The sequence below is a fragment of the Carya illinoinensis genome, chromosome 5 (genome assembly GCF_018687715.1).
Source record: "Carya illinoinensis cultivar Pawnee chromosome 5, C.illinoinensisPawnee_v1, whole genome shotgun sequence".
NCBI classification, from domain to species: Eukaryota; Viridiplantae; Streptophyta; class Magnoliopsida; order Fagales; family Juglandaceae; genus Carya; species Carya illinoinensis.
This window is the reverse complement of record NC_056756.1, coordinates 30,627,974-30,772,152: the sequence shown is the minus strand read 5'-3', so window position 1 is coordinate 30,772,152 and position 144,179 is coordinate 30,627,974. Positions and strand designations below refer to the sequence as shown.

The 144,179-nt window shown below is 37.3% G+C and overlaps 6 protein-coding genes across 10 annotated transcripts; 4 read left to right on the top strand and 2 right to left on the bottom strand.

The window, feature by feature from the left end:
- Positions 1 to 42,864: 42,864 nt before the first annotated feature.
- LOC122309051 (E3 ubiquitin-protein ligase AIRP2-like) lies at positions 42,865 to 45,483 on the top strand. The gene is made up of 5 exons (XM_043122408.1): positions 42,865 to 43,398; positions 44,075 to 44,237; positions 44,356 to 44,422; positions 44,529 to 44,763; positions 44,873 to 45,483. Exons 1-5 carry the CDS (start codon positions 43,316 to 43,318, stop codon positions 45,078 to 45,080), a joined length of 756 nt encoding a protein of 251 aa, XP_042978342.1. The 5' UTR covers positions 42,865 to 43,315; the 3' UTR covers positions 45,081 to 45,483.
- Positions 45,484 to 53,293: 7,810 nt separating this feature from the next.
- On the top strand, positions 53,294 to 58,017 carry LOC122311923 (two-component response regulator ORR26-like). Of its 4 annotated transcripts, none has more exons than XM_043126702.1 (6): positions 53,294 to 53,762; positions 55,440 to 55,592; positions 55,714 to 56,100; positions 56,291 to 56,367; positions 56,835 to 56,988; positions 57,129 to 57,339. In XM_043126702.1, the coding sequence occupies exons 1-6, from the start codon at positions 53,636 to 53,638 to the stop codon at positions 57,191 to 57,193; spliced, it is 963 nt and encodes a 320-aa protein (XP_042982636.1). In that variant the 5' UTR covers positions 53,294 to 53,635; the 3' UTR covers positions 57,194 to 57,339. The 4 variants fall into 4 exon arrangements, with proteins under 4 accessions (XP_042982636.1, XP_042982634.1, XP_042982633.1 ...); XM_043126700.1 differs by having other exon boundaries at positions 53,299 to 53,762; positions 57,076 to 58,017; XM_043126699.1 differs by having other exon boundaries at positions 53,303 to 53,762; positions 56,835 to 58,017.
- Positions 58,018 to 66,951: 8,934 nt separating this feature from the next.
- Positions 66,952 to 71,667, bottom strand: LOC122309047 (protein WVD2-like 7). Of its 2 annotated transcripts, none has more exons than XM_043122398.1 (9): positions 71,173 to 71,667; positions 70,012 to 70,557; positions 69,554 to 69,919; positions 69,357 to 69,415; positions 69,174 to 69,248; positions 68,448 to 68,550; positions 68,284 to 68,355; positions 67,801 to 67,911; positions 66,952 to 67,428 (listed from the first exon to the last, which is right to left on the bottom strand). In XM_043122398.1, the coding sequence occupies exons 1-9, from the start codon at positions 71,242 to 71,244 to the stop codon at positions 67,213 to 67,215; spliced, it is 1,620 nt and encodes a 539-aa protein (XP_042978332.1). In that variant the 5' UTR covers positions 71,245 to 71,667; the 3' UTR covers positions 66,952 to 67,212. The 2 variants fall into 2 exon arrangements, with proteins under 2 accessions (XP_042978332.1, XP_042978333.1); XM_043122399.1 differs by lacking the exon at positions 71,173 to 71,667 and adding an exon at positions 70,985 to 71,132.
- Positions 71,668 to 95,714: 24,047 nt separating this feature from the next.
- LOC122309165 (small heat shock protein, chloroplastic-like) lies at positions 95,715 to 96,843 on the bottom strand. The gene is made up of 2 exons (XM_043122541.1): positions 96,455 to 96,843; positions 95,715 to 96,338 (listed from the first exon to the last, which is right to left on the bottom strand). Exons 1-2 carry the CDS (start codon positions 96,777 to 96,779, stop codon positions 95,872 to 95,874), a joined length of 792 nt encoding a protein of 263 aa, XP_042978475.1. The 5' UTR covers positions 96,780 to 96,843; the 3' UTR covers positions 95,715 to 95,871.
- Positions 96,844 to 98,945: 2,102 nt separating this feature from the next.
- LOC122310260 lies at positions 98,946 to 100,301 on the top strand. The gene has a single exon (XM_043124142.1). The coding sequence runs from the start codon at positions 98,946 to 98,948 to the stop codon at positions 100,299 to 100,301; it is 1,356 nt and encodes a 451-aa protein (XP_042980076.1).
- A 30,639-nt stretch (positions 100,302 to 130,940) lies between these two features.
- Positions 130,941 to 133,822, top strand: LOC122311037 (tryptamine 5-hydroxylase-like). The gene is made up of 2 exons (XM_043125381.1): positions 130,941 to 131,963; positions 132,985 to 133,822. Exons 1-2 carry the CDS (start codon positions 131,040 to 131,042, stop codon positions 133,609 to 133,611), a joined length of 1,551 nt encoding a protein of 516 aa, XP_042981315.1. The 5' UTR covers positions 130,941 to 131,039; the 3' UTR covers positions 133,612 to 133,822.
- Positions 133,823 to 144,179: the final 10,357 nt, after the last annotated feature.

Here is a 144,179-nt window from a genome sequence, read left to right as displayed (position 1 = left end):
ATGTTTATATATATAGTATATATTATATAGTAGTATATAATGTTAATATTATATAGTATATATTATATAGTAGTATTATATAGTTATTTATTTATCCAATACTATAGTTAATATACTATAGTATCTATATAATAACTATAGTATGTACTATATATATTAACATTATATACTACTATATAATATATAGTAATATATTAACTATAGTAATATATAGTATATAATATATATACTATATATATATGTATAGTAATGTATAGTATACTATATATTACGATATTTGTAGTATATATACTATATTATATACAAGTAGTATATATAACATAGTACTAGTACTATATTATATCTATTATATATTTACTATATATAATATTATACGATATTATATAGTTATTACGTATGTTTAACATACTATATACTACTTATACTATATTATAGACTACAATATAGATAATATATTATATAAATAATAATACTATATTATAGACTATAATATAGATAATATATTATATAATATTTATACTATATTATCTAATAACTATATTACTTTAATATAGTTATTAGATATACTATATTAAAGTATACTATACTAATTACTAGGATAATATACAATTTTTGTACTATATAATATATTATAATATACTTGTTATAACTATAATATATAATATACTTATTATATTATAGTTATAATATAATATATATTTTATATTATTAGTTAATATAAGGTTATAATATATATGTAGTACGTTCTTATATTATACTTATGTTATATATATTATAATTGGTACAAATTATTTATTAATTAATATTTTATAATTTATAATTTAATATATAAATATATTATGAGGAATATACTAAATTTTAATATGTAAATAATAATTTTTACGTTCGAACGTTCATGTGAAACGTTCGGACGTTATAATAAATTCGGAGGGAAATTTCCCGCTTAAACCAAATTTCCACAGTACGTTCGAACGTACTATATAAACGTTCGAATGTTACTGACGAATACGTAGGAATGACAATAATACGTGCGAACGTATTATATATTTTGTGGGCGGGACTATTGTACGTTCGGACGTTTATGCTTAAACGTTCGCACGTAAAATGAAACGTTCGAACGTACTTTAATGAACGTCCGAACGTTAATTGCATAACAAGCAGAAAATAAAACTTTCACGCACGGGAAAGCAGATTCATTTCTGCTTTCCTCCGTGCGTGTTAGAGTGAGAGACTGAGAGAGTTTTAGAGAGAGGGAGCTGGGAAGAGAAGAGAAGAAGTGAAGAAGAAGTGGAGGGTTATAGTGAGAGAGAGTTTTCTAGAAATATTGTTTTAAGCATTAAGGTAAATAATATTTCTCATTTTTTATTTGTAATATACATGATAATTTCAATGTTTTATTTCATATATATTTAACTAACTAGTATTGTGTATTTTTTGAAGGATCATTTGTTGTGAATTGTTGAGAAGTTGTGATTTTTGAAGAAGAATTTATTTAAAGCACAAGGTATATATACTAAACTATATTGTTACATTTTATTGTGGATTTAATTTGTGATATAGATTGTGTTGTTTGGATGAATTAAAAAGAAAAATTATTGTTATTGAATATGTTTATTCTTAATGTGATAATGTTTTAGTATAGTGTATGTTTTTGAATAATAATTATTTGTTAGTTTATGTGTCTATTTTAGTAATTTGTTGTGATAAAAGAATATATATAACAATTTATTTGTTAGATAAATAGTGTGATTATTTGTGTAAGAATAAAAATTATGGAGATGAATTATTAATAACCATAATTATAAATTATAATATTACAATTAAAACTATTATATATATAATTAGTTAAATAACTAATATAATAAATTATCATATATTACTAAGTGTCAATTATAAGGCATAACTATATAGTATATAGCAGAAAAATCGAATTACTAAAATTATAATATAAATAAGTATTATAAAATAATAATTCCTAAAAATCTAATAGCTTGATGATCCTAAATATTTTATCTAATAATATATAGTATAGGGTATATTAGTATTAATCCATAATAATAATTATCATGTAATGTATAGTATTAAAAAATGATTACTAAGAAATAGATAAGTAATTATAATAATAATTACTTATTTAATTATAAAAATTATTATAAAAATTATAATAATTTTGGCAATAATTGGTACATATTATATAATAACTTATAACAATTAAGTGTTATCAATATATAGTATAACTAGTAATTATAATCTAATTTGCTATATATTATATTAAATATGAAATAAATAAGTAAAATTTGTTATTTTATGCTATATAATAACAAATAAAATATAAGTGTTATCAGTAACTTATAATAGTAATTATAAGATATTTTATAGTAGTGTTATATATTATATAGCTGATAAATGACATATAATATAATAACTTAGGAATTACATAAGTTTATAAATAATTTCTAAGTGTTATCAATCATTAATAATATAAATATTATTAGTACATCGGGATAATTCAAACAATGTGCGCTAATTTATTTGTAGACTTTTTTGTTAGATATTGTATAACATTGCATAAATAACCTTAGACCCGTTTGGGAATTAGTGTACATTTAGGTGTACATTAATTCCTGAATTGTCCAGTGTGGACAGTTTGAGATTATATTATCCGTATTGCACATAAACGTTATTCCTACTTTGAACGTTTAGTATGAAGTTTCGGTGTCTTCCTCATTTGTTCTTCGGGTATACTGTTCTTAGGGTCATAATCCCTATATGTGAACATGTATACTTGGAGAACTATGGGGAAGTGCTGCCGAAATTTTTACTAACGTTCAAAGTAGTAGAGTGACGAGACTTGTGCAATATGGAGAATATAATCTCGAATGGGATAGGACCAACTACCTTGAGAAAGAGTACTTTGAACATTATGTATCATGACATGCATGTGTATTTAACTTTACCTTAATTACTAAAAAATTAGATGTTTTTAGAAATGGATAAAAGTTGGATGCGTCTACGCGATAGACTTGGAAAAGATTACATACCCTATGCGCGTGGAGTAAGGGTCTTCATTGATTTTGCAAAGGCCTCTGCTGATAGTCGTGGTTACATTAAGTGTCCATGTCGAGGTTGTAAAAATTTGTGTGCGATAAGATTGGATGAAGCTGAAAGTCATATATTTGTGAACGGTATGGATTTGGGCTATACTCGATGGGTACTGCATGGTGAGCCGTATGCTGAATCAGCGGATGACTTATTCAGTCAGCGGGAAAATTTGCACAACGTGGATGATGATTATGAGCGAGATGAGATGGAGGAGATGTTGAGTGACATTGGAGCTGGGATGTTTATGGATGAGGTTGATGACAATGGCTCAAGTGGGGGACGGAATGAGTCAGATAATTTTCCAGCAATGTGGGAAGATGCAAAGCGTGAGCTTTATCCAGGTTGTACAAAACATTCTAAAATGTCGTTTATTGTGCGGTTGCTTCACATAAAATCATTGTGTGGAATGTCAACCAAAGCAATTAACATGGTATTAGACTTATTTAACGAAGTGCTTCCCGAAGGATCTGCATTGCCGAAGAACTTTTATGAAGCGAAACAGTTGAGAAAGGGATTAGGATTTGAGTATAAGTCCATACATGCGTGCAAGAATGATTGTGTTTTATTTTGGAATGAGAACGAGGAGAAACAAGCATGTCCTGTATGCGGAGAGTCGAGGTGGAAGGATAAGAAAAGCGTTCCGGTTAAAGTATTGCGATATTTCCCATTGAAACCCCGATTGCAAAGATTATACATGTGTAAGAAAATAGCTCACGATATGAAGTGGCACAAAGAGAAAAGAGTTCAAAATGATGGATTTATGAGGCACCCGGCTGACTCACTTGCGTGGCAATCTTTCGATAATCAGTATCCAGAGTTTGGGATAGAAGCAAGGAACGTGCGTCTCGGACTCACAACTGATGGATTCAACCCTTTTGGAAATATGAGTACAAGTTATAGCACTTGGCCTGTAGTGTTGATTCCGTACAATCTTCCACCATGGAGGTGCATGAAGGCGCCCAACTTTTTGTTAACTTTGCTTATCCCCGGCCCGAGATCACCTGGGAATGACATTGACGTATATTTGCAGCCGTTGATTGAAGAGTTAAAAGAGTTATGGGAAGCAGGCGTCAGAACTTATGATGCATCCACATCAACAACTTTTCAGATGCATGCTGCGGTAATGTGGACGATAAATGACTTTCCGGCATATGGGAATCTTTCCGGCTGGAGTACTAAAGGAAAGTTAGCTTGTCCGACGTGTAATAAAGAAACTACTAGTGAGTGGTTAAAATATTCTCAAAAGTTGTGTTTCATGGGTCATCGACGTTATCTACCAACAAATCATGCATGGAGAACAGAATCCGCTAAGTTTGATGGACGTGTAGAAGATAGAATTGCGCCAAATGAGTTGTCTGGGGAAGAGATCCTGGAACAATTGGTACATGTGGCAGCGAACAATTTTGGCAAAGGTCGGGGAAAGAACAAGAGAAAACGAGGCATAGCAGAATTGAATTGGACAAAGCGTAGTATTTTTTTTGACTTGCCGTATTGGTCGTCCTGCATGTTGCGACATAGTTTGGATGTAATGCATATTGAGAAGAATATTTGTGATAATATACTGGGTACATTAATGAGCATCAATAAAAAGACGAAAGATACGATTAAGACAAGGAAAGATCTTGAGAGAATGGGAATTAAACATAATTTGCATTTACGAGTGGATGGTGAGAGGGTGGTCATGCCGCATGCATGTTTTACAATGACAAGGGAGGAGAGGATGGACTTCTGCAAATGGTTGCAAGGTGTGAAGTTGCCAGATGGTTATGCTTCAAATATCAGTAGATGCGTAAGCCATGATGACTGGAAAATTGGTGGATTGAAAAGTCATGACTGTCACGTATTTTTGCAGAAGTTATTACCGGTGGGAATTCGTGGGAAGCTAACATCTGCTGTACGTGTTGCCATAACTGAACTGTGTATGTTTTTTAAGGATTTGTGTGCTCGGGTAGTGAAGCGAGATATGCTGCAGAAACTGGAAGAAGACATTGCTACTATACTATGTAAATTTGAGCAAATCTTTCCACCGTCATTTTTTGATGTCATGGTCCATTTAGCAATACATTTACCCCGGGAGATCATGTTGGGTGGACCAGTACAGTTCCGTTGGATGTATCCAGTCGAAAGATATTTAGGTCGACTGAAGCGCACTGTTGGGAATAAAGCCAGAGCTGAGGGTTCAATAGCAGAGGCCTATATACACGATGAATGGTTAACATTTTGCTCTTTATATCTTCGTGGTGTTGAGACACGATTTATTCGTCAAGAACGAAATGCTGATCTTGCTGCTCCGCCTTCTCGTGAGCTATCAGTGTTTTCTCAGAATGTACGACCTTTGGGTGCACAAACGGGTTACGATTTACTTGATACAGAGTTGGGTAAAGTTCGGTGGTACGTACTAAATAATTGTCAGGAGATTGATCACTATCTCAGGTATGTCGTTGTACAAGGTTTAAATAATTTTAAAGATTATATACAACTTTAACTATTGTTATGTAAAATAATATGATAACTTATACTATACAGTGAGCACATGGACAAACTTAAGATGGAAGGCGTCGAGGATATAGTGGCAAGACACGAGTCAGAATTTTCTGGATGGTTTGAACAACGTGTATGAACTAAACTCTATACTATATGTTACATGATGAAAGTTTTAACTCTAGCTAATATTTAATAAATGACATTATTTAAATTGTTAGATATTGGAACAACGTGCTCGTGATCCCGGATCAGTCTCTTTTGAATTGTATGCATTGGCCCGTGGTCCATCAAACAGAGCACTTCGATACACTGCATGCACAGTTCGAGGTTATAGATTCCATACTCTGGACCGTGAACGTAATAGAAAAACTCAAAACTGTGGTGTCTTGGTCGAGGGGAGTCATGGAACAGATGATATTGATTATTATGGTGTCGTTCGTGATATTATCGGATTGAAATATCTGGGTGGGTCTATAACATATGTCTTTAAATGTGATTGGTGGGATCTAGGCGGTGGTCGGGATTCGATATATAGGGATAATCATTTTACGAGTGTCAATACTGCATCTAAATGGTACGAAGATGATCCATTCGTACTGGCTTGTCAAGCTACTCAAATCTATTACTTGATTGATCCAATGAAAAGTGCTGATGAAGATAGTGGAGAGATAACTTGGCGAGTTGTACAAAAATTTGTCCCTCGAAATATATATGAAGTAGGAACGAGTGCAGATTACGATAATAGTGGAGATGAAGATGACACTCTAAATGTAGAGGCCTACCAGGAAGATGGAGGAGGGGGTATTAACTTATTTGTTGACCTCGGTGCACTCGAGTTGCTCCCCTTATGTAGAGATGACGTCCCACTCATCCATCTCGACCCGTCTTCATTAAATTATCACTCAATTGAAGAAAGTGAGAAAAGTACAGAAGAAGAGTCAGAAGAAGAAGACGAACAAGAATCCGGGGGGGAAGTGGATAAGGATGACGAACAAGAGCTTGATGATGATGACGAAGATGTTATACAAAGAGATTCTGAAACAAACATGGAAAATACATCCGAAGATGAAGACTAAAAGTACTAAAAAGTTTATTCATATACAGCCATTATAGAATTTTATAATAAATATAAATTTATTCTAATAATATTTTTTTGTTATATATAATCATTTCCAAGTATGCCGCCAAAAAGACAAAGGAGAAATGTGCCTCCTCCACCGAGTCCAAGTCCTGAACCCATTGAGGACTCCCCACCTGAGGAGTCCGTTCCCGAAGATGAAGTTAACATTACAGAGAACGATGCACAATCGACACCTACCGGTAAGGAATGTTTACGTTAATACTATATATAATCAAGATGTTTGTTTCAATAAATAATATATATAACCTTCAAAATTATACTATTATCTATTAGTTGATGAACAATTGGCTCGTCGTGGTCGTGGCTATACACGCGGCATCTCACTTGAGAAAAATCGAAGGCATGGTAAACTGAAAATCACAATTCCTGATAATTCCACTGGAGGAGTGAATGATAGTGCAGCAGCGCTTTCCTCCTATATTGGCACAGTAATTCGAGCTTACGCTCCATTTTATGTGCGCTCCTGGAGAGATGTGCCGAATGAGATTAAGGAACACATTCGAAGTCGTGTGCTGGTGAGTTTACTTATTATATCATTTTTTTCACCTACATTAGTTTATTTTATTTTTAACGTAATTAATTTATAATTAGGATGAATTTGACCTCGACTTTGGTCGTAGCGAGGATTTGAGAACTGTGAATGAGTTAATGGCTACACTATTCCGACGTCACAAGGGACGATGTCACGACCATTTCAAGAAATTTGAGACGTTTGAAGAGGCTGCACAGTCCCCTTTCCAGCAGATGAAATTAGACGACTGGATAAAGTGTTGTGATCTTTTTGCCTCTCCAGAATATCAGGTATTCTAGATTTATTTTCTATAATTATTTACATTTATATTTGTTGTTTATATTATATGTATGTACATATATTACAATTAATGGTGAGAATTATTTTTGTAGCACTTAAGTTCTACAAATGCAAATAATAGATCTGCTCTGACTATTCACCATCGTGCTGGTTCAAGATCATTCCATCGTCTTGCTGAAAAAATGGTAATTAATAAACACAATAATTCATATTTTTTCTTATTATTCTTTTATATAAGTACTAATACTGTCTTTTTCAAATTGCTAATGATGTCGTTTTCTTAGAAACGTGATGATCCTGAAAACTTTTCCCTCATTCATGTCTATGCTGCTGCTCACACTAATGAGCATAGTGAGTGGATGGATCCTGCAGCTGCAATTAATTATGTAAGCGGTATTCCTTTTGTTGAATTATATTATGTAACATGTGATTAAATTATTTTTTATTTGTATTTCTTTTAATATGTTACTTATTGTGTGTTTTGATCTTTCAAACTGCAGGGGAAAATGATGGAGATGCAGTCAGTTTCTGGGGATTCCTCTCCTAGTGATTTGGACATTTTTTCACAGGTGCTTGGGCCCAACTCTAGTATGGCAAGAGGTTTGGGACGATCTTTCAAGCATTCCGGTTCATCTTCCTCAACCTCATCGACATCACAAATTAATAATCTTACCAAAGATTTAGAAGCTGCACGACGCGAGAATGAGTATATGAGGTCTAGACAGCAAGAGTTGGAGTCCCTCTTAGAGCGACAGTCTCATTTAGAGACGCGTTTGCAGGACCAACAAAGAGACCAGGAGGAAAGAATCCGTAGTGAGGTCCAACAGCAAGTGCAGCGGGAGATGATGCTGCAAATGGAGCGTGTTATGTCATTGCAACAGAATCGTGCTGGGCGAGGAAAGAAAAAGAAATGAATTTTATTTCTGTATTACGTTTTTAACATCTAATTTGAAAACAGTTTCAAACAATATTGGTTGTGAAATATGTACTGTAATATGAAACAATTGGTTTGTTTATTAAGTGGATGAGTTTAGCATTTCTGATATGTACGTTCGAATGTAAATAAAATACGTTTCAACAGTATTAAACGTTCGAAAATACGTTCGAACGTAACCATACAAAATAGTAACAAAACGTTCGAACGTTTAAAAAAACGTTCGAATGTAAAAAAAGTTTAACGTTCCAAACATCCGAACGTACATTTTACGTTCGAACACTACTCTCTTAACATTCGAATTAACGTCCGAACGTCATGATACAAACGTTCGGACATTATTTCATTTTCGTTGGAATCGAGATTCGAACGTAACGTTCGCACGTATAAACGTTCGAACGTTTACATTATACGTCCGAACTATAATCAACAAACGTTACCTTTTCTCGTTCGGATGTCAGCTCGTCTTTTTTACGTTCGAACGTGTAATTTTAAGTTCGAACGTTATATTCTGTGACAGATTCTAACCGTCACAGAAAATAATACGTTCGAACGTTACTTCAAACGGCACATCCCCAACCGTCACTAAAAATATTTTTAGTGACGCTTGTACAGTAAACTGTCACCAAATGTAATCCGTGACGCACATTACGTGACAGTGGTGGTGACGGTCTAAAACCGTCACCAAATATATTTCGTGACGTTTTTTCCATTTCTTGTGACAGTTTCATCTGTCACTAAAACCTATTTTTGTTGTAGTGGGTGGTGCAACTTGGTGGCTCGTGGCCAAGCAATGGTGGGTTTCTATTTGGCTTTGCAGGGTAGTTGAGGGAAGGGACGTGGGCTGCCTTCCCGTGGCTGCAATGCTAGTCTGGCTTCCGTTGGTAGTTCACTGCATGGTGACATGAAGGGCTGGACGTGGCTACTGCGGGGTGGAGTTTTCTTTCGAGGCTGGTTCTTTGAGTAGAGGCTGGCAGTTTGAGGGGCAACTACCGTGACTTACAACAAAAGAAGGTAAATATGAAAGGGGTGGTTGGTGGTGGAGCTACGGGTAATGGGGCTTGCATGCATGATGCTTGCTGGTGGTTACGGTATATGCCATGGCCCGTGGGGGTAGAAAAATCAAGGCGGGGGAGTGATCACAAGAAACGTGAGAAAGTGAAGTGTGGCTAGGCTACGTGGGTATATATAGAAGTGAATCACGTTTAAAAATTTTCATGTGAAGGGCCTAGAATTGTAATCCATATTGAACTCTATTGAGACGTGAATCCTATTAAAAATTGAGATGGCTTAAAATTATTGAGAAACCAGTATTGGCCTAACGTTTTGGATTGGATAAAAATTTGAATAATTTCAATTGAATTTTAAATTATCACCCCATTAATTTCTTCTAAAATTCTCAACTAATCCTAACGACTTTAAAATAAAATTTTGGGCCTTTGGGCCTATTTAAATTCCAATCAATAATAACTCGTGGATTATCCAAAATCGTCCATAAAATCTAATAATTTTAAAAATCTTAATAGCTCGTAGACTATTTCAATATGACCCACTAAATTTATTTTAGGCCCATTAGATTTTTTTTTTCGTATTTAATCCTTAATAATATTGGGTCGAGTCGTCACATGTAATATGTTATTATGATGGTAATTTAATATAATACTTCTACCCTTTGCCTTCTCGTCAGGTCGCATGCTTCATTTTCTGTATGAAGCATAATTAATTAATAGATCAGGAGGAGATTGTTAATAGACACCTATAATGGACAAGTAGTAGATGTTGGTAGTGGGTAACTTCTCATGACCTATGTTGTGTCTACATAGGTCGTAAGTTATTAATTAACCCCCTATAACTACCACAACTTTAAGAAAATTTTCATGTATAAACTCTTTAAATAAGGGTTTACGTATATTAAATTAAGTGTAGAAAAAATCTACGTCAAAAAGAGAAACGTGAAATTTTCTAAAAGATTCTAATAGCTTTTTAAATGACTAGAAGTATAAATAATAAAGTGATGTAAGTTGTAAAACTAATAAAGATTTAATCTTGTGGAAATTTCACTCTCTCATTGAGACAATTTGAATTAATCTTATTTAAAAAATCCTAATAATGCCCTTACTCTTCGAGTACAATTTGGTCTCAAACCTTGGATCGGTTGGTCAAAAAGCCAATTCGAGTCTATAAATGGAACGGACGAGGAACATCCTAAGTAGGGATGTACTACAATTTCTCAAGTAAAACTAAAAAGGGGAAGAGAATTAATTGAAGGTCCACACTCCACCCAAAAAAAAAAAAAAAACCTCCTTAACTAAAGCTATTAATTACAAAGGTGGCTAAGACGGGCCCTACACGCTCTAAACGTAGCACTCAACCCAACTATTCTTTTTAGTGGTAATGCTAATGCAAAAGTTAAAACCAACCGCGTACGTTGGGGACCACTTTTGTCCTGTTTACCCTTTATGGTCCATACAAAATTGCACGTATTGTTTGTGAATTACTATTTTAATTTTTGAAATATAAAAAATATATAATTTTTTAATTTTTAACTAATCACTCAATATTTAAAATTTATATTAGATTAATTATTATATTTTCTATAATAATAAAATATTATTATTTTTTATTATTTATATTTTTTAATTATTTTTTATTTTATTTTTCTAATATTCAATAACGTCTAACAATTATATTCATTTTTATTTTTACAATCTAATAATCTATAATATAATAATCTCATATATACATAAATAATAAAATTTCATATGTAAATAAAAATTCCATATATATAATCCATAAAAATCCCACACTACAACGTAATAATCTTATATATACATAGATGATAATATTTTATATGTAAATAAAAATTCCATACGGATAATCTATAAAAATCCCACATCTATAATATAATAATTTTAAAATATAACAAAATAACATAAGAGAAAAAGATGAAATTAATAAACAATTGATATAGACTTTTCATATTTGAAGAAAAAGATGAGATTACTGTAACTCATATTTGGGATGAAAATGAATTGACTAATTCAATGTGAGCCAAATTTTGATAAAATGAGTTAGATTTAAAGATAAAAGTAATTTAAAGAAACAGATGTAGATGCTCTTAGTAAGCAAATTAAGTTAAATAAAAAATAAATATTTTTATAAATTTACTACTAGAATGAGATTACATACAAATAAATTTATAAATTAATTTAATAATGTATCATATTAAATCACATTAATTTATAATTTTTTTTTATTTTTTATTTTTTTTTTGTACCTGCCGCCCTTATTGTAAATAAATAACATAAAAGTATATTGACATATGACACTAGAACTGGCTTCATTACTAATTATATAAAAATATAGAAAATGATAGATATACAAATCTTTTTATAATTTAAAAAAATAATATTGCTAATGTACTTTAAATAAATATTTTTATTTTAAAATATAATTGTAAAAATGGTTGTGATGTGTTGAATCCAAGGTTTTAAGTTTCATGTGATTATAAATCTGCACATGGATTTTGATGATAACAAATGAATTCAAAGAATAAAGGAGTTTCAAACTCAAGTTGTTCACACAATGGAATCAAGCACATCAAAGAACCAAGCATGAGCAAGAAGGAAACAAGTTCACATTAAAGTTATAGAGTAATATTGTAAATCTCTTAAAATTCGAAATTAGGATTAATGCTCAAAATTAATATTTTATCATAAAGCATTAAAATACATTTTCCACATCTGCATGAATATTTTTGAAAATTAAATTTGAAAATTTTGAAAGATGATTGATTGTCATCTTTTGCATGTACATGCCTTGATTAAAGGGTTGAACTTTGAAAATATTAAAGATGATTGATTGTCATCTTTCACATGTGCATATTTTATTTGAATATTTTCAAAAGTGATTGATGCTTTTTTAGACTTATACAATAGGTAGATGATTTTGTTTGAAAAATTTGAAAAGTAAAGTGTGCTAATTTTGTCATATGCAAAAAGTAAAAGATTAGGTTTGAATTTTTTGAAAAGGAAAGTGTGCTCATTTTGTCATATACCAAAAGTAAAAGATTAGGTTTGATTTTTTTGAAAAAGTGAATGATGTTGTCTTTGACAATTGAAAAAGAAGAACCTTTTATTTGAATTTTTTGAAAAAGTGAATGATGTTGTCTTTGACATGTGAATCTTTTTAAATTTGAATATGAAGTCTCATATGCCTATAAATAGATCATTTGAGAGCTTCACATTTACAACACCAAAAGCATACAACATTCATTCAAAGCTTTCATTCTCTCTTCTCTAAGCATTGAGGCTTAATCCTTGTTCATTTTGAGATATATAGTTTGCACTGTATTGTTCTTATTTCACTCATTGAGGAGTGTTTTCTGATAACCTACCCACTATCAGCTCTTGTATCAGAAAAATGGTGTGTATAACCCTTGTGTGTGTAGAAAGTATTCTACACGGGGAATAGTTGAATCACCACGTGTAAGGTGATTGCAAGTGTAGAGGGTGTTCTACACGGATCCTTTGTAGCGGTGTTGTTCAAAGGTGTAATAGGTTTCTATCTCCACCTGAAGGAGGCTGAATAGTGAATTTGGGAATTCTCAAGGGGTAGCTTGAGGCGATGACGTAGGCAGTGGGGCCGAACCTCGTTAACATACTGAGTTTGCTTCTCTCTTACCCTTACTCTTTATATTTATTGTTATTTCATATTTTGTTTGTATTTTATATTATATATTTGATTTATAATTGTTATTGTGACGCCCCCAAATCCCCACGCCCGAACACGGGGAAATTGAGACGTCCGGATGGTGACAACCCGGGTCACCATCCCATCGACGGGTGCCGAGTGTGTGCAAGGTAACGTATGTGTACAGAGAAACACGCAGCGGATAACGAAAGTCGTAACTAAGTACCAGAATTTTTCTTAACGTAGTACAAGCTGTTTAAAACATACATAGATAAAATATTACAAAACGCAAATAAATTAAAATAAATAACTGATATATTAATTAAAATAAAAAAAACAATTATTTCAGCAAAAATACACTTAAAAGCGGGTCATCACATCCTCCCCTCCTTAAAAACAATTTCGTCCTCGAAATTGCAAATCAACCACCAACTTAAAGCAAGCCACATAAACGCTCATAAACCAACTGAGATCAAGATTAAAATACATACCTTCATCATTCGAACAAATACGGGTACTGCTCCCTCATGTCCGCTGCTCGCTCCCAAGAGAAGTCTTGAGCTAACGGATCTCCCCAAGCCACTTTAACTAAAGGTATCGTCTTGGACCTCAACTGTTGCTCCTTCCAATCCAAAATCTGCGACGGAACAACTTCGTAAGTGAGATTCGGTTGCAACTGAATACCTGCTGGGTCGACGAAACGTGGCTCTTGCTGTCCAAAGCTCTTCTTCAGGGATGATACGTGGAAGACATCATGAACATCACCAAAATAATCTGGCAAAGCAACTCTATAGGCGACGGACCCTACCCTCTCCAGAATCTGAAAAGGGCCGACGTACCTCGGATCTAGTTTCCTTTTCTTACCAAAACGCTTAACACCTCTCATGGGAGAGACTTTAAGATAAACCCAATCACCAACTTCAAATGACAATTCTCTTCTCCTGGTATCAGCGTAGCTTTTCTGGCGACTCTGAGCTGCCGCCATTTTATCTCTAATGATCCAGACTTGGCTTTGCATTTCTTGAATTATTTCGGGTCCAATTACCCTACTCTCCCCAACTTCATCCCAACACAAGGGCGACCTACACTTTCTCCCATAAAGAGCTTCATAGGGAGCCATCTGAATGGTCGCATGGTAGCTGTTATTGTAGGCAAACTCAATGAGCGGCAAATGATTTTCCTAACTCCCTTGGAATTCCAGGACACTTGCTCGCAACATGTCTTCCAGGGTTTGAATGGTACGCTCTGACTGGCCGTCTGTCTGCGAGTGATAAGCAGTACTGAACTTCAACTTAGTACCCAAAGCTGCCTGCAAACTCTTCCAGAACTGCGACGTAAACCTCAGGTCTCGATCCGACACTATACTCTTTGGTACGCCATGTAGTCGCACTATCTCTTTGATATACAAACGGGTCAACTTACCCAAAGAGTCGGTGTTGTTAACAGGCAGAAAATGAGCACTCTTCGTTAACCGGTCCACAATCACCCAAACAGAATTCTTCCCACTAGGCGTTCTCGGCAAACCCACTACGAAGTCCATCGTGATATCATCCCATTTCCACTCAGGAATTGGGAGGGGTTGGAGCATACCTGCAGGTCTCTGATGCTCGGCCTTTACCTGACGGCAGGTGTGGCATTTCTCCACATATAAGGCAACGTCCTTCTTCATTCCATCCCACCAGTAAGTTTTCTTCAAGTCTCGATACATCTTTGTACTGCCGGGATGTACTGAATACGGGGCCGCATGAACTTCCGCCATGATCCGTTCTTTGAAATCTGAGTCCTTTGGGACCACTCTGCGATCTCGGAACCGAAGTATCCCATCACTATCCATGCTATAGTGCAACGGCCCTAGAGATTTTCGGACTCTTTTCCTGATGTTCAGCAGCTTCGGATCCTTTCTTTGGAGAGCTTTCAATTCATCAAAATCAGTTACCCGAATATCAAGAACTGAAGACAAAATCTCTACTTGCTGCGAACTCTCTATAAGGAGCCTTCTCATCCCACAAAGTAACGATTCCAATTCTGACGGTTCGACTTCATCTTCCAAATGAGACTTCCGGCTCAAAGCATCAGCAACTATATTAGCCTTCCCCGGGTGGTACTTGATCTCACACTGATAGTCACTGATTAGCTCCAGCCAACGCCTCTGCCTCATATTCAGATTTTTCTGGGAAAACAAATGCTTCAAGCTCTTATGATCAGTAAATACCTCACAAGCTTCCCCATACAAGAAGTGCCGCCAGATCTTAAGGGCAAAAACAATCGCAGCCAATTCTAGATCATGCGTCGGATAATTCTTTTCATGGTCCTTTAGCTGACGAGATGCATAGGCTACAACCCGTCCTTCCTGCATAAGGACACAACCCAAACCAAACTTAGACGCATCGCTAAAAACTACGAAAGGCTTATGCGGTTCTGGGAGTGCTAACACTGGTGCCGTTGTCAACCTGTTCTTCAATTCCTGGAAGCTTCTCTCACACTTCTCTGACCACACAAATTCTGTATCCTTCCGAGTCAAAGCTGTGAGAGGTCCGGATAGGCGAGCAAAACCCTCTACAAATCTTCGGTAGTAACCGGCGAGCCCTAAGAAACTCCTGATCTCACGTACTGTAGTTGGGCGTGGCCATGACAAAATGGCTTCTACCTTACTAGGATCAACTACCACTCCGCCCCGGGAAATTACATGCCCAAGAAATTTAACTTCTTCCAACCAGAACTCACACTTGCTGAGCTTGGCGTATAGCTGGTGTTCTCTCAATCTCTCAAGTACCAGACTAAGATGATACACATGCTCTTCAACATCTCGGGAATAAATCAGTATATCATCAATAAATACTACCACAAAGGAATCCAGGTAAGGTTGAAACACCCTATTCATCAAATCCATGAACGCTGCAGGGGCATTAGCTAACCCAAACGGCATCACCTTAAATTCATAATGCCCATACCTCGACCTGAAAGCAGTTTTAGGCACATCCTGGTCTCTGATTCTCAGCTGGTAGTATCCCGACCTCAGATTAATCTTAGAGAACACGGCTGCTCCTTGAAGCTGGTCAAACAAATCATCAATCCGCCGGAGAGGGTATTTATTTTTGATAGTCACCTTATTCAATTCCCAATAGTCAATGCACATACGGAGGGTTCCATCTTTCTTCTTAACAAATAAAACTGGTGCACCCCACGGCGACGTACTAGGCTGAATAAATCCCTTCTCTACCAGTTCTTGCAACTGAGTCTTCAACTCTTTCAATTCAGCCGGTGCCATGCGATAAGGAGCTTTATGCACAGGAGCCGCTCCAGGTTCCAGGTCTATAACAAACTCCATCTCCCGAACAGGGGGTAGTCCGGGCAAGTCATCTACAAACACATCGGGGAACTCTTCCACAACTGGAATGTCTGCCAAAGATTTCTTCTCAGACGGCGTGGACACCATCTGCACCAAGAATGCATCCGCTCCCCATGCAATCTCTCGTCTTGCCTGAATCGCCGATAGAATTATCGGTTTCTCCTTTAATCTACTCCCCACAAATTCCGGACAATCACCATCTGGAAGCTGAAAGCTAATTATCCGACTTCTGCAATTAATACTCGCAGAATATCGGTATAGCCAATCCATCCCGAGGATGATATCAAAACCCAACAGCTTGAACACCACCAAATCAGCATCCAAGAATCTTCCCTCAAAATTTAACGGGCATCCCAAAGCAACCTTGGAACACCACACCATCTCGCCATCGGGTAGCGCCACTACCATAGCCTTCGGCAACGGTTCCGTGACCAAGTTACACACCCGAGCAAACGTGGAAAACACAAACGATCGTGAAGCACCGGAATCAAACAAAGTACAAGCATAAAACTCATACAAACGGACTCTTCCTGAACCAAACACACAACCCATGAAATTCAAAAAAAACAACGAAGAAACCAAATGCACCAAAAATTAAATCCAACTTAAAAATTAAATTAATCCATACCTGTGATTACTCCAGCATCATGGGTCGCTGGTGCCTCATCATCCACCTCTCCGGGTGTGACAGCATAAACCCGGGCTTGCACTGCTTGTCTCGGGTTGGTTCTTCCACCGTGTCTACCTCCACGGCTTCCTTGAACTCTGACGGGGCAATCCCGAGCAATATGTCCCACTTGGCCGCACCGATAATACTGGGGTCCGCTACTCGTCTGACACTCGCCCTCATGAGCTCTATTACAAGCTCCACAAACAGGCATACGTCCTCCCATACGAACACTTGAGGATGCTTGGGGTCGAGTTCCGGTCCGCTGAACAAACTTCTGAGGCGAACCCGAGCTGCTTCCTTCACCAGAAAAACTCCGCCTCTTTTGCCCTGGAGGGGAGCCCATACTCAGATTATTTTCCCGCTCTATAAGGGTGGCCACATCCACTAACTCCTGAAAAGTGGATATCCGATGGCTGACCACCATACGGCGTATGTCATGACGCAGCCCCTCCTGGAAACGATCTGCTCGCATCTCCTCAGTGGCGACCAGGTGAGGAGCAAACCGCTCAAGTTCTATGAACCTCCGGGCGTACAGCTCCACTGTCGCGCCCCCTTGGACCAGATTGGAGAACTCTCTTGCCTTTTGCTTCCTTACCGATGCGGGAAAGAAGCGGTCATTGAACTCCTTCTTGAAAGGCTGCCAGGTCACCGCAGCGAAAGATCCCAGTTCAGATTCCAATAGCACCCTCTTGGTATCCCACCAATCAGAAGCGGTACCTTGCAAGAGATAGCTGGCGTAAAGTACTTGCTGTGCCTCAATGCACCCACACACCTCAAAAGTCTTCTCCAGATCTTTGATCCATTTTCCAGCCTGAAGTGGATCCTCATTTCCAGTGAAGTGTGGAGTCCTATGCGCCAGGAAGCGCTCATAGGTGCATCCGGCTTGCACCATGCTACTGGACCCTCCTGGATACATCCAAGGCCCTCCCTGATATGGCCAGGGACCTCCCAGTTGTGGCCAATACCCTCCTTGTTGCGGACAAGGCTCTCCTGACGGTGGATAAGGCCCTCCTGATGGTGGACAAGGCCCTCCTGATGGTGGCCAAGGTCCTTGTGGTGGCCAAGGCCCTGCCTGTTGAGACCTCGCACTCTGTTGCATAAACTCCGTCATCTGCCGAATTGCTTCGGCTATGGAGTCATCCATGGAGGTATTGTCCTGTGGTTCCTGAGTATTTTTCCTTGGTCTCCCCATATTCTTGTCACAACACCATTCTTGACCCTCCTTTAAGAAAACAAATAAAACCATCATAAAACCAACAAAAACAAAAACAGCACTACACAGCAAGAAACAAAAGAAACCAGCATGCCAAAACATAACTAAATAAAATAAAAACAAGCAAACAAGTCCAAACAAATAAAACAAATAAAACAACTATACTTAACATAATTTTCAAAACACAACTTTAAAAACATTCTGGTACTACCTACAGGACATGTGGTTTTACCCAGAGCCAAACCGCTCTGATACCACCTGTGACGCCCCCAAATCCCCACGCCCGAACACGGGGAAATTGAGACGTCCGGATGGTGACAACCCGGGTCACCATCCCATCGACGGGTGCCGAGTGTGTGCAAGGTAACGTATGTGTACAAAGAAATACGCAGCGGATAACGAAAGTCGTAACTAAGTACCAGAATTTTTCTTAACGTAATACAAGCTGTTTAAAACATACATAGATAAAATATTACAAAACACAAATACAGTTTTGACAAATATAAAACACCACATCAGCAGCCCGGCGGAGCCGCATCCTCGGGCTCAGCCTCCTCCTCTTCGTCCTCTAACTCTGCATCAAAGGCTACGGAACCAAAAATGGTACCGCAGGTAAGTAAAACCCAAACACTACCAGATAAAAACACATAAAACTCAAACAGGATGCATGATACATGCCCAATGCACAAAGCCCATAAAACACAAGTTTTCCACACACGCCAAAAACCCATTTGGCCCAAAAACACATCCTTTCCGAAAAACACGCCAAAAGTCACATTTGCCCACCAAAAGTCCATTTGGCCCAATATCTCGCCAGAAGTCCATCCGGCCCAATATCTCACCAGAAGTCCATCTGGCCCACGCCAAAAGTCCCATTTGGCCTCACAAACCATTATCCAATTTTAACCGTATGCACTATGACCTCCCCTAGGGGTCATCCGCACACCCTGGCTCCAGTGTCACACCGCAAAGTACCACCACACATGCGACACCTAACAAGCGATGCCCAGTTCCGCGCCCCGCGCGTGCGTAGCCAAGCATCCTCTAGCCCTCGCCAGCGAAGGGCCACGGAGTCGGTGAGTAGGGCGATGCCCGGTTCCGCGCCCGGCGCGTTCGTAGCCAAGCATCCCCTAGCCCCGCTCCCGTCATCGCTCTCGACAACTCAGGGGACATCACTCAGTTTATTCCGCTCCCGAGTGACCAGAGGAGCTCCACCGAGATAATAACCCATCCCGGCTTGGGCTCGTGATACACACGCACCCGTAAAACCACTCACGCCAATACACAGGCTGTTCACACAAATCCACAAACACACGTGCATGCACCATGTAATGCCATAACAATGCATAATAAATTAATCCAACAATCATAAATCAAATAAACAGGCAACTCCGTCCTCCATCCATCCGACCCCCGAAACTCCTCGGACTCAGTCCAGAATCAACAACCAACAACAGTAAATAATTGAATGAGCAATATATATTAAAATCTGAAAATAGGGTTTGGAAAATACTTACAGCGCTATATGGCAATTTTAGAAAACAAGCGGCGTTGCAAACGGCAGAAAAACAGTAACGTCACAGTGAAAATTCACTGTGGCTGTGGGTTTGAAAAACCCACTTTTGAACGGGGACAAACTAGGACACGAGATTGATAGGGAATGGTCTAGGGATGGTTCTGAAGCTATTGGACGTGATGAACGGCCATGGGTGGCGGCGGAATCGCCGGAAAATGGCCGGATTACCCAAAACGGAAAGCTAGCTCGTAAGAGCTGTTCCGGTGGTCGTTGGAGGCCGGAAATGGGTGGGTTAGGACGGCAAGGAGTCGGTGATGAAGTGGTGAAGAAGTGGTGGCCGGAGGTGGAGCGACGGCGGCGGATCGGAGCAAAATCCATGCGCCCTTCTTGGAGCTTTTCCGGCCAAACGACCGGTCGGTTGGGGGTGGGCTTTGGAGGGGTGGTGCACCGGAGGGAGGGAAAGAGAATGGGACCGGTGGGGGGTCAAACGGTGGCCGGACGGCGGCGGTCTGGGCTGTTAAAGGGACGCCGGCGTGAGGGAGAGGGAGGAGAGAGAGAGAGCTGGGGGTGAACCGATCGGGGAGAGAGAAGAGAGAAAAAAGAAAAAGAAGAAAAAAAGAAAAAGAAAGGAAAAAGAAAAGAAGGGAAAAAGATAAAAGGAAAAAGCGAAAAAGGAAAAAGATGTAAAAAGAAATGAGGTCCAATCCTCATTCCGGGAAACGAAACTAAACCGCCAAAAAGATTAAAAACCACAAAACAACTTAAAGAAATAAAACACAACTTCAAATAAATTAAATTAAATTAAAACCCAATTTTAAAACGCAAATAAATTAAAATAAATAACTGATATATTAATTAAAATAAAAAAATAATTATTTCAGCGAAAATACACTTAAAAGCGGGTCATCACAGTTATTTTTTTTAATACAACTCAATTTACCCCCCCTCTTGTATTAGTCATCTGGGTAACATGATGTGTTATTTTATGTTTAAACTATTATATAAAAAGAAAAATAAATATTGGAAGATATAACGAGACTAATAAATTATTATTGGTTGGAATAAATACGGTAAGTAAATAAGGAAAGAATATAAATATATTTATATAAAGAAAACAAAGAAGTTGGTAGGAGTGTAAAAATAAATCGAAAAATCAGAAAACCTATCCAGGCTGGGTCCGATCTGACTTTCGACCGATTGGGTCTGGAAACAATTCATTCATTTTAAAAACTGGTCAAATCTAACCCGAAATCAATTTTACATTTTTCAACACTTGACTGGTTTACATATTATCTATATTTGATTAATTTTAATATTATATATAATATATTTTATATTATATATAATATAATTTTTTCATATATAGGACATATAATTATGTATAAAATAATATATTATAATTTATAACATAACATCTTAATCTTAAACATGAATACTTATTTGATCATATGTTTTAAATATAAAAAATATATATATATATATAATACATTTTATTGCCTAATAAATTCTCAACATATTTTTTTAATAAATACATTACTAATACTAATATACTTAATATATTAAAATAGAAAAACCGGACCAGAATGATAAAATCAAAAGTACCTGTTTAGGGGAGTAACCGGTATGTAATTAATTTTACAAAAATGCAAAATTGGTATTATCGGTTCTGTCTTAAATTTTATCCAAAACTAAATCAAACTGGACTGATTATACATCTAGAAGTTGGTGTATAAAAATTTTTTAGAATAATGATTTATACAAATTTCTCATAGTCCTTTTATAAAAAAATAGATTTCATCTTGAAAACTGTAAAAAGACTTTTTTTTTTTTTCTTTTAACGAGGCCCTTTTTTTAAAAAAAAAAAGACTTTTTTTTTTCTTTTAACGAGGCCTTTTTTTTTTTTTTTTTTTTAACATAAAGGATCTGTTTAAGATTATAAATAATATTATCGAATTTTTTATAGGTGAGCCAGAGAATAGTCAAAGGAGTTGGAAAGTCCAGAGATCGACAATAGGATATGATTATGCTTTATTTTCGTCAAACAACAAATTCGTTTTGGCTTCGAATTCCCGTAAGTTAAGGATATATGCTTTGTTTGTAATAAAATGGACAAAACCAAATAAACCAATTTTGTTTCGGTCCGAGACGAAACCATTAAATCGGAGTTGTTGGTCGAGCGTGGTGTCATTTCCAACTACCGCACAAAATGGGCTATATGTAGATCTGGACCCCGCGCGACTGACCCCCTACATACTTTTTAAGTTGACCACGTCAATGATAATGGGCCTCCAGTCCATACATTCCGCGAGGATGACCCTTATAAACATCCTCTTATATATATATATATATATATATATATATATATATGTTATAAACTATCTTGAATTGTATGACCACATTTATCTAGTCGTCAAATGCATAGTGCATAGTGCTAGCATAGTGAGCTAGCATAGTCCCCTTTGTACGCCTATATATATCGTTGAATTCATTAAGAAATATATGTTTTGATAATAGATCAATAAATTCACCTCTCTCGCTCTCTCTCAATCTCTTGAAATTCTCTTTTTATTTTCATTGATTTACAACACGTTATCAGCACGATTCTTATCGTCTTCCTTCTCTCTCCAAAAACTTCATCTTCTTCCTTCGTCTCCTGTTGAGCTCATGTTTGGGAAACAAATTCAGTTCTATGATAAGCTTCTTGGTCTGAACGGAGGGGAGATTCGATCACGCGAGCCCGATATCGTCCGTGGATTCTGCGGAAGAGAGAGAGAATATACGAGGTGGCAAAGAAGTACAACGGGAACCTCTTTAAGCTTATGAAGAAAAAGGAAGCGTGGTGCAGGCTGCCCGTTTCTCTTTCTCTCTGAATGTCTTAAGCTTTATCTCTCCGAAATCGTTCTATATGGCTGCGAATCTCATCCCCTTCCGAGCATCCTGGATCTGAGCTTGTGCGATGTCGGACCACCGAAATCCGGACCAAAACCATCCAACAAGTGCCTCCTATACACACTTGTTTCGATTTTTTTTATTTTCAGCTTACATGCTCCAGGAGCAGAAGGCACGTGCTGCAAGACTAGAGCGCACTTTCATTGTTATCAAGCCTGATGGAGTGCAAAGAGGAGCAGAAGCGAAAAGGATTTAAGCTCGTGGCCATTAAAATAGTGATTCCTTCGAAGGAGTTTGCACAGAAGTATTATCTCGCACACAGCGCTCTTAGCCTTGACGGGAAGACCTCCGAGCTGTACACCCACGGGATGGGGCCCATCGCGTAGCTGGTGTCATGGTATTCCATTTCATGGTAAGGGAAGTTCAACACGTTATCAGCTTAACTTTTAACACGTGGGGGCATACATTTATTGGCTTTAATATTAAAACCAAGATAAGGACAGCATAAATATTAAAGAAAATAAAAGTATAGACAAAAAATAAAGACTTTTGAGGGATGGCGTGAGGGAATCTTCTCTCATTTGTCTAGGCAGCTAGCTGGATACTTGGACTTTTCTTCAAAGCTTTTAAGCATTAAGTGGAGTTGGTAACACACCCTCACATGATAACGTCCTCATGGAGAGCTGCACGAGGTTCTCATGATCTTCAAGTTAGTTATCTTTTATTTTAAATAAGTTTTTAAAATATTATTTATAATTGATGAGGTGAATATTTATAGTTATATTTATTATTATTATTTGATAAATTTTATATTTATTTACATAGTTTAGATACAAGTTTTATTTATTCTTTTATACTTGTTATAAATTATTGATGATATGATTTATCTGAGAATAGAAATGGAGCATCCCTGAAGGATCGCCCTAAATCAATAATAGCTTTTGAGTATCTCATAATTTAAATGATTGATACTTGTATCAAAAGTTCATTAAGATTAATGCACCTGAAGTTGCATAATTGAAATTGTGTAGAGAAAAGTCTCTAAAGAATATATATTTGAATGAATGTCTCGAATGTGCTCCTGAAGTAGCAATATTGAGTATGTTCCTGAAGTAGCAATATGAAATGTAAACATTCACAATATATTTTAAATTTATATCTGGTCTTTCAGTGACTGAGAAAAATAATGAGCTTTTGATTAAAATCATTAGTCACGTCTTACTAAATCTACATCATTCCTTGAAGTGAATGATGATGAATTTATATCATTCTATTCCTTGAAGTGAAAAGAATGATGTGTTTCATTCAAAGAAACTAAGAGCTTGGATGTGATAATGAATATCTTTTCGGGCCAGAAGCTCGTATTGGAAAAGATGTAAGCTTTCTCTTTGAGATGATATTATACAAATTATTGAATCAAATATTATGATGCATCAAAAGGTGATATGATTCAAAATATTTGTATCTTTTCATGGTTATCTTGATAATCCAAAATCAATTACGATAAGTCGAATGATTTTCATATGGACGTCCATAAAAGAACCAGAAGATTCTTTTACTATAAAGTCTTACCACCAGAAGTGGAAAGAAAAATTTGCTTGAAGCAAATAAGATGAAATTATTCGACGTTATCTTGATTATCATATGTGAACCAGAAGTTCAGATGATAATTAAATTTTGGATGCAATAAGATAAAAATGTCTCATATTCTAGCTGCTAAAATCTCAGCGAGGATTGAAGTCCCTATAGGACAATTAAGAAATTCAGCAGTCTAAAGACATGTTTAAAGGCATGTGAGACGTATTGATAAAAAAGATAGAGCATCTCAAAAGAGAAAAGCACAAATAATTTGGTGCTCCTGAAGAAACCATACCCACAGAACAAGCAATAAAGTCCATCTAAATTTTCTGTATAAAATTCTCATATATAAACTCTTGAAGAGTATAAATCTCCTGAAGAGTGCCTCCTGAAGAGGTTTTTCATGAAAATGTCTTCCCTTGAAGAGGGACAGGTACCTGAAAATAACGAGATTTCGTTACATTTCATGAGTAATGGAGAAATTATGGATATAAATAAAATCGTTGTCGACAACGTATTTCCATATGAGATGGCAATTGACATTACCAGAAGTAATGGAGAAAGTGAATCAAGAACCGTCGAAGAATACCGACGTAAAATATTGGCCAATATTTGAAGGAAACAATTCCTGCAGAATTGATTCACTAGTAAAATATGATGCATCGGGACTTATAGTCCAAACACCTAAAGAGGTGATGCATGTTGAATGTCAGTGGGTATTTATATAAAAGAAATAAAAATGTGATATATAAATCATGAGTCAGTATTCCTGCAGAATTGATATCACTAAGTAAAATGTGATAAATATGGACCTGAAGTCCAAACACCTAAAGAGGTAATTTTTGTTAAATATCAGTGGATATTTATATACATGATATAAAAAGCCTGAAACTTTTAATATGAAAATGTGATATAGAAATCACAAGTCAGTTTCTCGAAGAAACAATATTGATATGATTTTAAAATGGTTGAAATCATATTGAGATTTTTAGTTACCGAGAGTTTGGATATGCATGATTAACTGCATATTTATATGGATCAGTAGATCATGATATATATATGAAAATCCCTGAAGGATAGAAAATGTCTGAAACTTCTAATATGAATACATCTGAAAATATGTATTCTATCAAGTTTCAAAGATCCTTATATGATCTAAAGCAATCCAAACGCAAATGAAAACAAGCTATTATTGAAGTTTATATATATATGATTTAAATGTCATTGAGGCTCCAGAAGAGCTCATGAAACTGCACATATTTGAAATATAAATCTGAAACCCTTGCGGCTTCAAGGGGAAAATGGATGATGTTATTAGTCATGAAATACCATCTTTTAAATACAATTAGTATTTCAAGATTCATATTATAGGTTTGATAAGAAGTGTGCATTATTAAAGAGGAAATAAAATGAAGCACACAGAACATCTACCAGAAGATAGAAACACAAATATGAATATTTGTGAAATATTATTTTATTATCTTGAAGCAAGAATTACAGAAATTTAAGGCACTTTGCCTCATTCTTCAAATGCTCTTGTTCTTCAAGAATCTGCATGTCATCCCTATCTAAAGCGGTGGGCAATCGAAAAGAAGATTTAAGCAAAGATTTTAAATTCCTATTCTCTTTCTTTATTGATTCTATCTTCATGTTGGACTCCAGAAGAAGTCGCTGAAGTATAGCAATATTCTCGTGGAGATAGTCAACTCCACAAGTTCTGGATTGCAGTCGCTGAGAAAATGCGACAATGGATGATGAGTATCGGGTACCGAGACTCACAAGCTCATAGATAGCTTCATTATCTGACCTATGAGTCAGATCATTACATTGCATGATAGCACCTGTGGTAGAAGCAGGAACAGCTGATGAACGAGGTGCAGAGTACCTCATATATTGGCCATGAGAAGATCGCTGAGCCATTGCAGAGTAAAAATGTAGAGAGAGATTGCAGGATAAGAATGCAGAAAGAGATTGTAGAGTAAAATTGCAGTATGATTACAGAAAAGTGAAGAAGATGAGATGCGAATGAAGATGAGCTGAATATCTCTCTTTTATAGAGAAAATTATGATACAAAATCTCTCGTGAAGCAAGAGAAAAGAGACGAAATATAGCTTCATAGCTCTGCGGCGCCTGACAGCTGAGGCGCTTGACAGCACGCCTGACAGCTGCAGCACCTAACAGCACGCCTGACAGCTGCAGCACTTGACAGCACGCCTGACACCTACAGAGGAGTTGAAAATCTGCGGTACTTGTCTGATCTTAAAAGGCTGGCCACCGTTTTTATTAAAAATGAGGTTAGCAGTTTAATGTTGATGAATTCTCCACTAACTGTGTTATTTACAAGAACTCCAGAAGAGTACAACTCCAGAAGAGTAGTGATCAGCAGAAAGATCCAGTTGTGATTATTTTATCAACATGGATCAAGTTCACAGTTAGTTGGATGTACAAATACGAGTTATCTTTCGGATACACACAAGAAGATCATTGCAATTCATGAGAAGAAAGTTGAAATTGATATCAAGAAGGTACGGTCAAGTAAAAATCTGGCAGATTTATTCACTAAAGCATTACCAACTGCAACATTTAAGAAGATTATGCAGAACATTGGAATGCGGAGGTTTGAAGACCTGTTACCATACACTTTTCAGGGGAAGTAATGTCTTGAAGACTTGTGCTGATTGTACTCTTTTTCCTTCGCTAAGGTTTTATCCCACTGGGTTTTCCTTTGCAAGGTTTTAATAAGGCAATCCTAAAGCACTCGGCGATACATATAAATAATGTACTCTTTTTCCTTCGCCATTGGTTTTTTTCCCACAGGGTTTTTCCTTGGCAAGGTTTTAACGAGGCATATTCTTTAAATATGGTCATCCAAAGGGGAAGTGTTATAAACTATCTTGAATTGTATGACCACATTTATCTAGTCGTCAAATGCATAGTGCATAGTGCTAGCATAGTGAGCTAGCATAGTCCCCTTTGTACGCCTATATATATCGTTGAATTCATTAAGAAATATATGTTTTGATAATAGATCAATAAATTCACCTCTCTCGCTCTCTCTCAATCTCTTGAAATTCTCTTTTTATTTTCATTGATTTACAACAATATACTAGTAGTTGGACGTTCGTCCAGTGTATAGAAATATTATTTTTATTAAGAAAAAAATTTTGAATAATAATGTACTATTTTTAGAAAAAAAATATATAAATTCTAACATCAAATAGTAAGATAGACTTAAATCAGTTTTAAAGCATTTAGAATTTATAAAAAAAAAAAAAAAAATCTTAAAACAAACATGTGCAGTACAGGAGATAAACTGTTAATAGTAAAGGAACGTGCATAGCACGTTTTCTTAATTTAATAAAGCGATTATTTTTAAAAAGTAACATAATTTTTATAAAGAAATAAAATACTAAGGTTTTTATAAGATATTATTATTTGATTTTAATGTTTCATAATGAATTTAAATTGATAAATAAATAATATTTTATTAGGATAATTGTATTCATAAATGTAGTTGGTAAATATATTTAAACTTAATTATTTTACATTTCTCTTTGTTTATATAAGGAATGAATAAAAATTTTAAATCACATAAATAAATTGATATATAAATTATAATTTATATAAAAGATCATATATATATAATAGAATATAGAATATATATTTATATAATTTATATAGATATATATGATAGAATATATATATATATATATATAGATATCTAATATACCTCATAAATAAATGATCATCAATGCATAGGTTACAGGATTATGCATGCTGCATGAATTTTAATAATTATGAATTTATTCATAAGTGATTGGGGAGAGAGATTAAAAAATTAAGAACTTTTAAGAAGAGAGAGTCACTTTAATTTATTCATGTAACTAACGGCGTTAATTTTAACGGTAAAACAACAAAAACCGTTAAACCAATAAAATTCCGTTAGATAGCCACTTTATATATATAAAGAGATATATAAACTATAAATTAAAAATTTTGCATACTCATATTTAAAAAAAAAGTTGATGAATCAGAAGCCCATATGAAAGAATTTTGCCTTCTCGATGCCATCGAGACGAGACTCCATAGATGAGCTTGAGTCCTTCGACCTCTTGCTCTTTCTTGTCTCCTGGACCTCCATGGTGATCTCACTTGGATCTGCCATCCCAACCTGGATAGCTCTGATACCAACTGTCACAGACTTAGAATTTCTTCACTCGACCCGTGCGGCCTTAGGAGGCTTTTTTTCCACAAAGCTCCTAAGTAAGCCTTCTAAAGGACTCAAGACAATAGAGAACAAACTAGAGAGAGAAGATAGAGAGAGATGCTCTAGAGAACTTGTTAGCTCTATTGCTTGGTGATTTACATAAATGAGAGCCCCTCTATTTATAGGGAACTTTTGGTATAAAGAATGGTTAGGATTGTGACACTTGTCATCAATCCAAGGGTAAAGAACTTTCTAGATCACTACTCTAGAATTGTCTATAAAGCCCTTTCTAGAACACTACTCTAGAATTGTCTATAACGCCCCTTCTAGATCACTCTACACAATTTCAGAAGATTACAAAAGACTAGGAGGCTTCTAGAAGTTTAAGAAATTCTCTAAACAAATCTAGGTGGTGACACACTACACCTCCTCACGGTCACCAACTCAATGCATGAAAAATCTACCACAACAGCCCCTCTTTCACCACACGAAAACATGGCACAGCCAAGGAAAAAGCAAGACCCCACGTCCCTAAATTTCAATCATTGTTTCACATCGGGAGCAAACACTACTCGTTGCACGCCACCCTCAACACCCTTAGCCACTCTAATTGGCACACCACTCACAGCCCAACGCCTTCACCCACTCAGCCTTCTCAGTTCCCTCTCCATTGCCCAATAAGCCTCTATTTTACTCATTGAAAATAGAGCAGCCCAAGTCACCACAAGCCCATCCTCCATGACAAGAACTTGCAACCCTTCCCTCCGTTGCCACCTTATGCCATGAACCCGATGCACATTGCGTCAGCCACTAAACTGTGTTACTACTCCCTCTTTCTCTGTTTTGCTCAAAGGTATTCCTCAATACAGCTTTAAATCTCAAAGAAGATTAAGGCAAGGATGTCCTTTATCAACATGCCTCTTTATTCTTTGTGCCGAAGCATTAAGCTCAAAACTTGCTGTTGTTGAACAAAACCATCTCCTCACAAGTGTTCCAATTGCTAGAGGGCAGATCAGAATGATTCATTTGTTTGGTTGATGAGATTTTTTTAGTGCTAAGAGGTTACAACTCTTGCAAATAAAGCCGCTAAAATATATAATGATAGTATGACAGCTTTGGCATATGCCTAGGATCCTAAATATTATGGCAGAACTAAATACATAGATATTCATTTTTACTACATCTGAGATATTGTTGCACGAGGTGAGTTGATCTTACAACATATCTCTACTAGCAAGATAGTAGCTAATCCTTTTACTAAAACTACTAGTAGAAATGTTTTCCAAACTCATATTAGGAATTTGGAATTTCATTAGATTTGATATACGTTGTATTGAGAATACCTTAAACTTTGTTATATATTTGACACTGCTAGTATCTATTATAGTAAAATTATTGTGCTTATCTCATATTATTAATTAATTGATATTAAATGAAAAACACATATTATAAAGATGTCAGGAGGAGATTGTTAATAGACACTTATAATGGACAAGTAGTAGATGTTGGTAGTGGGTAACTTCTCATGACCCATGTTGTGTCTACATAGGTCGTAAGTTATTAATTAACCCCCTATAACTACCACAACTTCAAGAAAATTTTTATGTATAAACTCTTTAAATAAGGGTTTACGTATATTAAATTAAGTGTAAAAAAAATCTACGTCAAAAAGAGAAACGTGAAATTTTCTAAAAGATTCTAATAGCTTTTTAAATGATTAGAAGTATAAACAATAAAGTGATGTAAGTTGTAAAACTAATAAAGATTTAATCTTGTGGAAATTTCACTCTCTCATTGAGACAATTTGAATTAATCTTATTTAAAAAATCCTAATAATGCCCTTACTCTTCGAGTACAATTTGGTCTCAAACCTTGGATCGGTTGGTCAAAAAGCCAATTCGAGTCTATAAATGGAACGGACGAGGAACATCCTAAGTAGGGATGTACTACAATTTCTCAAGTAAAACTAAAAAGGGGAAGAGAATTAATTGAAGGTCCACACTCCACCCAAAAAAAAAAAAAAACCTCCTTAACTAAAGCTATTAATTACAAAGGTGGCTAAGACGGGCCCTACACGCTCTAAACGTAGCACTCAACCCAACTATTCTTTTTAGTGGTAATGCTAATGCAAAAGTTAAAACCAACCGCGTACGTTGGGGACCACTTTTGTCCTGTTTACCCTTTATGGTCCATACAAAATTGCACGTATTGTTTGTGAATTACTATTTTAATTTTTGAAATATAAAAAATATATAATTTTTTAATTTTTAACTAATCACTCAATATTTAAAATTTATATTAGATTAATTATTATATTTTCTATAATAATAAAATATTATTATTTTTTATTATTTATATTTTTTAATTATTTTTTAATTTTATTTTTCTAATATTCAATAACGTCTAACAATTATATTCATTTTTATTTTTACAATCTAATAATCTATAATATAATAATCTCATATATACATAAATAATAAAATTTAATAATCTAAATATAATAATCTCATATATACATAAATAATAAAATTTCATATGTAAATAAAAATTCCATATATATAATCCATAAAAATCCCACACTACAACATAATAATCTCATATATACATAGATGATAATATTTTATATGTAAATAAAAATTCCATACGGATAATCTATAAAAATCCCACATCTATAATATAATAATTTTAAAATATAACAAAATAACATAAGAGAAAAAGATGAAATTAATAAACAATTGATATAGACTTTTCATATTTGAAGAAAAAGATGAAATTACTGTAACTCATATTTGGGATGAAAATGAATTGACAAATTCAATGTGAGCCAAATTTTGATAAAATGAGTTAGATTTAAAGATAAAAGTAATTTAAAGAAACAGATGTAGATGCTCTTAGTAAGCAAATTAAGTTAAATAAAAAATAAATATTTTTATAAATTTACTACTAGAATGAGATTACATACAAATAAATTTATAAATTAATTTAATAATATATCATATTAAATCACATTAATTTATAATTTTTTTTTATTTTTATTTTTTGTACCTGCCGCCCTTATTGTAAATAAATAACATAAAAGTATATTGACATATGACACTAGAACTGGCTTCATTACTAATTATATAAAAATATAGAAAATGATAGATATACAAATCTTTTTATAATTTAAAAAAATAATATTGCTAATGTACTTTAAATAAATATTTTTATTTTAAAATATAATTGTAAAAATGGTTGTGATGTGTTGAACCCAAGGTTTCAAGTTTTATGTGATTATAAATCTACACATGGATTTTGATGATAACAAATTAATTCAAAGAATAAAGGAGTTTCAAGCTCAAGTTGTTCACACAATGGAATCAAGCACATCAAAGAACCAAGCATGAGCAAGAAGGAAACAAGTTCACATTAAAGTTATAGAGTAATATTGTAAATCTCTTAAAATTCGAAATTAGGATTAATGCTCAAAATTAATATTTTATCATAAAGCATTAAAATACATTTTCCACATCTGCATGAATATTTTTGAAAATTAAATTTGAAAATTTTGAAAGATGATTGATTGTCATCTTTTGCATGTGCATGCCTTGATTAAAGGGTTGAACTTTGAAAATATTAAAGATGATTGATTGTCATCTTTCACATGTGCATATTTTATTTGAATATTTTCAAAAGTGATTAATGCTTTTTTAGACTTATACAATAGGTAGATGATTTTGTTTGAAAAATTTGAAAAGTAAAGTGTGCTCATTTTGTCATATGCAAAAAGTAAAAGATTAGGTTTGAATTTTTTGAAAAGGAAAGTGTGCTCATTTTGTCATATGCCAAAAGTAAAAGATTAGGTTTGATTTTTTTGAAAAAGTGAATGATGTTGTCTTTGACAATTGAAAAAGAAGAACCTTTTATTTGAATTTTTTGAAAAAGTGAATGACGTTGTCTTTGACATGTGAATCTTTTTAAATTTGAATATGAAGTCTCATATGCCTATAAATAGATCATTTGAGAGCTTCACATTTACAACACCAAAAGCATACAACATTCATTCAAAGCTTTCATTCTCTCTTCTCTAAGCATTGAGGCTTAATCCTTGTTCATTTTGAGAGATATAGTTTGCACTGTATTGTTCTTATTTCACTCATTGAGGAGTGTTTTCTGATAACCTACCCACTATCAGCTCTTGTATCAGAAAAATGGTGTGTATAACCCTTGTGTGTGTAGAAAGTATTCTACACGGGGAATAGTTGAATCACCACGTGTAAGGTGATTGCAAGTGTAGAGGGTGTTCTACACGGATCCTTTGTAGCGGTGTTGTTCAAAGGTGTAATAGGTTTCTATCTCCACCTGAAGGAGGCTGAATAGTGAATTTGGGAATTCTCAAGGGGTAGCTTGAGGCGAGGACGTAGGCAGTGGGGCCCAACCTCGTTAACATACTGAGTTTGCTTCTCTCTTACCCTTACTCTTTATATTTATTGTTATTTCATATTTTGTTTATATTTTATATTATATATTTGATTTATAATTGTTATTGTGACGCTCCCAAATCTCCACGCCCGAACACGGGGAAATTGAGACGTCCGGATGGTGACAACCCTGGTCACCATCCCATCGACGGGTGCTGAGTGTGTGCAAGGTAACGTATGTGTACAGAGAAACACGCAGCGGATAACGAAAGTCTTAACTAAGTACCAGAATTTTTCTTAACGTAATACAAGCTGTTTAAAACATACATAGATAAAATATTACAAAACGCAAATAAATTAAAATAAATAACTGATATATTAATTAAAATAAAAAAAAAACAATTATTTCAGCGAAAATACACTTAAAAGCGGGTCATCACATCCTCCCCTCCTTAAAAACAATTTCGTCCTCGAAATTGCAAATCAACCACCAACTTAAAGCAAGCCACATAAACGCTCATAAACCAACTGAGATCAAGATTAAAATACATACCTTCATCATTCGAACAAATATGGGTACTGCTCCCTCATGTCCGCTGCTCGCTCCCAAGAGAAGTCTTGAGCTAACGGATCTCCCCAAGCCACTTTAACTAAAGGTATCATCTTGGACCTCAACTGTTGCTCCTTCCAATCCAAAATCTGCGACGGAACAACTTCGTAAGTGAGATCCGGTTGCAACTGAATACCTGCTGGGTCGACGAAACGTGGCTCTTGCTGTCCAAAGCTCTTCTTCAGGGATGATACCTGGAAGACATCATGAACATCCCCAAAATAATCTGGCAAAGTAACTCTATAGGCGACGGACCCTACTCTCTCCAGAATCTGAAAAGGGCCGACGTACCTCGGATCTAGTTTCCTTTTCTTACCAAAATGCTTAACACCTCTCATGGGAGAGACTTTAAGATAAACCCAATCACCAACTTCAAATGACAATTCTCTCCTCCTGGTATCAGCGTAGCTTTTCTGGCGACTCTGAGCTGCCGCCATTTTATCTCTAATGATCCAGACTTGGCTTTGCATTTCTTGAATTATTTCGGGTCCAATTACCCTACTCTCCCCAACTTCATCCCAACACAAGGGCGACCTACACTTTCTCCCATAAAGAGCTTCATAGGGAGCCATCTGAATGGTCGCATGGTAGCTGTTATTGTAGGCAAACTCAATGAGCGGCAAATGATTTTCCTAACTCCCTTGGAATTCCAGGACACTTGCTCGCAACATGTCTTCCAGGGTCTGAATGGTACGCTCTGACTGGCCGTCTGTCTGCGGGTGATAAGCAGTACTGAACTTTAACTTAGTACCCAAAGTTGCCTGCAAACTCTTCCAGAACTGCGACGTAAACCTCGGGTCTCAATCCGACACTATACTCTTTGGTACGCCATGTAGTCGCACTATCTCTTTGACATACAAAACGGGTCAACTTACCCAAAGAGTCGGTATTGTTAACAGGCAGAAAATGAGCACTCTTCGTTAACCGGTCCACAATCACCCAAACAGAATTCTTCCCACTAGGCGTTCTCGGCAAACCCACTACGAAGTCCATCGTGATATCATCCCATTTCCACTCAGGAATTGGGAGGGGTTGGAGCATACCTGCAGGTCTCTGATGCTCGGCCTTTACCTGACGGCAGGTGTGGCATTTCTCCACATATAAGGCAACGTCCTTCTTCATTCCATCCCACCAGTAAGTTTTCTTCAAGTCTCGATACATCTTTGTACTGCCGGGATGTACTGAATACGGGGCCGCATGAGCTTCCGCCATGATCCGTTCTTTGAAATCTGAGTCCTTTGGGACCACTCTGCGATCTCGGAACCGAAGTATCCCATCACTATCCATGCTATAGTGCAACGGCCCTCGAGATTTTCGGACTCTTTTCCTGATGTTCAGCAGCTTCGGATCCTTTCTTTGGAGAGCTTTAAATTCATCAAAATCAGTTACCCGAATATCAAGAACTGAAGACAAAATCTCTACTTGCTGCGAACTCTCTATAAGGAGCCTTCTCATCCCACAAAGTAACGATTCCAATTCTGACGGTTCGGCTTCATCTTCCAAATGAGACTTCCGGCTCAAAGCATCAGCAACTATATTAGCCTTCCCCGGGTGGTACTTGATCTCACATTGATAGTCACTGATTAGCTCCAGCCAACGCCTCTGCCTCATATTCAGATTTTTCTGGGAAAACAAATGCTTCAAGCTCTTATGATCAGTAAATACCTCACAAGCTTCCCCATACAAGAAGTGCCGCCAGATCTTAAGGGCAAAAACAATCGCAGCCAATTCTAGATCATGCGTCGGATAATTCTTTTCATGGTCCTTTAGCTGACGAGATGCATAGGCTACAACTCGTCCTTCCTGCATAAGGACACAACCCAAACCAAAATTAGACGCATCGCTGAAGACTACGAAAGGCTTATGCGGTTCTGGGAGTGCTAACACTGGTGCCGTTGTCAACCTGTTCTTCAATTCCAGGAAGCTTCTCTCACACTTCTATGACCACACAAATTCTGTATCCTTCCGAGTCAAAGCTGTGAGAGGTCCGGATAGGCGAGCAAAACCCTCTACAAATCTTCGGTAGTAACCGGCGAGCCCCAAGAAACTCTTGATCTCATGTACTGTAGTTGGGCGTGGCCATGACAAAATGGCTTCTACCTTACTAGGATCAACTGCCACTCCGCCCCGGGAAATTACATGCCCAAGAAATTTAACTTCTTCCAACCAGAACTCACACTTGCTGAGCTTGGCGTATAGCTGGTGTTCTCTCAATCTCTCAAGTACCAGACTAAGATGATACACATGCTCTTCAACATCTCGGGAATAAATCAGTATATCATCAATAAATACTACCACAAAGGAATCCAGGTAAGGTTGAAACACCCTATTCATCAAATCCATGAACGCTGCAGGGGCATTAGCTAACCCAAACGGCATCACCTTAAATTCATAATGCCCATACCTCGACCTGAAAGCAGTTTTAGGCACATCCTGGTCTCTGATTCTCAGCTGGTAGTATCCCGACCTCAGATCAATCTTAGAGAACACGGCTGCTCCTTGAAGCTGGTCAAACAAATCATCAATCCGCGGGAGAGGGTATTTATTTTTGATAGTCACCTTATTCAATTCCCGATAGTCAATGCACATACGGAGGGTTCCATCTTTCTTCTTAACAAATAAAACTGGTGCACCCCACGGCGACGTACTAGGCTGAATAAATCCCTTCTCTACCAGTTCTTGCAACTGAGTCTTCAACTCTTTCAATTCAGCCGGTGCCATGCGATAAGGAGCTTTATGCACAGGAGCCGCTCCAGGTTCCAGGTCTATAACAAACTCCATCTCCCGAACAGGGGGTAGTCCGGGCAAGTCATCCACAAACACATCGGGAAACTCTTCCACAACTGGAATGTCTGCCAAAGATTTCTTCTCAGACGGCGTGGACACCATCTGCACCAAGAATGCATCCGCTCCCCATGCAATCTCTCGTCTTGCCTGAATCGCCGATATAATTATCGGTTTCTCCTTTAATCTACTCCCCACAAATTCCAGACAATCACCATCTGGAAGCTGAAAGCTAATTATCCGACTTCTGCAATTAATACTCGCAGAATATCGGTATAGCCAATCCATCCCGAGGATGATATCAAAACCCAACAGCTTGAACACCACCAAATCAGCATCCAAGAATCTTCCCTCAAAATTTAACGGGCATCCCAAAGCAACCTTGGAACACCACACCATCTCGCCATCGGGTAGCGCCACTACCATAGCCTTCGGCAACGGTTCCGTGACCAAGTTACACACCTGAGCAAACGTGGAAGACACAAACGATCGTGAAGCACCGGAATCAAACAAAGTACAAGCATAAAACTCATACAAACGGACTCTTCCTGAACCAAACACACAACCCATGAAATCCAAAAAAAACAATGAAGAAACCAAATGCACCAAAAATTAAATCCAACTTAAAAATTAAATTAATCCATACCTGTGATTACTCCAGCATCATGGGTCGCTGGTGCCTCATCATCCACCTCTCCGGGTGTGACAGCATAAACCCGGGCTTGCACTGCTTGTCTCGGGTTGGTTCTTCCACCGTGTCTACCTCCACGGCTTCCTTGAACTCTGACGGGGCAATCCCGAGCAATATGTCCCACTTGGCCGCACCGAGAACACTGGGGTCCGCTACTCGTCCGACACTCGCCCTCATGAGCTCTATTACAAGCTCCACAAACAGGCATACGTCCTCCCATACGAACACTTGAGGATGCTTGGGGTCGAGTTCCGGTCCGCTGAACAAACTTCTGAGGCGAACCCGAACTGCTTCCTTCACCAGAAAAACTCCGCCTCTTTTGCCCTGGAGGGGAGCCCATACTCAGATTATTTTCCCGCTCTATAAGGGTGGCCACATCCACTAACTCCTGAAAAGTGGATATCCGATGGCTGACCACCATACGGCGTATGTCATGACGCAGCCCCTCCTGGAAACGATCTGCTCGCATCTCCTCAGTGGCGACCAGGTGAGGAGCAAACCGTTCAAGTTCTATGAACCTCCGGGCGTACAGCTCCACTGTCGTGCCCCCTTGGACCAGATTGGAGAACTCTCTTGCCTTTTGCTTCCTTACCGATGCGGGAAAGAAGCGGTCATTGAACTCCTTCTTAAAACGCTGCCAGGTCACCGCAGCGAAAGATCCCAGTTCAGATTCCAACAGCACCCTCTTGGTATCCCACCAATCAGAAGCGGTACCTTGCAAGAGATAGCTGGCGTAAAGTACTTGCTGTGCCTCAGTGCACCCACACACCTCAAAAGTCTTCTCCAGATCTTTGATCCATTTTCCAGCCTGAAGTGGATCCTTATTTCCAGTGAAGTGTGGAGTCCTATGCGCCAGGAAGCGCTCATAGGTGCATCCGGCTTGCACCATGCTACTGGACCCTCCTGGATACATCCAAGGCCCTCCCTGATATGGCCAGGGACCTCCCGGTTGTGGCCAATACCCTCCTTGTTGCGGACAAGGCTCTCCTGACGGTGGATAAGGCCCTCCTGATGGTGGACAAGGCCCTCCTGATGGTGGCCAAGGTCCTTGTGGTGGCCAAGGCCCTGCCTGTTGAGACCTCACACTCTGTTGCATAAACTCCGTCATCTGCTAAATTGCTTCGGCTATGGAGTCATCCCTGGAGGTATTGTCCTGTGGTTCCTGAGTATTTTTCCTTGGTCTCCCTGGTCTCCCCATATTCCTGTCACAACACCACTCTTGACCCTCCTTTAAGAAAACAAATAAAACCATCATAAAACCAACAAAAACAAAAACAGCACTACACAGCAAGAAACAAAAGAAACCAGCATGCCAAAACATAACTAAATAAAATAAAAACAAGCAAATAAGTCCAAACAAATAAAACAAATAAAACAACTATACTTAACATAATTTTCAAAACACAACTTTAAAAACATTCTGGTACTACCTACGGGACATGTGGTTTTACCCAGAGCCAAACCGCTCTGATACCACCTGTGACGCCCCCAAATCCACACGTCCGAACACGGGGAAATTGAGACGTCCGGATGGTGACAACCCGGGTCACCATCCCATCGACGGGTGCCGAGTGTGTGCAAGGTAACGTATGTGTACAGAGAAACACGCAGCGGATAACGAAAGTCGTAACTAAGTATCAGAATTTTTCTTAAGGTAATACAAGCTGTTTAAAACATACATAGATAAAATATTACAAAACACAAATACAGTTTTGACAAATATAAAACACCACATCAGCAGCCCGGCGGAGCCGCATCCTCGGGCTCAGCCTCCTCCTCTTCGTCCTCTAACTCTGCACCAAAGGCTACGGAACCAAAAATGGTACCGCAGGTAAGTAAAACCCAAACACTACCAGATAAAAACACATAAAACTCAAACAAGATGCATGATACATGCCCAATGCATAAAACCCATAAAACACAAGTTTTCCACACACGCCAAAAACCCATTTGGCCCAAAAACACATCCTTTCCGAAAAACACGCCAAAAGTCACATTTGGCCACCAAAAGTCCATTTGGCCCAATATCTCGCCAGAAGTCCATCCGGCTCAATATCTCGCCAGAAGTCCATCTGGCCCACGCGTGTGTAGCCAAGCATCCTCTAGCCCTCGCCAGCGAAGGGCCACGGAGTCGGTGAGTAGGGCGATGCCCGGTTCCGCGCCTGGCGCGTTCGTAGCCAAGCATCCCCTAGCCCCGCTCCCGTCATCGCTCTCGACAACTCAGGGGACATCACTCAGTTTATTCCGCTCCCGAGTGACCAGAGGAGCTCCACCGAGATAATAACCCATCCCGGCTTGGGCTCGTGATACACACGCACCCGTAAAACCACTCACGCCAATACACAGGCTGTTCACACAAATCCACAAACACACGTGCATGCACCATGTAATGCCATAACAATGCATAATAAATTAATCCAACAATCATAAATCAAATAAACAGGCAACTCCGTCCTCCATCCATCCGGCTCAATATCTCGCCAGAAGTCCATCTGGCCCACGCCAAAAGTCCCATTTGGCCTCACAAACCATTATCCAATTTTAACCGTATGCACCATGACCTCCCCTAGGGGTCATCCGCACACCCTGGCTCCAGTGTCACACCGCAGAGTACCACCACGCATGTGACACCTAACAAGCGATGCCCAGTTCCGCGCCCCGCGCGTGCGTAGCCAAGCATCCTCTAGCCCTCGCCAGCGAAGGGCCACGGAGTCGGTGAGTAGGGCGATGCCCGGTTCCGCGCCCGGCGCGTTCGTAGCCAAGCATCCCCTAGCCCCGCTCCCGTCATCGCTCTCGACAACTCAGGGGACATCACTCAGTTTATTCCGCTCCCGAGTGACCAGAGGAGCTCCACCGAGATAATAACCCATCCCGGCTTGGGCTCGTGATACACACGCACCCGTAAAACCACTCACGCCAATACACAGGCTGTTCACACAAATCCACAAACACACGTGCATGCACCATGTAATGCCATAACAATGCATAATAAATTAATCCAACAATCATAAATCAAATAAACAGGCAACTCCGTCCTCCATCCATCCGACCCTCGAAACTCCTCGGACTCAGTCCGGAATCAACAACCAACAACAGTAAATAATTGAATGAGCAATATATATTAAAATCTGAAAATAGGGTTTGGAAAATACTTACAGCGCTATATGGCAATTTTAGAAAACAAGCGGCGTTGCAAACGACGGAAAAAAAGCAACGTCACAGTGAAAATTCACTGTGGCCGTGGGTTTGAAAAACCCACTTTTGAACGGGGACAAACTAGGACACGAGATTGATAGGGAATGGTCTAGGGATGGTTGTGAAGCTATTGGACGTGATGAACGGCCGTGGGTGGCGGCAGAATCGCCGGATTACCCAAAACGGAAAGCTAGCTCGTAAGAGCTGTTCCGGTGGTCGTTGGAGGCCGGAAATGGGTGGGTTAGGACGGCAAGGAGTCGGTGATGAAGTGGTGAAGAAGTGGTGGCCGGAGGTGGAGCGACGGCGGCGGATCGGAGCAAAATCCGTGCACCCTTCTTGGAGCTTTTCCGACCAAACGGCCGGCCGGTTGGGGGTGGGCTTTGGAGGGGTGGTGCACCGGAGGGAGGGGAAGAGAATGGGACCGGTGGGGGGTCAAACGGTGGCCGGACGGCGGCGGTCTGGGCTGTTAAAGGGACGCCGGCGTGAGGGAGAGGGAGGAGAGAGAGAGAGCTGGGGGGGGGGGAACCGATCGGGGAGAGAGAAGAGAGAAAAAAGAAAAAGAAGAAAAAAAGAAAAAGAAAGGAAAAAGAAAAGAAGGGAAAAAGAAAAAAGGAAAAAGAGAAAAAGAGAAAAAGGAAAAAGATGTAAAAAGAAATGAGGTCCAATCTTCATTCCGGGAAACGAAACTAAACCGCCAAAAAGATTAAAAACCACAAAACAACTTAAAGAAATAAAACACAACCTCAAATAAATTAAATTAAATTAAAACCCAATTTTAAAACGCAAATAAATTAAAATAAATAACTGATATATTAATTAAAATAAAAAAACAATTATTTCAGCGAAAATACACTTAAAAGCGGGTCATCACAGTTATTTTTTTTAATACAACTCAATTCACCCCCCTCTTGTGTTAGTCATCTGGGCAACATGATGTGTTATTTTGTGTTTAAACTATTATATAAAAAGAAAAATAAATATTGGAAGATATAACGAGACTAATAAATTATTATTGGTTGGAATAAATACGGTAAGTAAATAAGGAAAGAATATAAATATATTTATATAAAAGAAAACAAAGAAGTTGGTAGGAGTGTAAAAATAAATCGAAAAATCAGAAAACCTGTCCAGACTGGGTCCGATCTGACTTTCGACCGATTGGGTCTGGAAACAATTCATTCATTTTTAAAACTGGTCAAATCTAACCCGAAATCAATTTTACATTTTTCAACACTTGACCGGTTTACATATTATCTATATTTTATTAATTTTTAATATTATATATAATATATTTTATATTATATATAATATAATTTTTTCATATATAGAACATATAATTATGTATAAAATAATATATTATAATTTATAACATAACATCTTAATCTTAAACATGAATACTTATTTGATCATATGTTTTAAATATAAAAAATATATATATATATAATACATTTTATTGCCTAATAAATTCTCAACATATTTTTTTAATAAATACATTACTAATACTAATATACTTAATATATTAAAATAGAAAAACCGGACCAGAATGATAAAATCAAAAGTACCTGTTTAGGGGAGTAACCGGTATGTAATTAATTTTACAAAAATGCAAAATTGGTATTATCGGTTCTGTCTTAAATTTTATCCAAAACTAAATCAAACTGGACTGATTATACATCTAGAAGTTGGTGTATAAGAATTTTTTAGAATAATGATTTATACAAATTTCTCATAGTCCTTTTATAAAAAAATAGATTTCATCTTGAAAACTGTAAAAAGACTTTTTTTTTCTTTTAACGAGGCCCTTTTTTTTAAAAAAGAAAGACTTTTTTTTTTCTTTTAACGAGGCCTTTTTTTTTTTTTTTTTTTTTAAACATAAAGGATCTGTTTAAGATTATAAATAATATTATCGAATTTTTTATAGGTGAGCCAGAGAATAGTCAAAGGAGTTGGAAAGTCCAGAGATCGACAATAGGATATGATTATGCTTTATTTTCGTCAAACAACAAATTCGTTTTGGCTTCGAATTCCCGTAAGTTAAGGATATATGCTTTGTTTGTAATAAAATGGACAAAACCAAATAAACCAATTTTGTTTCGGTCCGAGACGAAACCATTAAATCGGAGTTGTTGGTCGAGCGTGGTGTCATTTCCAACTACCGCACAAAATGGGCTATATGTAGATCTGGACCCCCCGCGACTGACCCCCTACATACTTTTTAGGTTGACCACGTCAATGATAATGGGCCTCCAGTCCACACATTCCGCGAGGATGACCCTTATAAACATCCTCTTATATATATATATATATATATTATAAATTATAAATTTTGCATACTCATATTTAAAAAAAAAAGTTGATGAATCAGAAGCCCATATGAAAGAACTCACTTTACAACAGTGGGTCCTATTATTGAGAGGAAACAATTAACTAATCAATGTGCGACAAAGATCGAGAGCCTTTCGCTAAATCTAGGGAACAACCTAAGAAACCGCACCTTAATAAAGGGGCGTTGCTCTGCTTTTCATGCGACTCTATGAAGAGACTTGAGTTCAGAAAACTCATTTAACTTTATTTTTAATTTTTATAACAAAATTAATTCTTTGCTTTAAGGCAATATGCTTGTTTTTGGCTTTGCGTTTGGCATACCTTTGTTTTTTTTCCTCGTTGGCTTCGTCTTTGTTTGAAAGTTTGAATGGGAAAGTGTTACTTTTCGTGAGCAACATTAATTACAGCAGACGAACTATATTGAGAGCCCAAAGTAACAACGTCGGAGTTGGAATAATGGCAAAGCCCAAATTGCAGTTGAGAAAAAATAATGAAAGGTAATGAAAAGATACATGTAAGAGAAAAGGTATCCCTTTCTTTTCTTCCAGTGTGGAAGGTTTGAACATTAAGCAATCTCTCTCTCTCTCCTCTTTAAAAAAGTCTTCATCTAATCTCCTCCCCAGTATTCCATTCCTGAACAAAACTACTCCAAAAAAGCGAGTCTTTTTGTAATTCTTTCTCTCTTTGTTCCATCTTTTACTCAAGGAATAGAAAGAAAGAAAAATGTGGCAGAAACAGTCCAAAAGATCTTGTTTCAGAGAATCTCTCAAAGCTCTTGAAGCCGATATACAACATGCCAACACCCTGTAAGTCTTGAACTTTTTTCTCAACAATTCAAAATACTGTAGGGGCATTTGTGTTTTGGTTATCCTTTTAGTGGAGATCATTTGGTTATGTTTCTTCCTGTTCTCCTCCAAGTATATCTGTCTTCGTAGTTAATTATATTCTTTTTTTTTATTTATTATTATTATGGGAAATTCGTAGTTAATTATATTCAGTCGTTCCTCAAAGATAACAAATTATATTCCTTTTCTTTTTTGGATAAGGACAGAAATTTAAAATAATTTAAATTTTTTAATGACGAACAAGTGAAGATAATTAACTGTATCAATTGTTGTAGTTAGAAACTTACATGGTGTTTCGTCATCAAATTATGGTAGATGGGATGAATTTGGGGTTTTGTGGATATGCGTATTACTGCAGATGCTTTCATAAGGGCTTTGTAGTGAGAAGTGCCTTAATTATATGCAGACTACAACCATTATATATATATATATATGCCAATTTTTAGTTCATTCTTGAAATTTCTACCCTCTAAATCCTATAAAAAACCAAGATTATACAATGTGGGTAGTGAAACGCGGTTCTTTATTCCTTCTCATTTCTGCCTCGAAATTGTTTGCTTTAATGGCCTTGGCATCCCAGATGAAGTTGAGCAATGACCATGAAGAGATGATTAATTGAATGTGTGAGGTCCTGCAGGGCAGCTGCTCTCCCAAGAGACTATTGTGGAGATTGTATCCAGCTGAGATTGTCCTACAGCCCCTTTGCTCCGTTTCTTCTTTATTTGATCGAATGGATGGATTATAGCTGTACAGATACCCTCCCAAGTTACTTGGGGCTTCTGGAGATACTAATATACAAGGTGGGTTGTTGTCTGTTTCTTCTCATTTTCAGTTCCATGTTTAATCTTTGTATAGGTGTTCTTTTATTCCCTTGCTCCGACTTTAGAAATCCAAATGAAGCTCTGCATAATTGTCCAGGTATATGTTGATGGAATGCCAACGATGTCCTCAAAAGATAGGAAAGCTACTCTACGGGAGTTTTATGGTCTTTTCTTCTTTCTGTGGCTTCTTGCTAACAACCATTCGATTATATAGTCTCCACCTTTCTTGGTTTGAACTCCTAAATGCATTTAATGGTGAATTTCTTGCAGCTGTGATATACCCATCTCTTAGGCAACTTGAAGGCGAGTTTATTGAATTGGAAGATGATACCATGACAAGCCAATCCACAGAAGTTTCAACCAGAAAGAGGGTGGAAGGAAGGAGGAAGCCTTCTGATAATGATCTTGAGAGAGACGAAGAATGCGGGATATGCATGGAAAATTGCACAAGGATGTTATTGCCCGGCTGTGGGCATGCTATGTGCCACAGCTGCTTCCATGACTGGTAGCCCCAGCTCCCATCTGTACTGTTGAATCTTTCTGTAAATTAATCTCTTTAAGTTTTATTTTAACTTGGTCGTCATCGTTATAATATGCTTGAGACTGAATTGCAGGAATGCGCGGTCTCAGTCCTGCCCTTTTTGTCGCGGCAGCCTGAAGCGAGTTAACTCTAATGATTTATGGGTTCTTATTAGCAGCAATGATGTGATTGATGCCATTAGCCTTGCAAAAGAGAACTTGAGGCGTTTCTACCTTTATATGGAAAACCTGCCTCTTCACATACCCGACACTCATCTGGTCGTGTATGATTACATGCTCTGACTTATGGGAAAGAATGAAGTAGCATACTTAAATGGAAATGCTGATTACTCATTGTATATAGAATTCTGGTGGAGTTTAATTCTCGTATATATAATGGCAATTTGAGGAGCTGTTCCATGGTAGCTGTATATAGTTAACAGAACTACCGGATGTCCATTCTCATGGACTTGGAATGAGGCTATTGATAATCAGGTGAGTCTTTGAACATTCATGGGATCTCTCAGTTAGCAGTTTAGACAATGTATAGGATGGACAATGCACCTGCAAGTATGTTAGGGCAGTACCAAATGTAAAAACGTATAAAAAGTATGCATGCTTGGCATTCAACTCAGCTTTTTGTAACCTGAGTATTGGGAATGTAAATGACAAACAATTGAATTAGTATGTGGGTTTCTGTTTATAATATTACGACATATGCCAGAATTTATGTATGTAATACTAAACCTTTTTTTCTCGGATTCCCACAAATGCCAATTAGAGAGTAATGCTAACTATAAGTTCTAAAAAGGCCAATTAGAGAGTAATGCTGACTATAAGTTCTAAATAATCAAGCAAGTCTCGCCCAAGTTTTTTTTAATGTTTTAAAAAGGTGGATCCCATTAAAAAAAAAAAAAAAATTAGTTTTTTAGTACGTTTTGGATCCATATTTTTACAGACTTGTATAAAATTTGTCTATTTAGAGTTTATATAAATAAAATTTTTACAAACAGAGATTACATAAAAATATATCTATAAACTGACGTGGTTTTACGTGATCTGTTAAATCTATTTTATAATAAAAATAATTTTTTAATTTAATATATCATATCAAATTACGTCAGTTTATGAATTTAATTTTTTTTTATTAAAATATTTTTTTTATATAAATCATTTCTCTTTTTCTATACAGTATTTGCTATTGTTTAATCGGCAAATGTACGGCATGATTGATTTATTTAACCTGCCACTTCTATAATGCTGCCTGAGATGTCCTTTACCAATTGGAAGAGGTTTTCTGGAATAAATGAATGAATTTAAAACTATAAGATGGTTGGAAGAAGTGAGCAGGCAAAGACCATCCTTCAATAAATTGGCAGGTAGAATATTTAATGGAAGATATAAATTAAACAACTGTAGTTATATTTTAAGAATTTGTTCTCGACCATCACTTGGAATGACTTCTTCTTCGTTTACTTTGAAATGGAAACTTTGGATAGATATCCAGCCATCGAAAGCAGAGAATCCTTCCAATACTGGCAAATTGCGCCATCATTGAAGATATCCGGCAGACCCTCCGATAACATAAGAAATGGTGAATAGCAAATATTCATGGAACCCAAAATTGATGCGCGTATTTAGTGACACAATGGGCAGCTACCAATTTAATTTTTGGTTACGTAACTTCAAAAATCATTATTAGCTTCATTTTGTTTATTGATAGCTAAAAAGATCCACCTTGAATTATCTTTATATTTCAAACCTTCGTTTTATAATATTAAGCATGCTTGATTAGGAAAGAGAAGAAGGGGGGAGGGGGGGGGGGAACTTTGGATAGATGATCTCATTCACTAGAACTATGTGTTAGCGCTCTAGAGCAATTATAGGTTTGGAAATGAGATGAGAATTTTTTATTTTAAATGAAAGTTTAAAATATATATATTTTAATGTTATTATTGTTTTGAAATTTTAAAAAGTTGAATTGAAATTTGAAAAAGTTGAATTGTATATTATATTATGTATATAAATTTAAAAAAATTGTAATGATGAGATAATATGAAATGAGAATTTTATAGCTTATCTCAAAGTTCTTCATTTGTCTTTTTTTTTTTTTTTTTTTTTTTTTTGTGGGTCTTAGATTTGTCAATTTTTTTCAAAAGGAATACGCAAGACTTGTTAGGACTGTATAAATAATTTTCCTTCGGGTGGTTGATAGAAGAAATCAATTGAAAGTTGAAACATCATATAAATATATGACTTTAGATGATAAGATGTAACATTGTTGGGAACACAGATTGTTCTGTTCCTACCTTAAGTACATGCCCGCGCATTGGACATGTTGATAATTTCGTCACACCCTCCAAAGGAAGTTTGATGGATTAGGTAGTTACGGTACCTATTGGGTACCGTACACGAGATTTACTTGGCATCTACCTTGTATCATGGATTTATACTCATTAACTTTAAGCAACAACAGACATGCTTGTTTGTTAATATCAATTTCCTAAACTCCTTTTATTTATTTATTTATTTTAAATAATCTTAAATTACCTTTAATTTGTATGCATCTCTATGGAACCCCTGAGGTTGGCTATATCTTACGTAAGGTTTTCTTGCCCGGAGTGATGGGAGTTTTGACCATTGGCCGGGGGGGGGGAGGGGGAATTGGGCCATCCATCTGTTCTGCGCCCTAGTTCATGTAACCAAAGTCCTTAAAATTAAGTGTCTAGGTTACTGGGCTTTGAGCCCATCAGTAAAGAAATATGCACTTAAGAAGGTATACCATGAATTTACAAAAATGAATTTGGTTTACCTACTTTCGTGCATTTAAAAAAAAAAAATGTATGAGAAATCTAGGATCCACATTTAAAAAAAAAAAAAAAAAATTTTGGACCCACCTTTTTTAAAGGGAGTGTATGAAGCTTGTACATACTAGAATTGTATCTAGGAATTAGCATTACTCTTTTTTATTCATTCTGCCTATTCATTTACTTAACCAGATGAAACATTCAATGACACTTTGTGAGCCAACCTAAAAAAAACAATTAAAAATTTCAAAAATTTAAACTGATGGAAAGATATAAATTTTTATTATTTATATTATATCTTAATATTCACCCTCATGTGTAGTCTAGATTCCCCTTAATAAGTTGGCTCAATACGTAAAATGTTCCTCAAGTATAGACTAGACTCTTTCTCAATAAATAAGTCCAGCATGTACAATATTTAGTTAATAGGCTGGTCAAGCGTAGAGTTAGGATTATGGCTCGTGACCTTTGTTTTAATACTATGTGGAATCATTACTTATCTCAAAAGTTTAAATTGATAAAAAAAAACATAGATTTGATTATTTATATTATATCTTAACAACATAATCAGATATCATCTAATTCGAAAACAATATGGTTAAAATTTCCAAAGAGAGATTCCCAAATATCCAAATCTTAGTCCCATTGACAAGACGATCTTAGAAAGTAGGACAAATCACAATGAATTATCCAACAATTTCAAGCAAGGTAGAAGAATTTGTGAAGAACACATTAAAAGAAACAAAGTTTTGAAGAGAGAGAGAGAGGTTTGGAACAACAGTCGAAGCATCATTGGAAAGCATAAGAAAGAGTCATATTCTAAGCTTTAGTTAAACAAATAAAAAGCCACACCCCACTTAAGAGAAGTTGCACGAAGTTCATCCTCCCATTTTTTAGTCACCAATCATGCTCAGTCTCTCTTCAAGTAAATAATTCTCTTGGATATAAAGAATTTGTTAGTGGGAATTTTCCTTTTAGAGCCATTGAGTTCTTTCCCCCCCTTGAATTGCTCCTTCTACTCCTCCTCCTCCTCCTCCTCTACCCCACTCTCAAAAGGTTGCACCTCTAAAACCCTATTTGCTCAAAGTTAAACCTGAACAATCAGTAGCAAACTCCATCATGCATTAAAAAAAAGAAATGATCAATAAATTTAATACACAAATGAGTTAGAAGGGAAAAATGAGTTAGATCCACTAAGGAGAGAGAGAGAGAGAGAGAGAGAGAGAGAGAGAGAGAGAGAGAGGTCTGCATGCTCAAAGCTAGCTATAGTATTTATGCTTGAATCACATCGCAATTGAATAGTCAGGGTAAATAAGATTGTATATGCAGCAGAAAGTGGGGAAATTGCTCTCGTTGGTCATTAATCATAATTATTAACTAATCATCAGCACAAAGAATTCATTCTTTAGAAAGCTATAGGAATTCAAGAAGATGCCGACTTTAATAGTAGAGAATTCTTTTGTCATCAATATTAATGGCATGAGTATGCATGGTGGCCGCCTCAATCTCTCCCTCATCAATCTTTATCTTGGCTTAGGGCTTTTGTGGATTCATTTATTCATAATGATTGGTTCCCCCTCCTACATTAATATTATTGTCTGATTTATGCTATATTGGCACGCACTCATGCACTTGATTCCAATAATACTACTAATTAATAATAATAATTCCATATGGTCATAAAACACTTTAATTTCCAAAGTAATTGTTTTTTGCTATTCTTTACCTACACTAATCATTATATATATATATATATATATATATATATATATATATATATTAATCTTTCAATATTTGAAAGTAGTTTGCTTGAATCGTCTTGCATCAATCCCATGTTCTTAATTTCTCTATAAGAACCCATGTTATATATATTATATATATATATATGCAAATTCTACTACATATAATCATTTTTGCGCATTTATTGCACATTTTCAATGACATGATTGACCAAATAAATTATTTTATGTTATAAAAAAATGACGTAACTAATCACATTAATAGAATACACAAAGAGTATATAAAAGTAACTGCATATAGAGTTTTTTATAAATATATTAAGTCTAATTTAAAGAAGATGAAAAACTTGAGTCAAAAATATGTATGGGAATTACTTATTTTTTTGATCTAATGGGATCTCTCTTGTGCTCATGATCATGATGTTAGCTAGGACTTACAAACTGAATTTATTGAAGCTTTGGGACATTGGAATTAATGTTTTTTTGGAAATTTGGGAAGATCATGCGAAGGTCATGCAAGGCTAGCTTGTGAGAGTTTCGGATGGAGAGTATATATCTTGCTGCATTGTTCAGGTCAACTAAACGGTATTCTCGTAACAATTGGGATTATGGATTTTCAATTTATGGGTGGTAGGATGGGATCGGTAGCTGGCAAGAAAATCACCTGTTTGATCGAATATGCAACCAATCAACTTTTACCTCTTATTTTAGTGTGTGCTTCTAGAGGAGGGTGCATGCAAGAAGAAAGTTTGAGCTTGATGCAAATGGCTAAAATATCTTCCACTTTATATGATTATCAATCAAATAAAAAGTTATTCTATGTTTCAATCCTTACATCTCCTACTACTGGTGGGGTGATAACTAGTTTTGGTATGTTAAGGGATATCATTATTGCTGAACCCAATGCCTACATTGCCTTTGTAGGTAGAAGAGTAATTGATTGAATGCCGACTCTGTTTAATAATTAATAGGAAAATTCTATACACCACACTACTATCACACTTTCATTTAACTAAATAAGATGTTGCACATTTAATTATTACTATTAAATGATCATTCATTGGATACTTATTTATTATCCAATGGTGATGAATATGTGATACATAACATTACTCTTATTTCACTCCATTTTATGGAACATAATATTCATATACCTATTTCATCTAGGTTCATTAAATAAGGTGATAATACACACACATATACATATATAACTAATTGCTTTAAATTCCAATTGAAAATAAATCGGTTTGATGAAGAACATGTATCATTCACATATCTCATTCAGATCAAGATTTTCTCAAGTTTCAACAAGAATTTAAGGTCTCAAGAGGGAGAGAGATACAAATATAAAATAAGTCCTATAATATTTAACTGTTGTTCATATATATTCATTCTAAGAGAAATAGATTTGATGAGGAACATGTATTATTCATATATATATATATATATCCCTTTCTCAACTATGTTAATATTATCTCATTTTCTTATTCGAAATTGAGAGATTTAACTAAGTGATAGATAAAATAGTAATAAAGTGGATCGTATAGACTAAATTTTAAATAAATACTATATGCATTTCATATATTTATATTTCTTTTACTTACGTCTCGTTTGGATGTTGGAAGATATTGATATAAACTCAGTTCAGTTTAATTTTAAACTGAGTCTAACATCTAAATACCTAACTCTAAAATCACTCAACTCAAAACTTCTTTACACGTAAGACTCACAATATTTTTCAACTTAATACCTCTTTACACGTGAGACTCATAACATTTTTTAATTTTTCATAAATATATCTAAACTTATCTTAACATTCAAATATATCTAAACTTATATTAAGTAGGCTTTATAGACAAAAGGCTGAGTCGAACTATCCAAATACAGGTTGACAGGGAAGAAGGATAGAGAGATGATATCGATGAGGGGTAGAGTGTTCGATGGTGTCCTCGGGTTTGGATCTTTTGGTCGTGTACCAAATTGCAATGGTAATTATAGGATGGAATTTCACTCCCCAAAGTACATTCAAGATGCATTAGACTAGACTATGTGAATTATTGGGTATCAACCACATCATAAAAAAATAAAAAAAGGGGGTTTTCCTGCTCCTCCACTTGCTATTACTTTAATTTTGTTAAGGTACTGACGTGGTGGAGTGAGCTTCAACACATGCCAAACACTCATTGGTTCAACATAGCAAGAAGTCAAAGGAAGGTAAGAAGGTAACTAAGATGTTGTGTCCTTTTACTGATTGAAACCTAATTCCTCTTCAACTTCTTCTGCTTTCGGATTTATCCAACAAAATACTCCTCTTGGCACAACTTTTCCCTTTGTCTCTCAAATGCATTCCACGTGCCTTTGCACCAACTTCATCGGTCTACCATGAGAACTTGCCAAATTATTTATCTTCCTCTTTGGGATAAGTGGAAAAGCTTTTTTTTTTTTTTTTTTTTTTTTTTTTTATATTTAATTATTGAGTAGTTTAACAGTATGGTGACTCGTGAGATGATATTCTCACCCTATTTTTTAAGAATTTATTTATAATAATGATGTTTTTTTCCCCAAAATAAAACATATAATATTTAGGTTTTTTTGCTAACAATTCAAAATCTAACCTCAAATCTTATAATAAAAAAAGTTTGAATTTTTCTTAAATTTTTAGAAGTTTATTCCAATAAATTTATTAAAGTAAATTTTATATACTAATGTAGTTTAACGCAAATCATCATATTATTTTATTATAAAATAAATATAATATATTATATTAAATCACAATAATATATAATTTTTTTTATATAAAATTTGTATGTAGATCTAATAGTTTTCATGAATAAGTAGTTTTATAATATAGATAACACAATACTTCTATCATATTATAAAATCACTTAAACAAGCATTGAGTTTTACTAGTTACTTTAAAACGAAGGATTGAATTGACTCTCTCAATTTAAAAAAGAAAAACCATTATTTCCCAAAACTAGTCCAAGTAGGGGTGTAAGAAAATCGATCCAGACCAGAAAAATTGATGGGATCGATAATATTATTGGTCAGTCTCGAGATGTGATTTGTTTTAGATATACAATGAAATTATTTAACAAAATGTTAAAGATATCACTTAATATTAATTTTACTAATTTAATTAATTTTTTTGTAAAAAAGAAAGAGGAAAAAAATGTTTATAGACCGACTAGATCGATAGCTAACAGTTCAGTATGGCAGAAATGTTGGACACCTTACCCAAACCAAACCAGACTGATTACACTCCTAAGTTTAAAATGAACCAACTTGAATCGATCTAATCGAGTTGGGACATAGAACTTGACGGATATGAATATGGTGTTCAATAAAATAAACCCAAAGAAAGGAAGAGAGCCCTTTTATATGTATCCGACCTTGTTTTTGCTCCACGTTCTTCCTTGGATTAACCCCATCTAACAAAACGTTCATTTCAAAATTGACACTCATTGGTAAATGGTGGTGACCCTCGTGTTTGATTGCCCACTAGAGATGTGCAAAAATGACCAATGATATAAGAATGACCAATGACATAAGTTAAAAGAGTTTGTACTATTTTTACGTGGAATTTTGCTACACAAAAGTCGGTAAGTTGGTATACCATTTATAGTGTGATCCATTATAATTTTTAAAAAAAATTAAAAAATTAATTATTTTTAAGATAGTTGATGTGAAAGCTACCTTAAACTCATAATCAAAAGAGATAAGCTTATGAATTTTAACTTGATATTATAAGTTCTGGTCATGTCTGATAATTAACAAAGATCGAGACAATTTCTCATATATTTTGCACTATTAATTGAATTTTGCACTGTTCAATGCAATGAATAGTGAAATGCAAAACATGTGAGAGTCAGCGTTTTATCCAGTTTTTGGGTTCGTTTCTCTATCACTTTGGTTAATCAATATTCCATCCACCCTTTCACAATTTCTCATAGCTTTCTCTCCCTTTCCCACTCTTTCTCCCTTTCCAATTTCTTTACGATTTTCTTTTATTTTTGTTTTGGAAAACAGAGAGGCCTAAACCGAAAGGTTCAAAAGGCTAACGTGCGCCACAGTGACCGTTAGCTAGCCGGCGCCAATATCCGTTGGTGCTCTTTCTCTCTCTCCTCCTTCCTTTCAACCCAAAATAAATAAATAAATAAGAAAAAAAAGCCATTTATATATTTCTAAAACTGTCGGGGACATTTGATCATTTGTCATTGGTTTTGCCTTCCAGAGAGCTTCCAGACTCTACTTCCCCCCTTGCTTTAATCTCCCCCCGTTCACTTCAATCTGAATTTTCAGTTTCTTCTTCATGGAGAACGGCTTCCCTTCTACTCGGAACGATTCGTTCCCAGCCGGTCTCCGCGTTCTCGTCGTTGATGACGATCCGACATGGCTCAAAATCCTCGAAAAGATGCTCAAGAAGTGCTCCTACGAGGGTATGTACCCACTTGCTTTACCACTGTTCACTGTGTTGCTAAATATTCTCTGCGTTTCTTTTACCATGGCACTTCGTAGCTTATCTGGTTTCTTCTACCAAAGCTTGTTGATTACGAGGTGGGTTTCTCAAATTACGGTTTAATTTGAAGTATAATGGTTCCTGGGTATGTTTCATTTTCTTCATGTGTTCTGTTACTGTCTGTATGTTCTCGACAGTATTAGAACCGCATGTTAAATTCATTGCTTATTATTTTATATATAGGTGTTAAGGCTGTATGTCCTTGACATAGAAATGGAGAGATTTATGCTTTTGATTTTGTTTTTGTGAATTCATGCTGTAACTGTAGTCGTTATAAGTGAAGTTTGTCAGTTCCGTCTATGAAATTTGATTCTAAAATCTATCTGTTATACGCTGCGTCTCTAAACCTATTTTGTCATGAGTATTTCGTGATTTGCTGAGTTGAGATGACTGTATGTTATGAAGACTTATGGACGAACTGTATTAGCTAGACTTCTATTTAGTGCACAGTCGTCCCGGCATTTAGAGATAATTGCTCTGAATATAAAAGTAGAGAAATTCAATTTAGATAGTGTTTTTCTATAGGATAATTGAGAAGATATTATTTATGAGTTGGTTTGTTCGCTTATAACGGAAGGAAAGAGCGCCGTTGGTCATAATTTTTCCTTTTTTCGGTTCAGAAAACTTTCTGAAAGGTGGTGAATGCAGATAAAAACGGATTTCTCTTGTGCCTGTGATAGGGAACTTATATAATTCTTATCTATATTAGTTGCAGTGCAAAAGATCTGCTGTACAGTCTAGCAAGCCTTTTGTTAATGCTTGTCATTAAAGAGGTAAATTTGAAGTTTAGATTTCAAATTTGAGGTCAGTTAAATGCAGCCTTAAAATAGCATTTACCTATTAATCATTAGTAAAACAAAGCACCCACAAAAGACAGTCCAATATGTGATGAAGAATTTAATAGGCACTAGGAAGGCTAATCTTCACTGTTAGTGGAAAGAATGTAGTTCTTGAAAACAAGCTTGTAATTCTAGCCAAAAAATTAACGTGTTCCGTTTTACATCAACCGGTGCTGTTTGGACCCTTGTCAATTATCAGACATCAGAACTTCTAATATCAAGTTAAAACTCATAAGCTATCTCTTTTATGTTCTGCAAAACCAATATTATAACTTCTCCAGATGATCAATTTTCGGAAGTCTTTCTGGTTTCGCTCATTTCTATGTTTTTTGTATTGTTCAATAATGTATTACTCTATGCTGTAAAAACTCTATTTTAGGTCTCTTGTAAAACCCCTTTTGAGTTTTTACTCATGGAGTGTATCTTTTTTCATTCCCTTTGATCATATGGAAACTGTTTCTTATCTTATTTGCTTTCTCTTGAATGAAAAGAGAAACAAGGTAGCAAGGGATTTTATTTTGCATGGAAAAGGTTGATCTCAAAAAATTGAAGCATAATTTATAGACTTGATCTAAGAAAGGTTCAGTTGCTTTGTATGTTCAACTTAAACTGCCAATTGTAGTTTGAATAAATTTTATTGCATAGGATGACTCTGCTTTTATGACAATGTATTCAGCTGATCCATCAACAACAGGAGGGCAGCACCAAATATTTGAAATGACTCTGATGACTTCAGTTTTGCTGTTTTTTTTCGTCAGTGACTACGTGTGGTTTGGCAAGAGATGCTCTGAACTTGCTGCGTGAAAGGAAAGACGGGTATGATATCGTAATCAGCGATGTCAACATGCCTGACATGGATGGTTTTAAACTGCTAGAGCACGTTGGACTGGAAATGGATCTTCCTGTCATTAGTTAGTTATCTGCCCCTAATATGTGAAACTTTTGCCTAACATTCTAAAAATCTTTCTGCTTTTTATTCACATCTACTGCCATCCCTGCCTCTGATGAGTTGTGATTTATGAACCTGCACAGTGATGTCTGTTGATGGAGAGACAAGCAGGGTGATGAAGGGGGTTCAGCATGGAGCCTGCGATTATCTCCTGAAGCCAATAAGGATGAAAGAACTCCGGAATATATGGCAGCATGTCTTCAGGAAAAAAATACATGAAATAAGGGATATTGAGGGTCATGAAAGTTTTGAAGGTATCCAAATATCAAGAAATGGATCAGATCTATCTGATGATGGGCACATGTTTTGTGGAGAAGATATGACCTCAATAAAGAAAAGAAAAGATTTTGACAATAAATATGATGAGAAAGACTTAGGTGATCATTCTTCTTCAAAGAAACATAGAGTTGTTTGGTCAGTAGATCTGCACCAGAAATTTGTCAAGGCTGTAAATCAGATTGGTTTTGATAGTAAGTACAGTATAAATTTCAAGTTCTACTGTTTTTTTTTTTTTTTTTTTGTATAAAAAAAGGTAAAAACTAAAGCAACATTAAGTTGGCTTGATACTAGTTCTTTGTCTTTATGTGGTCCCCAAATCATATAGCTGCCATCTATATCCTTGCTTCAACAGAGCCATGACATATAGTGTCTGTTTGGCAGAAGTTGGCCCCAAAAAGATACTCGATTTGATGAATGTGCCTTGGCTCACTAGAGAAAATGTTGCTAGTCACTTGCAGGTAAATACCTCGCTCTTTTAAGTCTTGATCCTGCCAAGGAATTGCTGATTTAATGGTGTATGTGATGAAAACGTTTATTGACCCTGATATACATATATATCTTATGTGTGTGTGTGTATATATATATTGATGTGAATAAACGTGTAGAAAATAAATGTTTCATCTCTTTTCATTTATACTTTCAAATGTCCGGACTCTTAATTTTTCATATGCTGAAATCGAAGGTGATCGAACCAGTCTCACCAAACCTGCAATTTTAAGGCATCTTTTTTCTTAATTTCACATAAACCATAGCCCCACCTCTCACACTGCAACAACCACAGACCCCTTATTGAATCAGACACACAAACTTTCTCTTAGTAGATGATAGTCAAAATAAGAGAGAATAATGTGGTGTACAGATCAAATAATGATTGTTCTGTTTGAACGTAATGTGGGTCCTCATATGACAATATTTGCTTGTGCAGAAGTACCGCCTCTACTTGAGTAGATTGCAGAAAGAAAGTGATTTAAAAGCTTCTTTTGGAGGGATAAAGCATCCTGATATGCATTTGAAGGATCCTGCTGGAAGTTTTGGCCTTCAGAGTTCAATCAACACAAACCAAAATGACGTTGCTAACGGTAGGTTTCAATTTTCTGCACATAAATTATTTGGTCAGGATGTGAATGTCAAAATCCAAGAAGGGGATCTGAAGGGAATTTTCTCAGAGCACATGCCAGATACCAAAAAAACCTTGAATGCTGATAATCCTGATCCTCAGGAGACGAGTTCACACATGAGCTTCGATCATTCTTTTGCAACACTGGGATCAGAAGTAAACTATGAAGCATTTGACTGTCACATTTGGAATGAAGCTCCTAAAATTGAACTCAAACGAGAACATAAGCCGCTTCTTCAGTTGGAGGACGGCTTTAGCCAGCTGCCACCATGTGCTCCAGAACATCACGTCAAAACTGATAAACTACATCCAGTCCCATCTGTTACTTCTGGACTTTCTTTGACAGCAAGAGACGTAAGTGGTCCTATAAAAAATGAACCTTTGTATGCCGAGTACCAGGGCAATCGTGTGAGTCATGTCAGTCCAAAGAAATGTGCAATTGAAAGTTTTCCTATTCAATCCAAGGGCCACATGGTGGTGAACCATCAATCTTATGAGCCCGTTTCCACAGCAATATCAAGCATGAAACCACAGGGCTTCAACCTGAGTTGCCTTACTGACTTTGATTATTGCCAAAGAAACCTGAAAGCAAGTGACTCAACTTTGGCACCATTCAATGAGACAGCTTGTTTACTGCAAGGTGATTTTCATAATAAGTATTTTGGACTCCCAAATATAGAGTTTACTGACTGCAATGATCCAAGCTTCATTGCCGAAATTCCAGTTCACTGGTATGACACACTGACTTCTGACTACGAGTGTCCCCTTGACCCAACAGAGTATTCCATTTTCGATCAAGGTCTATTTATAGCATGACCGTGCTCTCAACTTTTGAATATAGCCTGAAGAGTGGATCCTTTGCTTTCTCTTCTTAGGCAAACAAAAGTGGAGCACTTCCGACTTCAAGAAATGGGAAATTGTTTTCCTGACTATGTAACTTGTATAATAGGAGTGGTTTCAAACTTTTATCCTAATAAGTTTGCTTGTTGAAGTTCAGTTTATAACATGGGACATGAATTAGGAGTGTGCTGTATGTATGTAGAAAAAACATGCATGCCAATGGCGCCATCTTTGGGGAAATATGTGCTCAAAACATTATTAATCTATCCAAATTCATTGGACTGGAAAAAATGGTTTTCGTCTATACAAAAGTAGATAATTAGTTCTGCCATTTTAGACTGCTGATTTGAATTTTCCTTCCATAAATGACGTGGCTTTTGGTCTCTGCAATTCTACTAGAATAATCATACCGTTCAATTGCTGGGAGTGCAATGTACATAACAGGTCCCATTCTGTCAAGCTCGTCTCTGGATTTCAAGGGCAAGTTGCTTGATTTAAACTTTCCAAGCAATACTTTTTTATGGCCAAGTCTTTAGAATTCAGAAAGATTTTAGCTTTAAAGGTCTAAAATATTTTGGTCGACCACTTGCTAGTTTGAACGTTGGATCTTAATTCAAGGTAAAGCCCAGCATTACAAAATAGGATAAACAAGAATACAGAGAGGGTGATTCTGTTGCCGACTTACTGGCAATACACGCATAAAGATATGATGAGTCTGGCTGGTCTACCGAGATACAGGCACAAGGTTTAACCTTTCACTGTATAATGTTAGATATGTGTATATTGATTTTCTCGTATAGGTTTTGACATTCATAGTTTTTCAAATTGAAAAACTGAGTTTTGGGATTTTCTTAAGCACTAAGGTTGGTTGTGTAATGGTATTCTCCCGCCCTTAGTAAGGTTTATTAATAAAATTTGGAGATTTCGTCCCTCTTTTTAAAACAAATAAAAAAAAAAAAAAATCAGCCCTAAAAAGCAATCATCGCATATAAGCACAATACAAGCCATAAGGCTTGAACCGTTTCAAGGTCAACACTAATCCGTTAGATCTACTTTATAATAAAAATAACTTTACAATCTGACATAGGACTGTTCATATCCGGCCCGGCCCAGAACCCGGATAACCGGGTGTCCGGTTATGGGTTTCGGCCCAGATTTGATCCGGGCCGAAACCCGCATTATTAAAACCGGCTCAATCTGGGCCGGTTATGGGTATTATACCCGGGTACCGGATTTAAACCCCGGTACTCGGTTTATATATAAAAAAATTTTTTTGTGATCCTCATCTCTCTCTCTCTCTCTCTCTCTCTCTCTCTCTCGTCCAAGCCCAACGAATGTAACCTAGCCTTCGCCTTCAAGCTTTGCCGCTGTCTATCCCTCTCGCCGTCGCCGGCAGACTTTAGATAGGTAGTCTGTCTTCTCTCTCTCTCTCTCTCGATCGATCCAACAAAAAATGTAGATCTGCTATTTTTTGTTAAACATGGGGTGGTTTTTTTTTTTTTTTCAAGTTTTTTAGATCTGCTATTTACGTTAGATCTGAATGTATCCTTTTTTTTTATGGGTTTTTTATGGTCAAGTATGCGCTAGCATCTCTGTTCAATTTCAGATCTGTTTTTGTTTATCTGTTTGGTTGTTGGGAAAAAGAGGGGAAAGAAATAATTTTTTGTTTATCTGTTTGGTTGCTGGGAAAACGAGGGGAAAGAATTAATTTTGTTTATCTGTTTGGTTGCTGGGAAAACAAGGGGATAGAAATAATTTTTTGTTTATCTGTTTGGTTGCTGGGAAAACGAGGGGAAATAAATAATTTTTTGTTTATCTGTTTGGTTGCTGGGAAAGAAATAATTTACATGGTCAAATGAAAAATACAACATGTGTTTTTATAATGAGAAAATACAATGGGTGAATAATATAAGATAGAAAGCATAATGGATCAATAAACAGCATAAACAATAGGTTGTTTTTCTTGGCTTGAAAAGTGTGGATATATATTTTTTCGGCTATGTACTGGTTTGATAATTCTTCAGCAATTATGAAACCAAGTTTCTTAACTTGGATAAAAACCATAGTTTTGAGAATTTTTACTGCTACTGAAGAATAGCTTCATGTCAAAATATTGCAAATCTAATTAATTCTCATACATGGGAGAGAATTATGTTAGTTAGAACTTAGAAGGACTTCAATTCATGGATTAAGAGTGTGAGTGGTATACAACTTATACTGTCAACTTAATGTTCTTTACAGATTACTGCTTCTATAAAACATGCAACTTGTTTCAATACTACTTCATATGCCCAAACTTGTAGGAAATATTCGTTATTTAGAGCACACGGTGGAGCACATACGAAGTTGATATCTACAAACATGAGATTCATCTGCCACCAATGATCTTGCAGTAGACTATTGTACAGAAAATGAAGTTTTTCAACTAGGAAGGCAGGAAAAGTTGTTTGGTTTGCTTCAAAGATTTTTATAAATTCCCGTAAAAAAAGAAGTGATTGAGATACAGAACATTTTATAGTGCTTGTTATCTTCTAATGGGAGTAACAACTATTGCCTACCCAAGATCTATGGGGAACAGGGGAATGGGTCTTTTAAGATCTTGCTTGTTCCTACCAGACGGTAATATAAAATATTGTAATCGATAACTTGGTTTGTGAGTTAAGAAACTTGTGTTGTTATCTTAGATGAATAATGATTCTGAATAATGACTCAAATGTTATGTTAAATATAATTCTTTGAACCATATTATAATGACATAGTTCATTCTACTAAATAACAATATTGGAAAATTCCTGGACGTATTCTATGTGGACCTGAAATTTTAGTATCATTGAACTAATTTCTTGTTCATGTTTGCTTCCAAAGTATATTATTGAGATTTTCTTTTGTTGACAGAAAAACTCAAAATATCCAGATTTTAAACACAAAGATACTGGCAGGGGGGAGATCGGTCCAGTCCGGTCCGGTTCCGGGGGGTTTGATGGACCGGACCGGACCTATTCGGTCCAGAGATTCCCTACCCTGGACCGGACCGAATCTCAATGGAACCGGGCGGTCTGGTCCCATTTGGGACGGTCCGGTCCGGTCGGTCCAATCGGCCCGACCGGACTCCAAATGGGCCAATGGCCCAATTTTTTTCTTACATCAATTTCGGCCCAACAGTTAAAATCCACTAATAATTTATCTAATTTGAAGCCCAAAATACCAAAAAAATACTTAGAAAGAAAAATAAAAATAACCATTAAAAAAAATTATCTATATACAATAAATTTGAATAAAATATTTTACTACCAAATGAAGAAAAATTTCTATATACGTTCCAAACAATTTAAAGATCAATCAATTATAGTATATACTATTTAATATTTATCATATATCTAAAAAAGGAAAGAAAGCTCTTCTAACAAGAGAAAAATATAGCAAAAATCGATTTTCATGTATCTTACTTTACATACATGATACATGGTACATCAAATGATTACAATCTGCATTCTAAAAGGCCAGAAAAATAAAAGTCCATTCCCAAGCAATCTGCAAGCATATTTAAAAAATTCAAACCTGCAAGCATATTTAAAAACTAAAAATTAAAAAGTCTTAAAAAAAAGAACTATCAAAGATTAGAAGTTATATTTAATAATTTACATCAAAAGCACTTATGCACAGTGCACTATAACAGACTAACACTAGCATAAATTACGTAAAAAATAAAAAAAGACCAACAGTAGCATCTAAAAGTTAACATAATTACATCAAAACAAAATACAAATTATACAATTAGGTAATTGTTCAATCAGTCCCTGACTATTAGCAAATTCCTCACGATCAATTTCTCCATCAAGGTTGAGATCACGATTCACAGATCTGCAGATAAAAAAGTAAAAAACCAAGGCGTTAACCTATTGGTGAACATAATAAAAATCAACCTTTAAACATTAGGTTAGTCTGTTATAAAATAAATCAACTCAGTTGGTGTAGCACTTGAGTTGGTACAAAACAAGATGATATTGGTGAACATAAAATAAATCAACCTTTAGTTAGCCTTTTACACAAGCTGTAACTGAGTCTTTTTACCATGCACTTCTTCAAAGTGCAGCAATTAATGACACAAGGCCTAGATAAGATGGTTTTAGGAGAGGATTAATGACACAAGGCTTTGATATGTACAGAATCACTATAAAACAAGATGTTTATTGAGTTTAACTTGTGAATTTTTCAAGTATTAAAGTCCAAATATAATAGAGAAGCAGATTTTACAAACAAATCACATCTAGAAAGAAATAAAACTAGGAAAAAAAAATATAGATTTTAAACAGAATTCATGTCTTACATCAACATTGGGTTAAGACTCGGTAGCCATTTCATTTGATCCTTCTGCAGAATAAGCCAATTCCCCAACAAGTTCTCCTTCAATCCATAAAAATTTAATACAAAACAAATGAAATAAAGTTAAAATAATATAGAAGATAAAACAAAATATACCACAAAATAAATCAAAGTTAATTGATTACATATCCATATCTATCTGCTTCTCAAATTCCTCCACTTCATCCATTAAAGTCCTAAGGCTTATTGGAGTAGAGGAAGAACGGAGCCAATTTTGTGCACATATGAGAGCCTCAACCATCATCGGATTTAAAATACTTCGAAAAGGGTCAAGTACACGACCCGCAGTGCTGAATGTAGATTCAGAGGCCACAGTAGATACCGGTATTGCAAGTACATCGCGTGCAACCTTTGAAAGTATGCGATATCTAACTGAATTCACCTTCCACCAATTTAGTAGGTCAAAATTATCACCTTCATCCTCACATTTTTCAGCTAGATATCTATCAACCTCTGACCTGCTTTCCAAAGAGTCTTCTGACTGTAACTCTTGCTTAAATTGGGCCATCAATGCAGCATGTCTATTCGTAGACTGAGTTGTGGAAGGACTCGTATCTTCACGTGGAGAACTTGTGCGTTGAGGAGAACTCCCTTCTTCATTTTGGATGTATGCCTCATACATGCGAATAAATGCATTTTTCACCTTCCAACTCATATCAATGATTTTTGATTGATCATATGCATACATTTTTCTCAACCCAAAGTCAAGATATCGCATCTTGTAACGAGGATCAAGAACAATCCCAACGTACAACAGCATATTCTGATTATCCATATTCTCCCAATACTTTTCAAACTTTCTCTTCATATTTGAGGCCATTAATCCCACCACGGGACTTCCGTCTTCACACTCTATGTTAATGGCATTTTTAATATTCACCAACTCCGAAAAAAAGGTATTGCAAGTTACATACTCATCCCCCGAGAAGCGTAAAGTTGCATCATGAAATAATGCAAGAAACTTCTCAAACAACCGTACCTTATCCCAATCGGATGCATTGGGAGGCCCTAACTTCTTTGACTTTCTTCTAGTTACCACATCACGTTCATCATCGTCATCATCATCATCTCCAATACTACTTAAAAAGCACATATCTTCTTCCTCCAACCGATCAAAAGCTTTTCTAAATTTCCCAGCCCTCTCCAACATAAGATAGGTGGAGTTCCACCTAGTCGGTACATCTAGGCAAACATGACTTTTGCATTTAATCTCTTCCAATGCCACACACTTCTTAAATGTATCCCACCTTTGAGGGGAGGATTTAACATACTTCACAACACCCCTCACCTTCGCAATAGACTCCTCATACTCTTTCAATCCCTCACGCACAATTAAATTTAGAATGTGTGCACAACATCGAACATGCAAGAATTCATGTTCCAAGACCGTATCCCTCCTATACTTGGTTTTTTTTTTCAAATAAGAAATGGCCCCATTATTAGAACTTGCATTATCAAGAGTGATAGCAAGTATTTTCGGTCGTCCCCAATCATGCAAACACAACTCTATGCCCTTACCAAGTGTATCACCCTTGTGATTTTCAACCAAAGAAAAGGAAAGAATCCTCTTATGTAGCTTCCAGTCATCATTAATAAAATGTGCTGTGAGACACATATAATTAAGATTTTGCACGGATGTCCATGTATCCGTGGTGAGGGAAATTCGTTGCCCTCGAAGAGCACTTTTTAATTTATTTTTTTCACTGATAAACAAATTAAAACAATCCTTCGCAATCGTCCAACGGGATGGAATCCCTACCCACTTAGGGCAAACCACAAGCATAAACTTTCTAAAACCCTCCCCTTCAACAAACCTAAATGGCAACTCATCAACAATAATCATCTCTGTCAAGGCTTGTCGGCAAGCCTCAACACTAAATGAAATGGGCACAAGTCCTCCACCACCACTACCTCCCTCCATTTTCCAACCTAGAGTCGTCTGGGACTTATCCGTATTCTTAAATGGACCTTTCTTACATTGCTTGTCAATGTGATGCTTCATAGACTTTGTACCATTGATCTTTGTATCACACGCATACGAAGCACCACAGTAATTACATGCAACCCTAGGTTTAGTGGGATCCCCTTTTGATATTCTTGTAAAGTGATCCCAAACCATTGACCTAACTCTACCACTTTGTGACCCACCAATGTTAGATTTATCACTTACATTGGATGGGGGTGGGGGCAGAGGCATACCAGGGCTTTGTATTGACTCTTGCACCTCATTGGTTGAAGTTGACGAATCCATCTAGAAAAATAAACAACCAACAATTAGTGTAATAAGTTTTTCTAGAACAATTGGTTGTCCGTAGCTTGGAAACAACCCTAATATCCACCACTATCCAGCACACAAACAACCCTAATATCCATCCAGGCATCCACATTGGCCTCATCAAAGCCATCTTCAAAAATTGATGAAAAGTACAAGTTTTCCATAAATCTAAGACCTTTCTATCCATAATCCCACATTGGATTAGCCATTTGATTCATTAAAATGATAATATAAATTTATTTTTATAATAATAATTTTATAAAAAAATAAGATTTTTCAGTTCGCTCGAGTGGAATGTCGAGCGAGAGTCGAGCGCTCAACTCTGCCTGAGTTCGCTCGAGCGAAATGTCAAGCGAAAGTCGAGCGCTCAACTCTGCCTGATTTCGCTCGAGCGGAATGTCGAGCGAGAGTTGAGCACTCAACTCTGCTTGAGTTCGCTCGAGCTGAAAGTCGAGCGAGCGTCGAGCGCTCCACTCTGCCTGGGTTCGCTCGAGCGGCAAGTACGCGAGGCTCGAGCGAACCCATCTGTTTTCCAGAAATGGGCACAAGTCGCCAATGCTCTAAAATCCACAACTATCCAGCACACAAACAAGCCTAATATCCACAACTATCAAGCAAATTAACAAAAATAATAACTAATAGGTAAGATATAAAAATAATAGAGAGAGAGAGAGAGAGAGAGAGAGAGAGAGAGAGAGAGAGAGAGAGAGAGAGAGAGAGGCACCTCGTTTGAGATGCGACGGAGGGGCAAGTGGGCAACGGCACAGCGTCGGCAATGGGTTACGGCTAGGAGGGGATGCGCACGGCACGGGGCTAGGGTCTGTAGAATCAAGTGAGCGTCGAGCGTGTTTTTCACTTGAGAGTTGAGAGAGAAAGTGGAGTGAAGACTGAAGGAGGAGTGGAGGGAATCGGGGGGGAGGGGGGGGGGGGAAAGGGAAATTATGTGCTGAAACCATTTCAACACATAATTTCAGAAAAAAATATATGGGTCCATATAACTTCTTCTAAAATCTAATTCTAAATAATAAAAAAAAATTAATAAGTTGGTAAAAATATATTTAAGTTAGTAAAAATAAAATTAGGTAAACTATTTAATGTGTATTATTTAATTAAATCATTAAAAAAATCACTAGTTAATTGTTAATTTAGTTAATTATTACTAACTTAGAGAGTTTTTTTTTGTTTTTGAAATTTACTAACTTAGTAATTTACTATTATACTAATACTATTAGTCTATTAGTAATTTAGTATATAGTAAATTAGTAATATTTATTAACTTATTTACTATAGTCTAATAACTAGATAGTCTAGATGTAATAACTAGTAACTAATAATATTAATATGTAATAACACTAGTTAGTAGTTACACTAGTACTGATAGATAATAACTTAAATATATTAATTTAATATATATAACTAATAGTATACTATAATTACTATTATATATATTAGTAATTTACTATATACTAAATTACTAATAGACTATTATACTAATATAGTAATACTATTAGTCTATTAATATATAGTAAATTAGTAATATTTATTAACTTATTTATTATAAGTTTATAAATTATAACTAATAACTAGATGTAAATATCATGTAATACTAATAACTAGTAGTCATTTATTAATATAGACGGTTAGTGATTTAGTCTTAGTCTTAGTAAGTTAGTATAAATATTATTATATTAGTATTATTGTATTAGTATAAAATTATATATATTAATAATTAGTATGATAAATATTAGCCTATTAGGTAAGATAAAAATTATAAATAATTATAGATTATATACAATTATAAATAATTATATACAATTATAAAAATTATATATAATTATAATTATTATATAAATAATAAAATATATTAATATTCATTCGGTTCGGTTCGGTCCGGTCCGGGACAAAACCCCCCTGGACCGGGACCGAACCGAAACCTATCGGTCCAGAGAAAATAGGACCGAAACCGACTGGACATTCTACCGGTTCGGTTCTGTCCGGACCGTCCGATACTCTCCCCTAGATACTGGAGAAGCTGAATGCACAGCACTAACACCTGATTTCTTTGAACTTTCCAGCCTTGCCTTTTTATTCTTTGACAAAATGAGCCGAAAACTCGATAACTTTCTAGCCTTGGGCTATAATATAGGTTTTTATCAAAAAAAAAAAAAAAAAAAAACCTGGTTCAATCCGAAACCCGGATTTTACAAAACCCGGATTCATCCGGGTTCCTGCCCGGATCTGACCCGGTCCGGTTTCCGGCCCGGATTTCAAATCCGGGTTCCGGTTTGGGTGTACCCGGGTCGGAACCCGGATGAACAGCCCGATTTTGACATATCACATCAAACCACGTCAGTTTATGAGTTTACTTTTATATAATCCCTTTGTGGCTAAAGTATTTTCCTTTAAGAAAATAAAAAAAAAGAAACATAAACAATCAGCGGATAAATTGACACAAAATTTGACTTCTCAGGTGTTAAAAGAAGCTCTCAACACACCAAAAAAGTGAATAAAAATGAATCCCATTATTATTTTTCCTCAGGGCAATCCCATTGCCATCACAAAACTATCTCTACATTATGAATAATTACAAGAATGGCTCCAGCTCTTACCCGCTGGATCAATCGGAATTCCAATACTATAGTCGACACCTCGCGATTACATGAAGCAATCTACTATCTTCTTAGACACTTAATGCTGAATATTGGGAGAGGCATTCTCACGCGCCTTCTTCTTAGTTAGTGAAATAAAAGAACGACTTGTGCTTTGATTAACTTTTTCCGTCACTTGGTTAGAGTGTACATTTCTGCCTGAAGGCTTAAGAGGAGGTCGAGAGCTTGAGTCCTGGACTTTGCTCTGAACTGGGTTTCTTCCGAGTTTCAGTGATTGAGACTTTGTTCTTGGACTCTGCAAAACATGAATAATCAGCATCTTTTTATTTTTTTCAAATGATATGATGGATGAACACCAAACAAAAACTCATATCAACACCCACAAAATTTGGCCCCTACGCTCTCACTAGATTAGAATGGAAAGAAAAACAAATAGTACATGACAAGATTGAAATATTAAAGAAAGCATTTGAGGAGGGTGTCTACAGAGAGAGTTCAAATTTTTGCAGTTGCGTAGCACCTTGAAATAAACTCATAGGAGAATCTTTCTACATTACTCAAGAGACATTTACTGTTAAGAATATTCCTAACAGTTATAGCATATGAAATGCATGCTTTTAACCCACTATAGACATCATAGAGAACCAAGTCAAATAGATACAGATACCTTCTTCAGGGGACTACTTGGAGATTGTGATCCATGATTTGAATCTTCATGTAGTTTGGCTTTGAATTCGGTGGTCCGTCGCAAATTTTTAATGTCAAAATGTGCCTTTTCCTGCATAGAGTAGGAAACAAATGCTAGTTGTAGGTGTGTTCAATAATTGAGAAACAAAATGCCCTCAAAGCTGTGTAATATGCTTATAGCAGATCCACTGGGCCACTCTATGCAATAATGCTCCAGTTATGCATTCAGTTATTAGCCACTAAAAGATACAGGGTCGCTTCATTTTATTTATTTATAAATTATTTCTGTAGGGAATCCATACCAGAATGGGATTCTTTCCACTTCAACTGAAATGGATATATCCCTTTAGAGCAAAATACCTCATGGTTTGCACTAAATGATACTTCCATTACAATAGAAATGGAGAGGATCCTTATCCATCCATGCCAACTAGTTAATACTGAGAAGGGTAATGAAGTCAACCTTAGGCATTGTCTGCTGCTTCCATTTTTCGGCCTCCTTGGTGTTCATTTGTTCTTCTAGCTTTCGAAAGAACTGGAATAGCAATAGCAAAAAATTATGCAAGTATTGCCACAATTCTACATCATGAAATTATGAGTCAACAAGAATGGTAGTATTAATCTTGCCTCTTTACGCTTTTCTGCTCTTTCTTGACTCCTGAAAGTGAAGGGAGAAGATAAAGTAGGAGATCGTGCCTTGCTTCTACTGACACTTGAAGAATTTGAGTGGCTGCCAGAAAAAAATAAAAATTATGAGAACAGTCTACAAGTTTCCTAATGAATGCGTTACAACTTACAAAGTTGTTCCTAACAAAGAAAGCATATACTTTAGGCCCCATTTGCAAAAGGAATTCTCGTCTGCCAATTGATTATTAGGTTTTGTCAAATATAAGCATGATATCCAATGTAGTATTTGTAGGAGACAATTTGAAAGTTTCATTTGCAGAGTCTCTGTAAATATGACATCAGGAAAGAGGTGCACAACTGGAAATTCTACCATATATAATTGAGTGCAAGCATAGGATAATGCAATCTGCTGCATGCGAAAGCTCACCATTTAACTTACCAAAAAAGGTTCACATTTTTGTTCTCTGGATTTTATGGTCAGTGAAAGAGGTTAGGTGCTGAGATTCCAATGTTATCAAAATCCAAAGGAACTCATTCAGAGACAAAAATGGTGAAATACACGTGTTCAATAAAACAGTGCTTGATATACATCATGTGAAGCATCAACTTGGTCAAGTAAGTAGGTACTAATAGAAAAGTAGCAAAAGCAAGACTAACTAAAGGAGGTAATCTACTGTCTGCAGAAACATGAACCATTAAAGTGATCGAGGCACTCAAACTGCTTACTCAATGTAGAGGGACTGCCCTTTCCGATCCTCTGTTATTCCTGCAGAAACTGAATTGCTGAGTAGTGTTCTAGTCCTGTGATTTATAGATATAGTCAAATCAGTGTAAGAAGCAGAGTCCTTTTATGCATGGATCAAGATGGAAAAGAGTTTTGAACTATTTGAGATTCGGGCAGCAAAATACCTTCGATCTTCTGACTGGGGCTTTGCTGAACGTTCCTTCATTAACTTATTAACAGATGCCTGAAGTGTGCAAAGGGAACTCTTCTCAGTTATGTTAACAGAGCTTTCCTAGTTCAAAAAAACTCAGACGTGTGCATTATATAAGAAATAAGATGAATGACCAATGAGTTATACAAACGCAAGCAGTAGACTACATACGCTAGTCACAGTTCGTACGGAAGTTGAACTGTCATGTCCAGATGTGTTGAACAAAGTTGCATCAGTTCTCTTGCTTCGCATCTTTTGAGAAACTGGAGTTGTAGTTTTACTGTTTTTGCAGGTACGCGAAGCAAAATTGATTGACATGTGAAGTGATTTTAAACTTAATCTCTTTTTGTCAACTAGGTCTCCTGCCACCTTCTTGCTATTCTCAGATGTATAATTACCATTTATGGGTTGCATAGAAATAATTTGTTCGGAAGGAGAGACTGGGAGCTTGGATGCTCTACTTTTGGTTGACAACTTCTGAGAAAAATTCCCTTGTCTTTTCTTGCTTGGTGACGGGAGAATCTCCTTGTAAGCATCCTGAAGCATAAATAAGAAAGTGATAGATGGGCAGTATAAATAACGGAGAGTTGTTATATCAAGAAACTACAAACAAGATATAACCCAACAACCTTATCGAGATTCTTCTCTTTTTGGGAGGCCACGATCTTCTGGTAGTCTTCAACTTTTTCAGTTTGGTCTGAAATTTCAACCAGATTAATGCCTTCTTGGATTACAGCATCAGCTGCTTCCACCTTTGTAGTTTCCATTACTCCAACATTAGGATTATCCCCATTCGCATGAACAGAATAACCTACTGCCGTGTTAGGGGTATCATCACCATGTGGTTCATCGATGGCCTTGAGGCTGTCTGCTTTCACCAATGCCGAATCCATGAACAAGTCATCATGGAGTTTCTCCTTACTTTCTGACCCAGAGACATTACGAGCGGTTGTATTTGCTTCCTCAAGCAATGCTGCCGCTCTCTCTGCAGCCTTTTTCTTGTAATGAGCTTCAAAATAAGCTTTTTTTTGAGCAACAGAACCTGGCTTAGAAAACTTCTCCACTTCTTCCAAGTAAGGATTGTGAGAGAAGGTTGAACGTTTCTCCCAGGCCAAGGATTCGGACATAAACCTCCCAAACGAGATTGATTCTCCTAGAGCACGAATTGGGTCACGCTGCAATTAAATTTAATTAGTTTTCTCATGAAGTGCTAAAACATACTAAGTATATTTGGAGAGACAACTTAAACCTTGTTCTAGAGGGCAAAATGATAGATGCCAATGAAATTTACAACCCCATCAATTGCCTCTTCTGTATGAGAACATAGGCTCATGGTTGCTTTTTCAGAGAAAAGCCATGAGATGCTGATTGCAAATGAAATGCTATAGATAAAAATTGATATGCATTTCATAAAAAAGCCTATCAAATGCTCCATTCGTGAATATCTATGACAGACTGGTTATCCTGGCCGATTTCATCAAAAAGCCTATCAAAAGCTATGGATAAAAATTGATATACATGAAAAAAAAAAAAAAAAAAGAAAAAAAAAAAGAAAGAAAGAGAGACAAACAAGAAACTTGAGTTCTTGACAGCTATATTAACCTCAAGCCGTTACAAGTTCCTCATGTTCAGATGTTCTCTCATTTTCCCCCGTTTCCACAGCACCCAAACAAACCATAACAAAAAACTAAAAGACGGTTACATTAATACAATCCATTATCTGAAGTTCTGAACACTGCCCAAGAATCCAAAATACAGAAACTTGAAAGAACGCAATTTCACACACTGACCTCTTTGGCTTCACTGGAACCATGAGAAGGGTGAGAGAACGACCTCACAAGGCACGTGGCAGACTCACCCATGTCTTCGCACTCGCACTAAACAAAGAACACCACAGAAAATCTAAACTCTTTCTCGAAGCTGATTTCTGTCTATGCAAAATGCGCTTTAAATCTGAGCAACAGGCGCCATTTCCACGCTGGATTGTATTTTGCAGGAAAAAGCTTCTTCTTTCTGTGCTTCCGTGCGTGCGCGTGCGTGGGTCTTCGGTTCGCTTTCCAAAGCATCGGCTTTTATTTCATTTCCAGTTCTTTCTGGGACCCTGGTTGAAGATTTTGGAGAGTTGGCCCAGGTTTGGGATATAATTAGAAGCTTTTCCTAACGTCTAGTTTTTCCCTCAATTGTTTCGTATCAGTGGATTTTATGATTGGATGAATGTCAGAACTTTACTTTGTTACTTAATCAGGCCGATAATGCTATGAATGGTTTATCTCTTGCTTTGGCTGGTTTTTGAATTTGAACCACGAGAGTAATAGATGAAGGAGGGAGACAAATCCTACCCATTATAGAGATTTTGCAACGGCCTTTGTCTCCAACGTTTATGTTTGTTGCCTTTTCATTTGTCAACCTGGGTACCCAACGTTAAACAAGATTTGCAAGGCTATTAACAAGATTATTTGAAAGTTTTTACATCACACATTATTACTACGTGACATAATTTAATTTATAATGTTTAAATTTTAAAATTTATTTTTTAAATTAAATTATGCCACGTGAATTTTATATAGTGTAAAAATTTTTAAATAGAATTATTAGTTTTTAAGGGCAATTTACAATAATTAAGAGAATAGATGGGAGAGCCATGATAGTAATCCAATTACAATGTGTGCAACAAAAAGGAAAATAAATGAGAAAAAGTAGGAAATTGAGCCAAATTAATGGTCAAATCTTGAGTTTTCTTGATATAGATTAGCTGAGTAGTTCGAGTTTTTGAATGTTAGACGTTGAGTTGCGCTCTTTATTAATAAAGAAAAATCTAATTGTAAGTATAATTGTACACTAACATATGCATTAAAATAATGTGATTGGTTAAAAAATAAATTTTATTAAAAACAATACTAGTTTAAATTTTGAATATAAAGAAATCAATATTAGTACGCAACTCTGTTTATACGTAGCAAAACTCTATTAATAATAATGAATTGAATAGGTGAAATGGGTTATATGAGACCTATTTAAAATAAATTTAGATGTATTTAAATATTAAAATAAGTTTAATATTATTTGTGAAAAATTAAAAAGGGTTGTGGGTCTCTAATATAAAGATGTATTGAGTTGAAAAAAATATTATGGATCTTACGTATAAGGAGGTTTTAAGTTGAGATGAATTTAATAATTTAAAAATTAGGTATTTTGATGTTAGACTTAGTTTAAAATTAGGTATTTTGATGTTAGACTTAGTTTAAAATTAGGCTGAACTAAATTAATGTCAGTTTAAGTTTTACAACCAAAATGAGGTGTCAATAAAAGAATGATTGTGATGACAATTGACATAAGGAAGAAGAGTGCAATAGAATAGAAGTTTTACACAGGGGGTGAGGTGCATGTGGTTGTTGCCTGTTGGCATGGCCGAGATGTGATGGTAGGTTGTGAATACATGCGGCGCGTGCGCATGCACTGCCTAATTAATACTTCCTAACTTTTTCAATTAAATTATTTACTTCCCATAAGTTTAATAAAGATTAAGGTATCATTTAGTTACACAAATTAAATTAAATAATATAACAGATTTATAAATAGTAGTTAAACTATTTGAGTTAAGATTTTTATGAATTTTGATAAATGAGAAATAAAAAGTTTAATAAAAATATTATAAAGTTAAAAATGACTATAATTAATTTTTTAATATTATTTTTATTTTAAGATTTAAGAAAATTGAATTTTCTTTTTATGCTTTATTTGGATGTTTGACAATTTTGTAATGATTAGATAAAAAATTAGAAAATATGAAATTAAAAAATATTTGTATTTAAATGATATTTGAATATTGAGATAAAATGAAAGATTTGTGCAATCAAACCATGTCTAAATTAATCGTACCATAAAAACTCATCAATAAATTATTAAAAGATAAATACTCTAGCCATAAAATGATTAAATAAAAATAATTTTACAAATTAATGTGACTTGATGTGATTTGTCATATTATAAAATTATTTTTATTGTAAAGCAGATATAATAAATCACATAAAAATACGTGAGTTTGTAAAATTATTTTTATATAAACGGACTATCACTCCCCTTATTAAAAAATTCACAATCAATGCTTGACACCTATAACTTAAATAGAAAGAAATACACAACATATAAAAAACACATGAAAAACGAATATGTATATATATATATAGAGAGAGAGAGAAAGAGACTTTTTACATACAACTGTTAAATACATAAATACCACGTAATTGCTTTAAAAAGGAATATGATCCATAATTAAAAAATTAATTTTTTTATGGGAGTTATGTTTTATTCATTTTTTTCAAAATGATTATACGGTGGTTGTACAATTCACGGTCACAAATATCTTTTCTCATAAAAGAAATATCTATTTAAAAAACAAAAAATTAAAAATTAAAAAAAATTAAAAATTAAAAAAAATTCTCACTTCCATGCTAGGAGGGGTGGTAAAGGCATCCATTTGAACTTGGACGATGTTATACTCACCGATAAGGGTGAAAGTTTAAACTGAAAAATTAGTCCAGACCGAATCAATTGGTCAGGACCGATTTCATGATTCCATAAATCGGATAGAATCGATCCGATTCTGCTTCTAGGATTTCTAAGACCGAACCGAACCAGTTCGTGTTTATATATATATAATTTTTATATATAATATATAATTATATATGAAATAATTTTATATTATAATTTTAACATAAAATTATAATATTAAACATGAACATTTATTTGATCATATGTTATTAATATAAAATAGGGGTATAACCGGTCTGGTTTGATTCGATTTTGAATAAAATTTAGGACCGAACCGGTATGTACCAGTTTTGTATTTTTCAAAACCGATTACGCACCGGTTACTCTCCTAAACTGGTACTCCGGTTTTACCGGTTTCCAGTCTGGTTCGTTCCGATTTTAATATATTATATTATATATTATATAATATACTATATTATAGTATATTATATAATATATAATATAGTATATTATAATATATAATACTATAGTGATAATATATTGTAATATATTATAATTGTATTATAGATTATAATGATATATTATAATATATAATATAATGATATAGTATAATATATAGTGATATAATATTAGTATAACTATTAATACAATAAGCAAAATGATATAAGATTTTAAAATTTAATATTATATTAATTAGTAATTTATCATATAATACAAGACTATTTTATATATAGTTATATATTATATATAAATATTATATAAAATATAAAAAATTAAAATATATATAAATCGGTCCGGTCCAATTTTAGAAAAAGAAAAAATAAAACCAGACCGATTTTGACCATTTTTAAAAGAACTAAAACCGATACCGGACCGAACCAACCTCAGGACCGGACTGATGCCGGCATCAGTCCGATCCAGTTTACCGGTTTATCGGTTTTTCTTTACACCCCTAATATAAAATATATATATTAATTACATTTTTAAGCCTAATAAATTCTCAACATATTCATTTGAATCATTTTGGTAAATATATAATGCATTAGTATAGTAATTACATTTCGCTTTATCTAATTGATATGCATTAGTATACTAATGTATATTTATACTAGTACTATATTAAATCACTATAATTTATTAATATTAAATCACTTTTATATAGTAATATTATTACTAGTACTATATTAATATTAATACTATACTATACTAGTACTTAGTGATTTAATATTAATATTAATACTATATTAAATCACTATAACTTATAATAATATAATTATATTAAAATTGGACCGAATTGGATTAGAACTGGTAAAATTGTAAGTATTAGCTTAGGATGGTAATCAGTGTGAAATCAGTTCTTGAAAATGTAAAACCGTTATAAGCGACTCTGTTTCAAAAATTATACAAAACGGGACCAAATCAGACCAATTATACCCCTACTCACCGATACACTATCGAAAATATTTATTGAACCTACAAATTTTTATTTTTTTAAATATTTTTTAAAACTCCTTAAAGATAAAACATCATAAACTAAAAAAAAAAAAAATCGTAAACTCATTAAAAAAATTCTTCCTTACCTTTAAAAAAAAAAGTGCACTCCATATACTGTTGCAAATATTCTCAGTGAGAATATTATTTCCCTTTGAGCTTTTATGTAATTGAAATCCAAAGTCCTCAATGCCACCCTCCACACATCATCTTTTCTTTAGATAATAAATTGAGATAAGATAAATTGAAATGAAAATTAAATAAAATATTATTGTTAGAATACTAAGAAAGATGATAATCTATCTTGGATTATTAATTGTTACCTAATGAGTAGTTTTCTTTACTACAAGATAGTGGACATTGGTTTATGAAAAGTAGTTCAAACTTCATGTCTTGTGAGACTGTGTATACAGAAAACAATTTCTAAGAACTCTTGTTCAAAATTTATAAACAATTAATGAGTTGAAAAATACTAAAGAATTTAGTTTTGCCTATATTATTTGGTGTTTCCATTATAGTTTACTCATGAAAGTTAGAGGTTGAAACTTTGTCAAGGGTAAATATGGCTTACTTAATAAAATAAATTTGTGATGTGATTTGGACAAGTCATTAAAAATAATGATGGCTACATTGTTGTGATTGTCCTTGAGGGCAAAGGCCTTAATCATTTTACCCTTAATGAAACATAAAGGTTGGTTATCTCACATGCTCGTGAGTACAAGAGATATGAAATCTTGAAATCACAAATTAAGTTTGTTGAATGATATTTTTGACGTGTTGACTAGAATCTAAACTCTATATTGTGAGTTTATCCTAAATGAGATTCACGAAGAATTACCGCAGACTTCATGTTTGTGCAAATTACTTTTATATAAAAAAATAGAGTCTCTTGGTAGGAGTATATTTTGGAAAGTTACTAGACATTAGGATGCACATGGTGAGAAATAGTTATTAAACACCACTTGAGAGTTGTAGTTTAATAATTTATAGTTGACAATGTGATTTCTCTTCCACATGTTATTGCTCGTCATGCACATGATAATGATATGTTCTATGATCATATGGAGTAACTGGAATCATTTTTAATAAGCACACACATTTATCATAAATTTGAGTTATGGTGAAGAATATGTGTCGACGTACTGGCTTAAATCGGCTCACTTACACGAGTGATAGTCTTTGACGCTACAAAGAGATAGCGAGCAAAGATAAGACAATCTATCACTAAGTACTTGTCTAGATAAAGATAAGTTGTAAGACACAAAAGATATATCACTTTAATGGGACTTAAGAAGAGGTCCATTATATTTAAGAAGACCTTTCATGGTCACCCACAATCCATGTAATTTTTAGTTTAGCCAGATGCAAGATAGACCCTCTTTGGCACTTCAGATAGCAAGCGGCACTTCAAATATCAAGTAAATAAAGGGATTCGGACCATTCGGTTTAGGCGTTGAGATAGTGACTATACTAAAATCTGTAAGGTATGTTGAGATTATATATTCGTTCTTTCTTTTGGGCAAGATAACTTGACCATAACATTTATTTTATACTACATGTACTTTTATGACCAACAGTAAATGTGAGTAAATGGATCTCTACTTTCTCACTGTATGAGTCTTGTAGGTCATAATTAATAACCTTAATTTATTTATACCTTTAGAAGACTTTTGACTATGTCATGAGGTTGATATTTTAATGTCTGTTATTTTACATGTTATTTATGACTATAAATAATATGGTGTAAAGAGACATTATTGAGAAAGCGAATTGACTGAAACTTAATGATATGAGAGTGAATGGAAGATTATTAAGTAACATATCGATATAGATGTGTATTCATTGTTAGCAAGTTGTGTTATTTCTTGTGAATTGCAACACAACTGTGAATACATCATGTTTTGTGGAGATTGAACATTGCCTTGAATCATTTGAACTAAAAAGAGATTATTGATGTGACCAAATAAATCAGACCATAATTACACACTTTTAGAAATGTTGCCATGCGAGTCTTCTCTCAGAGAGATTTGATATAATATTTCTATTTTTCTTTTACAAGTGTACTTGATGGTTACACAATCTATTTATTAGTATGAACAAGATTAAAAAAAATCTTCATTAACTAAAAATAAAAGTGCACTCCATATACTGTTACAAATATTCTCAGTGAATATCATTTCCCTTTGAGCTTTTATGTAACTGAAATCCAAAGTCCTCAATGCCACCCTCTACACATCATTTCTTCTTTAGATAGTGAATTGAAATAAGATAAATTGAAATGAAAATTAAATAAAATAGTATTATTAGAATACTAAGAAAAATGATGATCTAGTTATCTTAGATTATTAATTGTTATTTAATGAGTAGTTTTCTATACTACGCGATAGTGGACATTGGTTTATGAAAAGTAGTTCAAACTTAATGTCTTGTGAGACTATGTATACGAAAAACAATTTCTAAAAGCTCTTGTTCAAAATCCATAAATAATTAATGAGTTGAAAAATACCAAAGAATTTAGTTTCGTCCATATTATTTGGTGTTTCCATTATAGTTTGCTGATAGAAGTTAGAGGTTTTTTTTTTTTTTTTGATGGAAATATACTTCATTGCATTCATTCAATAAGCGAAGTTACAACTGTGACTTATAAGTCAAGAGAACTCGACTATAAAATCAACTAACGCATCTGCTTAGGAGCTTCTCCGCACACAACGTGACGGACATTGTCTAAGAACTTCTAAAACTCTCAAAAGAGAGAGTAACAGCTCTGTATGATCAGAGACTGGATGGCTCCTCCTACCTCCAAGGAGGCGGACTATGGAGACAAATGCTATGAACAAATGGTCCAGTAGCATACAACCTAGACTAAAACCTAAAGACACAGACAACCTACAAACAAAAACCAACAACGACAAAACCAACACTGATTTGAACCCTAAGTCCAAATCAGTATACCTAAAAACTAATATACTACAAAAACTATACTGCAAAGCGAAGAACAAACAACAAAACCACGAAAACCAAGCACTGGCTTGAGCCCCGGCGGCTCACCCACCCCAGGCGTCGGCACTAGGAGCACAAGAACAGCACGAGTACCCAGCTCGCGTACGGACCACACTACCTCCACTGCAAAGGTCGGCCGTACGTCCACCGGCCGTAACGTTGACTGCCTTACCCACTGGCACCAGCCCAAAGCTGTGTCCGAACAAAAAGCTCATAGCCTCGCTCGGTTTGAACCATGGAACACAGAACAAAAACTAGAAAAACGAAATAAAAACCGAGAAAAACAACTAAAAAAAACACTGAAAACCGATGGACAAAAAGCACAAGAAAGTGGTGCTCGTTGAGCAAACCATTCTTTGGGAAGAACCGACGGCCGGTCGATGATCTCCCGGAGTCTAAGGTCTCGGAAAATCCAAGATCTGAGTAGGCAGGTGGCTCCCCAGCGGCGCGTGACCCCCACGTTTTGTTCAGGCCGAGACTCCACCCCGCGCGTGCGGGCTACGCTCCCCTCCGTTTGGCGCCGCGTTCGGTGGTCTTGAAGATCGGCGGCTGGCCAACGTCTGGGTGGGATGCGTTTTGGCGGTCGATGGCTGGACACGACTCCGTCGGTAACTCCCCTTTATTTGCCTGTGAACACAAAACCTGTCGAAGAAAAACTAAAACAAGAAAGAAGAGATTAAAGAGAAAGAAGAGGGGGGAAGGGGATGAGAGAGGGGGGAGGGGGGAGGGGGGGGGGGGAAGGAGCCGAAGCTCCCCACCCCCGTCGAAATCTCTGAAGGTGAGGTTGTTTCCTGAGAGAGAGTGGAGAAGGAGAGAGAACCAAATCCAAGTACTTATCAACAGGTCGATAGAAGTTAGAGGTTGAAACTTTATCAAGGGTAAATATGGCTTATTTGATAAAATAAGTTTGTGATGGGATTTAGACAAGTCATTAAAAGTAATGGCTATATTATTGTGATTGTTTTTAGAGGCAAAGACCTTAATCATTTTACCCTTAATGAAACATAAAAATTGGTTATCTCACACGCTGGTGAGTACAATAGATTCATATGAAATTTTGAAGTCGCAAATTAAGTTTTTAAAATGAGATTTTTGACTTGTTGACTAGAATCTAAACTCTATATTGTGAGTTTATCCTAAATGAGATTTACAATGAATCATCATGGACTTCATATTTGTACAAATTACTTTTATATATAAAAATAGAGTCTCTTGATAGGAGCATATTTTGAAAAGTTACTAGACATTAGAATGCACATGTAGAGAAATAGTTATTAAACACCACTTGAGAGTTGTGATTTAATAATTTATAATTGATAATGTGATATCTCTCCCTCATGTTATTGCTCATTGTGCACATGATAATGATATGTTCTGTAATCATGTAGAGTAATTAAAATTATTTTTAATAAACACACACATTCACCATAAATTTAAGTTATGATGAAAAATATATGTTGATATACATACTTAAATCGGCTCACTTATATGAGTGATCGTCTTTGACGCTATAAAAGAATAGTGAGCAAAGATGAAACAATGTATCACTAAGTATTTGTCTAGATAGAGATAAGTTATAAGACACAAAAGATATTTCGCCTTAATGAGAATTAAGATGAAGTCTATTATATTTAAGATGACCGTACATAGTCACCCACAATCCATGTAACTTATAGTTTAGCCATATGCGAGATAAACCATCTTTGACACTTTGGATGGGAAGCGGCCCTTTAAAAATCGAGTAAATAAAAAAATCCAAATTAGGCGTTGAGATAATAACTATACTAAAATCTGTACGGTGTGTTGAGATTATATATACATTCTTTCTTTTGAGAAAGATAACTCTATCATAACATTTATTTTATACTATATATACTTTTATGATAAAAAATAGATGTGAGTGAATAGATCCTTACTTTCTCACTGTATGAATCTTGTAAATCATAATTAATGACCTTAATTTATTTATGCCTTTAAGAGACTTTTGACTATGTCATAAAGTTAATATTTTAATATCTACTACTTTAACATGTTATTTATGATCATGAATAATACAGTTTAAAAAGATATTACTACGAAAGTGAATAGACTGAAACTAAGTAAGATGAGAGCAAATAAAAAATTATTTGATAACACATACCCACTGTCAGCAAATTGTGTTGTTTACTATAAATTGCAATACAATTGTAAATATATCATATTTTATGAAGATTGAACATTGCCTTAAATTATTTGAACTTAAAAGAGATTATTGACGTAATCAAATAAATCAGACTATAATGACACACTTTTAAAAATGTTGCCATGCGAATCTTCTCTCAGAAAGATTTAATATAACGTTTCTATTTTTTTTTTTTTTTACAAATATATTTGTTGATTACACAATCTATTTACTAGTATGAAAAAAATTAAAAATATATTAAGAGTTACAGACCTAGAATATTGCCTATTATGTACAAATAAAAAATATAATAAAAGGACACTTGTAATAAACACCCCTTCTCCATCTTTTGAAAATTATGAAATGACTATTTAATCACTTTAGAAGCCTTTATGACGTCCTTAATGATCAACCTAAAGTTACACGTAGAGTTTTATATGGTAAAAGAAAAATTTTTTATTACATATAAATACAATCGCAGACTTATCTGTATATTAATATCTATTTATTTATATTTAAAATTTAAATTAATATTATTTTTAATAAAATTTACCTTTTAACCAATCACATTGACAGCATGACAAAGAATTCCAGCTCATCAAAGACTCACAACTCCATCTCAGCAACACACGATGACAGCAACAAAGAAAGAACCCACTCTCAAATACAAGACTCTTCTAGAAGCAATTATTCGTGAAGAATTTTATTGTAACTTTCTATAGAATATTCTGGTATTTCTGCTTGTACAATAAGAGAATATTTTCTGTTACAGCAGCTCGGTACAGCTAGCTCTAGAAATCATGTGCACCTCATGCTTGTAAGAAGGTCTGACATTTCCGTTACCTTCCACTCTATAAATTGAGCACATTGTATGTGCTGGAATAATTGTTTTTATTTTAATTAATATATAGTTTAATTATTTTAATTTATTTGCGTTTTAAAATTAGTTTTTAATTTATTTGATGTTGTGTTTTATTTCTTTTAGTTGTTTTTGTGGTTTTTAATCTCTTTTGGCGGTTTAGTTTTGTTTCTCGGAATGAGGATTAGATCTCCTCTTTTCCCTACATCTCTTTTTCTTTTTTCTTTTTTCTTCTTCTTTTCTTTTTCCTTTCTTTTTCTTTTTTTTCTTTTTTTTCTTTTTTTCTTTCTCTCTCCCGCGTCGTCCCCCCCCCGAGCTCTCTCTCTCTCTTCCCTCTCCCTCACGCCGAACGTCTCTTCAGCCCAACCCAGTGCCGTCCGGCCACCGTGTGGCCCACCACCGATCCCAAACTCTTCCCCTCCCTCCGGCGCACCACCCCTCCAAAGCCCACCCCCAACCGGCCGGCCGTTTGGCCGGAAAAGCTCTCCAAAGGCTGCACGGATTTTGCTCCGATCCGCCGCCGTCGCTCCACCTCCGGCCACCATTTCTTCACCACTTCATCACCGGTCCCTTGCCGTCCTAACCCACCCATTTCCGGCCTCCAACGACCACCGGAACAGCTCCTACGAGCTTAGTTTCCGATTTGCGTTTTCCGGCCATTTCCGGCGATTCCGCCGCCACCCACGGCCGTTCATCACTTCCAATAGTTTCACAACCATCCCTAGACCATTCCCTATCAATTTCGTGTCCTAGTTTGTCCCCGTTCAAAAGTGAGTTTTTCAAACCCACGGCCGCAGTGAATTTTCACTGTGACGTTGCTTTTCCGCCGCCGTTTGCAACGCCGCTTGTTTTCTAAAATTACCGTATAGCGCTGTAAGTATTTTCCAAACCCTATTTTCAGATTTAAATATATATTGCTCTTTCAATTAATTAATCTGCTGGTTGGTTGATTCCGGACTGAGTCCGAGGAGTTCGGGGGTCGGATGGATGGAGGACGGAGATACTTGTTTTATTGATTTATGTTGGTTGGTTATCTTATTATGCATTGATATGGCATTACATGGTGCATGCACGTGTGTTTTTGTTTAAGTGTGAAAAGCCTGTGTATTGGCGTAAGTGGTCTTACGGGTGCGTGTGTATCACGACCCCAAGCCGGGATGGGGTATTATCCTGGTGGAGCTCCTCTGGTCACTCGGGAGCGGAATAAACTGAGTGATGTCCCCTGAGTTGTCGCTAGACGACGGGAGCGGGGGCTAGGGGTTGCTCGGCTACGAACGCGCCGGGCGCGGAACCGAGCATCGCTCTACGCACCGACTCCGTGGCCCTTCGCTGGTGAGGGCTAGAGGATGCTTGGCTACGAACGTGCGGGGCACGGAACTGGGCATCGCTCGTTAGGTGTCACATGCGTGGTGGTACTCTGCGGTGTGGCACTGGAGCCAGGGTGTGCGGATGACCCCTAGGGGAGGTCATGGTGCATACGGATAAAAAATGTGATTTTGGCGTGTGTGGAAAACTGTGTCTTTGGGTTTTGTGCATTGGGCATGGTTCATGCATATTGTTTGAGTTCTATATGTGTTATTATCTGGTAGTGTTTGGGTTTTACTTACCTGCGGTACCATTTTTGGTTCCGTAGCTTTTGGTGCAGAGTTCGAGGAGGAGGAGGAGGAGGCTGAGCCCGAGGATGCGGCTCCGCCGGGTTGCTGATGTCATGCTTTGTATTTGATATTTTATTATATGCGTGTTTTGTAATATTTTATTTATGTATGTTTTAAACAGCTTGTATTACGTTAAGAAAATTCTGGTACTTAGTTATGACTTTCGTTATCCGCTGCGTGTTCTTTCGTGCACATTTGTTGCCTTTGCACACACTCGGCACCCGTCGATAGGATGGTGACCTGGGTTGTCACCATCCGGACGTCTCGATTTCCCAGTGTTCGGGCGTGGGGATTTGGGGGCATCACAGGTGGTATTAGAGCGGTTTGGCTCTGGGTAAAACCACGTGTCCTGTATGTAGTACCAGAATGCTTTTTAAAGTTGTGTTTTAAAAATTATGTTAAGTATAGTTGTTTCATTTGTTTTATTTGTTTGAGCTTGTTTGTTTGTTTGTATTTATTTGATTATGTTTTTGCAAGCTGGTTTCTTTTGTTTCTTGCTGTGTGGTGTCGGTTTTGTTTTGTTGGTTTTATGATGGTTTTATTTGTTTTCTTAAAGGAGGGTCAAGAGTGGTGTTGTGACAGAAAAATGGGGAGACCAAGGAAAAATACTCAGGAGCCACGGGACAATACCTCCAGGGATGACTCCATAGCCGAAGCAATTCGGCAGATGACGGAGTTTATGCAACAGAGCGCGAGGTCTCAACAGGCAGGGCCTTGGCCACCACAAGGACCTTGGCCACCACAAGGGGGTCCTTGGCCACCATCAGGAGGACCTTATCCACCGTCAGGAGAGCCTTGTCCGCAACAAGGAGGGTTTTGGCCACAACCAGGAGGTCCCTGGCCATATCAAAGAGGGCTTTGGATGTATCCAGGAGGGTCCAGTAGCATGGTGCAAGCCAGATGCACCTATGAGCGCTTCCTGGCGCATAGGACTCCACACTTCACTGGAAATGAGGATCCACTTCAGGCTGGAAAATGGATCAAGGATCTGGAGAAAACTTTTGAGGTGTGTGGATGCACTAAGGCACAACAAGTACTCTACACCAGCTATCTCTTGCATGGTACTGCTTCTGATTGGTGGGATACCAAGAGGGTGCTGTTGGAATCTGAACTGGGATCTTTCGCTGCGGTGACCTGGCAGCGTTTCAAGAAGGAGTTCAATGACCGCTTCTTTCCTACATCGGTACGGAAGCAAAAGGCAAGAGAGTTCTCCAATCTGGTCCAAGGGGGCACGACAGTGGAGCTGTATGCCCGGAGGTTCATAGAACTTGAGCGGTTTGCTCCTCACCTTGTCGCCACTAAGGAGATGCGAGCAAATCGTTTCCAGGAGGGGCTGCATCATGACATACGCCGTATGGTGATCAGCCATCGGATATCCACTTTTCAGGAATTAGTGGATGTGGCTACCCTTGTGGAGCGGGAAAATAATCTGAGTGTGGGTTCCCCTCCAGGGCATAAGAGGCGGAGTTTTTCTGGTGAAGGAAGCAGCTCGGGTTCGCCCCAGAAGTTTGTTCAGCGGACCGGAACTCGACCTCCTACGTCCTCAGGTGTTCGTATGGGAGGACGGGTGCCTATTTGTGGAGCTTGTAATAGAGCTCATGAGGGCGAGTGTCGGATGAGTAGCGGACCCCAGTGTTACCGGTGCGGCCAAGTGGGACATATCGCTCGGGATTGCTCCGTCAGAGTTCAAGAAAGCCGTGGAGGTAGACACGGTGGAAGAACCAACCCGAGACAAGCAGTACAAGCCCGAGTTTATGCTGTCACACCCGGAGAGGTGGATGATGAGGCACCAGCGACCCATGATGCTGGAGTAATTACAGGTATGGTTTAATTTAATCTTAAGTTGGATTTAATTTTTGGTGTTTGTGGTTTATTCTTTGCTTTTTGGATTTCATGGGTTGATGTGTTTGGTTCAGGAAGAGTTCGTTTGTATGAGTTTTATGCTTGTACTTTGTTTGATTCCGGTGCTTCGCGGTCGTTTGTATCTTCCACGTTTGCTCGGGTGTGTAATTTGGTCACGGAGCCGTTGTCGAAGTCTATGGTAGTGGCTCTACCCGATGGTGAGATGGTGTGGTGTTCCAAGGTTGCTTTGGGATGCCCGTTAAACTTTGAGGGAAGGTTCTTGGATGCGGATTTGGTGGTGTTCAAGCTGTTGGGCTTCGATATTATCCTCGGGATGGATTGACTATACCGATATTCTGCGAGTATTAATTGCAGAAGTCAGATAATTAGCTTCCAGCTTCCAGATGGTGATTGTCTGGAATTTGTGGGGAGTAGATTAAAAGAAAAACCGATAATTATATCGGCGATTCAGGCAAGACGAGAGATTGCATGGGGAGCGGATGCATTCTTGGTGCAGATGGTGTCCACGCCGTCTGAGAAGAAATCTTTGGCAGACATTCCAGTTGTGGAAGAGTTTCCCGATGTGTTTGTGGATGACTTGCCCGGACTACCCCCTGTTCGGGAGATGGAGTTTGTTATAGACTTGGAACCTGGAGCGGCTCCTGTGCATAAACCTCCTTATCGCATGGCACCGGCTGAATTGAAAGAGTTGAAGACTCAGTTGCAAGAACTGGTAGAGAAGGGATTTATTCAGCCTAGTACGTCGCCGTGGGGTGCACCAGTTTTATTCGTTAAGAAGAAAGATGGAACCCTCCGTATGTGCATTGACTATCGGGAATTGAACAAGGTGACCATCAAAAATAAATACCCTCTCCCGCGGATTGATGATTTGTTTGACCAGCTTCAAGGAGCAGCCGTGTTCTCTAAGATTGATCTGAGGTCGGGATACTACCAGCTGAGAATCAGAGACCAGGATGTGCCTAAAACTGCTTTCAGGTCGAGGTATGTGCATTATGAATTTAAGGTGATGCCGTTTGGGCTCGCTAATGCCCCTGCAGCGTTCATGGATTTGATGAATCGAGTGTTTCGACCTTATCTGGATTCCTTTGTGGTAGTATTTATTGATGATATACTGATTTATTCCCGAGATGTTGAAGAGCATGTGTATCATCTTAGTCTGGTACTAGAGAGATTGAGAGAACACCAGCTATACGCCAAGCTCAGCAAGTGTGAATTCTGGTTGGAAGAAGTTAAATTTCTTGGGCATGTAATTTCCCGGGGCGGAGTGGCAGTTGATCCTAGTAAGGTAGAAGCCATTTTGTCATGGCAGCGCCCGACTACAGTACGTGAGATCAGGAGTTTCTTGGGGCTCGCCGGTTACTACCGAAGATTTGTAGAGGGTTTTGCTCGCCTATCCGGACCTCTCACAGCTTTGAATCGGAAGAATACAAAATTTGTTTGGTCAGAGAAATGTGAGAGAAGCTTCCAGGAATTAAAGAACAGGTTGACAACGGCACCAGTGTTAGCACTCCCAGAACCGCATAAGCCATTCGTAGTCTTTAGTGATGCGTCTAAGTTTGGTTTGGGTTGTGTCCTTATGCAGGAAGGACGGGTTGTAGCCTATGCATCTCGTCAGCTAAAGGACCACGAGAAGAATTATCCGACGCACGATCTAGAATTGGCTACGATTGTTTTTGCCCTTAAGATCTGGCGGCACTTCTTGTATGGGGAAGCTTGCGAGGTATTTACTGATCACAAGAGTTTGAAGCATTTGTTTTCCCAGAAAAATTTGAATATGAGGCAGAGGCGATGGCTGGAGCTAATCAGTGACTATCAGTGTGAGATCAAGTACCATCCGGGGAAGGCTAATATAGTTGCTGATGCTTTGAGCCGGAAGTCGCACTTGGAAGATGAAGCCGAGCCGTCAGTATTGGAATCGTTGCTTTGTGGGATGAGAAGGCTCCTTGTAGAGAGTTCGCAGCAAGTAGAGATTTTGTCTTCAGTTCTTGATATTCGGGTAACTGATTTTGAAGAATTGAAAACTCTCCAAAGAAAGGATCCGAAGCTGCTGAACATCAGGAAAAGAGTCCGAAAATCTCGAGGGCCGTTGCATTATAGCATGGATAATGATGGGATACTTCGGTTCCGAGATCGTAGAGTGGTCCCAAAGGATTCAGATTTCAAAGAACGGATCATGGCGGAAGCTCATGCGGCCCCGTATTCAGTTCATCCCGGCAGTACAAAGATGTATCGAGACTTGAAGAAAAATTACTGGTGGGATGGAATGAAGAAGGACGTTGCCTTATATGTGGAGAAATGTCACACATGCCGTCAGGTGAAGGCCGAGCATCAGAGACCTGCAGGTATGCTCCAACCCCTCCCTATTCCTGAGTGGAAATGGGATGATATCACGATGGACTTCGTAGTGGGTTTGCCGAGAACGCCTAATGGGAAGAATTCTGTTTGGGTGATTGTGGACCGGTTAACGAAGAGTGCTCATTTTCTGCCTGTTAATAACACCGACTCTTTGGGTAAGTTGACCCGTTTGTATGTCAAAGAGATAGTGCGACTACACGGCGTACCAAAGAGTATAGTGTCGGATCGAGACCCAAGGTTCACATCGCAGTTCTGGAAGAGTTTGCAGGCAGCTTTAGGTACTAAGTTGAAGTTCAGTACTGCTTATCACCCGCAGACAGACGGCCAGTCAGAGCGCACCATTCAGACCCTGGAAGACATGTTGCGAGCATGTGTCGTGGAATTCCAAGGGAGTTGGGAAAATCATTTGCCACTCATCGGGTTTGCCTACAATAACAGCTTCCATGCGACCATTCAGATGGCTCCCTATGAAGCTCTTTATGGGAGAAAGTGTAGGTCGCCATTGTGTTGGGATGAAGTTGGAGAGAGTAGGGTAATTGGACCCGAAATAATTCAAGAAATGCAAAGCCAAGTCTGGATCATCAGAGACAAAATGGCGGCAGCTCAGAGTCGCCAGAAAAGCTACGCTGATACCAGGAGGAGAGAATTGTCATTTGAAGTTGGTGATTGGGTTTATCTTAAAGTCTCTCCCATGAGAGGTGTTAAGCGTTTTGGTAAGAAGAGGAAGCTAGATCCGAGGTATGTCGGCCCTTTTCAGATTCTGGAGAAGGTAGGGTCCGTCGCCTATAGAGTTGCTTTGCCAGATTATTTTGGGGATGTTCATGACGTCTTCCACGTATCATCCCTGAAGAAGAGCTTTGGACAACAAGAGCCACGTTTCGTCGACCCAGCGGGTATTCAGTTGCAACCGGATCTCACTTATGAGGTTGTTCCGTCACAGATTTTGGATTGGAAGGAGCAACAGTTGAGGTCCAAGACGATACCATTGGTTAAAGTGGCTTGGGGAGATCCGTTAGCACAAGACTTCTCTTGGGAGCGAGCAGCGGACATGAGGGAGCAGTACCCGTATTTGTTCGAATAAGGAAGGTATGTGTCTTAATCTTGATCACAGATGGTTTATGTCCTTTCTTGTGGCTTGCTTTAAGTTGGTGGTTGATTTGCAATTTTGAGGACGAAATTGTTTTTAAGGAGGGGAGGATGTGATGACCCGCTTTTGAGTGTATTTTCGCTGGAATAATTGTTTTTATTTTAATTAATATATAGTTTAATTATTTTAATTTATTTGCATTTTAAAATTGGTTTTTAATTTATTTGATGTTGTGTTTTATTTCTTTTAGTTGTTTTTGTGGTTTTTAATCTCTTTTGGCGGTTTAGTTTTGTTTCCCGGAATGAGGATTAGATCTCCTCTTTTCCCTACATCTCTTTTTCTTTTTTCTTTTTCTTTTTTCTTCTTCTTTTCTTTTTCCTTTCTTTTTCTTTTTTTTCTTCTTTTTCTTTTTTTCTTTCTCTCTCCCGCGTCGTCCCCCCCCCCCCGAGCTCTCTCTCTCTCTTCCCTCTCCCTCACGCCGAACGTCTCTTCAGCCCAACCCAGTGCCCTCCGGCCACCGTGTGGCCCACCACCGGTCCCAAACTCTTCCCCTCCCTCCGGCGCACCACCCCTCCAAAGCCCACCCCCAACCGGCCGGCCGTTTGGCCGGAAAAGCTCTCCAAAGGCTGCACGGATTTTGCTCCGATCAGCCGCCGTCGCTCCACCTCTAGCCACCATTTCTTCACCACTTCATCACCGGTCCCTTGCCGTCCTAACCCACCCATTTCCGGCCTCCAACGACCACCGGAACAGCTCCTACGAGCTTAGTTTCCGATTTGCGTTTTCCGGCCATTTCCGGCGATTCCGCCGCCACCCACGGCCGTTCATCACTTCCAATAGTTTCACAACCATCCCTAGACCATTCCCTATCAATTTCGTGTCCTAGTTTGTCCCCGTTCAAAAGTGAGTTTTTCAAACCCACGGCCGCAGTGAATTTTCACTGTGAAGTTGCTTTTCCGCCGTCGTTTGCAACGCCGCTTGTTTTCTAAAATTACCGTATAGCGCTGTAAGTATTTTCCAAACCCTATTTTCAGATTTAAATATATATTGCTCTTTCAATTAATTAATCTGCTGGTTGGTTGATTCCGGACTGAGTCCGAGGAGTTCGGGGGTCGGATGGATGGAGGACGGAGATACTTGTTTTATTGATTTATGTTGGTTGGTTATCTTATTATGCATTGATATGGCATTACATGGTGCATGCACGTGTGTTTTTGTTTAAGTGTGAAAAGCCTGTGTATTGGCGTAAGTGGTCTTACGGGTGCGTGTGTATCACGACCCCAAGCCGGGATGGGGTATTATCCTGGTGGAGCTCCTCTGGTCACTCGGGAGCGGAATAAACTGAGTGATGTCCCCTGAGTTGTCGCTAGACGACGGGAGCGGGGGCTAGGGGTTGCTCGGCTACGAACGCGCCGGGCGCGGAACCGAGCATCGCTCTACGCACCGACTCCGTGGCCCTTCGCTGGTGAGGGCTAGAGGATGCTTGGCTACGAACGTGCGGGGCACGGAACTGGGCATCGCTCGTTAGGTGTCACATGCGTGGTGGTACTCTGCGGTGTGGCACTGGAGCCAGGGTGTGCGGATGACCCCTAGGGGAGGTCATGGTGCATACGGATAAAAAATGTGATTTTGGCGTGTGTGGAAAACTGTGTCTTTGGGTTTTGTGCATTGGGCATGGTTCATGCATATTGTTTGAGTTCTATATGTGTTATTATCTGGTAGTGTTTGGGTTTTACTTACCTGCGGTACCATTTTTGGTTCCGTAGCTTTTGGTGCAGAGTTCGAGGAGGAGGAGGAGGAGGCTGAGCCCGAGGATGCGGCTCCGCCGGGTTGCTGATGTCATGCTTTGTATTTGATATTTTATTATATGCGTGTTTTGTAATATTTTATTTATGTATGTTTTAAACAGCTTGTATTACGTTAAGAAAATTCTGGTACTTAGTTATGACTTTCGTTATCCGCTGCGTGTTCTTTCGTGCACATTTGTTGCCTTTGCACACACTCGGCACCCGTCGATAGGATGGTGACCCGGGTTGTCACCATCCGGACGTCTCGATTTCCCCGTGTTCGGGCGTGGGGATTTGGGGGCGTCACATTGTATACACTCAATTGTATGAAATGGAAATGAATTCATCTGAAATTCAGAATTCTACATGGTATCAAGAGCCATTTGAAGACTAGCGTCTCACCATGGCTGAAGAAACTCCTCCAAACACTCCTTCGAACCCACCCTCTCCTTCCCTCCTTCCTAACCTTTCTCACCTTGTTTCCGTAAAGCTCACCAACGATAACTTCCTCCTATGGCGCACTCAAATGATACCCTACCTCAAAGGACAGCAGCTTTTTCACTACGTTGATGGCTCTGCCCACCCTCCTCCTCATTTCTTACCAGATAACAAAACTCTCAATCCCGCTTTCGTCACTTGGTCCCAAACAGATCAGCTTATCCTCAGTGCCTTAATTTCCTCCCTGTCAGATAATCTAATCGCTCAAGTTGTTGGTCACACTACTGCCCGTGATGTTTGGGCTGCTCTGGAGAGAATTTTTACATCCAAATCACATGCTCGCATCATTCAATTGCGTTATCAACTCGCTACTGTCTCAAAAGGATCGAGCTCTGTTTCTGAGTATTTCAGCAAGGTAAAACATCTATCCGACACCATGAGTGCTTCGGGTAATCCCCTTTCCGACCCAGAATTCATCTCTTACCTTCTTGCTGGCCTAAACAGTGACTATGATGCCTTTGTAACTTCTGTTACTGCTCGCATTGAACCTCTCTCTCCAGAAGAATTATATGGTCTCTTGCTTACCCACTAAACTCGCATTTCTCATTCTACTCACCTCCCTACTTCCACCAATTTCTCAGCTAATTATACATCAAACTCTCGTGGTCGTGGCTCCAATCGTGTTTCCCCCTCTAGAGGTGGTTACCGTGGTCGTGGTCGAGGCCGTTCACCCTCAGGTCCTCCCCTATCATCTTCTTCTTCTCCACTGCCACACAACAAACCCACTTGCCAAATCTGTGGCAAGGTTGGTCATCTCGCCATTCGATGTTACCACCGCTTTGATCATGCTCTTCAAAGTGATCCCCCCAAAACTCTCACTGTCAACTATACAAACTCTTCTTCCTCTCCAGACATGTCCTGGTATCCTGATACTGCCGCTACAAACCATATCACCTCTGACTTATCCAACCTCAACATTCAGTCCTCTCCTTATGGTGGCCACGAACAGATCAGAGTTGGTGATGGCAATGCTCTGCCGATAGCACACATTGGTGACTCTGTTTTTCCTACTTCATCTACCTCTTTTCATTTAAAAAATTTATTACATGTCCCTGCTATCACTAAGAATTTAATTTCAGTTAGACAGTTTTGCATTGATAATTCTGTCTTCTTCGAGTTTCATGGTTCTCATTTTCTTGTGAAGGATTCAAAGACGGGGAATCTTCTTCTTCGTGGTCCCACAACTGATGGCCTCTATTCCTTTCCAGCTCCAGTTTCCACTCCTCAAGCCTTTGTTGGTGAACGTACCTCTACCTCACAGTGGCACTCCCGTCTTGGCCACCCCTCTCTACAACTAGTTCATCGCATTCTCTCTACTCACTCTCTCCCTTTTTCAACTCGTGACTCTTCACACAAGTGCTCAGCATGCTGCCAAGCCAAAAGCTCTCAACAACCATTTCGTGACTCTCATCAGCATTCCACCAAGCCGTTACAGCTTATATATTCTGATGTATGGGGTCCTGCCCCAGTTGTATCTAGAAATGGTTTTCGATACTATGTAGCATTTCTAGATGATTTTACCCGTTACACTTGGTGGTATCCTTTAATACAAAAGTCTGAAGTTGTCAAAGTCTTCCTTCAGTTTCAAACACACGTTGAGTTACTTTTTAATTCCAAAATCATTTCTGTTCAAAGCGATTGGGGGTGGTGAGTACCGATCTTTACATACTATTCTACAAAACAAAGGTATTTCTCATCGATTATCATGTTCGCACACTCATCAACAAAATGGTGCCGTTGAGCGTAAACATCGACACATTGTCGAAACATGATTAGCTCTAATGTCTCACGCATCTCTTCCTCAAATTTTCTGGGCTGATGCCTTCCATACCTCCATCTATCTCATCAATAGACTTCCCACACCAATACTTCATCATAAATCACCTTTTGAAAAGTTATTTTCCAAACCCCCCAATTATAATCTTCTCAAGGTATTCGGTTGTGTCTACTGGCCTCATCTTAGGCCATACAACCAGCACAAGTTAGATCTACGGTCAAAACAATGTTTATTTGTTGGCTATAATGATTCCCATAAGGGATATCGCTGCTTAGATCTCGATACTGGGCGTATTTACATCTCCAGGGATGTGGTATTTGATGAGCTTTGGTTTCCTTTTGCTCAGCCAGTCCTTTCACAGCCCATTGATTCTAATCCAAATTTTGTCACTCTACCATCAATTCTTGGGCCTCCTCCAATTCATTTTAACTCCCAAAAGCCCATCTCAGCTTCAAGCCCATCTCACTCTCCCTTAATTTCCATTCGCCCCTCTGCACCAATTATTCCAGCTTTAACACCGAATCTTCTTTCCAGCCCCTCTGCACCTATTATTCCAGCTTTAACACCGAATATTCCTTCCAGCCCATTATCCCCATCGTCTTCTCCCGATTCAACAAGGGCCTCTTCTACGTCATCGTCCTCACCCACCCCTGCCTCTTCTCCACTATCCTCTGCCGAATCTTCTTCTCCATCCCCAATCATCACCAGAGCTCGTACTAACACTCTATGTCCTCGCAAATTCAGTGATGGCACCATCTTATGGCCACCTCCTCGTAGTCACCTTACCACCACCACTCAAATTCCTGAATCACCCACTTCCTATACTGAAGCCGCTAAACATCAGCCATGGAGGAAAGCTATGTCTGACGAATTTCAAGCTCTTTTGCAGACTCAAACATGGACCTTAGTTCCTCCTACTGGTGTCACCAACATTGTCGGCAATAAATGGGTCTTCCGCACCAAAAGGCTCTCTGATGGTTCCATCGACAGATACAAAGCCCGCTTAGTTGCCAAGGGCTTTCATCAACAGGAAGGTATTGACTTCTCAGAAACCTTCAGTCCAGTGGTTAAACCCACTACCATTCGTATTATTTTGTCTATTGCTGTTACTGAAAAATGGTGTCTTCGGCAATTAGACATTAATAATGTGTTTCTTCATGGTGATCTTCAAGAACAAGTCTATATGTGTCAACCAATTGGTTTCGTTAATCCCGATTATCCAAACTATGTGTGTCGCTTGAATAAGGCCATTTATGGCCTTAAACAAGCACCTCGTGCTTGGTTTTCAAAATTAAGTAATCGGCTTAGTGAGATTGGCTTTGTTGCGTCACTTGCAGATCCATCTTTGTTTATCTATCGCCACAATTCTGTCATCATTTACATGTTGGTTTACGTTGATGACATCATTTTGACTGGCTCATGTTCTAATGCCATTTCCTCTGTTCTTAAGTCACTCAGTATATCTTTTCCATTAAAGGATCTGGGTAGTCTTCGATATTTCTTGGGTCTAGAGATCAATCATTTTTCCAATGGTCTTCATTTATCTCAAAATAAATACATCTGTGATCTTTTAAAAAGAACAAACATGGACCTCGCTAAGCCTGTGAAATCTCCCATGGCTTCTTCCACATGTCTTTCTCTCACTGATGGTCCTGACTTTTTTGATCCAACTTTATATCGAAGCACAGTCGGTTGCTTACAATATTTGTCTATTACTAGGCCGGATGTAGCCTTTGCTGTAAGCAAAGTTAGTCAATTCATGCATGCCCCAAAAAATTCTCATTGGCAAGCTGTCAAGAGAATACTTCGGTATCTCAAACAAACTGCCACTCTTGGTTTGCATATTAAGCCTTTCAGTTCTTATCATCTTCATGCCTTTACCGATGCCGATTGGGCGGGGTTCCTGATGACCGTCGCTCAACTGGTGGCTATTGTGTTTTCCTTGGCTCCAATCTCATTTCTTGGAGTTCCAAAAAGCAAAGAACCGTGGCCCGATCAAGCACCGAAGCGGAATAGAAATCACTTGCTAACACAACTGCTGAATTGCTATGGATACAGTCGCTGCTCAAGGATCTTGCTGTATTTCTTCCTCAATCTCCCACCTTATGGTGTGATAACTTGGGCGCTACTTATCTCTCAGCCAACCCGGTTCTCCATTCACGCACCAAACACATGGAAATTGATTTCCATTTTGTTAGAGATCGGGTTGCCGCAAAAACATTGCATGTGGCTTTCATTTCTTCTCGTGACCAGCTTGCCGATGTCCTTATCAAGCCTCTACCTTCATCTCGGTTCTTGACATTACGATCGAGTCTCACCATGGTCCCCATATTGGACTCGCGGGAGGGTGACAGCATGACAAAGAATTCCAACTCATCAAAGACTCACAACTCCATCTCAGCATGACAAAGAATTCCAACTCATCAAAGACTCACAACTCCATCTCAGCAACACACGATGACAGCAACAAAGAAAGAACCCACTCTCAAATACAAGACTCTTCTAGAAGCAATTATTCGTGAAGAATTTTATTGTAACTTTCTATAGAATATTCTGGTATTTCTGCTTGTACAATAAGAGAATATTTTTTGTTACAGCAGCTCGGTACAGCTAGCTCTAGAAATCATGTGCACCTCATGCTTGTAAGAAGGTCTGACATTTCCGTTACCTTCCCCTCTATAAATTGAGCACACTGTATACACTCAATTGTATGAAATGGAAATGAATTCATCTGAAATTCAAAATTCTACCCACATCATATTAATACATAAATTAATATATAATTATACTTATAATTATATTTTTTCAAAGAAAAAATCTGTCTCAAAAGCGTTCTCTAGTCTCAACATTTAACTTGTAAAATATGTAAATATTACTTTGATCTTTTACTACCTAACACACTCCATCACCATCACCGAAAGGATAATTTCGGATGATAAAAAACCCAGGAAGCAACTGCACTAAATCCCTGCCCTTTGATCTAATATTCTATCATACCCAAACCTCCCCAATTGCGATGTCATCTACTTTACCTTCTTCGGTCTTTCCAATCTAAAATCCGTGTGTAAACATCCTTGGAGCAGGTACTCTCTCCATAAAATATCATGCATCCAACATTAACTTGCGTTGTTTTTGGTTGATTCTCGTTCAAAAGCCCAATTTTATTGAAAATGACATTACTTCCCCCTTTTTGCTCAACTCCCCAAATATGCAAGAGAATGTTGCCAATTAGTCATGGTCTTACACGATTGAATTGATTACTCGACAAACGAAATGCAAATCTGCTCAACTCAACAGAGCACCCAAAATAATAACTACTAATTCCAACATGGAACTTGATTTTAAAAAACCATCTTAAACTTACAAATTACAATCTATTCTCTTTAAATTACACCAAAAACTTCGAAAGTGATGGCTACGAAAGAGATAAAAAACCAAAATACAATATCTGTCACCATAGACTCGTCATTGAACATTGATGTCCAAAACTTTCCCAGGGCTGCTCGCCTTAGGAATAGTTATGTACAAAACCCCATCTTTCACCTCCGCCTTAATCTTTTCGAACTGAATATTCTCCGGCAAAGCAATCCTACTGCTATACCTGCCGTAGCTCTTGGCAGACCAATCCTGGTCCTCTTCCTCTCCATTTTCCTGACCTTCGGCCTGCTGCTTCTTGGGTACCTTCTCAGCTTTTACGACCAGCATTTTCTCCTCCACCCACACCTTCACATCCTCCTTGGTCATACCAGGCATGTCAAACCTCATCTTGTACTCACTCTCACCTTCTTTGATCTCCCATGGCGTCCTTCCCCTGCCGTAACCTCCTCTCCCGCTCGGCAGCGCCGAGTATGTAAATGGATCCTCCATCACCCTCTCCATCGTCTCCATCATTTGCTGCATCGTTCTTGCCGTTGGAAAGCGGTCCCACAACCCTGCACAGCGCGCGCACACAACCCATAATTTCAGTACCCAAGAACCAAGCAAAAATAGCAAGTATTTGTTAAAGAAAGGCCTAACGATGAGATGGGTTTGGAGTCGAGTACTTTACCTATGGGTGCAGCTGGGGCATCTCGCTTCTTGGGGTTGGATTGTTGGGGTTTGCTGGCCCTCTGCAAGTAGTCGAGGTTGTCTCTGGTCTCCCCTGCGACGGCCCTTATGCCGTTTGGACTCAGACCTCTGCCCCCAATTGGTTTGAACAAGTGTGGGAGGGCTGGGCATGGAGGCTTTGAGGAATTACCGGCCTTTCTAAATGGCAAAGACAGAGAGAGGCTCAAATTCGAGACGGCTTGAGACATTTTTATCGTTTTTTCTTGAGAGTTTACTGGACAAGAAACTGTATGCTGAATGAAGCAAAGGGAATTCGATGAGAGCATGAGAAATGGGGTTCGTTAATATATACAAGGGAGGCGTGTAGGTTTCTAGAAAATACATCGAGGAACTCGAAGGTATTTGATATCTCTAGACAAATCCAGAAACCTTCACTCGGATAACGTAAGGTACCGTGCAAGCTGATTTGTTTATGTCCACGCTGTATTTTTTTTTTTCCGTCTTTCCACGTCACTCCAAAATTTAAAAAAAAAAAAAACGTTTGTAATTGTTTTCCTCCTCAACTGTCGAAATTACTCTTACGTCGCTGTTGAATTTTGGATCGGGTAATTTAGGCGTGGTTTGGATATTGAAATTATTTTAATTTATTTAATTATTTTAATTATTTTAAATTTTTAAATAAAATATAATAAATAATTTATTTTTTTAAATTTTTAAATAAAAAATATTAAAAAATAATATATAAGAATATTTTATTTAATTTTTAACTTTCATTTCATTTTATCTCAACTCACTATCATATATATAATTTTGAATAATGTTAGGGGCCTAGAAAGTCGTATTTGATTTTTTTTTCTAATATCTTTAATTATTAAAAAAATATAAAACTTCTTTAATAGTTACTTTTTTAATTATTAAAATAAAAATTTAAATACCCGAACTGTAACTTTGAGGATGCGAAGTATCATTTTCCATATATTTTTTATGTGCTAGCTTTTTCTTAACAAATAAATTTATTTCTCTATTAGACTAAGACATTATGTGGTTTGTTTATTTTAGTTTTAAAATATATATAATCCACAGAAAGATTTTCAAAAAAGTATGAAAAAATATAGCCAGTCTTAAATTATTAAGTTTTCTTAATTTATATGATTTTCACAATTTTTATTACCTGTTGGGTTAACGAGTTGAGCTGGACATGAATAACTTGAGTTTGAATTGGGAGCTAGCCGAACCGAGGTTGAGCTGATCAAGCATGGGCGTGAGTTGTGTCAAATTGTTTATTGATCTTTGTCTGTGCTCTTCTTAAACAAGAATGAACTGAGTCGGAGTTTGATGCAGGGAGATCCGACACAGATAATGTTGAGCTGTCAGATTGCATCTTGATGGCGTTGAGATACCATGAGATGGCAGATCAACGCAAAGACGGGAATTGATTGTGATATGTTCCTCATTGGGGCCGTTTTGAGTGCGTTTCAGTCTTTTGGCCATAACTTTAGCTACGGGTGTCGGAATCGCACATAAGACCCCAATTCGGAAAGCTCTTTTCGGCGCGCACGCTGTCCACATGAGCATGGCTCCATGTGCCTTTTTTTGATCTCAAATTCTGCTATTTTCCCCTCTGAATCACTAGTTTTATTATTTTTTACTATTTATGGTAATATTTCGCTTGTCAGTTAGGAAGTCATTTTAAATCCGATTTGGGCTGGATTTTTTGTAGATTGCTTATTTTATTTCAAATTTCAATTTAGAGTGATTTATGATATTTTGCTATTTTTGGCAAAATTCGGATAAACACGATTTTTGGCTATAACAGTCCGGCTTGTGGACTGATTTTGAGGATGGCTGGATTTTATAATATTCCGTTAAACCCTAGAAACTTTTCTCTCTAGTTTTGGGCGATTTTTCTCCTGTGAATCATCTGTTGGAACTAGCCTACAGGATAATCGCTATTATGTCCGGCGTCAGTTGGCATCAAAGTTTCAACATCTTCCTGGGAAATTTCACCAGTTTCAATGGCTGGTGGTCGTGGTCGTCGTGGGCAGGTTCCGAATGAGGAAGCCCAACACCGTGATCGTAGCGTTCATGATGCGATGATTGAGGATTTGCAGAGGCAAGTTGCAGAATTAACCCAGCGCCTGGCGGTGCAGGATTTTGAGGATCGTGAGGCCTCTGATCACGATTCTAATTCCACTTTCGAAAAGCCATATCACAATCGTGCTCTATTCCGGGAGCACCGTGGTCGGGAGGAGGGTCATGGAGACCTCGATTTTCGGGTCGATCTGCCCGAGTTTTCTGGTACGTTACAGGCCGAGGGATTCGTGGATTGGATTAACGAAGTGGAGCGTATTTTTGATTATAAGGAAGTTCCCGATCGTGTGAAAGTGAAACTAATCGCCATCAAACTCAAGGGCAGAGCATCTGCGTGGTGGGAGCAGTTGCGACGTTCACGACAGAGGTAGGGCAAGGGCAAGATCACTGATTGGGAGAAGATGAAGAAGAAGATGAAGGGTCACTTCCTTCCCTTCGGCTACACGCAAACCTTGTTTCAGCGACTTCATGCGTTGAGGCAGGGCGCGCGATCAGTCGATGATTACACGGAGGAGTTTTACCAATTGGTCGCCCGGAACGATTTATCTGAGGCGGAGGAGCAGATGGTGGCGCGGTATTTGGGGGGTTTGCGCCAGCCCTTACAAGATGTCCTCAGCCTTCATTCACTATGGAATGTTTCGGAGGCCTACCAGCGTGCACTTGCTGTTGAAAAACAACAAAACAGGAGACCACTGATTAGGAGCGATCAAAACAGTCGACCAGTTCGCCCTCAGGATTCCCTTCCTGTCCAACAGCCTCTGCAGGGTAATTCTAACCCTACTATTAGATGTTTTCGTTGTGGTGAACAGGGGCATAGGGCGACTGATTGCAGAAAGCCTGCTAATCAAAAGGGCAAAAATTTGTTGATTGAGGACAACATGGTAGACGAGACTGAGGAGATTGGCGAGCCCATGTATGATGATGATGAGACTGATGATGTGCTGTATGGAGATGGTCATGAGACTTTGGTCGTTCGCAAGAGTCTACTGACTCCCAAGGGCGATTCAGGGGACGATTGGTTGAGAACCAATATTTTTCACACAACCTGCACAGTTGCAGATAAAGTCTGCAAAATGATCATTGACAGCAGCAGCTGTGAGAATGTAGTGTCCGAGGAGGTTGTCCAGAAATTGCAGTTGAAGACGGACTGTCATCCTAAGCCATACAAGTTGTCATGGCTAAATAAAGGCAGTGAGGTAACAGTTGATAGGCTATGCCTCGTGTCTTTTTCAATTGATAGAAAATATTTCGATAATGCCTGGTGTGATGTTGTGTCTATGGATGCGTGTCATGTACTGTTGGGTCGACCTTGGCAGTATGATCGCAGTGTCATTCATGATGGCCGGAAGAATACGTATTCCCTTAACATCAAGGGGAAAAAGATTGTGTTGGCGCCTCGGCGGGAAGGACTCACTCTTACCTCAGTAGCCAATAATACTAACCTGCTTTCCATGTCCAGGTTTTTAGATGAGGTTGAGCATGGAGGCGTGGTCTATGCTTTACTACCTTGCGAGAATAGTGCAGTAGATGTGGATACAGATTTACCAGTAGAGGTGCAGCGGCTGCTAGCAGAATTCTTTGACTTGATGCCAGAGGATCTTCCTCCTGGGCTACCGCCTATAAGGGATATTCAGCATCAAATTGACCTTGTTCCTGGGTCAAGTTTGCCAAATCGACCAGCATATCGCCTCAGTCCGAAGGAGGCTGAAGAGTTACAACGACAGGTGGTAGAGTTGTTGGAGAGGGGCTATATCTGAGAGAGTATGAGCCCATGTGCAGTCCTTGCCCTGCTAGTGCCAAAGAAAGATGGTTCTTGGCGTATGTGTGTTGACAGCCGAGCGATCAACAGAATTACAGTGAAGTACCGGTTTCCAATTCCCTGTCTGGATGATATGTTGGATCAGCTATCCGGTTCTAAGGTCTTCTCAAAAATTGACCTTAAAAGCGGATACCACCAGATCAGAATAAGGCCTGGAGATGAGTGGAAGACGGCATTTAAGATGCCACAAGGGTTGTATGAGTGGATGGTCATGCCTTTTGGGCTATCCAATGCACCCAACACGTTCATGAGATTTATGCATCAGGTCTTGCGGCCTTTTATGGGAAAATTCATTGTAGTTTACTTCGATGATATCCTCATTTATAGTCCGACATGGGCTTCACACTTCGATCACCTCTGTGCTGTTTTTGAGATGCTGAAAACAGAGTGTCTGTTTATTAATCAGAAGAAGTGTTCTTTCTTCACTACTTCTGTGACTTTTCTTGGTTTTGTTGTGTCTACTGATGGTGTTCATGCAGATAAGTCAAAGATAAATGCAGTCTTGGAGTGGCCCAGACCAAGGACCTTACATGACATCCGAAGTTTCCATGGATTGGCATCTTTCTACCGCCGGTTCATTAGAAATTTCAGTACTTTGATTGCCCCTATCACAGAGTGCCTCAAGGGGCGTGATTTCCAGTGGTCTGAGGAGGTAGAGGCCAGTTTTCAACTGGTCAAGCAGAAGATGACCGAGGCACCAGTTTTGGCACTCCCTGATTTTGACAAAGTGTTCGAGGTAAATTGTGATACATCTGGCGTTGGCATTGGTGGTGTTCTGAGTCAGGCAGGTCGTCCGGTTGCTTTCTTCAGTGAGAAGCTATCGGGATCAAAGAAAAATTATTCCACTTATGATCTGGAGTTCTATGCCATAGTTCAGTCCTTGAAGCATTGGCGTCACTACCTAGTACAGAAGGAGTTTATTCTGTTTACCGATCATGAGGCCCTGAAGTACATCAATGGCCAACACAAGCTGAGTAGACGTCATGCCAAGTGGGTGGCATACTTACAAGAATTCACCTTTACGCTGAGGCACCAAGCAGGGAGTCTGGACCGCGTCGCAGATGCCTTAAGCTGTCGTACCTTACTCCTCACCATCATGAGTACCAAAGTTGCAGGCTTTGAGACGTTCACAGATATGTATGCAGCCGATCCTTCCTTTAGAAGGATATTTAAGGAGGTAATTGATGGTCAACGTCATGACTTTGTTTTGCATAATGGGTATCTGTTTCGTGGATTACAGTTGTGCATTCCAGATTGTTTATTGAGGCAGCAAATTATAAGTGAGTTTTATAATGAGGGACACTTTGGCCGAGATAAGACCTTGGCCCTCATCTCTTCTGACTTTTATTGGCCCAAGTTGACTAGTGATGTGGCCCATTATGTGGACCGTTGTTATGTGTGCCAGCGGTCTAAGGGAGTTCTCACCAATGCGGGCTTGTATACTCCCTTACCTGTTCCTGAAGCTCCTTGGTTCGATGTCAGCATGGATTTTGTATTGGGCTTACCCCGCACCCAAAGGGCCTCGGATTCTATCTTTGTTGTGGTTGACAGGTTTTCCAAGATGGCCCATTTTGTAGCTTGCAGGAAGACTATGGATGCTGTCCGGATTGCCCATCTTTATTTCAGGGAGATTGTGCGTTTACATGGTGTTCCTTGATCCATCACTTCAGATCGTGATACCAAGTTCATCAGTAATTTCTGGAAGAGCCTGTGGGGGAAACTGGGAACACAGTTGAATTTTAGTAGCGCCTACCACCCCCAGACGGATGGCCAGACCGAGGTGGTGCACCGGAGTTTGGGCAACCTTTTGAGATGTTTGGTAGGAACTAAGCCGAAGCAGTGGGATTTGGCATTGCCTCAAGCAGAATTTGCCTACAACAGATCAAAAAACAGAAGGCTTAAGCCCATTTGAGATTGTCTATAGTCAGAACCCATCCGGGGTGCTGGACTTAGCCCCTATTCCACGTATAGGACATTTCAGTCCTAAAGCAGATGAGATGGCAGAGTATCTTCGGGGTATCCATGAGCAGGTGAAACAGACCATTCATGAGAGCAATACCAAGTACAAGACTCGGGTTGACAGTCATCGTCGTCAGGTACTTTTTGATGTTGGTGATTTTGTTTGGGCTGTATTAACTCGTGATCGTTTTCCTGTTGGCGAGTATAATAAGCTTAAGGATCAGAAGATTGGACCTTGTGAGGTCGTGCAGAAGATCAATGATAACGCTTACAGGTTACGCCTTCCCAGTCACTTGAAGACTTCTGATGTCTTTAATGTGAAGCACCTAAGTCCTTGTTTTGTGGATTCTGATGACACTACTCTGAACTCGAGGACGAGTTCTTTCCAACCCGGGGCGACTGATGCAGGGGGATCCGAGACAGATGATGCTGAGCTGTCAGATTGCACCTTGATGGTGTTGAGATACCATGAGATGGCAGATCAGCGCAAAGGCGGGAATTGATTGTGATATATTCCTCATTGGGGCCGTTTTGAGTGCATTTCAGTCTTTTGGCCATAACTTTAGCTACGGGTGTTGGAATCGCACATAAGACCCCAATTCGGAAAGCTCTTTTCGGCGTGCACGCTGTCCACATAAGCATGGCTCCATGTGCCTTTTTTTTTTTTTATCTCAAATTCTGCTGTTTTTCCCTCCAAATCACTAGTTTTATTATTTTTTACTATTTATGGTAATATTTCGCTTGTCAATTAGGAAGTCATTTTAAATCCGATTTGGGCCGGATTTTTTGTAGATTGCTTATTTTATTTCGAATTTCAATTTAGAGTGATTTATGAGATTTTGCTATTTTTGGCAAAATTTGGATAAACACGATTTTTGGCTATAACAGTTCGGCTTGTGGACTGATTTTGAGGATGGCTGGATTTTATAATATTCCGTTAAACCCTAGAGACTTTTCTCTCTAGTTTTGGGCGATTTTTCTCCTCTGAATCATCTATTGGAACTAGTCTGCAGGATAATCGCTATTCTGTCCAGTGTCAGTTGGCATCAGAGTTTCAACATCTTCCTGGGAAATTTCACCAGTTTCAATGGCTGGTGGTCGTGGTCGTCGTGGGCAGGTTCCGAATGAGGAAGCCCAACACCGTGATCGTAGCGTTCAAGATGCGATGATTGAGGATTTGCAGAGGCAAGTCGCAGAATTAACCCAGCGCCTGGCGGCGCAGGATTTCGAGGATCGTGAGGCCTCTGATGACGATTCTAATTCCACTTTCGAAAACCCATATCACAATCGTGCTCTATTCCGGGAGCACCGTGGTCGGGAGGAGCGTCATGGAGACCTCGGTTTTCGGGTCGATTTGCCCGAGTTTTCTGGTACATTACAGGCCGAGGGATTCGTGGATTGGATTAAAGAAGTGGAGCGTATTTTTGATTATAAGGAAGTCCCCGATCGTGTGAAAGTGAAACTAATTGCCATCAAACTCAAGGGCGATTAAATTTACAAGAAACCTATTAAATTTAATGAGACTTTTACAAACTAGTGTATTAACCTTATATTGAATTATAAGATTATAACATTTTTTTTTATCAATAAATTTCTTATATAGTTCCTACATTTGTAGAATATGAAACTATTAAGCCCTACATACAAATTATAAAATAATTATTATAATTTAATCACTTAAGTACATAATTAACTAACATATAGTTATGGACTATCTAATGCTACATATTTCATTATAAAGGTTACTATACTTACATTATTAAGTTTAATATGTACATATATATATATATATGTATGTATATAAGAATATTAATATATTAGAATAAATCATACATATATATATATTTAATGATTTATGGCTGAACTCTAATTCAATCTAGCTAACAAGACAAATTGGGCAGAAATGAGCGGGCCTTAATGAGCTTTAACTAAGTCTAGTTAAGTTTAATTGAGTGTCATTTACTAATCAAATAGGTTTCTGCTTATACGATCAAGTTTTTTTATTTTATTTTATTTATGAGTCGAGCCTGATTCGAATTTAGCTGAGTGAGTATCGGGCGAGCAATCATATGGACTGGTTCATTTATAGCCCTATTTTATGGTATCAATGCCCCGTTGAAAAATCAGGTAGACCAAGAACTATCAAGATGAGATAAAGAAGGTGCACTTTGACAAATTGAGTTCCAAGTTATACCTACATAGGACAACAAAAACTTCCTCATGGTTTGAAAAGCAGTGAGTGGCCTTCATGCTTTTGATTAGGCATTTAATTCTAGTAGACTTCCATGCTGCACTTAACTTGGTGGTTGAGCATCATATACACTAGACATTGATAAGTGGTGTTGACATTCTTGAAGTTGAAAGGTAGCAAGTTATAGTAGTAAGTACCACTGGTCTTTGGTGAAGGATGTTTTGTCTTGGTTGGGGCCATGCATGCTAATCTGGTTGTAATCAGAAAAGGTGTTCATGAAGTTAAGGAGCTCGTCTCCCATCCTGGCATTGACCAATGGATCTATAAAAGTGAAACAGTCATGTTAAGGTCCATGACATCAATGCCACATATGCCATTTGCTAGTGTTCTTCTTGACCAACACAACGCTGGACAGCCAAGTCGAGTAATATACTTACTTGATAAAGCAAGCCTTTAGTAACTTGTCCATTTCCTTTGTAGCAGTCCTGTTTCACTATGCAACTAAGATACTTCTCCTTATCTACTTAATTGGTTAGGCTATCAGGTTTACACCAAGGCAATGCTCAATCACATTAGAATGAATCCTTTGCATAGCATCATGGAACCAGGTGAAAACATTGCAATTTTGTTGCAAGAAAGCTTGGAGCTCATTTTGGAGATGACGAGGTATTGATGGCCTGAACTTTACTTGCTTGAGCTCAGAGTCATCACCCATTTCCACTTTGACTAACCCCTTGGATGGGCTAGTAGCTTGCAGGGTTGCAGCATCCCAAATCTTGAATTCATCTACTATTAGGGTTTACTTCCCCTTTTAGTCTATTCAAGATAGAGATTAACATGGCCTTGCCACATGTTGGTCTGGGAGAGGGGGGTCACATGGATCTTTTTTGTAGGCAGAGGGACCTCTAATGACTATAACGTTAGCCATCAATTGTGTTTCTCATGATGCCATTCCAAGGATGACTAGAAGTTCGATTGCCCCCAAGTAGATCATTTTCTGGTCATTGCTGGTTAGGATCTTGTGAATAGTGTATTAGCCACTCAAAGTTGTTATGACCAAGGCATCATTGTGAGTTGAACTACACATTTGGCATCTTCTTTAGGGAAGATAATTTGTTCTTACTGTTACAAGCATGGTGTTTTGTTTGGCCTTTTTGCAGCAAACATTGCTACATGTGGTTTAGACGGGCCAAACATCACCAACCCTCTAGAGATGGTGTGAACCTCTCCTAATGGGATATCTTTTGGTCATGTAGGTGTGGCATGCCAGGCTGGAAAATGGTTTGTATCGCTGAATTTTTCCAACAAGGTTGTAGTCCAACGATATTGTTGAATGGCTCATGATGATGGTTTGGGCTTTGATATGACTCTCACAACTCATCCATGAAATACATAGCAAATATAACATAGAAAATGTAAGCAAGGAGAGGGATTCAGAGATTTACATGGTTTGGCAAGCCTACATCCACTGATTGTGTGGGGAAAAATTCAATATGTTGGATAATTTTATAGTCTTTCATCGCATCCCATATCTTTCAATATAATGAAGGAAATAGGATTGGAGGGAGGTTGGAGAAGATGTCATCCCTATAAAAACATTTGCTTTTATTGAAGTCTCTTTCCTTTTTTGAAATAATTAAGTCATACTTCTCTTATGTCAGTTTTGTTAGTCAAATTTCCTTATATTTATCTCTTCCTTTTATTTCTAACAATGGGCTTCAAATGGTTTGGACCCTTGTTCATTTCATATCCAAAAGTTTTTGTTGGGAGTTTTTAGGAAAGAGCTTCACTGAGGAAGTCCCTTAGTTGGGTTGTTTTGTAGGTGCTTAGGATGCCTTTCCATATCTAGGTTGGTGGCCCTAGGTGCATTGAGAAGGGATGTGTTTATGAAGTATTTGTTCTTTAGGGCTTGGGTCTAGGGTCGATTCCTGTTTGTGTGAATACTTCATCCAAATCTTATCTCACCATGCATGCTCTATTGATGTCATTGATTTTCCTTAACCCTAGACCTCTTGCTTCCTTTACTATGCATATGGAATCCCATGACTTTGTATAGAGGCCTCTTGTCATGACTGGCCCATTTAGACCCAAGCCCAATAAGAAAAATTTAAGCCCAACCCACCCAAAAAGGGAAAAAAAGACCCAAAACAATGTTGTTGCTTACACCCTAGAACCCTATGTTTCTTCCCCAACCCCTACCCCAACATCTCTCTTTAGTCTCTCCTACAAGTAGACACCCCCTTCTAATGTTTCTCACCTCTCTTCTCTCTTCCGTGTCTCACACTCTACAAAGTACCCAACGTTACTACCCTCTATCCCTAGTTTTCATTGCTGACGCTAGTAAGTCTTTCTTTTTGTCTCTATTCATGCCCCTCATTCTCTCTTTCCATCCATATCCCTCTCTCTCTCTCTCTCTCTCTCTCTCTCTCTCTCTCTCACTTGGTCTCACTCTCTCTCCCTCTCCATGTTTAGATGAAACTGCTGGTAAGCCTCTCAATCCTTGTTTGTCTCTCTCTCTCTCTCTCTCTCTCTCTCTCTCTCTCTCTCTATGTATATGATCCCAACTCTCTCTCTATCTTTCTTAATAAATCTCTCTCTGTGCTAAGTCAGCCATTGTGACTAGTGAAGGTCGCCACACCTTGTCCAAACACGTTGGCTCACTCCGTCGAACCTTTTTTGCAAGGTTTTGCAGCTCACCCCCGAAATCCAACCACTCCACCTCACCTCGTCATGGTAAGTTTTCTTCTGATCTCTCTCTATCGTGTAATTTTCGGTCTATCTATGGGTAATTTGGGTTGTTAAATTCTTTGGATGGTTGAGAAATTTCATGGATTAAGATTGTGTTTGTGAAATTGGTGTAATTGGGTGGGTTTGAGTGGAGGTCAATTTTGAGATATTAGGGACATAGGAGGAAGTGATGTGCGACCTTGAATTTGGTACCCAATTATATTTAGGTGGTGATTGTGAATTATGATGTGGGGTTTGTAATGGTATTTAAGCGGAATTCAAGGAGGTTGGGCTGATTATTTGTGGAGTTGTATTTTGGGACATATTGTACTTGGGTCATTATAAACCAAAGCATCGAGTGGACTAGAGGTTGACTGGTTCACTTATGGGCTCAAGTGTTGGTTGTAATTGAGCTATAGTCTAAACTATAGAATTTTTTATTTTTATTTTTATTCTATAGACCAAACTATAGAATTTTGTTATTTAAGTGGTTTAATGATGTTATGAGTTACTAATATATTGGTGATGATTTATAGTTAGTATGAATTGTAAGATTATCTTGTTCTTACAAAATGAAAATCTATATTATAACTTCAATCACAAATTTTGATATGTTAATATTTAACGGGGACTAGTATAATGTTACCAACTTTTTTATAGTCGATAAAAAGATCTAGAACCCACACGATGGTGTATCGTTAAATCTACTCTATTTGCTTTGTTGATAGTACTCCATTGCTACAAAAAAAGAAGCAACATTATTACTATATTTGTTTAATGCATCTAACATATACCATAAAGAAAGATAGTAGCGAACTTTTTATGATATGTTTTAAAATCCCACTTATCAAGTAATTTTGCTACTATCCATTCCATAAAGGTGCGTCATGGATTGTGACACGTTTTTGTTGCACTATTGAACTTTTGATTGTGTCCATGACATCTATTTTTATACCTCCAGAATGCACTGGACATTATCTCATCAACTGTTAGTCGATCCTCTAGCAGGTCAAAATTAAGTTCAAACTCATTCTTGAAAAAATTATAAACGATTAGTTCAAATACAAATTAATTATAAGTTGAGTAACAAGTTATACTTAATTGCTTTCTAAGTAACTTATTACCAGCAACAATTTTTGATATAGTCTTTTACATCTTATGAAACTTTAGCCCAGGAGAATGTAGCAATTGGTGCATATGTGAGAGTAAGGGTACCAAGATAAGAAGCAAGCCAAGTTGTCAAATCTCTAGAGCCACCGATGTAATCATCAAGAATATCAACTTTAATTTTTCTACTTTCCTGACTTTATCTATGCAGACACCTCTAGTAGTACCTCAAGCTCGACAATGGCTTACAACAGTTATAGAGCAATTAAAGCACATAATATCAAAAAAATTATTTTATTTTTAAAACTCTATTAATTAAATCATCACTTAAAATTAAGTTTCAATGTAACATACATTATTCTGGATCTGGTGATGTTGGCTCACCATTGGTGACAGACGAACCAATTCGGGAGTTGGTAATGGATGGAAATGGCACATGAGTTGCTTTGAGTTTGGGAGGCATATATGTTTTAAATTGTAATAAATTATTATTCGCAAAAATGTTATTATTTTTACAACAATGATACTTGCACAAAAACAATTGTTATTCACTATTAGTTTTGCTAGACTAGTCGCCCTTATCCTTACTAAACACTTCAGTTGATTCATATTCTTTTGACAAGTCACCCTCAAATACTTCTGGCTTAACATTTTCTCTATACAATGGAATCATATCATATTGGTTGGGAGCAACAAATAAATTGATGCTTGATTCATTTTCTTGAGATGTTTTTTCATTTGTTAAACCATCAAATTCTTCATGTCATTTATCTGCCTCTAGAATGTAACATATACATTTTTTGGTACAAACTTTTGTACTACTCGCCATAGATTTTATACTCTAGATTGTTTAAATAAAAAACTTGATTTGCTTGGCAAGTAAGAACGAAAGGATCCTCTTCATACCATGTGCGATATGTATTGACACTCACAAAATATTCATCATTATACACTCCTAACCTAGGATTTGATATGATAACAATACGGGTCACACACCCTAATGACAAGTGCTAAGTGTGTACAAATACAACATGTGTATAACAAAAGACGCAGCAGATAAGTTAAAAACACGAAGTACCAGAATTGTTAAATACAAATTCACTTAAATACAAGTATTTTAAAAGATATTACAGTTATTTGATGAAAACATAAATAACCAAAAATATAATAACTAAAAGTGGGACATAAATCTCAACGCACGAGAAAATGATTCTCGATCACTCCTTTGGTGGAGCCGCATCCTTAGGTTTTGCATCCTCATCTGCATCAAAATCTACGGTACCAAGAAATGGTATCGTAGGTAAGTAATAGACCAAACATGTCAAAAGATAAAAATACATTTATGCAACAACAAATATGTGTGCATATAGTGAAAAATGCATGATACCCAAAAATATCATTTGGCCCAAATCCCATTTAACCCAAAAATATAATCATTAAAACATATCTCCAATTTTTCCAGAAAACAGCCCAGTATCAAAATCTATCATTTTTCTAGAAAATAGTTTACATAAATCCATTTTCCAAGAAAATGACCCAAATATCCAATTAACACTGTAGGTGGGAATCACATGTGGGACTTTACTACTATCTCTGCTTACCACCATTCCTACCGCATGTACCATAGGTGGGAATCACAGGTGGGACTCTACCACTATCCCTACCCGGTGCACCGTACATGGGAATCACATGCTAGACTCTATCACTTTTCTTACTTACCACCATCCCTACCCCGTGCACCGTAGGCGGGAATCACAGGTGAGACTCTATCATTGTCTCTGCTTACTACCATCCTTACAGTACTTCTATCTCAATCTATTCATTTCAAATATACCTAAAATCATTTCCCACATGAAAACTCAGTTTTTCAAATATACACATGAACATGCATGCAATTATGTGAAAATCTAGTTTTCTTTTACAAACATAAACATGCGTGCAATTATGTAATGTATATGACACGATACATATTCAACAGTTAACAAATCTCAGAATAACCCAATCACGCAACAACTTCATCATCCAATCCAATCGACCCCTACACTTCTCGGACTAAACGTCTAGCACAACCAACCAGATTATCAAAGATTTTTTAGTGCAAAATATATTTAAATCTCAAAAGGTTTTTTGAAAAATATTTATAATATAATTTTTGGAGGATCAAGGAGGTGCAAGAGGTGGCGACAAAACAACGTAATAGTGCAAAATAGACAAAGGCCGTGGGTTTCAAAAACTCAACTCTTAAATGGGAATAAACGAAAACTTGGGATGACTAGGGAAGGACTTAGGGTTATTGGTGAAGCTAATAGTAGTGGTGGTTGCCCGTGAGTGGAGGTTGGAGGCCAAAAATCTCAAATCAAAAAATGCAATGGTTAGGCTTCACCGGTGGAGGATTGGGGCTAGGAAGGAGTGTGTTAGGTAGCTAGGAGACCAATGGTGAAGTGGTGAAGAGGTGGTGGCCAGTGGTGGCTCGACGGTGGCGCTGGGACGAAAGTTGGATGTGGTTTGGGTTCAAGCGTGACGGTTAGCGGTGGCACAAGAGGGGCTTAGATTGGAAGGGTGAGGTCATCAGCTGGAGGGGAAGAGAATGAGAGGGGTGGTGTGGCTCACAGACAGCGCATGGTGGCGCTGGGTGGAGGAGAATAAAATGGATGGGAAGAGGGAGAGAGGGTGGTTCGTGCGGGGAAGAAACATATGAGAAAGAAGAAAAAAAGAAAAAGATGAGAAAAAGAAAAAAGGATGGAAAGAAATGAGGTCCAGTCCTCATAACTTAGTTCACGAAATTGATCAAACGAAAAGAATTTCAAAACAATAAGTTGAATAAAATAATTTAAACACAGTGATTAGCTAAAATAAAATAATAAATAAAATTCAACAACACAATAGTTTAAAGTCCAACAATAAAATAATTTAAATTAAAGAGCAATTTAAATATAAAACAATAATTAATATTAAGAAAACACATCAAAATAAATTTCACAATTAAAAAATCATAAAATAAATCCAACAAGAAATTTGATAAATTTAAAACAAGAGAACTAATATTAAATAAAATAAAATAATCATTCAATTAAAATATACTAAAATATGGGGTATCACAGATCACTTGAGATTTCTTTTGAATCATCACCATACTTCGGTACAACCTACCTCAATTAATTTTAATCTAGTGATATTAGTGTTAGATAGAAAAAAAAAATCTATTTTAGTGGAATGAAATATGTAGATAGTAAGACATTTTTTAGTAATATCATCTGTTGATTGAACCGAAATATTGCATATTTTATACATTTAGAACCAATATACTTTATTTATTTTATTACATTATTATTGGTTTTAATTAAATGAAAAAATTGTTAAGTTAAATAAATCCAAGTTGTGATTTAAATTGGTTAATAGCATGGTTTATGCTTAATTTTATAATTTGTGATTTAATTAGTTAATATTTTTTTACATGCACAACACAATTTTGATATTCTATTCTTCCTTTTTATTTTATTTTTTTCTTATTTTCATTTTTTTTAGGTCTAAGGAATACAAAAATTAAAAATAAGAAAAGTCAAAAAGGCAAAAAGGCATACAACATTATTCTCAAATGATGCTTTTTGGCTTGGAATGAGACAACCTTGCTTTATGTGGGACACATGATGTTAGTCTTTTTGTTCGGAGAAAGTTATGGACGAGCACATATATTTTGGCATTTTGAAAATAAAACCCAAGAGAGTTTTATGCAACACGGGGCATCTCAATGCAGCAGGATATTATTTTCTTCTGGCATTCACTTAGCGCCACATGGAATATTTTTCCTTTTGGGGTATTTCACCATGGCATGGACATAAATTCTCCTGGGCATCCACTCACACTGCAGCACCGTTGAAGAACTCATTAATGGTCCAAATGCTGCTATAGTCCAGCTTTCTCCACTGCTTTTAGTTTCCATATCCGTTCATTTGGCTTTCTCTTTTCATTCCCAACTTTTATTTAATTTCAATTTGGAGTTTATGGTGTAATTTTGATATTTTTGGCTTAAAATTTTGGGTATTTTATTTGCTGTTTATTTTATTTTATGTTAATTATTTTTTCCTTATTTCTTTAAGCTTCTATTAAATATGCGTTACAATTGCATTTTAGATTGATTAAAGGTTAATTAGGACTTAAATAAATTTAGTTTTATTATTTAATTTTTAGATTAATTAAAATTTTTTAGCGTAGTTGAATCCTTAATTATTAATTTCAATTTGTTAATTTTTTACGTTCCATTTCAATACTAAAAACAAATCTAAAAGTACAAATCTAGTCAATGACTAGTGCCTTTTTATTTCCGTTACACTCATCCATTTATTATATATACCATCATTTTTATTTGTGAAACTTTTTATCATTTTATACAAATTTGGATTTAAGCGACTTTTCCCGAGTAGATGATCAAGGAATTTTATTCCTAATTATTACACAACATCCTTTTGCACATAGGATAGCCTTTATGCTACTCATTTTTGAGTGAGTCATCTGTTCAAACCACTAGACGAACTCCTCTTCATGTTTCGTTTCTAATCAGTTACATAATCTCGATGAAATAATTGTATATGTCCGTTGCACATGTTCAAGTTAACAATTAATTCATATCATTCATATTATATTCCATGTATTTTAATTTATTTTTATATGCACAGATCACTAATCACAAATAGTTGTCAATCTCTGTGCAATTATTTAATACATACTATTAGGCTCTATCAAACTCTTGTCCACATAGGTCATAATCCCCTTGTACACCTATGGGACGTATGGTGTGATAAAATACAGAAAATGATGAATTAACTCCCAAATGTCCACCTTCATAATTTCAGTCTGGTAGCGTGAATCCGGTATCAATCCCATGGAAATATATAGAACAAAATGTATGCCATTCATTATCAATAAATGATTTTGCAATCGAACCTTCTAGATGAGCCTTATTCCCCATGAATCGCCTAAGTTTTTCAAAAAATGGTTCAATATGATACATCCATCTATACTGGATCGGGCCAACAACTAAGGCCCCATGAGGTAGGTGCACAACCAAGTAAACCATTACATCAAAACATAAAGGTGGATACAAACTCTCCAATTTGCACAATATTATAGCAATGTCAGTTTCCATCTTTACTAATGCATTAATTTTCAACGTTTTATTGCAAATCTCCATGAAAAATCCTCTTAATTCTGTTAGGGTTGCACGAACATCTTAAGTAAGCTTTTCACGCACACGAACTAGCAACAATCGCTACAAAAATATATGACAATCATGATTTTTAAAATCAATTATCTTTCAATCATGGGTTCGTACACATTTTGACATGTTCGAATCATAGCCATCAGGTAATTTGATTATCAGGAACCACTAAGAATTTTTTTTTCTCATCATTTGACATTGTATACCAATTAAGGGGCCTATAAGCTGACGATCCATTATCTTGCAAATGCAACTCTCTTCTAATCTACAACTCTTTTAAATCTTTATAAGAGTTAGCTGTATCTTTCATCTTCCCTTCTATTGACATCAGAGTGTCCAGTATATTCTCGCATATATTTTTCTTAATGTTCATAACATGTAGATTAAGGTAGAGTGTCAAGATAGACTAGTATGATAACTCAAAGAATATGTTTTTTTTTTTTTTTTTTGTCCAATTCAACTCCAATGCTTGTGGTTTCCTCTTTTGAGCTCTTACATTCTTACCAAATATGTTTTATGAGACATCTATCAACTACGTGATAATATCTAGCCCAGATAACTCTAGCAATGATGACCCGCACTCAACCTTTTTATTAAACCTTGCTATATTTGAACGACATCTATGATCATATGATAAAGATCGACGATGTCTCATGAAACATAATTTTCTACCATTTGTCAACCATTGAGACTGAGTATCTTTATTATAGATGGAACAAGCCATTTTACCTTTTATGCTTTACCCAGACATGTTTCTGTATACTAGAAAATAATTTATTATCTACAGCACTGCAGCTTGCATCTAAAACTCCCTTGATGAGGTTACATCATATGTTCCGATACCATGATCACACAATTCTTTCAACTTTGTTATCAATGGCTGAAAATATATGTCGATTTCATTTCTTGGTGATTTTGACCATAGTATAAGAAGAATCATCGTAAAGTACAAATCATTCATGCACTTCAAAGGTAGCAAATTATAGAGCATTATATATGACTGGCGAAGTACTAGGAGAAGTGCCTATATTGTTAAATGGATTAAAATCATCCGTTGCAAACCCAAATTGTACTTTGAGTAGTTATATTATATTTTTATATATAATATAGTAAATATAATATACTAATATTATTATATAGTATATTATACTAATAATATTAGATTATGTAATAATACCTTATATATATATATTATATACTAATATGCTCTATAATATAGTATATAGTATAGTATAGTATAGTAGTATAGTATATAGTGTAGTGTATATAGTAGTGTAGTAGTATAGTTATAGTATAGTATAGTATATTTGTATGGGTATAGTATAGTATATTAGTAAATAGTATATTAATATCCTAATATTAGTATAGTATTATTAATATACTATTATACTATATAGTATTTATACTATATCGTAGTATGCTATATATACTATAGTATTTATATATAGTTTACTATATATATAGTGCTTATAATATATTATACTATATTCTAACTTGAAAAGGCAGTGGTTCTACACAACACTACACCAAGAGGGGGGGTGAATAGGTGTAATCTAATTTTTATGGCCTTTTGAAAATTAATCAAACAAGCAGATAATAAATGAAACAAATAACATAAATAATCAACACATGATTTTGTTCACGGAGTGGAAACTCATTTGAAGAACCTCTTCAAAATCTAAAACCACTCCGGGTGTAAGACACCACCTCAAATCCACTATAGAAACTTTAGTTTGTTACAACCAATTTAGAACACTCACAAAACCTTTGTAGTAGCTAAACTTGGCTTGCAACACCACGAGTGACCCACTCGATCTCTACACGCATGTAGTGTCGGAACTCCGACCTTCCTATAGCTTCCCACGAGAACCTCTCGATCTTTGCATCAACGGCAGCTCCGGACTCTTCCGGCCAACAAAAATGTCCACTTCAATGGACTCAAGTAAAAGCTGATTTTTGTGTATGTTGTGGTGGAGAAATGTTTTTCCAAGAAAAAATCAATCAAATGGGGGAGAGATTGCTCTAAGATGTTCTTGGAGGCCCTTAGGGTTTTTGCTCTGATTCTCCACCCATAGAACAGAAGCTAACATGTTCTATTTATAGTTCCCATCAAATGAGGCGTTCAAAACCCTACATTGTAAGTGATCTGGAACATTGGCTCGAGCGAAGTGTCGAGCGAAGGTCGAGCGCCGAAATCTGCCTGAGTTCGCTCGAGCGCCATGTCGAGCGAGTATCGAGCGGTCGACTCTGCCTGAGTTCGCTCGAGCTCAGTGTCGAGCGAGGGTCGAGCGACACACTCTGCCTGGGTTCGCTTGAGCTCAGTGTCGAGCGAGGGTCGAGCGGTTGAATCTGCCTGAGTTCGCTCGAGCGCTCTGTCGAGCGAGGGTTGAGCGAAGTCGCTTCTTTTGATCAATAATGAGCACACTTCAAGCCCACTTCAAGCCTTCCGCAACAACACTTGTTACAACACTATTTTACACAGGTTTTCACAAGAATATGCCAACACACTCATTTTTCCCTCAACAATCTCCCCCTTTGGCATTTCTGTGACAAAACCTCTAACCTATACATATGACCTAATCCTAGCACACCCAATTAGATCCATATTCTTGAACATGTTGAAAAATTTCTGCACACGCTTAGCAAATGGTTAAACATACCCATTCACATATGCACAAAAACGTATTTGCAATTCTCAAATCATACTTCTCAAATCAAATCATAATTAGAAAAGAAATACTTCATTAAGCAACAAATCAGGAGTTCAAGAAACATTTGTCAAACAATCAGCAGCTAACAAGAAATATAAATCAACAGAAATAACCAAAAGCTGCTGTTCCCCCAAAACAAAAAAATGTGTTAGTACAAGTAACACTCCCCCTGAGTTAATACTGTACTACTCCCCCTCAACAATATCTCCCCCTCAACAATCAATCTCCCCCTTTTTGTCACAAGAAGCCAAGGGTCTCAATCATCACCATCGACATCCTCATCATCCTCATTGAGCTGCCTCTCGATGTCATTGAAGCGTTGAGTCACAAGTTGTTGCAGGTTGTCAACTTTCACCTCAAGGCTGTCGAACCGGGCGTCAAGGCGAGTTAGATACTCAAGTACCTGCTGAAGACTGGGCTCCGACGAACCGGGGGCTGAGGAAGATGGCTGAGAGCTGGATGGGGCCGAGGTAGACGGCTGAGAACTAGATGGTCGAGAGCTCGAAGGCTGAGAGGAGGGAGCGGGAGGGTGCTCAACACGGATAGGCTGTGGAGTTGTGTGAGCACGACTCAACTGGACCGTCCTACGACCAATAGGAGCCTTAAGGGCAATTCTCGGCTCCTGAGGATGGAAAGCAACAGATTGGGAGAGAGCTATTCGGGTGATTAAACACGGTAAGGGCAAACCAGTCCGTGTTTTGGAGGACCGATACGCCTCAACAATAACCTGACACAAAAGACTTCCTAGATCAATGGAGACACCATTGATCAAGGCATACAGCAGACGGGCACGGTCAAGACCCACATCACTATTATGACCAGTAGGATCTAAGTTCGTAAGAACAATCCTACTAAGAATGAGGTGATCGGGGGTAAAACGAGCAGTTGAAATAGGGGTTGTCCCTTCCCAACTACTAGGTCGGCCACAAAGACAAGTAGCAATGACTTGTGGACTTGGAGGAGATGTCCGTGAGTAGGGAAACTCAGGATAGAGCTCACGAGGGGCATTTAGCAGAGTCGCTATCATGCCCGGAGTAACTCGGAAAACAACATTCCTGAGACTGACTTCAAATGAGTCATTAACAGATATGTCATGAATATTGGAGTAAAACTCCCTAACCAACTCCACAGAAGGAGTGGGATGACCAGTGGTCAATGCTTGCCACTGACGAGACTCAAAAATACGGGATTATAGTCTCGGTAAGCTCACCTAATGTCACTTCACGCTCGACTATGGGAGTACGATGCGAGAAGTTCTGAGAGTATAACTCTTGGGCTCGAGCACTATGGAATTGGGCTTGAGCGGGTGCAGGGGGGTTTTGGCGAGGACGAACACGTCGAGACATGGTTTCAGCTGTAGACAGAGTCAACGACGTTAGACAAGGCTAAGGCAATGCAAAGATGTGATGAATGCATGCATGCTGACGCAACAATGCCAACTAACAATGCAAGACTCGGTGCATGCCCGATGTCACTCCTCATTTTTCAAAACAATAACAAATGCCTAGGTCAAAGTGTGCCATATGCATGCTAATGCCTACTCATGTGAAAGACCAACATGCATGCTAATGCCAACCACATTCATGACACATATGCAATGACAACTCAAGCCATTTACAAGCTAATGCCAACCCATGTGCATGACTCATGTTAAACGATGCCAAACCTCATGCATGACCCATGTGCAAACCAATGCCAATTCTAAACCAAAACACCTTCAAAACATAATGCAATCCTAGTTAAACGATGTCTCAAACCTAGGATAGACATGAAATAGATATGGGAGCAATGCTATGCCAATGCATGATGAAAAACCAAAAACACACTTCATTGAGACATTTTATCGAACACTTGGAGTGCATCCAAGTGAGAAACTCGGGTATAGACCCATGGGAGTTTCAAAAACCTCCTAAATACAAGCAATCCCAACAATGGCTATACAATAGCCTCAATAAAACAAGATAAAAGAAAAACAATCGAAGAAAGACTCTCAAACACCCAATCCGAAACCCAAATGCATAACAACACAAGGAAAAACCCTAAAATAAAAACATCAAATCACGAAAATACAAGAGAGAAAAGGATTTACCTTGGTTTGAAGATGATTTCGGAAGAAAAACACTTGTTTAAACGAAGAAATTTGAGAAAAGGAGGAAGAAAATCGCACGGGAGGGAGAAAGAGGCCACTGTGCTCGAGCGGCTCGAGCGGCGCTGGGTTTTTATACCAGGCGTTCGCTCGAGCGAACTTAAAACCCTCGAGCGGCTGTCGAGCGGTTTTCGCTCGAGCGGGGTCGAGCGAGTGTCGAGCGAGACCTCCAGAAAAACACATTTTGCCCAGTTTTGAGGCACACAACACTCACATGACTTAGACAAATACTGGGAATGTCAATTTTCACACCAAGAGTACATATCAAATGTAGAGAAGCATCATATTCCCATACAACACGCAGTTTAAAACAAAGTATCACAAGTAATATAGACGTGCGTGTTTAAAACGGTCCTTGCTCAATCAAGAAATGTCAACCGTAAGGCGTGAGTGGGGTTGGGCTGAACATGAAACCATAGGTGCTTGGGAAGCTCATTCAAGACACAGAAAGTCAAACCTAATGCTGCTAGGACCTGAATCTTTCTGTTTAAATACTTGTCTCAGTATGTTCAAGAAAACAGAGAACTTATTCTGTTTTTCACCCTCCCTTTTCTTTTCCTTTTTTTTTTTTTTTTTTTTATTTTTTTTATTTTTTATTTCAACTTCACTTTTTCTTTTCCTTTTGAGATACATATTTTTGCACAAATGAACCATGATGAGGTCATCTAGCCCGTGGTCAATTCTGTATGAAGATAGAGCTTCCTACCACTTTTGATTGCCTCCCCAATAAACTCACAAGTGGTGAAATGTCAATTGACCGAGTTTGGAGTGAAGTGTGTGATGCCAGTCACAGATTACACGAGATACTCATGTTCCAAATCTTTGTAAAATATAGAAGTATGATACAAATCTCAAAAGACACATGCACTTAGATTTTAGAATTAACAACCCCACTATCATATAACCCAATCATGAAGTGCATGTAGGGGCAGCAAACAACGACAAAGAAACTAGACAACAACAAAAAAACAAACAACAACAAAATAAAACAAAAATGCATGTAATGTATGTAATGCATGTAATGCATACCTGTCAGTCTACAGCACCAAAACCATGTGTGGCTCGCGTCTTTCCCTTTTGGATGATCCACCTTGGTATCCATTTTCTTGAGAAGGGCTTTTCAATTCTCTTGGTGTGCCTCTTAAGCTCAAAACAGTTTGGTCGGATGTGACCAATCTTACCACAATGATGACACACAGGGCTTGCTTTGTGAGCTCTTTGTCTCAAGAAGGTTGAGACATTCTTAGAGTCATTCATGTAATTCTTACCCCTTCCAGAAGGATAAGCAGTTCTACTATTAACAAATGCAGGAGCATGCACAAAGTGACTCATTAATTTAAAACAGTTTGGTCTAATATGGCCTAGCTTCCCACAATGATGACATATGGGGCTCATGTTGCGAGCTCCTTGTCTCTTGGGAGGAGGAACAGACTTTTGCACTTGCACAGGCTTCTTACCCTTTTCAGATGGATGAGCCTTCCTTTTTTCAGTCATTTCAGGAACAAACACTGTGGTTCTCACATTTTTACCGAAGGCTTTTGAGCTTGAAGGAGCATCAGGATTCTCTTCAAAATAGCCTAAACCACTTTTATCACTAGAGGACTTTCCTAAACTTAGGATTTTGTCAAGCTGGTTTGTCCCAATGGAGAATTTCTGCAACTTAGTATTTAACAAAGTTAGCTCATTTTCATGAGTTGTTACTTTATCTTCCAAAGTCACATTCCTCTTTTGCAACTCATCTGTTAGACCAATGGCTTCTCTTAGTTTGCCCTGAAGTCCTTCATTTTCTCTTTTGCACAAATCTATTTCCTCAATATGTGCTTTATTGAGTTTCCTCAATTTTACACATTCCTTATACAACTTCTCATAGATTTCCTGCAAGTCATCTTCATCCCCGGATTCATTTTCAGAAACACTCTCAATTTCAACCACAGATTCACTGTTATGACTTTTTCCTGCAACAGAGGAAGTGAAAGCCATGTAGTTGAAATTTTTCTTCCTGGGAGAACTCTCTTGTGAGTCACTTGACTCAGACTCACTTTCAGTCAATGAAGCAGCATTAGCTTTCTCTTTGGCCTTTTTGTAATTCGCACACTCAAGTCGAATGTGACCAAAACCATGACATTCATGGCACTGAATATTGTCATTGACAGCTCTAGTTTCTCGCTTATACCTCCCTTCTCGGTTCTCTGAACTAGAACCTCCATTGATACCCTTGAACCTTCTCTTCTCTTGTCTTGGGTTTTTCTGGGCAAACATCTTCCTGAATTTTTTAGCATAAAATGCTATCTCCTTGTCACTCATGGCAAGTTCGTCAGAAGATTCACCAGACTCTTCTCTAATAGCTTTGAGGGCTATGGACTTGTTTTTCTTATCCATAGGAAGAGTATGTTCATAGGTTTGTAAGGAACCCACCAACTCTTCAACTCTCATGTTGTCCAAGTCTTTGCTTTCTTCTATAGCAGTGACTTTGGGACGAAACCTCTCAGGAAGAGATCTAAGGACTTTTCTCACAATTCTGTCCTCAGGAATTCTATCCCCTAAATTAAAACGAGAATTGACAATATCATTAAGTTTGCTATAGAAGCCATCAAAAGTTTCATCATCCTTCATCCTAAGTTCTTCAAAGTTGGTGGTCAGCATTTGAAGTTTAGAATTTTTTACAGCCTTGGTACCTTCATGGGTAACCTCAAGAATGTCCCATGCCTCTTTGCAATTTTCACACATGGAGATTCTTTTGAACTCCTCCTGGGATACGGCCATGAATATCGCATTTAGGCCTTTGCTATTCCAACTACACTCGTTGACTTCATCCCTAGAGTAATTTTCCACACCCTTGGGGGTTTCGACTCCCTCAATGAATACAACCGGTTGTTTCCATCCCTTTGTTACAGAGGTCCACACTCGTTCATCCACAGACTTAAGGAAAGCTCTCATTCGAACCTTCCAATACGCATAGTTACTTCCATCAAAAAATGGTGGAGATGTGAGTGATTGAGACCTATCCATATAAACCACTACAGCAGGATCACACTCAGGAACTAAATCCTAGCGGAGTGAACCCGCTCTGATACCAATTGAAAAGGCAGTGGTTCTACACAACACTACACCAAGAGGGGGGGGTGAATAGGTGTAATCTAATTTTTATGGCCTTTTGAAAATTAATCAAACAAGCAGATAATAAATGAAACAAATAACACAAATAATCAACACATGATTTTGTTCACGGAGTGGAAACTCATTTGAAGAACCTCTTCAAAATCTAAAACCACTCCGGGTGTAAGACACCACCTCAAATCCACTATAGAAACTTTAGTTTGTTACAACCAATTTAGAACACTCACAAAACCTTTGTAGTAGCTAAACTTGGCTTGCAACACCACGAGTGACCCACTCGATCTCTACACGCATGTAGTGTCGGAACTCCGACCTTCCTATAGCTTCCCACGAGAACCTCTCGATCTTTGCATCAACGGCAGCTCCGGACTCTTCCGGCCAACAAAAATGTCCACTTCAATGGACTCAAGTAAAAGCTGATTTTTGTGTATGTTGTGGTGGAGAAATGTTTTTCCAAGAAAGAATCAATCAAATGGGGGAGAGATTGCTCTAAGATGTTCTTGGAGGCCCTTAGGGTTTTTGCTCTGATTCTCCACCCATAGAACAGAAGCTAACATGTTCTATTTATAGTTCCCATCAAATGAGGCGTTCAAAACCCTACATTGTAAGTGATCTGGAACATTGGCTCGAGCGAAGTGTCGAGCGAAGGTCGAGCGCCGAAATCTGCCTGAGTTCGCTCGAGCGCCATGTCGAGCGAGTATCGAGCGGTCGACTCTGCCTGAGTTCGCTCGAGCTCAGTGTCGAGCGAGGGTCGAGCGACACACTCTGCCTGGGTTCGCTTGAGCTCAGTGTCGAGCGAGGGTCGAGCGGTTGAATCTGCCTGAGTTCGCTCGAGCGCTCTGTCGAGCGAGGGTCGAGCGAAGTCGCTTCTTTTGATCAATAATGAGCACACTTCAAGCCCACTTCAAGCCTTCCGCAACAACACTTGTTACAACACTATTTTACACAGGTTTTCACAAGAATATGCCAACACACTCATTTTTCCCTCAACATAACTGATCCACAAATTGGGAAAGCATGGACAATTATAGGCTTTTATGGTAATCTAGCAACCGCTAAAAGGAAAGGAAGCTGGCAATATTAAGGGTTTTAAAACCGATGGATCACAGACCATGGTTATGCATGGAAGAATTTAATAAAATCCTTCATTACCATGAAAACTATGGGGGAAATACAAGAACTTTTGCTCAATAGAAGGTTTTAGACAAGCATTACAGGACAATGATTTAAATGACATGGGATTCGTTGGTAATAAACATACTTGGTTCAATAACAGGGAGGGAAGTGAATTTACTAAGGAGAGGTTAGATAGAGTTCTTTCCACACAAAGTGCATTAGCTGTTTTGATGATATAAATGTTATTACTCTAGTAGCATGCACTTCTAATCATAGTCCTCTCCTAATATACATGATATCTAATCATACTTCTAGAAGGGTTAGACTTTTCAAATATGAACTGAGTTGGGGCCTTAACAATGAATGTAAGACAATGGTCACTTGAGCATGGCATGGGAATGGCAGTACTGGATAAACAATGACATAAATCTTAAACAAATTGGATAGATGCTAGAGTCAGTTAATTAACTGGAATAGAAGACAAGAGAAGCAGTCCAAAGAAACAATTGAAACTCAGCTCAACAAAGTGCAACAGTTATAAGAAAGGAATATAGGATTAAATCAAGAAGAAATCAAACAGATTCAAAGAAATGTAAGCTTGCAACAGGAGCAAGAGGATTTAAAGTGGAAACAAAGATAAAAACAGAAATGGCTTAGTGAGGGGAATCAAGACACTAGATTTTTCCAGATGTGAGCTAATTAGAGAAAGAAGAATAATGCCATAAACAATATTAGTGATGGAGAGGGGCATGTTCATACAACCGTACAAGGTATCAATCATACATTTTAGGAATATATCATTAATCTGTTTGCTACTTCTAATCCATTGGGACAGTCACAATGTCTGGAGAATATGCCAACATTGATCATAGAAGAGATGAATACTATGCTTTCAACAAAATTTGAGATTTTAGAGGTTAAAGAGGCAATTTTTAGTATGAATCCATTCAGTTCTCTCGGCCTTGATAGATTTTCTGTTGGATTCTTCCAACAACATTGGGATAGCATAGGTAAAAAGATATGTGAAGTAGTTACAAAGGTTGTGAACAATAATAGGTGGGATAGTTCTATCAACAAGACTTTCATAGTCTTGATTCCAAATGCTAAAAATCCTACAATTGTAGCAGAATTTTGGCCAATTAGTTTGTGTAAAGTCTTATACAAAATAATGGCTAATGTTCTAGCTAACATAATGAAGATTACCTTACCAGAAATCATCTCCCAAACCCAAAGTGAATTTTTTCCAGGGAGATTCATAGCTGATAACATAATTGTAGTAGTTGAAGTCTTGCATACCATGCAGTGTAAAATGAAGGGGCCAACTAGATGCATGGCTCTTAAGCTCGATATGAGCAAGGCCTATGACATATTAGAGTGGAATTTTATAGAAGCTGTGATGACAAGGATGGGCTTTAACAGGAGATGTATTGACTTAATATACTTAATTGTGTTACAATAGTTTCATATTCTCTACTTTTGAATGGAACCCCACAACCATAATTTATCCCAACCAGAGGCATTAGACAAGGTGGTCCACTATCACCCTATCTATTTATATTTTGCTTAGAAGCATTAAGTCAAATGCTTAAAAAGGCATAAGAGAAGAGGATGAGCACTGGAATTCCATTGGGCAGAGGTCATGTTCATATAAGTCTCTATTTTTTGCATATGATAATTTGTTATTTTGCAAAGCTTCATCTTTGGAATGGAGCAAGTTACTCTACCTTGTTAGTCAATATGAAACTACATCAAGACAGAGACTTAATAAAGATAACTCCTCTCTCTACTTCAGCAAAAACACAAAATTTTTCACAAGGGACATAATCACAAGTATTACAGAGGTCAAAATCATAAACTCCTATGATAGGTATTTTGGTCTTCTAGCTTTGATAGGTAGATCAAGGAACAAAAAGTAAGTGGAAAACTGAGTAATAGGAAGATGAAGTGGGAAACTGAGTAATTGGAAGATGAAGTTCTTGTCACAAGCAGGAAGGGAAATACTAATTAAGTCTATGATACAAGAATTTCCTACATACCCACTGGGAGTTTTAAAACTTCCTAAGGTATTGCTGAAACAATTAAACAGATTGATGAGGAACTATTGGTGGGGTCAAGTAAAATTGGAAAAAAAGTTGAGTTGGATGAGTGGGTCTCAAATGGGACATGCTAAAGAATTTTTTTTTTTGGGGGGGGGGGGGGGGTGCGGTCTTGGTTTCAGAGAATTTGAAAACTTTAACATTGCTTTGTTCGCAAAGCAAGGTTGGAGGATAATCAAAAATCCAAATTCTTCAGCATCAAGAGTTCTAAAGGCAAAATACTATCCCCATTTAGATTTTTTTGATGTTAAACTTGGAAGTAATCCATCCTACATATGGAGAAGTATATTATCTGCAAGAAAACTATTTCAAAAAGGCACAATCTAGAGAATAGGTAATGGTCAATATGTCAAAATTTGGATAGATCCTTGGCTGCCTCAACCAATTTCATATAAACCTCAATCTGGTCAGAATATATTGGGGAAAGATGCTAAAGTGGAGGCCCTTATCTACTCAGATACTAAAGAATGGAACAAGTCTTTAGTTCAAGTAGTTTTTAACAGTATAGAAGTAGGTCTTATAATTCAAATCCATATTAGTTTGCATAATCAGCAAGGCAAGTTGATATGGAGATCAATGTAAAAGGACATTTTACAGCTAAAAGTGCATATCACTTACAATGGGAATTGCAAGAAAGGAAACATGGCCAAAACTCAATATAGAATTCCCATCGAGAGGAATGGACTTGACTATGGAAGCTTGCAATACCTCAAGCAACCAAGAATATTTTGTGGAGAGCATGTAGAAATATTCTGCCTACCAAGGTCAATTTGTGAAAAAAAAAAAAAAAAGATTCTGCAAGACTCTACCTATCTTATATGCCTTAGGGAACAAGAAACTACTGAACATATCCTATGGGAGTGTGTTTCTGCAATTTATATTCTAAGTCATAGTTCTAGAAAAATTCAAAAAAACAAAGTTTTCTTACAACTGCTTCAAGGATCTCATGCAGGACATGTTCAACAGGCTTAACAATGAAGAGTTGATAGAATTAACTCTAATTCTCTAAGACATATGAAGGAGAAGAAATGAGTTAGTTTTCATTAACTTTCTTAGTGATCCAAAGAATGTGAAGCACAGAGTGAAAAGCATGCTATCTGAATTATCTATATCAAACCATGATGAGACTGCTTAGGATTTAACTACATGCAATAGGAGGGTTACTTGAGAATGTCCATCTCAAGGTATTTTTAAAATAAACTGGGATGTGGTAGTTGACTCAAAGCAATGTGACGTAGGCATAGGAGTTGCTGTAAGAGACGAGGAAGTGAATTTTTTGGCAACTTTGAGGCAGCAATAGGAAGCACTTCTAGATCCACTCCCAGTAGAAGTAACTGCAGCTTTTAAAGCAATCAATTTTGGGCTTGAATTGGGAAGGGAAAAGGGAATATTAGGAGGGGGCTCCAAGATAATGGTTAATGAAGTATAACAAAAGAAAAAAGATGAAAGCTATTTTGGAATGCTCACCTCTGATATTCAAACAACCATGGCTAGATATGAAAATTGTTTTTTAAGTCACATATGTCGTGAAGGCAATGAAGTTTACCACAAGTTAGGCAAGGCTGCTATATGTGAAACAGAATGTATAATTAACATAGAAGAGCTTCCTAACTACTTAATGTCTATGTAATAGTGCAAGTTATTAATGAATGAGGTTTAAAAAAAAATATTAGAGCATAATATAAATATACTATACTATAAATTGCATCCACCTCATTTAGAGTATCAAGTGTTCGAACAGTTTATACACCTTTTCGAATGCGCACAATTTGTTTGAAGGTAATTAGTTAGACATTCAAACTAAGTATACACTTGTTCAAATGTACCCGGGTTCATGATTCAAATGAAGCGTCATAATTTATTCTAAAAGCTTCATGAATCCACAGTTTGAATAGAACAATTGTTGTTTGAACTATTACAAAAAAAATTTTTGAACGAAAAATTTGGTTCGAACAGATGAATTCATTCTAATAAACCATTCAAACTTAAAAATACTAGTTCGAACTTGACTATTCGAGGCATAAGACCTAGTTCAAATATCGAATAGTTCATATTTTCACAAAACCATTTGAATACTCGTCGTCATTCAGCACCAATCTCCACTGCATTTCGACCATTTTTTGCCATCTAAGAGGTATGACCCACCATCATTGTCTATATGGGCTTGATATTAGGACAAAAATAGGTTGAAAATGGGGTCATATTTTGAATTGAATCTTACCCCTTTTGTGCATTTTCCATCTTCCCCACATGGCATTTGGCTGTAGAAATGATGTTCACTCCATGCAAATTTGTATGCTTAAAACCAACGATTCTTGATGAGTCGTTGGTTTTTCGGTTCGGTTTTAGATTGACTCAGCCATGGATGTTCATGGGTTTGCTCGTTCGAACGACTTGAAATTGTTTGAATAGTTTTTGCCAAATAGACATTTTCTAGTTTGAACATGGCACTACACATTTGAACAGAAAAAAACTGAGGTAACTATTCGTTCTAATAAATTTACTCTATTTGAATCGATAAACATTAGTTTGAAAGTTATTAAATTACAGAATGATAGCCAAATGATGATGTTGTTCAAACAATATATTTATTTGTTCAAATGTGTATATACCATTCGAACAAAAGTGACACTTGTTCGAACGATGTTATTTAGTGTTCGAATAGGCTCCCTTTTAGTTCGAACATATTATTTTCTATTAAAACAGTACTCAGTATAATATAATACAACTTTTGATTTTATTTACATTCATTGTCTATTTGTTTTATAACCATTGAATTAATGGCATATGTTGGAAGGAAACATGGGAGGGAGGGCCAACCTAGCAATGAAGCTAGTGAGTTGCAAAGGCTGATATTAGTTGAGCGGGAGATCATTATAGAATACTTCTGTGATTTTTTTTGGGATGGGAAGAGCCTATTATTTATTATCACCGATAGAGGATGGGGCCCAATCTGTCAGCAGAGGGGGATGGCCTATCCTGATATGGTCGGTGAGCTTTATCAGGCCATGAGTCAGGTGGAGGAGTCCTACTTGTTCGTTATATGTGAAGTGAGTATTACTATCTTAGCATACATTATCGCTGACTTTCTTGGGATCCTCTGTGAACTTGGTGCATACTTTGCACAACAACTGCATGCAAGGACAAATGACGAATATGCCATCGAGGATGAGGCTCTAACATACAATGGTCCCACACACAATGAGATTCGTTAGTTGATGCATGACGATTCAGCTCCTCTATATGATGGCAGTAAGGTGATCAAATAGGTTGGTTGTATCACATTTTTTCAAATGCTACATTTGATTGTCTCGCATAATATTGATTTGAGGAAACACAAGACTGATTTCGATATTGAATGAGCTCAATTTATGTTATAGATAGAATTAGGAGAGTCGATTGATCTGCCTCTATATTTCCTCATCTGCATCCAATCTAAGCCATGGTATTCTAGTGGAGGTAGTCTACCATATGCATTGATGAACTCTGATCTCCTAGTCTAAATGAGGGTTCATTTACTAATGACAAAGCATAGGCAACTACAGATTGGGCTCTTTAACAAGATTACCTTTAACAAGAGCGAGGGCCACTTGCAAGAGGCTTACATTAATGTTCTAGTGCAAGATAGTGTTATGGAGCTTGGTCCAACTTCTACTGATGCCAGTGTTGATAGACAAGATGCAGGTGCTACTACCACAGAGAGGCAATCCCTGCTCGAGGAGTATCGTACACTTTTGATATAGGACATGGATAGGATCGTGGAAAGGATCACTGTGCCCATCATGGTTCGGTTTCAAGAGATTGATGGATGCGTTGCTGTGGTCTAGGAGGACTTGGATAGTCTTACAGATCAATTTTGAGTTTTGGATTTGACTTTTTGTTTGTATCGAATATTGTCATTTTAATTACTATATCATTTTTGACTTTTGTTTTAAATAGTAGCTATCTTGTTTCTTATAAAAAATTATTTTATTTATTTTACTTACTAGTTGACAATACGAAAATTGACATTCCCTAGAAGGTATTTTTTTTATTACAAATTTTTTTATTTTTAAGAAGAGAACGATATCCCTATTTTATAAATAGCCCTCGCTTATAGCAGAGGAAAACTATAGTAACAATTAAGACACTTGGGATTTACAACTATTCAAAGACAACCATCCCATGCATCAAAACTAATATAATAAAAAGCCCTATACGATAAACTATATCGAAAAACAGGCAACCAATCTAAACAAGCTTATTATATAAATTAAAACCGAACAAAACAAAAAGACCAGCATACCAATGAAAATCTAATAAAAATGCACTGAAGGCAATTCTGAATAATCCATACGAATTAAACCTCTCAACCTTTGAGGAATATCCCCAAACTTGTGCCAGTCAAGACTTGACCTTGTTGCCCCCTGTTTGGCCAATCAATCAGCCACTTGATTTCATTCTCTAAAAATATGATTCATGGAACAAGTCATAGAAGCCATGATATCCATAATTTCCTCCCAGAAGTCCTCCAAATATCATACCCCATATCTTCTTCGCTTCCACCATGAAACTACCACCATAGAATCAAGTTCAATTTCAACAAAATTTATACCCAAAGAAATGCAAACCTTTTGGGCCATGAAGAAGGGCTAGTAATTCAGCTTTGTTGTTAGAACCAACTCCACTATGTGAAGCAAAAACATGAACCACCTTGCCACGATCATCTCTAATGATACCATCAATGCTAGAAGAACCCGGGTTGCCAAGATTTTTCATAAATAATTAATCCGCATATGTAGATTTTTCATCTTTTGAAAATGATAATTAATAGACTCAAATAATATTTATTTTTAAAATATTTAAATATCTTTCAATAAATTTCTATAATTAAATTTATTTCGATTGTCTACGCTGCCGTTCAAACAACTCTTATGAGAATTCAAACTGTTTATAAATCTATTCAAACGTAAAAAGACCATTCAAACGGTATAGCAATCATCTTCACCATATTTATTTATAACTTCCTATAAAAAAATTCGTTCAAATGATTAAATATTGCATTCGGACAATTTCTAACTTTCCCTAGGTACAATTTTGTATAATTCCTGCCGCAACTATTATTCAAATAGTTATATTAACATTTGAACATGAATTACAATAATGTTCGAACATGTATGGATACAGTCAAACCGTATAGCAACAATCATTGCTAGATTTAATTATAACGCCCCATCAAAAAATTAGTTCGAATGATTAAATATTGAGTTTGAATGGGTTCTACATTTCCCCCAACATAATTGTCTATACTTTTTCACCACGACTATTATTCAAACAGTTATATAAATATTCAAACGTGAATTGCAATATTATTTGAACGTGTTTGTGAACATTCAAACAGCTTTTTTTTAGATGCTATATTTCAGTCTAGAAAGTCGAGTTCAAACTTGTAGAAAACCTCTTCCATATTTGGAGAATAAATTTATTTTTTGTCTCAAATAAGTACTTTTATGGTGAAATTTAATTCGTCTCTAAAATTTTCCTTTTTAAAGATCAAATTTCTTGTAGTGTCGTGGTGTCTTTTCGCAAACGCTTAGACGGTCAGAGATTGCTACTACTTGAGCCGGTTGGGTGTTCTTGCTAAAATGGATGTTTTACTTGTCTTTGTTAATGGTTTAGCAAAACCATCTCTCATAAGTACTGTCGAGGACTATAGCTTAATGCTTTCGCATCTCTGTCGGTGGTTTGATTGAAAATAACAAGATTATCGACTTCTATTTCCTTATTGTTCTTGATCAAAAAGATGAAGCCTGGAAAGAGTTTTTGTGCCGATGATAAAATGAAATGGGGAGAGGGGTCACGACCATTTATGAATCTTGTTACTTTCATCTTTATAAAATGCTAGCTTGCTTAAAAGAAAAATTGAAGAAATTCCTTATATAACCTAATATCGTATAAGCCACATTTGCCTCGTTTAGTCGTTTAGCTTAAAAGAAATGATATTTAAAGTTATAAAATACTCTTCTTAAAAAAGATTAGTAACTATATAATTTATATATATATATATATATATATATAAAAGAATTTTGTAATTACATGAGACCCGTCTTATTTTAAAAGAAATGCATAATATTTATATATAAAAAAAAATTACAATATTCATATAAAATATAACTCCTATTTAGCAATTCTGTCATAGATACGTCATTGTTTATGCCTAGACGTCACAACTCACCTTACGAAACTTTGTCCTAACTCCTAAATTCTTCCACGCCGCTTGTAGTCATTACATTTGCACAGGAGGAAACGAAAATGGAGTCGATTACTTCGCAATCCTTCTATCTACCAGTTCTAGTTGTTGCCGCCACCATCTTCTTCATCCTTCGCCTACAAAAATGGCAAAGCAGCTCGCAGTCACAGTCACTGAGGCCACCCTCACCGCCAGGCCTCCCAATAATCGGTCACCTCCACCTCCTCACTGACATGCCCCACCACTCCTTGGCCCAGATTGCCCACAAACTCGGCCCCATCATCTACCTCCGGCTCGGCCGTGTCCCTACGGTCGTCGTCTCCTCCGCTCACCTAGCCAAGCTCGTCCTTAAAACCCAAGACCACGTCTTCGCCAGCCGCCCTCAGCTCATCTCCGCTCAGTACCTCTCCTTTGGCTGCTCCGACGTTACTTTCTCACCCTACGGCCCCTACTGGCGGCAAGCCCGAAAGATCTGCGTCACCGAGCTGCTCAGCTCGAAACGGGTCAGCTCGTTTCAGCTCATTCGAGACGAGGAGGTGAATCGGCTGCTGAGATCCGTGTCAGCTCAGTCGGGCTCGGAAATCGACCTAGGCGAGTTATTCTTCAAATTGGCAAACGACATCCTGTGCCGGGTGGCGTTCGGGAAGAGGTTCAAGGAGGAGTCGGGAGAGGGACAGAAACGCCATCTTGTTGGGGTTTTGACAGAGACACAGGCGCTGTTTGCCGGGTTTTGTTTGGGTGACTTCTTTCCCGACTGGAAGTGGGTGAACTCGCTGAGTGGGTACACAACGAGGTTGACCAGGAACCTAGAGGATCTGAGAGCAGTCTGCGATGAAATTATCAAAGAACACGAGGAGGAGAAGATCAAGGGTAGTAGCAGCAGTACGGTGGGGAAGGAGGACTTTGTTGATGTTCTGCTTCGGGTGCAGCAACGAGACGACCTGGAGGTTCCCATTACAGATGATAATCTCAAAGCGCTTGTCCTGGTAATTTCTCGATCCCACACTCCCAAATAAAATTCTTTTTCAGCCCATTAATACAGATGATGAAAAAAGTTTTGTGATCAGTGATTACTTTGAAAAGATACGAAAAGAGGACACACGAGCATTTCCTCCTATCAAAAAGTAATTTTTATTTATTTATTTATTTTATTCTGGGTATCATCGAGTTGAGAGCGGAATAAGATAAGAAGTCGTAATTGCAAATTTATATTTTTTTAAGATGAGTTTTGTTATTAATCACCCACTTTCTTCCTTATCCCGCAACTGAGTTTTGTAATTTTTTTTTAATTTTTTTTTTTTAAATTTAACGTGAAACCCATCTCTCCTCTCTCTCATCAAACTCCCCAGGCATCTCTCTCATCAAGCCCTCTCTAATCGACCTCTCTTTTTCTTTCAAGATAAGCACGAAACTGCTGATGTTGACTGCAATTAGTGTCTTAGAATGAAGAAGGCAGTTTCGTGTTCACTTTTGGCACTCCATTGTATGCATGACTGCTGACCTGTCTTCTTCTTCAACTCGTTCAATTATTTCAACTACGGCTTTTTTTCTGAAACGTCTTGGATCCAATAGCTGCATGACCGTCACGTGTCTCGTAATTGACAAGGGAATTGTATGGAGAAAGGAAAAAAACAAAACTGAAACTTTTTTGTACATACTTCAAACCATATTTTTTGGTTTTCCGTTTCAATAAATTTTCAATTTTTTTTTCTTTAAACCAGATATTTCATATTTATGAATGTTTAAAAATATTATTTCAAATTTTCTTCCACTCATTATGTAAATATAAAAATCAAAACAATTTTGATGAAAACCAAAATAAAGAATTTAAAACATTATATTCAAACTTTTCAACTGATCTACCATTTATATATATATATATATAAATATATATATATATATATATATATATCTATTTTCATACACTCTAATTTGTTTAATTTGTGGCGGTAGTGGAGTTCATGAAGCTTTACCTAATGAAAACATCTTTTCGTTAATTTGTCACAGGACATGTTTGTCGCGGGAACGGATACATCATCTGCAACACTAGAATGGACAATGACGGAACTTTTTCGACACCCCATGGTGATGAAGAAAGCTCAGGAAGAAGTTCGAAACATAGCATCCAGCACAGGAAAATTTGAAGAAAGCCATCTTCCACACCTTAATTACCTGAAAGCAGTGATAAAAGAGACGATGCGGTTACACCCACCAGTCCCTCTCCTAGTTCCTCGAGAATCTATGGAGAAATGCAACCTCGATGGCTACGAAATACCTGCAAAAACCAGGGTTCTCGTCAACAGTTATGCCATTGGGAGGGACCCAAAGTCATGGGAAAATCCTCTGGAATACAACCCTGAGAGGTTCATGGATGTTGACATTGATGCCAAGGATAAGGACTTCAGGTTTCTACCATTTGGAGGAGGCAGAAGAGGCTGTCCGGGTTATTCATTTGCATTAGCCACGGTAGAGATTGCATTAGCTCGCCTCTTGTGTCATTATGACTGGGCATTGCCTCAGGGAGTTGGTGCAGATGATATGGATCTTAGCGAGATTTTCGGGCTTGCGACAAGAAAAAAGACTCCTATCGTTCTTGTTCCAACAGCCAATCCGCAGTATGAGTTCAAGGGTTGATCAGGATACTTGGTGATGGTAGCGGTGTCATGATCAAGTGCAGTGATCTGATTCTAAAATTAAGCTTTTGAGGAAAGTTTGGATTTGTTCCAGGGGCTAAACGGCATTAATTTGCTGCATCATGAACCATTAATTCTTTATGCTTGCCTTATATTGATTCCGATGGGACGTGGCCAAGAGTACCGAAGGAGTTCGATGTCTCTTTTTGGCACGATCGATGAGTTAATAAGTTTTTTTTTTTTAATGGAAATATGCTTCATACATCCATTCATAAACGAAGTTACAACTGTGACTTATTAATACAGGAGAACCAGACTATAAGTCAACTAATGCAACTGCTCAGGAGCTTCCCCGCCAACAAATTTTTTTGTGACGGACATTGTCTAAAATTCTACACATTCTCTCCTGACAGCAGTCAAAAGAGAAAGCGCTCTGTCAAAACAGAGCTAAACCAACATTTATTCCGAAGAAGAGAGGTACACTCACGCTCCATCCTCCCAAGGAGGAGGAGTACACCCACACTCTCTCCTCCCAAGGAGGAAGAGTACTAACACCTACCTTCCTCCAAAAGAGAAGTAGGATAAAACACCCACATTCCTCTAAAAAAAAGAGTGAGACACTAAACTATTTTTATTATTTTTAAAAACTAAAACAGACTAACTACAAAACAAAAATTAAAGGGCTGTAAAGCAAAAGGGCCCAGCCTGACCTAAAGGCCCAGTCCGGAGGTACATGGGGCCTAAAGGGGCGCATAACCAAGGTAACCCGTGGGGCTTGGCTAGGGTTTCATCGCTACTCCCCGCCGCCCCTTCCTTCTTCTCTGATACGACCATCCCCACAAGGCACGGGAAGACGAGGCCCAAAAATATGCTCATGAAACCGACGACCAAATCCAGAGAGAAAGAAGGCCAACGTGCCTCTTGCCGACAACCATCAGGACTCCGCCACCTTCTTTCTTTTTTCCTCTTGCGTCTTCTTCCTTCACCACTGCACAGTAAAGGCCATCCATTCCAGTCGACGTGCATGCTCGTTGGTCCACTGTGCAGGTGGCTTGTCTTGTTTTGGTAGCCCCTCGGTTTGACTCCACCGATCTGCTCTGCATGTGGCTCGTATACGTGAGCTAGCCTCTCTATTTTCTGTAACCCAGTCCGCTGCAACCTAGTCTGCACCCCACGTTCTTCTGCTCCTCTACGTCTGCTGCAACCCAGTCCTTTGCATCACCGAAGCAGCCAGTACCCCAGCTCGATTATCTTTGTTTTCCTAGCTGAAAACAGAGCCCCTTCATCAGCTTTGAAGTTTGGCTCCGTGGATGGCTTCGCCAAGGGCCTGAGATCGAGCTCTGGTGCTCTCCTCAACCAACCGACTACATCGCTTACCTTCGTGCACTTTATCCCCGTGAGGTCACCCAAGACTCGTGACAGCTTGTGATGCACAGCTTGTGAACCAGACCTGGTTTCCGAAGTAGAGATGGTTCCTTAAGCCCTTAAGCCACCATAAAACAATCTCCGAAAGCCTTATTTTAAGTACCTAAACACACACAAACAACAAAGAAAACAAAATGAAAACAAACAAGGGAGGGAGGGAGGGAGGAGCCGAGGCTCCCGCCTCCCTCTTCGGAGGTTTTGTTTTTGTTCTCTATAGAGATGGGGGAGTTTCTCTCACTAGGTACCCTAAAAGTGCAAAAAAAAAAAAAAAAGTTATTCTAACGGAGGACTTTAATATTATTGGTTTAGAAGTGTACGAAAAGTCTTCACATGTGGGCAGACTTTAAAGTGTACGCAGTCTTCACATGCGTACACTTTAAAGTTATTTTGGTTGTTTTAAGCAGTTATAGAACTCCCACTCTTGTAAAATGAATTTTCTTTAAAAATATAAAAAAAATATTCTTAAAATGTTATTCCAGTAGATTTTATATTTTAAAAATATTATACATTTTACTTCTTTGCTACAGTGATCCCTCTATATATAGAGGATCTTGTTCATCAACTATACACATTTTTAATTACTTTCTCTTTCATCCTCGTGTGTAAATATTTTTAAAAATATTTAAAATGAATAAAAAAGAATAAAAAATATAATATTTAAATGATATGAAAAAAATAAATAAACTGATATATGATATATTGTAAAAGTTAGTATGTAAAATAAAAAAAAGTGAATTTTGATAATATATTTTAAAGGAGATGATGGAGAAGCCAATGACCATTGTGAGTGCTCTTATATATTAAAGCATTTCTATCCCATTGTCTATAATTTTCTTTAAATTTTAATTAAAATCACATTTTTTATAATTTTTTTTTAAATTTTACTTATTTTTTAAAAAACTTATACATCCTATTTTTTTATAATTTCTTTAATTTATTAAAATAATTATTCTCTATTATTTCTTTCTCTCACCATTATTCACAATCTTAACTATTCACTCTTTTGTCTTTTTCATCCGGCGAGCATTTCCGACTTCTACATAAATCTTAAATCCAAAAAAGCTGACTTTTTAACCCGATACGTGAATAGTTTTCAAATTAATATGATTAATAAATATTTGTCTTTTCCAACGATTTTTTTATTAATAACAGAAAATTACAAAATTTGGCACTGAAAAATACATCCATATCATTTTATAAATTCTACATACAAGTATTAGTATTAGCCATTCAAAGTAGCTCCAAAACACAAATGTCATGTGCCAATAATAAAAGCAAGTTATAATTACATTTATTGAAATGTCTATATACCGGGCCCAAATGTTTAGTACATGTCCCCATAATAAAAAATTTCTAAAATAAAATGCCAAAACTAATAACAACAATATCGAAATCAGAATAATCAAATTGGTTTTTTCCAGTTTTCGCTTCTGCCTCTCTAAACCAATTTCTAGTCGATATCTATTGGTCTGGATGTCCATTGAGGCTTGTATCTTATGAAGTTTGATTTTTAATTGGTTAATTATCTTTTACCTATATGCTGGTATTTCTGAGTCATACCAACAGAAAAACCCGCAAGCCTACCTAGCTTGCACAATTGACAATTATTCAAATATTTAAGCACACTAGTACAACTACATCTATTGCAAATAACACCACCAACAAAGCATACAAAGTTAACTCATAGTTTTGGCAACCGAAAAATTGGTGCCTCTCATTATCCTCAGTATAAGCAGTTCGTCAACATGTTTTAGTACCACAATAACATACTGGGTATTCATTGCGACGATAGTTTGCTGAGCATGAGCTATTGGTAGTGCTGCTATTTGGCCTAGACATTGGATAGTGTTATATTTTGTTTTGCTTCAAGTTTGTAGACAAACAATGAGCATTTCTATCAAACTTTGTCTACTTATTTTGCTCAGGAACCGAATGGTGACATACAGGAAATTTGGCACCCTCCTTCGAATGGCTGTCACAACCGATTGCAACTACTTATTGGCCGTTTGGGTTACCATGCCATAGAAGGGTGTGCTGAATTTCCTATGTCCCCACAAGGCTTTGTCATCATCATAGACAAATTAGTTAGATAAGGAAAATCCAATGACAATAGGAAATCAACACGAAAATATCACAAGAAATTTCTCAGAATAAAAATGAGATATGTATTAAAAATAGAACAATGGTCTAATATAAGATCATTCCCATCCGCTTCCATAAAGAATGTGTGTACCATGGAGCTCAGAATGGTTTTTATTTATTTACAGCATGCATAATACAGTAACTCAACCTCAAATAGTTGTAAAACTATTAAACCCGGTTGCCTTTGGTGGCTATCCGGATTTGGATTACCCCGCGATATAAATGGAGCCCCATGCCTGAATACTTGTGAATTAACCCACTCATCACAGCCTTACGGTACATATGTAGCCCCACTTAATACACTTAAATACCAAAACCTGCAAAGGAGGAAGGTAGAAGTAAATCACAGCATGCAAAATCTAAAATGCAAAATACCAAATGCTGTCGAATGATGATGGTTTTGTCATCATCTACACATTACCAGAATTACAAACTAGTAGAGCAAAATCAAAGCATGCAAACAAATTGAAATACAGGTCTCTAAATAACAGTGAAACTGGCAAGCATTTGTTGGACAAAACTGAACATGAAATTTTGTCCATCACAAAATATTACTGGCAGCAAGTGTAGACCCAATGAGAATGCACATCATAGAATATACATGGTAGCAAGTTTAGACCCAAAGAAAGCACATTGTGGCAATGGTAGCAAGTTTAAACCCAAAGAATGCACATCACATAGAAAATGGCTGCAAATTCAGACCCAATGAAGCATGCTAATGGGTAAACTTAGACCAAAATCACAAGCATTTCGAACAGACCCAACACCATCAACGGCAATGGACATCTACGATAGATCACAGAGTAATCAAAGGGGGAAATTATATATAAACCACGGCATTTGGGATAAACAATGAAGTATGCAAATGGGTAAAATCAGACCCAACACACAAGCAGTTCGAAGAATACAAATCAGACTCAACATCATCAATGACAATGGACATCTACGATAAATCACAGAGTAATCAAAGAGGAAAATCACAGATAAAAGCCAAGGCATTTGGGATAAACAATGAAGCATGCAAATGGGTAAAATTAGACCCAAATCACAAGTATTTCGAAGGATACAAATAAGACCCAATGCCATCAATGGTAATGGACATCTACAATAAATCACGCAGTAATCAAAGGAGAAAATCATAGATAACCCTCAGCATTTGGGATAAACAATGAAGGATGCAAATGAGTAAAATCAATCCCAAATCACAAGCATTTTGAAGGATACAAATCAAACCCAACACCATCAATGGCAATGAACATCTACGATAAATCATACGGTAATCAAAGGGGGAAATCATAGATAACCCATGGCATGGAGGAATAAACAACGAAGCATGCAAATGGGTAATATCATACCCAAATGAGAAGCATTTCGAAGAAGTAAACCCTAACCCAACAAAAAATAAACCATGGCATCGAGGGATAAACTAAATCATGCAATAATTATAAATATGGAATCGCAAATAGTATCGGTAGAGAGAGAGAGAGAGAGAGAGAGAGAGAGAGAGAGGATTTCAGCATGTGTGTGCATGGATCTCAATAGAGATGATAATGGAGGGGCGATGGAGAATCGAGAAGCAAGGGAGTTGGCTGTTGTAGGTTGAAATCGAATAGTTTAGGATTTGGATGTACACCCATATATGGAGAGCCATTGTAACATCCTTGAAATTTAACCTTGAAATGGGGAACAAGATAGAGGCTGTATTTGGGGTTATCCCCAAATACAAACCCTATAATTTAGGAAAAAGTCCCCTTTAGGGAACCAAATGGGAATGCTTGGAGTTGCTATTGAGCAAAACTTCAATTTAAAAGCTTTATAAAATTAATCTGTTTGTTTTGGAGTTTGAGAATATAAAAATTATTTTTGAAGGTTTAATAAATATATTTTTTATTAAAAAAATTGTGAATTGGTTGTTAGGGTTGTGCATCCGAATACATACCCGCCCAGGTAAACCAGGTTATAACTCGAGCGGGTATCTGATTTTAACTCCATTTTATTTTGTTAATTCTTGTTTTTTTTACATATCATTTTGCATGTACAAAAACGACATCGTTTTGAATTTTTTTTTTTTTAAAAAAAAAGGACCTGGTTACGAATGACCGGTTAAATAACTGGATCCAATGATAACCATCTAAATTCACCTAGATTTTTAGGTTTCATGTAATACCTAGGGCCCAAGCCCACGAGCTCGGACCTTGGCCTAGGAAGACCCCAGCCCAGAAGACCCACACGATGTCGTTTTTGGGTAAGACTCATTCTTTCAGTTTCTTCTTCCCTGAACCCACACTTCATCCCAACGATTTCTTTTTCCCCTGAAATCTTCTCCTCTCATCAGTTGCTCTCCCATTTCTTCTTCCATGAATCTCACCTCCCCAATGCCTCTTCAATTAGTTTCCCATTCCCTTTCAAAATCTCTTAACAAATACACTCTCTCTTCTCCCCCCCTCCCTCACGAAATTCTAGAATTTAGAGTGGTACTGCTCGGATCAGTGTTGCTGCCGAATCTCCTCATTGGAACACCATCACCATGCACCTCTATGGTCCTCATTGTTGCAGGTTGATGCTCATGTCATTAAGCTCACTTCCCCTTTCTCTCCCTCTAAACGTCCATATCTCTCTCTCTCTCTCTCTCTCTCTCTCTCTCTCTGAGGTCCACAACCCTCATGAATCCTCACTTGCAAGTTGTCCTCAACTTTACTTTTCCTGTTATGCGACTACACTAGTGTTCGAGACGTTGTCGTTGATGCCTCCCATTGCTGAGCCCAACTACGGTAAGCGTCATCCCTCTCACACTCTCTATTTCTCTTCGTACGCCTTATTAATCTCTTCCTTTTATAGAGCCCTCTCTCCCTCCCCGTCGTGTGCCCCTAAGACTTAGGCACCGCCGTGAACCACCCTCTTCACACTGGTAAGTCTCTATCTCTTTCCCCTCCATTCCTTTCATTCACATATGGAGTTGTTGTGATTCAGAGTGTCGGGTCTATTAAATCAGTGTTATCTGTGAGCCTCCTCGCTGGATTTTCCATCAACGATGGTAACCCCCTTTTATCCACACTCATGAATTGTTTTCCTGTCACATAACATTTTTTACTCCCTATCGTACAGCTCTACAAGTTTAACATCTCCCTGCACTGCCAAGATTGAAGCCACCCTCTTTATTTTGGTGTTGTGATAGGCAAGACACACCCCTCTCACCACCAAGGTATTTTCCTCTCTAATAAGTGTTCAACTTTTAATCCGGTTGCAACATGTTCTTCATTGAATAAACTCAACTTTTGACATTGTTTTTTTTAGAGTCAAATATTACTTCATTCACCATGAAGAAGTATGAAAATGAAAAATACAGAAATGAAAAGACAATCATTAATTCTGACATTACATCCTAGAACAGCCCAGTGCATCCACTACTAAACTTGCTTGAATAAAGTTAGGAGGAAGAAACCACCGTTGGAGAGTATTTACAACAACCCATGCATTTCGGGCCAATATATGTGTTGTCTCATTTCTCTGCCGTTCAACATGAAGAACATCAAAAGATTAGAAATAAGATAACAATAACTGAATCTCCCTAATAATAGGGTTGTAGCTAAACTCTTGATTAGTGCCTGATCGAATGGCTTCAATAACAGTAAGGGAATCTCTCTCCAAGATTACATGAGAGACTCCCATATGAGAGAGAATCTTTAAGGCCCTTAAAGCCACTAATGCCTCAATGTCTTCCATAAAATAAAGAAAATAAAAAAAATTCCTTCTTCATTTCTTGACATGGCCATAATCATACTCCCTTTGTCATCCCTCAAGACTGCACCCACCCCAGACTTATACTGTTGACTGAAAAATAGCCCCATAAAAATTCAATTTGCACTGCCCACTTGGTGGAGGTTTCCAATATAAAGAAGTTTGATGCTGAGGAACTTGTATACATTGCCGAGCCAATAGATAACATTCAACATAGGAAAAGCAATTCCTTACAACATCAAAAATAGAAACATCCTCTTTATGCTGGAAAATTATTAAGTTCCTAAATTTCCAAATTCCTCAAATAACAACAGCAAAATGTGAAGAACACTCAGATCATTAAGAGTTATAACTGCCCCAACCAGACTATCAAATCGAGAGTGCTCATCTAGAGTATGCAAATCCTTTTCAAAATAATTAACCCAAACTCTTGAAATATTAGAACATTTGCTTTGTGCATGATAAACATCTTCATACTCTAGAAGTAGAAATCACACACACAAGAATCAATTATCTTACGATGATGTAGCTGGCTTTTGATCATTACATGCCCTCCACAAAAAGTTTCCTACTTTATTAGGTAACTTCAGATGCCAAATACTCTTCCAAAATGATGTATTAGGGTTCACATGTGAACTACTTCCAGCTACAATAACATTTCATAGCTGAAGCGCTAAATGATAGGTTGACCTCACACTAAACTGATCATTCCGCATACAACCCCACACCATCTTATCAGCATTTCAATGAGAAAATAATGGAACTTTAAGGATTTCAGAAGCCTCAAAAGGAAGAAATACCTGGTGTATCAAATCTGTCTTTCATCGACTCAACTATGAAGAGTCCAATAAATCACTAACACATGCATAAGCAAAAAGAACATTATAGCTAGTAATAAATTTCCTGTTCGGGGAGCTTGGCAACTAGTTATTTGACTAAATCCTCACTTGTTCTCCTCTTGCAATACGCCACAAATGACCAGATTGAACAACAGATTTAGACTCAAATATATTGTGCCACACATAGGAAGGATTAGAGCCAATGGTAGATGATAAAAAATCAAAGTGTGGAAATATTTGGCCTTGAAAACCAAATAAAAAAGAGAGCTTTGGTGAGTTTGCAACTGCTAGCCTTGCTTGGCTAAAAGAGCCAAGTTAATGCTTCAAAATCCCAAAATCCAATCCCATCAGAAAATTTAGAATGACATAAATGTTTTTAGCTCATCCAATGAATTCTCCTCTCGTGCTCTCTTTGTCCCCACAAAAAATGTGCAATCAGCCATTCTAGATCACGACACAACCCTTTTGGTATTTTAAAGCAACTCATGGCATATGAGGGGATGGCCTAAACCAAAACTTTGACCAAAACCTCACGACCAACTGGCGATAGTAACTTCTCTTTCTAGCTTGTAATTTTGCCCAGACCTTATCTTTAATATTCCGAAAAGTGGTTAATTTTGATTTGCCAACAAACGAAGGTAATCCAAGATAACTATCATGAGATTTATAGAACGAACTCCCCATAGTTCTTTTATGGCATTTCTTACTTCCACATTCACATTCCGACTAAACAATAACTTGGTTTTCTCCCTATTCAATATTTGGCTTGATGTAGCCCCATAACGATACAAAATATTTGAAGATGCATATTTTCTACCATTGAAGCTCGACAAAAGATAATGTTATCACTAACAAAAAATAAATGACTAGTCCATGGAGCTCTATTGCAAACATGGACCCCTTTCACCAAATGATGTAATTCAGCCTCTTACAACATTGAAGACAAAGTCTCAACACATATAACAAATAAATATAGGGAAAGTGGACAGTCTTGCTATAAACTAGGAGTCGGCAAAACTAAATCCGAAGGAAACCAATTAATAAGAACCTTATAAGAAGCCATAGTGATACACGTGATGAGCAACAGATAAATGCAGGAGCAAATCCCATTTTGAAGAAAATTTTCTCCAAAAATAGACACTCACCCCAGTCATAAGCCTTACTCATATCTAATTTAATTGACATACAACCTTTTTTTACTCCTTTTCCTTCTCCATATTACATTCACCATCTCATAAGCTACCATAACATTGTTCGTAATATGCTGACCTAGAACAAAAGCACATTGAGACGGCAAAATAATCCTTGGCAAAACCAATTTCAACTGATTGGCTAGGACCTTGGATATGATTTATAAACCACATTACATAAACTAATGGGTCTATAATCCTTAATGTACTAAGGCTGTACTAAGGCTGTCTTTTCTTTGGAATCAACAGAAGATGGGTTAAATCTAATTCAATAGGCATAATTTTCGAATGTAAGACTTGTAACCCTGCAACAGTCACTTTTCCTCCCACCACATGCTAATCTTTCTGAAAAAATAATTGAGGCATCCCATTTGGACCTAGTGGTTTCTATGCATGCATCTAGAACAATGCAATCCTAATCTCAATGTCACTAAAAGGCCTTGTTAGATCAACATTCATTGAATCTGAAACACATTGCTTCATAGAACTCAATACTACATTAACAACAGTAGGATTAGTGGACTTAAACAATTTAGCAAAGTAATATGCAGCCATAGAAAACAAGTTAGAATCTTTGTGTAATCTACTAGCATGATCTTTAAGATTGAATACCAAATTCAGTCGACGTCGTTGAGAAGCTTTCAAGTGAAAATACTTTGTATTTTGGTCCCTAGCACTCAACCAGTTCACTCTAGATCTTTGCTTCCACATCAGCTCCTCATTTTTTAGTAGAAAATTAATTTCATTTTTAACATTACACATAGCTTGATAAGAATGTGTGGGTGAATCCTGTGATAATTCAAATTCCTTACATTTGACAGCCAAATTCCTATATACATTTCCAAAATGAGAGCGACTCTAAGCTCTTAAATTAGTACAACACTACCTCAATGTCTCAAGCAGGGGCGCCATTTATACAAATCCCAGGTATTCTCAATTGTTTCCTCACATCCCCTTGTACCTATCCACATTGCCTTAAATTTAAATAAATGAGCAGGATTATAAACATTACAGCCCACATCCATAGTATTCAATACTAAACAACTATGGTCAGATATAGATGCAAAAATATTTCAAATTTTATGAAAGGGAGATTGTTCTATTCAATCGATGGTACTTGTAAAACGATCTAATCTCTCTTGTACTAAATCTTCCCCTTCTCTTAAATTGCTTCATGTAAAAAATGATCCTACTATATTAGTGCTTTTCAATTGACAGTAATCTAATGAAGATAA

Excerpts from the sequence above, each read along its gene's own strand:
- LOC122309165 (XM_043122541.1), bottom strand. The coding sequence starts at position 96,779 with ATGCTCTCATCGAATTCCCTTTGCTTCATTCAGCATACAGTTTCTTGT. Across the intron at positions 96,339-96,454 it reads TGCCCCAGCTGCACCCATAG|GGTTGTGGGACCGCTTTCCA; the intron begins GTAAAGTACTCG and ends CGCGCTGTGCAG.
- LOC122311037 (XM_043125381.1), top strand. The coding sequence starts at position 131,040 with ATGGAGTCGATTACTTCGCAATCCTTCTATCTACCAGTTCTAGTTGTT. Across the intron at positions 131,964-132,984 it reads ATCTCAAAGCGCTTGTCCTG|GACATGTTTGTCGCGGGAAC; the intron begins GTAATTTCTCGA and ends AATTTGTCACAG.
- LOC122309051 (XM_043122408.1), top strand. The coding sequence starts at position 43,316 with ATGTGGCAGAAACAGTCCAAAAGATCTTGTTTCAGAGAATCTCTCAAA. Across the intron at positions 44,238-44,355 it reads TGGAGATACTAATATACAAG|GTATATGTTGATGGAATGCC; the intron begins GTGGGTTGTTGT and ends ATAATTGTCCAG. Across the intron at positions 44,764-44,872 it reads CACAGCTGCTTCCATGACTG|GAATGCGCGGTCTCAGTCCT; the intron begins GTAGCCCCAGCT and ends ACTGAATTGCAG.
- LOC122310260 (XM_043124142.1), top strand. The coding sequence starts at position 98,946 with ATGAAGAAGAAGATGAAGGGTCACTTCCTTCCCTTCGGCTACACGCAA.
- LOC122311923 (XM_043126699.1), top strand. The coding sequence starts at position 53,636 with ATGGAGAACGGCTTCCCTTCTACTCGGAACGATTCGTTCCCAGCCGGT. Across the intron at positions 53,763-55,439 it reads CAAGAAGTGCTCCTACGAGG|TGACTACGTGTGGTTTGGCA; the intron begins GTATGTACCCAC and ends TTTTTTCGTCAG. Across the intron at positions 55,593-55,713 it reads AATGGATCTTCCTGTCATTA|TGATGTCTGTTGATGGAGAG; the intron begins GTTAGTTATCTG and ends GAACCTGCACAG.
- LOC122309047 (XM_043122398.1), bottom strand. The coding sequence starts at position 71,244 with ATGGGTGAGTCTGCCACGTGCCTTGTGAGGTCGTTCTCTCACCCTTCT. Across the intron at positions 69,920-70,011 it reads AAGAGAAGAATCTCGATAAG|GATGCTTACAAGGAGATTCT; the intron begins GTTGTTGGGTTA and ends TTTATGCTTCAG. Across the intron at positions 68,356-68,447 it reads GAGCAGAAAAGCGTAAAGAG|TTCTTTCGAAAGCTAGAAGA; the intron begins GCAAGATTAATA and ends TTGCTATTCCAG.